The 111,001-nt window shown below is 43.4% G+C and overlaps 1 protein-coding gene across 2 annotated transcripts; it reads left to right on the top strand.

The window, feature by feature from the left end:
- The first annotated feature begins 1,006 nt into the window (after positions 1-1,006).
- LPIN1 (lipin 1) lies at positions 1,007-108,109 on the top strand. Of its 2 annotated transcripts, XM_056856284.1 has the most exons (22): positions 1,007-1,099; positions 32,568-32,624; positions 71,761-71,961; positions 73,292-73,387; positions 74,089-74,405; positions 76,402-76,509; positions 78,287-78,394; positions 82,394-82,523; positions 84,067-84,382; positions 87,008-87,101; positions 88,868-89,058; positions 91,593-91,686; positions 92,572-92,641; positions 93,479-93,571; positions 94,744-94,799; positions 97,747-97,891; positions 99,433-99,581; positions 100,478-100,564; positions 102,055-102,207; positions 104,399-104,513; positions 106,122-106,225; positions 107,850-108,109. In XM_056856284.1, exons 1-22 carry the CDS (start codon positions 1,040-1,042, stop codon positions 108,007-108,009), a joined length of 2,904 nt encoding a protein of 967 aa, XP_056712262.1. In that variant the 5' UTR covers positions 1,007-1,039; the 3' UTR covers positions 108,010-108,109. The 2 variants fall into 2 exon arrangements, with proteins under 2 accessions (XP_056712262.1, XP_056712264.1); XM_056856286.1 differs by lacking the exon at positions 78,287-78,394.
- Positions 108,110-111,001: the final 2,892 nt, after the last annotated feature.

Raw genomic sequence — 111,001 nt, 5'->3', positions numbered from 1 at the left:
GGGTGCTGGATTAGCGCCTTCCTGGGCTCCTAAGGGCTTTCGTCCTTAAAGCTCAGGAATGCGCTGTAAGTCTGAAAAATCTGCTCATTCTTTTAGTATATATTTGATGGAGGAATGGCACAGGAGAACAAAAAAACAAGTTCGCCTTGCTAAATGGAGGTACCTACCAGTACTCTTCTACTAAGAACTTCCCCTAATGCAATATAGTGGCCCTGTTCACATGTTACAGTGAATGCACATACATTTGGCATGTACCTGCATACATCTGTTTGTGAGAAAGAACCAACACGCATTCACTTGACTAATGAAACGAGGGATCAGTACCTGGGGTTTAAATCACATGTTCAGCTGTACATGTGTTGAATGTTGCATAAGAATTACTCAGCACACATATAAAGAAAAATCATAGATTGTACGTGCATTTGCGGTAACATGTGAATAGGGCTAGTATCACTCTTAAAAGTGTCAAAATGGGAATTTGACAAATAATTTGCAAACGTGCACCATACAGGTACACTGATCAGAAAGCTGAGATTGGATAACACACTTATCAGTGCATACCTGATGGCGTCTGGGTTTGTTGCTATGTAATATGTGTGTGAAAAGGCTCATTGTGAAACAAGCCATTCACCTTGCCTAGATAAAAGCAAAAACCCTGCTTGATTCTGATAGCTCCACACCAATCTTGTCCTCCTTAAGGGTAACTATTTGAATTGTCTAATCAAAACACCTCTTGCTGGTATCTGTTTTCCCTGCATGTAAATGCCACCGCTTTCACGGAGGCTTATGACTTAACTGGGATACTTGAGGAGTCAGTCGCAAAGCAAAAGTGTGTACCGGCCTATTGAGCTCATGTTTCTTGTCCTGGCTGAGGTTCCAAGAACTTGAGCAGGCTAAATTAGCAAGCAAACATGATCACTGAGAAATTATTTTCTCTCGATCTTTGTTGTCAACAACTTATTACTTTAAGGCAGCATTTTTGTTCCTGATGGAAGCTTAGACCAGAGTTAACACCCATTGACAGCCCAATTCTCTGGCAATGGAGGAAAGTGCCCATCTCAAGATGCCATCAGAAGACACTGAGTCACCTTGGTCCTGGGTAAGGCCTCCTGATTGAAACAACATTCAGAAGTAGGGGGAGAAGTAGGCTTGATTTTCCTACTGAGATTGTTTACTTCATTATCTCTCTCTCTCTCTCTCTCTTTTTTTTTGTTTTGATAAAATAGTTTTAAGTGTGGGGAAAGCGTTAAATGTCCTTAACTAACATTGCTAACTGTACCTGTTGGATGCAGTTGCGGAGGGAAAATTGTATGTGTTTGCTTTCTTTCCTTTGATGCTGTTCTTCAGGGAAAGACATTGAAAAGGGTGTGGATATGTACTGTAAATTGGGATGTATTGGAAACAGGACACTGCTACAAGGGACCTACTGTGTAGATCTGGATTGAAACCATACTCTATTTCACTGTCCTTTTGCCTGAAAACTTTGTGAGATGTTAAAGGGATCATCTCTGCAGAGTCATACACACAGAAGTGCTACACTGATAGACGGAGATAGATCTCGATGGGTAGCCGTGCTAGTCCATCCGTACCAGTGGAAAAGAGCAAGGGTCCAGCAGCACCTTAAAGTCTAACATAATTTCTGGCAGGGTATGAGCTTTCGTGAGTCACAGCTCAGAAGGGAGCTGTGACTCACGAAAGCTCATACCCTGCCAGAACTTTTATTAGCCTTTAAGGTGCTACTGGATTCTTGCTCTTTTCTACTGATGTGCTACATCTCTGAAAACAGCAATTCTGTGTGTACCATTAAAAAAAAAAAAGAGCTGTAGGAATATTATAGTCTGGATTCCATTAGCAAACTTAACTCAAATCCCTCTCTTAAAAACTTTTATTGTATAATTTAAAGAGGCTATGTACATACCTGTAGAAATTGTTTCAACTCCTTGAGTCTGCTGCTGGCTGCTATTGGTAACGGAAGAGAATAACATTCTTTGCATTTCTGATTTGTAAAATGCATAACAGACATTGGCTGAATAGTGCAGATCACCATGGGTATGCAGATTTGACACTGCAGCATACGTAGGTATGCGTGAGAGCCATGGTCATGAGCATCAATGCAGGGATGGGCGATATGGACTAATATTTTTGAATCCTATGTTTGCATCTTGATGATGATAATCATTGTCTCTGTGCACATGTGCAAGCACAAAGGATAACTAGAACAGCGGTTGAGGCTGGGATTAGAGTTTAACTGTGCTGTCCTAAACACAGTCACATCCTTCTAAATCCACTGAAGTCAGTGGGCTTAAAAGGGTATAACTCTGCTTAGGATGGTGCTATATTACTCTTTCTTCCTATAGAGTGGATGAGGGGGGAAAGTGATACAAAAATAAATTTAAAAATGTTAAAAGTTTTGGGATATGATACATGGTTCTACGATGCCAAGAGTTTGATGACGTGTATTTATATGATAAAGAATCAAAATCTGAATGTGTTAGAAAATAGTTGAGTTTTCTAAGATGGAATTCATATATGCTTCTTGAAGTGTTTTGGAGCCACTTTCTAATTCCTGATCTGCAAGTGTGAAATAATCGATCTACAATTCATTGGCTGTTGCACTATTATTGTGCTATCATGTGCATTCACCTTCTTTATTTCCCTGTGGACAACTCTGTGACGAAGTGAATGGTTGTAATGGCACGGTAACAGCACAGTATCCTACAGCATGTGGATCCGAGGCAGCACTAAAATTGAAAACTACATTTAGTTTCTGAATCAATGGGAGGCTGTGCAGAAAGGTTCATTTACAATTGCATTTCAAACAAGTCACTGGAAATGAAGGTGGTCTGTTTGGTGTAATGGTGTAATAGCAAATCACAGGAAAGCAGCTCCATGTCATTGGGTACATGTCTAAATGTTTTAAGGATTTTAAGGAAGCTATGTAAAATCTGTATCTCAGGACATATTCATGTGATTAGGAGGGTAGTTTCAATTTAGGCCATTCCACACACAGGGTGAGATGACCACAATTAGGTCTCTGCTCCTCACCAGCCATTTTTGGACCTCTAGCACTGGTGGCTCACCAGGTAAATAAGGGGGAGGGCTGAAAGCAATATGAGATGAGGATGCTGGTACTGGAAACAGGAAGAGCTGGTGTCCAACTCAGGGCCCTCAAAAGAAGTGGGAAATCAATATGTGGTCTTCCGGCTGAAAAATTTGCCTGGATCCTGCAAAATACAATGAAATGCATGAAAATTAACTGCGCATTCCTGAGGGGGAGGCGAGTCCTCTTAGGAGGTGGCGTGACCTCGCCGCCAGCGTAAGTGCATCTAATCATGCAACAAGACGCACGTATGCTGGCGGCGGGAGCAGTTCTGCTGGCGCCCGAGTGCCACGTAGCTGCGCCTCACCCCTCCGCCGGCACGGTCTCTCCATGGCACAGGCCACAATGGAGAATTGCCGTGCTAGTGTGGGTGGGGTGTTCCCGGGGCGTTCCTGGGCCGGGCTGGGAGGAGGAGCCGCAGGTCAGCAGCTTCCTATCCCCATTTGCCCCCTTACACCGGTGCCGGGAACAGCGTTGCTGCGCCTGATTTTTAGCAGACGCAGCCACGCTGTTTTCAATAGGGCAAAAGGCCCCGTTAAACAAACCAAAAAAAAGCCGTGAAATGGCTTTTTAAAATTTTTGTTTATTGGCATACGAGGAACGGCATTAGGAGACGGCTCGCCTGCGCCTTCTCCCCGCCGTTCCTGTGTGCCAATTCTTGGGAATGCGCGGTAAGGATATCAGTTCACGTGAGGAAGCTTATGTATTTGTGAGACTGTAAAATTCAGAGCAAATTTGTGAGGAAACCTTCCCCAAATTCATACAGACATTGATTCTTTTTGAGGATAATTTAAAAAATACTGTTTAGACAGAGATTTTTAAAAAACAAGTTTGTTTTTTAGAATACCCTTAGCTATAAAACGCCTTAGGGATGACGTGGAGTTGACATGATTGAATGTTTAAGGCATTTGTCAGTGGGATGCAGAATTCCACCTGTGGGTGTAGAAATGAGAATTAGTCATAGGCATGAGTCAGGTGCTTCTTACATTACTTAACAAAACTGCTGTGTTCAAGGCAAAGCACAGGAGGCTGAACAGAATAAGATGTCAGTGTCAATAAAGGACTCACCCTTAAGCTTGCTTAGTGGGTTAAACAAAAGTGAGCTACAGATTGCACACTTGAAAAACAGGTTCTCCACGACTCCTCTCTTTTGAGTGTTCTATTGTACTAAGCAAAACACAACTTCAACGAACAACCTGAGCCAATTGTCTTCTGTACCACAAAGTGTTCAGCCTTTTATGGGGGATTATGACTGAGCTTGCAGATGTTTCCAACAGAAGTTCAGACTAATATTGATGGAGCCAGAAGCTTATGATAAACTTTATTCAAGTCACTTATAATTACAGAACGACTGAAACACAATGACATTACTGGGGTTAAATACCAGCGCCTCTTACTTGACCTCTGGATTGGGATTCTAGCCTAGGAGGAAGGCAAAGGTGTTTGGGGTTGAACATAATATTAGGGTTGAACCAAGGGACACAGTGATGAATCATATCCTGGGTGTCACAATATCTTTTCAGTCCCAAATCATGTTCCTTATCACGCAACAGAATTCTTTCTCACATAGAGACTGTCCTTCGATATAATGCACACCAACAAATGCACACATGAACTCAATTTCTATTAGCAACGGCTCAGGATATTTGGAGGGGGGTGGAGGGTAGAAAAGAGAAAATCCCAGAGACATTCCATTGTAGTAAACATCAATAAATAAATACAATAATTAACCCAATGCTGCCTTTCATGGAATCCCAAAATCGGCCACTTCACCATGCCTCATAGTAAGGTTGTCCCTAGTCTCCACTACTGACAACACAGTGTTTTCTTGACTAACAGCCCATTCCTGAAATGATGGCATGCGGAGTCAGTGGGGAAGAGGTGCAGCGGCGCCTCTTCCTAAGCCGTTTCGCGGCTTTTTTTTGTTTTACCGGGGCTAAATTTTTGTTTTTCCCCAGTGCCGGTGTAACCGGAGGAACCGGGATAGGAAGCCGCCTAACTGGCGGCTCCTCCCCCTGGCCTGCCCCCTGCACCGGCGCGGCCTCTCTTTGCCATGGCCTGTGCCACGGAGAGGCCGCACTGGCGGAGGGGCAAGGCACGGTCCTGCGGCTCTTGGCCGCTGGCGGGACTGGCCTCGCCACCAGCGTAAGTGCATGTAATCTTGTGATTACATGCACTTACGTTGGCGGCGAGGTCATGCCGCCTCCTATTCACTTTCGGCCCATTTTTTCAGGAATGTAAGACATCTACTATGTACCAATCAGCGTTCTATTTCTTGTGCTAGCCACACTCCATTTTTTCTAACAAACATCAGCTATTACTACTTGTTTGGCACCCTGGCCTGGATGGCCCAGGCTAGACTGACCTCATCAGATCTCAGAAGCAGAGCAGGGTCGGCCCTGGTTAGTAATTGGATGGGAGACCTCCAAGGAATGCTAGAGTCACTGTGCAGAGGAAGGCAATGGCAAACCACCTCTGTAAGTCTCCTGCCTTGAAAACCCTACGGGGTCACCATAAGTCAGCTGTGACTTGACGGCACTTTCCATAGACGCATTTGGCATGTGAAAAAGGAGCCATTGTGACATGATGAGCTTTGGATAGTTGTTATGAATTCAGGTGCAAGAAACAGGATGGATATACTGAATTAGCCCTTGCATGGCCAACCTGAGGCACAGGCAACTATAAATGATGTGGCTCCAGACAGATACAGGAGAAACCATAAGCCTAGCTATGCTACAGAACTACCCTTGCCTGAGTCTCCAACCTATGCTGAATTGGTATCTGCTCCCCAGCTCAGCAGCAAAACCATACCAAGGTGAGAAAGGATGGATATGTACTGCAGAACAGCACTATCTCATGTTTAGCACTTGGCCTGTTGCCCACCTACCAAATTGGTTGGCCAGCACACTGTTAACCTATATAGGGGAGGGGCTGTGGCTCAGTGGTAGAGCATCTGCTTGGCATGCAGAAGGTCCCAGGTTCAATCCCTGGCATCTCCAGTTAAAGGGACTAGGCAAGTAGGTGATGTGAAAGACCTCTGCCTGAGACCCTGGAGAGCCGCTGCCAGTCTGAGTAGACAATACTAACTTTGATGGACCAAGGGTCTGATTCGGTATAAGGCAGCTTCATGTATTCATGTGTTCATAACTTCTTGATAGCAGGAAACCTGTGATGCGTCCCTACTCTCTAGAATACTTAGCATAATTATTATTTATTATTTATGTATATTTATTGATGTTATTTATAGTCCGCCTTTCCCACAGGGACTCAAGGCGGATTACACAAAGTGAGTCCGTACAATCAACAAATGGGACATTCAATAGGATTGTAGAAGTGTGGAACTAACCAGAAAGAATTGAGGCATAGCATAAGTATTAACATGACACATTAAGCGGTTCAACAGCTACATAACAGAATCCTGCAGTAAGCTATACTCAGCACTATAGACCACAGTCCCTAATCATTTATCCAAGAAAGTTTGTAACCTAGCCTGAAAGTCAGACTGAAAAGGGTCTAGAGCAGATGAGTTATCCAAGAAGACTTGGAGCTGGTTAGCTACTGCTCTCTCTTACAGTGCATTCCTGAGGTGTGCCAGCGGCCAGGACCAAAGGCCTTTGGAGGCCGGCAAAGGCCTGCACTGGCGCAAAGGCCCACAGTGCCGGCGTCCGGGCGGCACATGCCAGCATTTGTGGCCCCAGAGTATTGCAATATTTAGAGAGAGTGGACATCAGGAATACAGTGCATGCAACTGCAGTGTAAAGTCTGGTATAGCCTTGAATGTGTGAATACCTTGTGCCTTCATCATCAGGTAAAAATACCTCTTTTTAGAAGAGCATTCTGCTCCTTGATTTTATTGCATGTCTGCTCTTTGCTGTTACTGGATTACTATTATTTTTAATTGCTGCATTTTTAAGATCATCTGGTGTTCTTTGAGTTTTTTTGAGGATTGTTTTTGCTTTTTTAAAAATATTTTTATTAGCCACCATGGAGGCTTTAAGTCAGCCAAAAAGCAAAAAGGAAATACTGAAATCAGTCAATCACTGCTTAATGCTCCAGTGCTCCAACGAAACATTCCTGCATAAACCAGTCCTTGTTGGCTTTTAAATATGGCTCCTCTTCAGTCTAGCAGCAGTGAAACTCAGCAGGTTTTGTGCCTCTTGGGTGCAGAGGAGAACCACTGAAGGGCAGGAGGTTATTTTTAATGGAACAGTTGTGCTGCTCCAGCCTACAGTTGGAAACTTGGGCTTCTGCCCCCTCAAAACTTGGCATCACTGCTCCTTGGAACACCTGTTGACCAAAGACTTATGAGAGGGCCAGTTTTTTGCATATACTTTCAGATATGAATAGTTTTATTTGCATATAGCCTTAAGCCATTACAGACATGTCAACAATACCGCAAATACATAATAAAAGGAAAATACTAGGTTAAAAAATTGCTAGATTGATAATAAACACACATAATAAAACTATGCTAAATTGATGCGTACAGAGCAATAATAGCTAAAAATTGCAGTGGTGTCCCAATTGGCCAATGAGACCTTGCAACCATTAAAATCAACTCAAGGGATTAGCTCTCTTAGCAACCATATTGGACCTTATTTTCTTTGCCGCCAGGGCATACAGGGAGGTCCTATAAGAAACAAACCCATCAGAGTCTTTTAACAAAAAATACAAATTTCTCAGCACTAGGACAAGTGTTTAGGCCAGAAACCAATCTGGCAAGAAATTTAGCCCTGGGTTTCACATATAGATAGGGTTGCCAGGTCCCTCTTTGCCATTGGCGGGAGGTTTTTGGGGCGGAGCCTGAGGAGGGCGGGGTTTGGGGAGGGGAGGGACTTCAGTGCCATAGAATCCAATGGCCAAAGCAGCCATTTTCTCCAGGTGAACCAATCTTTATAGGCTGGAGATCAGTTGTAATAGCAGGAGATCCTCTGCTATTACCTGGAGGCTGGCAACGCTACATATAGAGGGCATTCAAATAAGTAGTGGTACTTTCAGATATGTTAACAATAAGACTTTTTTGCACATTTTTTGCACATTTTGCACATTTTCCCATATGTCCTTTTCCTTTTATGTGAAAACCTGTAATTTTCTGACGCAACCCTTGCCATTTATTCTAAGGCTTTTATAGTACACTTAAAGTCATGTTGAAGAAAGTTAAGTCACATTTCACTTTCAGGCATGGACACCGGAGGAAACAGATGTCAGCAAACCCACCCACCTAGAAGCTCATGTTCTGTCCATCGGAAGAGATTCATTTCTCTTGTATGAACGTTATGAGAAGCTTTGAAAGTTTAGCTTGCTCATCCCACAGCAAAGGATGTGGATGGAAGCAGTTGCTTAAGTGATTGGCACAGGCTTCCTCCGCAGGAAGTAATAATGTACTGGATTCATTTTACTTCAGCTACAATGAATGCAATTATGCAAGCTTTATGACAGGTCAGCAAATCCCCTGCTAAAAATGTGTGGGAGCAAACTCTCATCTCGCCTACGTACAGCACTGTAAAGCAGGAGTGACACCTTTAAAGTCAGAATGATCCTGGCTTAAAAAGGACAGGGATTTTAGGACCATTTTCTCTGCCCTGATCTGGTAAAAAGTAGAAGCCCCACTTTGTAGTCTTGATTTAGTAACTGTACACAGGGGTTAGGGTTCCCAGGTCCCTCTTCACCACCGGCGGGAGGTTTTGGGGGAAGAGCCTGAGGGGGGTGGGGTTTGGGGAGGGACTTCAATACCACAGAGTCCAATTGCCAAAGTGGCCATTTTCTCCAGGGGAACTGATCTATGTCGGCTGGAGATCAGTTGTAATAGCAGGAGATCTCCAGATTGCACCTGGAGGTTGGCAACCCTAGCAGGGATGCAGTTTCAAACTTCAAAAGGATGAAGCTAAGTGGTTTCAGAGGGGAGGGGAAAGGCACAGTAAAGTTCAAAAATGTACCTTTGAACTCTGCTGCGCCTCTTGTCACCCTGCTTGGATATCGTCATAATTCAATTGCAGTGGGGAAGGGAATTTATATTGTATGTAAAAATAAGTTCATTGGTATTTTAAAATAATAGCTATGTTAATTGCAGCACATTAAATTAGTTAAAAATTATAATTCAGTCATTTGGGCAGACTATACCCTTGATGTGGGGAATGATCATATGGAATGAAAAACAGACCATGCTTCCTAACAAGCATCCCTGGTCATACATACACTACTAGAGTACGTTGATTAGGAGAGGTTTGTTGGATCTAGGCAGGGTTTTCAGTTCCCTCTTTGCCACCGGCGGGAGGTTTTTGGGGCAGAGCCTGAGGAGGGCGGGGTTTGGGGAGGGGAGGGACTTCATTGCCATAGAGTCCAATTGCCAAAGCTTTCTCCAGGCAAATTGGTCTCTATTGGCTGGAGATCAGTTGAAATAGCAGGAGATCTCCAGCCAGTACCTGGAGGTTGACAACTCTGGATCTAGGGCAGTACTGACAGTGGAAGAAAAAAGGAAGTGGGATGGTTTTCTTTCAAATTAAGCTGGCCTCAGTTTGGGCTGTTGTCCTGGCACCCTCTTTAGGCATGAAACTTCTTCATATAGTATTTGAGAGCAAGCTTGAATCAGTCACACCTTGATAAGTAACTCTTATGCAATTGTTGCCAAGAGTGGAGTTACTGTGAATAAAATTCAAACGATTAACGAATGCATCAATTAACAATCAATAACCACTAATGAACACAGCAGCATGTGGCAATATTGGTGTGACGCTGTTCCATTCCAGGATGGCTGTCAGCTACTGAAAAAGAAGAGGGGTGGTTTTAGATCCTCCAGAGAAGATATGGGTGACATGACATCCTGATTCCTATCCCACCTCATTGAAATCACAGTTCTAAAGTATATTCAGCGGCGCAGTTAGTTAGTTTGGGTCTAAATAAGTTTGGGTCTAACTACACCCCGAACTGCAGAACTAAGGACCGTATATGAGCTACCTTGGGTTCCATAATGTAAGAAATGGGAGGAGGAGAGTATACATTAAGTAAATGAGTGAGTGAGTGAGTGAGTGAGTGAGTGAATGAATGAATGATATCTCTGTTCCCAGTTTTGTTTTGCTTTGACTTGCAGCTCCTATTAAGGTCAAAATCTGACAAGTTGACTATGACCCGAAGGATATAAATACCAAATGGATGCAGAGGGAAAGTAGAAAGACGTACAGCTGCCCTTCCCAATTTATGTTCCCCATCAGGATGCATCTACCTACACAGTGTTGGTATTTTTAGAGGCTGATACTAGGTGAGCCAACATTCTGATATTGTTAAGAGGTCAGATTTGGGAAGTCATGTTACGGTGTCATATTGTTGATGTCCCATATTGTATTATTTTTTCCCTAGTTAAGCACCTGTTTACATTGTGACGTTCTCAGGTGTAGGAATTCCTAAACTTGCTTAAGTTTTGAATCTGTTTATGTGAGCAAGGGGTTGATCTTAAGGAAGTCAAAGCTGAAGGGAGATGAACGAGAACAACAGTGTGTTTATTAACTTGTGCAAAGCTTATATTTCTTTGCTGCAGTCATACAACAAGGCCCAATTTCAATGTGACATGAGTGGGCAAAAATGACATATCCATGAGAGTAGAATCAGAAATGAACACAGTGGAGAAGGAAAAGGGCTGCTGTGAGGGAATTGTGAGGCGGTAGGCAGATTTCAGAGGGAAGCTTATGTGGGAGCAAGAGGGAAGAGAGGTGTCTGGGAACTTGGTGGGGTGTGAAAGGGGGCTGTGTGAGAGGGTATGTGTATGTGTGTGAGAGAGAATGTGTGAGAATAAATATTTTAGTCAAAGTCAGGTGAAGCTATTCGTGAGGTAAAGGTAAAGGTCCCCTGTGCAAGCACCGGGTCATTCCTGACCCATGGGGTGACGTCACATTCCAACGTTTCCTAGGCAGACTTTGTTTACCGGGTGGTTTGCCAGTGCCTTCCCCAGTCATCTTCTTTTTACCCCCAGCAAGCTGGGTACTCATTTTACCGCCCTTGGAAGGATGGAAGGCTGAGTCAACCTTGAGCCAGCTACCTGAAACCTACTTCCATCGGGATCGAACTCAAGTCATGAGCAGGGCTTGGACTTCAGTACTGCAGTTTACCACTCTGCGCCACGGGGCTCCTTCATTTGTGAGGTACCTGGGTTTCTAGTTTAGAAAAAAAGTGGCTGAGTGGTGGCATGAGGTCCAAAGCTTTGCATGGCATGGGAAAAGTAAATAAAGAGAAGCTTTTCTCCCTCTCTCATAATTCTGGAATTCACCCTGTGAAACCTATGGGCAGTAGATTCCAGGCAGACAAAAGGAAGTAGTACTTCATACAATAGCAGTTGACGTGTGATACTCATTGCCACAAGATATGGTAATGGTCACTGGTTTAGATGGACTTAATAGGGATTGGACTGATTTGTAGAGAATGGATGTATCATGATAGCTGTATGGGGTTTTTGCACCAAGAGGCAGAATACCTCTGATTGTTACCGTATTTTTCGCTCCATAAGATGCACTTTTTTCCTCCTCAAAAGTGAGGGGAAATGTCTGGGCGTCTTATGGAGTGAATGTGTGCACAGAGCCGGCTGGGCGCTCTGGGAGGCGGGCGGGGAAAGCCGGCTCGCGCCGTTCCAGTGCGCCCAGCCGGCTCTGTGCGCCCCGCCCGCCTCCCAGCTGGCCGTCGGGGCGCAAAGAGCCTGCTCGCGTTGTTCCAGCGCGCCCAGCCGGCTCTGTGTGCCCCGCCTGCCTCCCAGCTGGGAGGCGGGGGGGGCGCACAGAGCCGGCTGGGTGTGCTGGAACGGTGCGAACCGGCTCTGTGCGCCCCGCCTGCCTCCCAGCTGGGAGGCAGGCAGGGCACACAGAGCTGGCTGGGCGTGCTGGAACGGTGCGAGCCGGCTCTGTGCGCCCCGCCCGCTTCCCAGCTGGGAGGCAGGCAGGGCGCACAGAGCCAACTCACATCGTTCCAGCGCAAGCTGCCTTTTCCCACCCCAACGGCCAGCTGGGGGGGGGCGTCTTATGGTCAGGTGCGTCTAATGGAGAGAAAAATACAGTAGATGCTGGGGAACAATCTGTAAGTGAGGGCTGTTGTCTCTGGGCCCTGCTTGTGGGCTTCCCTGTAACTGGTCACTGTTGGAAACAGAATGATGGACTGGATGGACTACTAGTTCTGATCCATTATGGTTACTCTTAGCTTCTTATCAGACTGATAGGGTAGACTGTACCATTCAGACTACAGGTCTGACATAGTGATTGCAATTTTAAATGCTCTTTCACTGACAAAGTTCCCTGCAAACAGAAAACTGGGACCCGGGGGGTGGGGGGGGCTTGAAATTTTCACTTTGCAGTGCTAGTTTTCTATTTGCCTGGAGTGTTTAAAGTTTTAGACTCAAAACTGAAAACCACTTTCCTCAATCCCAAATTGAAATCCGGTCCTGTGCATACTTGTCACTTCGGGTTTTTCTCCCCACGCCCATTTTCGCTTCCCCTTCGCGAGTGTGGCAAAAAATTGTGCCAAAAAATAGATAAATAATTGTCGAAGGCTTTCACGGTCAGAGTTCATTGGTTCTTGTAGGTTATCCGGGCTGTGTGACCGTGGTCTTGGTATTTTCTTTCCTGACGTTTCGCCAGCAGCTGTGGCAGGCATCTTCAGAGGAGTAACATTGAAGGACAGTGGCTCTCAGTGTCAAGTGTGTAAGAAGAGTAATATATAGGTAGAAAGGGGTTGGGTTGAGCTGAATCATTGTCCTGAAAAAAGTTTCAAAGGTAATGTGCTAATCATTGTCCTGTAAGTATCAAGATAATGTGCTAATGAAGGTGTGGTATGTTAATATGGAACCATTGTATCCTGAAGTGATCTGTTAATGTGTGAAATCCAAAGCTAATCTGCATGGCTATTGTGGACTGTAACAAAGACTACACACAAAAGATTCCCACTGATTACAGTGCTTAACTGGGTTGTGTCTCAATACTAAACATATTTAACTGGGAGCAGGAGACTGTAAAGTTACCATGTGAGTTGTATAACAGAGAGGTTTAATCCTGCATATATGTATGAAGTAGGGTTGCCTCTTCACCACCGGTGGGAGGTCTTTGGGGTGGAGCCTGAGGAGGGTGGGGTTTGAGGAGGGGAGGGACTTCAATGCCATAGAGTCCAATTGCCAAAGCGGCCATTTCCTCCAGGTGAACTGATCTTTATCGGCTGGAGATCAGTTGTAATAGCACGAGATCTCCAGCTAGTCCCTTGAGGTTGGCAATCCTAGTATGAAGTAATAGGCCACCAAAAAGCCATCACCTCTCTGTGTGGTTTATGGGGATCCCTTGTATTCTCAAAGCCACAGACTCTAGGGATGAGTAAGCTATCTCCAAAGCTGCCCATTGCTTCCAGTGTTTGGAAAGAAGGGAATGTGAAGGCATCTGCCATAAATTTCATAAGCTGAGATAACATAGCAGTGTTTCCCCCTGAAACTCTGTGACGTTTCAAAGAGTGTGAGGGGGACTTAGAGGGAATTGTAATGATCAGGGCATTGCTCCATAGATGGAAAAGTGGTTTATTAATAGATGTTTGTCAGACATGCTGTACCAATATTCAATGAGGCTGCAGGAGACACATCAGATCAGGTTTCTAGTTAGTCCAGTGACACATACTCAATGGGTAATATGTCAGAAAAGCAATGGGTAAGAACTATTTGTCCTTCATACTCAGCAAGATAATAGTCTTACAGCCCAGTGCTGTGCATGTTTCTTTGGATGGAAGTCCCGGTAATCCCCCCTACTAAGAAAATGAGGTGATTAAACAAGATTAAATAAAAGATGTACAATGAAGTCTGAGGAAAACGAAAATGTCAACACACATAAACAGTTTATTATAAGAGGTTTGTTCTGCATTGATTGCTTTTGCCTTCTTGTTTAGCTGTCAAGTAAGCATACATAATTTTGCGGTCTCAATGTTTAAAGCGTATTATTTGTAATATTTGGGTCAAAGTCACAGTTGTCATGGGTTGGAAGTTGAATGTCATAGCTGCCTTGCAAAAAAAAAAAATTGTTCTCCCGCTGCATATTCACTAGACTCTCTTGAGGAAAATAGATGGTGTGTCTCATAACAGCTGTGACAGCGCAAAGCACCGAGAGCATAGTCAAACAAGAGCTCTCTGTATCTCTTTCCCTCCACAGGATCATTGCCTGGAATATGTTCCATATATCTAATATGCTGGACATTTGTTTTGGCACTATTCCTGCAGAAGCTGAGGGGCAGTACGCTGTCAGGTTTTCATACCTTCTTTTTCTTTCCATGTTTGGATACATTGGTCTCTGAACAATGGACTTCAGGAGGTTCCTGGGATGGAAAGGACATCTATGGCATTCCCCCAACCCCCATTCTTGTGTTTGACTCTGGCCCCAAGTGTTTATTCCTGGGAATACTACTTTTCTCTTCTGGGCTCAAATAATATGTTACTAATGGCAGACAGAACGGAGCGGATCCAGAGGAGAGCAATGGGGATGATCAGGGGCCTGGAGACCAAGCCCTACAAAGAAAGGCTGAGGGAGTTGGGAATGTTTAGTCTGGAGAAGAGGAGGTTGAGGGGGGACATGATTGCTCTCTTTAAGTATCTGAAGGGCTGTCACAGAGAAGGGCAGGGGGCTGTTCCTGTTGGCAGCAGAATATAGGACTTGCAATAATGGGTTTAAATTACGGGCGGATTTTCTTTTTTTTACAGTAAGAGTTCAGCAGTGGATTCAGCTTCCTAGGGTGAGCTCCCCCTCACTGGCAGTCTTTAAGCAGAGGCTGGAACAAACACTTGTCAGGGATGCTCTAGGCTGATCCTGCACTGAGCGAGGGGTTGGACTAGATGGCCTGTATGGCCCCTTCCAACTCGATGATTCTATGATTACTAGACTGAAGAAGCTAGTTTAATCCAATCCTGTATACAAATGCAGTGAACTAGCCATGTATGGCATTGGCAGTCCACCAGGAACTTGATAAACTTGCTATTTTTGTTGTCAGTGTGGGACTGAACAACAAGGGACAGAAGTTGTGGTTATGGAGGCCTAACTAAAGAAGATTTCTGGTCAGAGTTGACTCAAGTTATATGGCTAGCTGTAGGTAGGATTCCAAACAAAAGCCTAGGAAAAAAACTGGGAGATTTGGGGGGGCTCTGCCTAGGGTGGGTGAAGTTTGGGCAGAATGTGATGCTTTTACAACAGAATCAGAAGGGAGGGTAGGCAAGGGGTTCCACAGTGCCAAGACTGCATCCTCTCGGCATCTTGTAACTTTAGGGGAGCCAGGCCTCATCTCAGGGTGTAGGCTTTCTATTCTAATGAAACAAAGCATAAAGGGAAACACTTTTTTTAATGGGTAAATTGTTGTGGCAACATCTGCTGCAGGCAGAGTCAAAGTGTTGGTGTTCACAGAGCTATTTTTACAGCCCCGTTAAAACTTAAAAGCTACATAGAACCCAAATGAATTTGCTTCTAAAAATTCTCAGAGTTTAACATCTGGAGCTATTTGAGATTTGAAACAGAATGGTATTTGGTATTTGACAGTATTTAGTATCTGGGTCACAGTGAGGTATTTCACGACTACTGGAATTCTGACAACATATGTTAGTCAAGAGCTTCTGACATTTGAACCATAAAAAACCCAACAGACTAACAATAACTCTGAAGTATGCACTTTTAAACTTCAAAATTAGAATTCTACAAGTTGGAACCTGCAAGGACTTGCGGGAGGCATCTCATTTCCCACGCTCACGTTATTTCTTCATTCCTTTTCCTGAAAGCCCCCATAGCCTCTCCCCTTTTCCTGCTTCCTTCTCTCCTTCCCACCAACAGCCAACCTACACTTACCTGTCTCTGTCTTCAGCTTTCCCTCTCCCTTCCCCAACAGCCCCTACCTAGGAAAACTATGGCCCACGTGTGATGCCGGCTACTGGGCAAGGCCCACTTGTGTGGTAGGGAACCCTCAAGGATGTGTCAGGGGAATTTTACTTTCCCCTGTATCCCCCTTCCCACACTATTTTGTCTTTCCCTCCTTCTGGCAACCCCCATATCCTCTCCCCTTTCCCTGCCTCATTCTATCCTTCTTAGCCATTCACCAACCTACCTTTTATCTGCCTCCCATCTTCAGCTATATTTATTATTTATTTACTTCCTTTATACCCCACCATTCTCCATAATGGGGACCAAAGCAGCTTACATTATTCTCCTCTCCTTCTTTTCTCCTCACAAAAATCCTGTGAGGTAGGTTCGCTGATAGTATGTGACTGGCCCAAAATCACCCAGTGAGCTTCCACAATCAGATGGGGATTTGAACCTGGCTCCCCCAGAGATTACTCTGATGTTCTAACTACTTCACCATACTGGCTTTTGTACAGTTGAACAGTAACAAGCAACTAGGTCTAGTTGAGTCATGCAAATCGGGTGGTATCAAGTCACCCAGTGGTTGCTGCCAGGCAGGCCTAGCCCCAGTGAGTCCTCCCTCAAAGGCCAAAACAGCTCTGGAAAGGGACTTGCCCCCTCCCTCTGCTTTTTTACTCACAGAAACTCCAAGCCTGGAATGCTGTGGTTACCTAGCAATGGCCTCTGAGGGAATCTGTTTCTTAAAGCCACAAATAGTCCTTTTATCATTTTGGGGTTTTCAAACCCCCAATGTATTTTTTTTTTTTTAGGTTTCACATTTTTCTTCAAATCTGAGGATTTTTTTGGGTTTGTAGAAAGATCTGTCTTGCCCATTCACAGCTCCAGTCACTCGATTTACGTATCCTCAGATTTGTCTGACTGTGCTATTAGAACACACAAGTGGGAAGTCACATGGACTTGCAGGAGGCATCTCATTTCCTTCTCCCTCACTATTTCTTCTTTCTCATTCCTGAAAGCCCCCATAGCCTCTCCCCTTTTCCTGTTTCATTTTCTCCGTCCCATCCAACAGCCAACATACGTCTGTCCCTCTTTTTTCAGCTTTCCCACTCCCCCTAACCTCTACCTAGGAAAACTATGGCCCAGTTGTGTGGTGTCAGTTACTGGTTCAGACCCACTTGTGTGGTAGGGAACCCAAAAGGACTTGTAGGGGCAGCTCACTTCCCCCAGTAACATCCTCCCTGCATGATTTCTTCTTTTCCTCTGGCAACAACCATATCCTTTCCCCTTTCCCTGCGTTTCTGCCCTTCTCTGTCATTAACCTACCTACCTTTTATCTGCCTCCCTTCAGCTATATTTTTTGTATTTATTTACTTCATTTTTACACCACATTTCTCCACAGTGGGGACCAAGGCAGCTTACATTACTCTCCTCTCTTCCTTTTTATCTTCACAACAGCCCTATGAGGTGAGTTAGGCTGAATCTATGTGACAGGCACAACATCACCCAGTAAGCTTCCATGGCAGGCTGAGGTTTCCTCTTTTCCTTTCCTGAAAGCCCCCATGCCCCCTACCCTTTTCCTGATTTCTTCTCTTCTTCTAAGGTTGCCAACCTCCATGTGGAGCCAGGAGATCTCCTGCAATCACAACAGATCTCCCAGCTATAGAGATCAATTCTCCCTTAGGGTTGCCAGCTCCTGGTTGGGAAATTCCTGGAGGTTTGGTGGTGAAGCCTTGGGAGGGCAAGGGTTGGGAGGGAAGCAACCTCAGCAGGGTATAATGCCATAGAGTCCACCCTCAAAAGCAGCCATTTTCTCCAGGGGAACTGATCACTGTCATCTGGAAGTTGGCAACCCTAGTCCGCCTGGAGGAAATGGCTTCTGCTTCTTTCAACAGAAGAAAAAAAATTAGAAAAAAACATTTGAATGGGAAGTAAACTAGACTTTAAGGAAGTCTCTGTCTCTCTTTCCTGTGTGTGTGTCATGTTAAGTGCCGTCAAGTCGCTTCCGACTCATGGTGACCCTATGAATGAAAGTCCTCCAAAATGTCCTATCCTTGACAGCCTTGCTCAGATCTTGCAAATTGAGGGCTGTGGCTTCCTTTATTGAGTCTCTTTCCTAAATGGTAACAATTCCATGTTTCACATAGGCTGCTTTGGGGTGTGCCATTCTCCTCCTCTCTTTCCTGTCTGGCTGCTACCAATGACTGAAAAATTAACAAGGAGAGGTAATGCTGTGTTCTCTCACTAGATGGTAGTATTGCTGGTTGTATTTTTCCTAAGCAGGGAAACACTGTTTTCTGTAAAATCCATATTCTGTCATTAGGTATTGCTGCTTAACTGTTTTGCCTATAATGCTGTGCTGGGTAATAAAGTCACATGCACATACACTAAAATATATGGCTTCAAGTGCTCCCTTCCAAATAACACACACATTTTAAAAGAGACCCAACTGACTATGCAACCTCACTGTTATTCTGGAATTAATAAGAATAGATCTTTCCTGGAGAAATGTGTTTCAGCACTGAACCGTCAGAATCCAGATAAGAAACATGAAATTATTTGTGACAGCACCATTATAGATTGATGAGCATATCAGTTTCCTTATCCGGTCTTGTGATGTTTGCTTTCTTTAATGCCTTTGTCTGTGTGCTTGGATTATTTCATAACAACTTCCTTCGAAAGCATGGTGAAAAACACACATTTACAACAGAAGATAAGTCAGCGTCAGCATATGTGTGTGTTTGTATGTGCGAGTGTACCTTGAAGGGGGCACGTAATTGAGCACAGAGGCTGCCCTGCTGTGTTACTCTGTTTGAAACAGCAAGCGGAGCTGAAGTGTGCTTTGATTGGCTCACGCTCTCCACCACCCACTTCTCAGAATCAGTTCTGAACAGTCTGCTCACAAAAAATGCAGAGTGTGTTTATGAAGCCTCGCTATAAACTTGGAATAGTTTTTGATGAGTGACCACAAGACAAAGTAGATAGGACCCTATTCCCATCGTAAAATGTGTTGCAGTATTAAAGGCACACATGCTTATTTGTGTGCTAAAGGGGGGGAATCAAATTGCAAATCCATATATTTATTTATGTCTCTCTGAAAGCCATTAAGTTCTCTCAAGTACTCTCAACAGCTATATTTATATTTTTTTCTTTGGCTATAGTCTGGTTTATAGAAATAACTGAGAGGTTTGCTACAGATTTCAGCAAGAACATCACATACCCATGGAAAATCCAGCCAGCGGGGAGCCAGCATGGTGTAATGGTTAAGAGAGGTGGACTCTAATCTGGAGAACGGAATTTGATTCCCCACTCCTCCACATGAAGCCAGCTGGGTGACTGGGCTAGTCAACGTTCTCTTTGAGCTCTCTCAACCTCACCTACCTTACAAGGTGTCTGTTGTGGGGAGAGGAAGAGAAAAAGATTGTAAGCCGGTTTGATTCTCCTTAAAAAGGTAGCGGAAATAAGCATATCAAAACCAACTCTTCTTCTTCAGCAGCTGTAAAGGGTTTTTTTATAAAGGCAAGTTTTTCCAGTGAAGCTCATTTTTTTGAAGCTATAATGGAAATTTCTGGGATACAAGGGAAAGGGAGATGAAGGATGAATAGTGGAAAGGGAACGATTTTAGGTGATGCCAGTTGTTATTATGATCCTCCTTGCACAATTGGCATTCATTGCACTGCACAAATGCACAAATTGCACCGCACAAAGGCACTGAGCAATTGGCATTCATTGCACCACACAAATGCAAAAGACCTGAAAAGCTTGTAATGCTCCTCATCTATTTTACTAGAGTGTTAAGCTGCAGTACAGCAGTCCAAAGCTCTGCTCACGACCTGAGTTCGATCCCGACGGAAGTTGGTTTCAGGTAGCCGGCTCAAGGTTGACTCAGCCTTCCATCCTTCCGAGATCGGTGAAATGAGTACCCAGCTTGCTGGGGGTAAATGGACGATGACTGGGGAAGGCACTGGCAAACCACCCCACAAACAAAGTCTGCCTTGGAAATGTCAGGATGAGACATTACCCCATGGGTCAGGAATGACCCGGTTATTGCACAGGGGACCTTTACCTTTTACCTATTACACTGCAAAGTAGATTCGGCTGAAAGACTGGCTCCTACTGATTCTGTGAACTTCATACCTGAGTTGGGATCAGAATCCAGATCTCTGCAGTCTAAGGCCAACATTTTATCCATTGCATTACACTGGTTCCATTAAGTCTGAATTCAGACCCAGCAAAAAAGAGACAACAGAGGAAGAACGGCACAGGTAACAAGGGATGAGAATTAACAAATGCAGCTATGCATTCTTAGGTATTTCATTTGGGGATGAGGACTAAGGGATTTAGGCCAAGGTTGTACGCAAAGGGTGGCTTTTGGTTGGAATCGGAGAAAAGACATCACATCATTTGGTGGTTCAGGAGAGCAGTTACTTGAATGGAAAGCACATCCAGACAGTAAACCTCTGAAACTAAGGTTGCCAGGTTCCTCCTCTCCTCCAGCGGAAGATTTTTGGGGCTGGGATCCCACATGCGTGGCCGCGAGTGACGCGATCCCGTCACTTCCAGTTTACTTCTGGAAGCGCCACAGTGCAACAGGGCAATTTACCACTCAAACCCCCGTTTCAGTGGTAAATCATCCTGTCGCACTGCGGCGCTTCTGGAAGTAAACCGGAAGTGACGGGATCGCGTTGCTCGTGGCCACACGTGCGCACGATCCTCGCTGTGAGCCGGCCGATAGATTGGTAGGCAGTTGCCCATTATTCCAAGCCACCTGGCAACCCTATCTGAAACCCAGCGCTAAGAGACAGGGGAGAACCTTGGCCTCTGTGCCTTGTTAGCCCTCCAAAGCAACTGGTTGGCCACTGTGTGAAACAGGATGCTGCCAGACAGATGGCCCACTGGTCTGACTGCAGAGTGCCTCATATGTTCTAGCAGGCATGAGGGAATGCAAGGCAAAATGGCAGCATTTATTTAACAATGCTTCATGTTTGATTCCACCTCCCCTGTTCTCCCAGTTTTAAAGAAAGTGTGTGTGTGCAAAGTGCCGTCAAGTCGCAGCCGACTTATGGCGACCCCTTATGGGATTTTCATGGCAAGAGACTAACAGAGGTGGTTTGCCAGTGCCTTCCTCTGCACAGCAACCCTGGTCTACCTTGGTGGTCTCCCATCCAAATACTAACCAGGGCTGACCCTGCTTAGCTTCTGAGATCTGACGAGATCAGGCTAGCCTGGGCCATCTAGTACAGAGTTTTAAATATCTGGCATGTCCTTGAATAATGTGGACACTAAGAAATAATGGTTGCAACAATGTAAAGAAAATGCACCAAGACAGCTATTAACAATGAAATGCATTAAAATAGGTTGATGGATGGATTTGCGCAACATGGCCTGCGGCCATTCTTCCGTTTCATTGTATTTACTATGCCATAAATTAAGGGTGAATTAGATCAATATGAGATCTCCAAGAAATATCTGGATCACGAAGAAAGGGCTGGCAATTCACAAGTCATTAGGCAGTGGCGCCCTTCCAACTGGGATTGTTATTGCATTGGCAACGCTCTTGCTCTGACACAGCTGACAGAAGCCATCTTTTGATGATACCCCAAACCTGAGTTCTCACTGCTTGCAACTTAATGAAGATTATTTGACACTTGGCTCCTTACATGAACTGGATCTAGAGAGGTGGAAATTAGCTTGTTACAGGGTCTACAGCCAGATAAACAAAGGACCTTTTGTCAATGTATATGGAGGGTTTATTCCTGCACAATATTCCCAAGAGAAAGAGTAACACAGACCAACCAACTGAAACGAAATGAAATATTTATTTGCTAGCACTCAGACGCACAACTAGAGGCAGACCAAAACTGCACACCTTTAAAATCATGAATACAACGACATAAGTAAAACCAAGAATAAATAGGGTTGCCAACCTCCAGGTACTAGCTGGAGATCTCCTGCTATTACAACTGATCTCCAGCCGATAGAGATCAGTTCCCCTGGAGAAAATGGCCACTTTGGCCATTGGACTCTATGGTGTTGAAGTCCCTTCCCTCCCAAACACCACCCCCTTCAGGCTCTGCCCCAAAAACCTCCCTCCGGTGGTGAATAGGGATGTGGCAACCCTAAGAATAAAACTACCCTCTCCCTCCCAATAAACCCACACACAAAAACAGAGAACAGGGTGAGGATGAGGAGAAGAAACAATGGTAAAACTGTCTTCTTGATGGCCGATCCTGAGTTGGCTGGATGTTAGGCTGCTTTTAGGGATCAGAGGGGATACTAAAAGGTTGCTCATTAACTGGAAATGGTTCATATTGCTTTGATGAAGTACCCCTTGAAGTAGGGATATGATCATTTTATGCAGACCTAGGGTTGCCAAATGCCAGGTGGTATTATTCAAAAATCACAGATGTAGGCTAATGATTCACTTATATCAATATTTATAAATATAATTTCCAGGTGGTGGCAGGCAAACCCCCGCCAATCCACCTGGCTGCCCACCGACCAGCTGAGGGTCGGTGGGCAACGTGTGCACGTGCGCCTGCCTGCGGCGACATGTCACTTCCGGTTTACACCTGGAAGTGCCGCATCACTAGGGGCTGGTTACCACTCAATCTCCCAGTTTGAGTGGTAAAAGGCCCCTTGCGATGCAGCACTTCTGGGTGTGAATGCATCTCAAGGAGCCTTTTACCACTCAAACTGGGAGTTTGAGTGGTAAACAGCCCCTTGTGATACGTTTTACACCCGGAAGTGCCACATCGCAACGGGCCTTTTACCACTCACTCAAACTCCCAGTTTGAATGGTAAAGGATGCTTGCGATGCAGCACTTCCAGGTGTAAGCAGGAAGTGACACGATCGTGTCGGCGCGGCTGCACACATGCACAACCCCCCGTCACCTCCACTCCAAAAATCTCCCACCGGAGGAGAGGGGGGACCTGGTAAGCCTATGCACACCTTGGAGCTGGGGGGGTATGTAAATGCTTTTTGCATTCTGTGTCCATGCTGGAATGTGCTCTGGACATGGCAAACCAGATGCACTCTCTGAAAACTTTTCCCGGGATCTCTGTTTCCCTTAGGCTTTCAAGGAGTGCCCTTCAAAACAACTAAGAGGAAGACTGGGGATCAAATTGGGGTGTCTCATCTGTGGAGAGGACAGGGGCCTTACACTTGGGCCGCTTCTAAGTTGAGCAATTCCATCCTTGCCTTCCTACAGCTTCTCTTACAGCTCCCTCAGATTAATAGGATTTTGCAATAATTTAAAAAAAAACTACTTATGGACTCACAACAACATGTGCATGAGGCATATGCTGGATTACTGTTGAATTTCAAACTGTCATTTCTGTGGATAATGCTGAGGAAAAATATATCAACACTAGAATAATGTACCAGAGAAAGAGGGCTGACTTAGATCTTTTACGCATAGCTGTTTCACTCACCGTTACCCCACCGACAACTTTGGGTCTGTGTTGATTATGCATGCCGTTTCTGACTGTCAGAGGTTGCCTCATTCTCCCCGTGTTTTCCCCATTTTGCCTGCATTTTCAGATACCTGTTTTATCTCAAATTTGAAAACATAGGTAAAACGCAGGGAAACGCAGGGGGAGAGCGAGGCGATCTCTGATGGTCAGAAATGGCATGCACAATCAACACAAAGACCCGAAGTTGTCGGAGGGGTGATGGCAAATGAAACAACCATGCATAAAAGACCTTAGCCTTAAGCAGCATTAATTGTCAATGTGACACAAACCAGACACAAACCTATTCTCTCCAGGATCAGAGGAGCATGCCTATTATCTTGGGTGCTGTGGAACACAGGCAGGATGGTGCTGCTGCAGTCGTCTTGTTTGGGGGCTTCCTAGAGGCACCTGGTTGGCCACTGTGTGAGCAGACTGCTGGATTTGATGGGCCTTGGTCTGATCCAGCAGGGCTTTTCTTATGTTCTTAGAGTTTCTCTTGATTAATTGCCTGACTGAGTCTATTTCAGCATGGAACTACATTAATGAGGCAAATAAGATGTTCCAAAATATAAATGTTGTGAATGGATAAAGTAAAACAAAATAATGTTTTGCAGGAGAGGATACTTTCTGTCTCCTCTGCCAACCAATTATTCCTTACAAATGATCCCATTTTAGCTTATTCCCCCGTCATTTCATATGGACAGGATGATGTACAATTATTTTTGAATATTGTCTTTGTTGGATTATCCCACAAAAGTATCAAATGCAGTTTGGTGCTTGAAACTGATCCTCCCTTCATTCCCCAACAATTTCTAGCATCAAACTTCCCATTATCTTAGACTTTTGTTTAAACATTCCTTAAATGCTCATGGAATTGTCCTTCTTTTATTTGTCTTTGTATAATGAAATGAGGTATTTCTTTCCATTTGATGGTGAAAACATGAGCCTGAACAAATAAGACTAGCTCAAGCCACATGTATGGATGAAATCTGAACAGAGGATCCTCCATTTTTCCAGTGCTTACTTAATTAGATCAGCCCGATGGAGAACCACCACTTCCTTCATAGGGGAATGGAATTCTGAACATGCTGTTCTCACCAGAGACCTTGGAGTGTGAAATGTCACAAGGCTGATTTGCATGTAGTCTATTTGCCTAATGAGCAATGATTTTCATATGTTCAAGAACCCAACAAATGGGTGGGGCATTGCATTTGTTTCAGAGATGCTTATAATTACATCATAGAAATCTAATGCACCAGACAAACACACTAGTAATGGGCTATTCAGAATGTCCACACCATGTTCAGGTGTTTATTTTTATTCGAAATCTGATAGTTCATAGCTCCCCCCCCCACTTCCCTCCTTCTTTATTCTTTTCATGGCACAATCTGCAAAGCCATGTTTGGAATTTCCCAAGCCTTATGGTGGCATCCTAAGCAGAGTTATATAAGTCTTCTAAATCCAGTCTTTAAGTCAATGGGCTTAGAAGGGTTGTGTAACTGTTTAGGATAGCACTGTTAGAATACTGAAGCCTTGTGGACATTTATGGCTGGGAGATATATTTGCTGTTTACACCCAAGTTTATTACCCAAGAGAACATGTGGACAGAAACAAATAGCTCACTGTGTTTGTTCTGAGAAGAGGACAAGTTAAGTATTGACATTGCTATGATGAATGCCTTTTGTTTCCAGCTGGTGCCTGGAGATCCTGTGTGTATTTTCACATCTCAAACCTGTTCTCTGAAACTTGTAAACATGCAAACTTGGCCTGGGGTGAGCTCACATGTCAAGCTTGCTTGACTAGGATATATGTTCCTAAACCAGCTGACACATGTTTTCCTTAGTGTGACATTTTATACAGATAACGCTTTATCACTGGTTGATGGTAAACACATCCGTGCAACTTTAGAAATACATTACAAGACTTCTGTGTGAGCCAATTCCGATGGTGAAATATCCATGGTATGCTACTATAAGCGACAACAGGGCACACAATATATAAGGTTATTGCTTTATAGCACACCTTTTATATGTATTTCTGGATGTGTCTTTGTAATTGTATATATGACCACTGAAGAAGGCTGTACAGGCCAAAACACATCTGGTTAATTACTGGTCATTAACAATGGTTTTTATCATCAACAATGTTGGAAAGTTAGTAACGATACATATCTGTTCTTTTTAATTATTAGGCTTTATATAAGGCCATATGTTTTTATTTCTGCGTACACCATATAATATATGTAATAATTTTGTTATGATTTTTAACTCAGCTTTGAGGTTCTTAGTTTGCATTTTATTAGGGTTGTCAACCTCCAGGTAGGGTGCAAATAAAACAGTAGTAGGCAAAATTAAATAAGGCAATAGGCAATAGATGTGTGTGTGTAAAGTGCCGTCAAGTCGCAGCCGACTTATGGCGACCCCTTTTTGGGGTTTTCATGGCAAGAGACTATCAGAGGTGGTTTGCCAGTGCCTTCCTCTGCACAGCAACCCTGGTATTCCTTGGTGGTCTCCCATCCAAATACTAACCAGGGCTGACCCTGCTTAGCTTCTGAGATCTGACGAGATCAGGCTAGCCTGGGCCATCCAGGTCAGGGCAGGCAATAGATAGCAGGCAGCAAAACAGCCGAGGCTGTAACTATATGACAAAGAAAATAAAGGTACAAACGAAGCTAAGCAACAAGGGTTACAAAGCAAGGAAATGACAAGGTCAAGAAAAAAAATCAGCTAGGGTTGCTGATAATGGGTGCAAAAAAGTTCATATAAGACAGAGTCATTTTTTAGTCAATTTCAACGTGTCTTCAGGCAACGGCTCGGGACCATTTGCATCTCAGTTGCCTGAAGACACGTTGAAATTGACTAAAAAAATGACTCTATGTCTTATATGAACTTTTTTGCACCCATTATCAGCAACCCTAGCTGATTTTTTTCTTGACCTTGTCATTTCCTTGCTTTGTAACCCTTGTTGCTTAGCTTCGTTTGTACCTTTATTTTCTTTGTCATATAGTTACAGCCTCGGCTGTTTTGCTGCCTGCTATCTATTGCCTATTGCCTTATTTAATTTTGCCTACTACTGTTTTATTTGCATCATTACTATTTACAGTAGAGTGAGTTATTGGTATAACAAACCTCCAGGTAGGGGCTGGAGATCTCCTGCTGTTATGACTGATCTCCCGCCGATAGAGGTCAGTTCACCTGGAGAAAATAGCCGCTTTGGCAATTGGACTCTATGACATTGAAGCCCCTCCCCAAACCCCACCCTCCTCAGGCTCCGCCCCCAAAACCTCCCACCGGTGGCAAAGAGGGACCTGGCAACCCTACATTTTATACAGAAACAGGTTTGGACCTAACGTTGCTCCATAGAAACAAATGGAGTTATTGCAGTGAATTTTAAGAAACAACATCTTGTACTTCAAGCTACATGTATAAACCAAGAGTCTCAACACACAGAAATAGCAGCATTCATCCTATCATTCCTCTAAGCAATGTCTGAGCCTTCCTCTAGCCTAAGAAATCTTCTTCCTACTTCAGTGGCTCTTCCTCCAACAGAAGAGTCATTCTGTTGGATATGTGATGGTTTTTTCACATCCATAACTAGAGCTATGCACAAGCACTAGGCCTTTTGCACTTCAATTTTTTCTGCACCATAGAATCATAGAGTTGGAAGGGACCACCAAGGCCATCAAGTCCAACCCCCTGCACAATGCAGGAAATTCACAACTACCTCCCCCCTCCACACCCCTAGTGACCAGAAGATGGCCAAGATGCCCTCCCTCTCATCATCTGCCTAAGGTCACAGAATCAGCATTGCTGACAGATGACCATCTAACCTCTTCTTAAAAACCTCCAGGGAAGGAAAGCTTACCACCTCCCGAGGAAGCCTGTTCCACTGAGGAACCGCTCTAACTGAAACACAACAGCTAGGGTCGCCAGTTCTGGCATGGGAATTTCCTGGAGATTTGGGGGCAATGCCTGGGGAGGAGGGAATTTGGGGAAGGATTTCACCTAGCATCTATGGTATACCATACAGTCTGCCCTCTGGAGCTGCCATTTTCTCCAGCAGAACTGGTTTCCGTAGTCTGGCGATCAGGTGGGATTATGGGAGAACACCAGGCCCCACCTGGAGATTGGCAACCTTAACTACAGCTACTGCATCTCCACAAAGTAATGTGGAAATTGTTTGAGCGGTCTGATGGTGAGACGAGGCTGTTCAAGGCTCAGCTCATGAAAGACTGCAGCTGTCAAATGTTTCATGTTGACCTGCTGAAGCTGTTTGCTGTGCAGTTTGTGGCATCCTTACAGATGTCTGATTTTGGGTTTGTGGTATTGTTTTCCCAATTGCATAGGAAAATTGAAGCAGGGCAGTGAGCCAAACCCTGAATCGTCCTGTGTGCCTGGCCTGCCCACACCCAAGCCATTGCCTTAAACATCAGAGTAAATCTTCCTGGGTTTTACTTTCAGCAGATGCACTGCCAAACAGACAAGATTCTGTTTGCTTTGAAAAAATAGGTTGTCTCCTGAGCAATGGCAATTGTTGTATAAAAATAGCACACAAAGTTCTGGCTGCCCAGAGTTTTCTCCCTTAGTTTCATGTTTCTTCTTTGACTTTTTTTTTTTTTTAATTTTTTTATTGACTTTTGATCAGCTTTTTCTTTTAGAGGCAGTGTAGTAGAGGGGCTAGGCTGGAGGGCTAGATTTTGGGAGGTCCAGGTTCAAATCCCCACTCTGCCATGAAAGCTTGCGGACCCTGGGACAGGAGCGCTCTCTGTCTTATCTTCCTCACAGGATTGTTTGAGGACAAAATGGAGGAAGGCAGAACAAAAAGTGCCATCCTGAGCTCCTTGGAAGGAGAGACAAAAATGTACTAAATAAATAAACAAAATAGTTATTTTCAAGTTTAAATCAAAATATTTGATTGCTTGGGATATTTATGATGCCCAAAGCTGAAAACTGCCGTTTTTATTGCCTTTAAATACACCCTTTTGCTTTTTTATATGATGAATTATGTCAGCCTACTGAACATGGACACATGCATGCATAATTTCTTTTGTGGATCTTTTATAACAAAAAATGGATGGGAGACCTATGGGAGTCCACACCATCCTGTTACATTCAGCACTGAATTTTGGCATTGGGTGATTTACTTTAGAAATGTGAATCAGTGCTTGGTCATAACATTAAATGCTTTGCCCGATAATATTCAAAGTTCACTTGTGGCTTATGTGGCTTTTCCATCGCTGAAAGTTTTAGCATTTGAACGTTATTTATAACTCTGCATTGTAAAGTAGTGTCAACTTGCATTCTACCGTGTCCTCAAACTCTTGGCAAGTTTCCCAGATAGTCGCGAGCTGGTTATATCACTCCATGAAGAAGGTTGTTTTCAAGACTGAGTATACAAAGTTGTTTTTATTCCCAAAGGTTTAACATCACATCACTTGAAACACTTGAAGAATTGCCTAACATATTGCAACACATTCACCGTTGTTGACATTCCCAACCAGTCTCTGTTGTTCCCTATGCCCTTTAGACTTTAAAAAAGAAATGCTTTAACTCTTCCAAGCCTGTAGAGCTAGGAAACCATGTGATTTGTTTTCATACAGTGTTTGGACTGCATGGGGGTGAGGTAGCTGGGTCTGGAGGCTTCTGGTGGCACTCGGGCTGCCAGGCTGCCAGCCAAAGTGGGCAACCTCCTCCCACTGTGCCCCATGCACCCACTACTGCCTGATGGAGCAGTGGGAGCAGAAATGGGGAGGGGAAAACCAACTTCACACAATACTATGATGTCACATCCGGTTGTGTACCTGGAAGTAACGTCATGGTGCTGCATGATGCTAGATGCTCTAGGAATCCCTCGAATCTCTATGGTAAAAACCATAGAGATTTGGGCAATTCCTAGAGCATCCTACAGTGCCTGTTTCCGTAGCCTCGGCCCCCTCAATTCCTGGGGGTTGCCAGCAAGGCAGTGCCCAGTATGTGTGGGATATCATTAGAAAAGATTGTTCATTGCTTTACAGAAACACTTTAAATAAACGTAACCCCTCCCTCTTTAAAAGCTATGGCGATTTATCCAGTCAAAAGGGAAGCATTTTTCAAACATTTGCAATTGCTTGTACTAAGTTGTAGGTACAGTGCACCCCAAATTGAGCACTGATTGCAATGGAGCAGATTAAAGTATTACCTCCCATTTCTCCAGTTGAAAGAATGGGACTTCAAAGCACCTAATATGTATCTTGACCAAAAAAGTGTTTGTGTCCCACAGGTGATTCAGCTTATATAAATTTTAACGGTGGCTGGATCCCATCAGTGGATCATGACTTCTCCCCTTTCCCTACTGCTCGTCCCAAAATTCTACTACCAGGAGACAGTGGATCCCCAAGAACAGCATAAGGGGTGTGTGACAGGCCCTTTCTACCACTTGAGGGACCCACACCGCCTCTTATGATTGTGGGGGAGCAGGTTTGTTTTGAATTGTAAACCATCCCCTTCTTAGGGTAAAGGCTTTGAGCTTACTGCAGTGAAGTAAGTTTTGTGGTGAGCAAGAAGAACAAAATCTCCATTAGAGGAGGAGCTGTGGCTCAGTAGAAGAGCCTCTGTTTGGCAGGCAGAAGGTCCCAGGTTCAATCCCCAGCATCTACAGTTAGAAGGACTAGGCAGTAGGTGATGTAAAAGCCCTCTGCCTGAGAACCTGAAGAGCTGCTGCTAGTCTGAGTAGACAATATGGACCTCGATGGACCAAGGGTCTGATTCAGTATAAGGCAGCTTCATGTGTCCATGTAAAACGGAGATCCCTGAGACAGGAACTGTATGTAAATAGCAAATATTTATTTATTATTCATTCATTCATAGATTAGTTTTAAAGAACAGATCTGCAGCACAGGTCTCCAGACAGTCAAAGGAGAAGCCTGGCTAAGGCACATAAATTTAAGCTCGTTATGGCTCCAGAGTATGGTTTGAATTCTCTTTAAGGCTTGCAGGTACAAACAGGCTTTCACTGACTAGTCGCTAAGTTGGATCCTCTCACACCCAGGATTCCACCCACGTCAGCCTGCCACTTCCTGAGAGTCAGCCTAAATGGTACAAGAGCTGCTCGTCATCAGAGACAAACCTGACAACGGGATACTCTGTCCTCTCCTAGAGGCAGAGTTAAACACTAACAGGCAGAGCTGCCCTTCAAACCATGTACTCTTTTGCTGAGGCAGACCTACACTATCTCTTCTTGAGGCAGACCTGAACTCAGACTGCCACTATGCTTCCCTCCAACGTCCGATCCCTCATCTGAAAGGGGATTCGACGCCGGAGTAGCACTCCCCCAAGCTCAGGGATGAAACAGCTGAGTGGCTGTTGACCCCTTCAGGGGCAAGACACCCTCCTGTCTGTTGCAGGGGGAATCAGAGGTCTGCCATGGGAGTGGGGAATTGGTGGAAATTGCATGAGCAGAAATGATCAGCAGGATCCAACCCAATTACACCTAATAACAACCTTACAGAATCTAATTGGCAGCCTTGCGCAATAGCTCAACTGCAGCCTTACTATATTATCTTCTTTACCATCTCACTGGAAGACACTTAGACCCAAATTACTTCCTGTACACTCTTAAGCAAGTCATTTAATACCACAGTCTCATTTTGAATTAGTAACTCCCTCAGGAGGATATAGCGCAGCTCAGTGAAAATGATGATAATGCTGTTTTAAAACAACAGCACGTGGCGGCCTTTCAAAGGAAACCTATGCAGAAGTGTGTGTTGAACCGATGACTGTGGCGATCTTTCTTATAACTCATTGGCACTTCCAAAAAGTTGCTTTGCAAGTCTTCTCTCTGATCCATTTTTTAAAAAATGATTCATCTCACTTAAGTATATGTTTCCATAATCTATACCACCTGTTCTTAAATTACAGCAACCCAAGTATCCCCATTTTGATCTGTCAAAACGTTGGTGGATCTCCAAGTCCTCCCATCTTCTGTCACTGGAACATGTCTCATGCAAGTGTGTGTGGCAAGTAGGTGTGTGCATATCGATAAACCTGAACCGAAAATAAACCCGAAATTAGCCATTTTGGTAAATTTCCAGTTCAGGTTTACAGAATGCACAAACCTGGGGAGAAAGCTGAAGCCGAATAGGCAATTCTGGAAAAAGCCAAATAATTATTCGGCTTTTTTTTTGGGTCCGGGGGGGGGGTGTCATTTCTTGAGGCAGAGTCCCCAAATTCACAGCATAGCTTGAAGGGACTGTCCCTGCACAAACCCCAAAGTTTGGTGAAGATTGGGTCTGATTTTATGGGGTTCGGAAGGGGTCACCCCCTCCTCCATAGGCAAGCATTGCGAAGTTGGCAATGGTTGTCTATAGAGGAGGGGGGCAGCCCCTTCCGGACCCCATATAATTGGACCCCCTGACCCAATCTTAACCAAACTTTGGGGGTCATGCAAGGAGAGCCCCTTCAAGCTACGCTGTGAATTTGGGGGCTCTACCTCCAAAAATGCCCCCCCAGGAGAATTTTAAATGTACTGACCTTTTTAGACTTGTTGTCAGTAATGGCCACAGGTCTGCTTCCTCCCTCCCTCAGGGTCGATTGCAAGGTTTCTGTTCATTATGGGAAATTGAGTTCTTAAGAAAGGAAGGAAGCTGCCATTACAAGTGTGGGAAAACTCAATATAACTCAACATAAATTTTTGTCAGGGAGAGCTCCCTTCATCCGATGTATCGACATGTACACACGTTGGACCGATACTTTGGTGTTAACAACAGAAAGGGCAGGGGAAGAGAGGTGCTACAAAGAGAGGCCAGTTTAAAACAAGATCCAATAAAAAGAGTAGTCGGTTCACTCACAGTCCTAAGAACACTTTCCTGGGAATAAGCCCATTGAATAGACCTGAGTAGGATTCTGAGTAGACCTGCTTAGGATGACATTGTTAGGGTATCTCTTGTAAGGTTTATATATGCAGAGAGTTACAAAAAAAAGTAATGGATATTTGGCTTTCAACAGCTATAGTGGACATCTGAAACCCATTCTCAATGGTGGTAAAAGTTTATAGCAAATGCATACTTCAAACAATGCTAGAGAGGAAGCACAATTTTGTCGCAGAGCAGGAGACTATGGAGGGTGCTGACAGATTGGTGCGATAACTCATTTGAATGATGAATGAGTTGTAACTGACAGTTCTTTCTGTTTTGCTTTTAGATTCCACTGATGAAGGATCCTGGCTGGATCCGAAATGTCTGGACACGTAACCTGAATGTGAGTGTGGTTTTTTATAAAGCATTTCTGTTTATGTCAGTGACTGAACTTCTAGGTGAAACCATCTGTGGGTAATTTGCGGGGAGCAATTTGATGTGTTGTGCCATGGAAAGAGGTTGCATGGACTCCAGACTCCTCATAAAACTTTACAGAGTTTTGCTTTAGGTGTCAATAAGATATTGTTCATAAATTAGGGAGACTGCAACATGCAAATTAGATATTAGAAAGGCCTGAGCCAGAATCACTGCATGCCCCCCTACCATACACACACATTTGGATTACTCCCTAAATCAGGGGTGGGGAACCTTTTTTTCCACCAAGGGCCATTTGAATATTTATAACATCATTTGAGGGCCATACCAAAATTATCAACTTAAAAATTAGCCTACCAAGCCTCAAGCAGGCAGCTGCCCCAGATGACCCCCCCGGCACGGGCAAGCAGGCAGGCATCCAACCGGTGGCACACTCGCCTACTTGGTGGCACAGGATGGTCTGTTGCACCAGCTGGGCGTTGCTGTCCAGCCACACGCCAGAGTTGCTCCTGCTCCGCATGGTCGGGGCCGGATTCTACAGCCGGCTCCTGCTACCTCTGCCTGAAGGAGTGAAATGGGGACACACTGACTAAAAACTCCCCCCCCATGGCACATTCTGGCCCTACCCCTTTTAACCCCTCCATTGTCGCCACCTCTGCCCCCAGCCCTCTTGTAGTACAGAGGGAATACATTTCTCCATGGCCCGGGTGGAAAAGGGCAGCTCCATAGCTAACGACTCTTCTGCAAGGGGGAAAAAGTTTCCTTTTCTTGGCAAAACAAACTCACATCTGCCTTGAATAGAGTCTATTCCTGTCTGCGGGAGAAGGAGGATCGCCAGTCTTAGATCCTTCTGAGCTAGAAATCCGCCAGGACCCATGAAGGGCCAGACCAAATGATTTTGCGGGCCTTATATGGCCCTCGGGCCTGACGTTCCCCACCCCTGCCCTAAATGATTCCTCTTTGTCTACTCATGTGGCTCCTGTGTGAGGTCAGTTTATTTATGCATACCCACAGTCCTTTGTTCATTGTTCAGCTATTGTTTTTAAAACCTTTGGATCTCATGTTATGTGGTCCATCAAGAAGGTTATCACAGGTTGTTGTGATGGCTTTATCTGCAAGCCGGACAACTAAAGGAAGCCTGAGTCAGGTAGCTAAAGGCTGTCCTCGCTTGTCATTAGCAGATAATGACTCATAACTTATGATAATGTTAACATGACATCAGTAGGAGCTACCATGTTACATATGGTTCATCAATACATCTTTGTCGCTGTATTTTTATTTGGGACAGACAAAGATAAAAAGGCATAGTAGAGGACTGGAAGAGGTCATCCTAATTGCTATAAATGGACTGCAGCTGAAACATGTAATGTGAAGCTTCTGATTTTTGTGGTCAGTTAATATCGAATTATAGATAATCAATTAAATTATCCTGATAACAAGATAAGTGTTGCCATCTAAGAAGGAAGGATAAGCATAAGCAACATGTGCAGTTATTGGTTATCACTGTTTCCACCTGGTTCCTGTAAAGCAGATGTGCGAAGTTTCTGGTAAAACCTCTTAAGCAAATGGGGACCAATTCAGATTAAGACTGTGGTGATGGGGAGAAGGCACAAGCCCTCTGCTGAGCCACTTCCCCAACCTGAAATGACCCTGGGAAGCTCCCTGTGGCTATATAAAATCAGGAAAATGGTTCAAGGTGAGTGGATAAGAGCAGTGGACTCTAATCTGGAGAACCGGGTTCGATTCCCCACTCTTCAGTATGAGTGGCGGACTTTAGTCTGGTGAACCGGGTTGATTTTCCCACTCCTACACATGAAGCCAGCTGGGTGACCTTGGGCCAGTCACAGTTCTCTTCAAGCTCTCTCAGCCTCACCTACCTCACAAAGTGTCTGTTTTGGGGAGAGGAAGGGAAGGAGATTGTAAGCCGGTTTGATTCCCCTTAAAAGGTAGAGAAAATCGGCATATGAAAACCAACTCTTCTTCTCCCCACCCCCCACCAATGTACTGCAGTCTTGATCACAAACAGTCCCCTCACACCAGAGAAACTAACTTTCAGCTGGGAACTCCCTACTAATGTCTTCTTGACAGGACCTGGAGGAGATGGATAGACCAAGGATGGATGAAGGAACAGTGTGTCATATAGTTAGGCTGTAGAAAGCCACAAAAGCAAGGCCTTCAATCCAAAATGATATCAGCTAGTCACCTTATGAATTTTGTTATAAATGGAAAGTGTCTAAAAATTAATAATTGACAAGAGTTGTGCTGTATGTTACCTCCTCTCTCCACCATAACATGACGTATAAACCAGGATCTCTGCCCAAGTACCAGATTGCGTTTCCCCCCATCCTCCTTCCTGCCTGTCTGAGGGAGAGAAGTCACAAAACCACAATTAAACATCTGGTGCTCCTGGACAGGAAAGCTAATTAAAAGATGGGCTTGTGTAATTTGCACAGGGAAGGGGCAGGGCATTGATCTTTCACCATACAAGAGCCACAGAAAGCATATGAAGCATGGCTGGGAGGAAGTGACTGGTACATGGTCAGCTATTGAAGAAACAATTCAAATAACAAAATGATACCCAGCCCATGAAACCAAACTCAGAGAGCACTGTATCAGACAGTTAAGAGGCCTCTGAGGGTGGGCTGGAGGTCTGAACATTGAAAGTATAGACAGTGTTGTCAGGGCCAAATCTGGAATTAAAATTTAGACATAATTTTTTAGGTATTGCCCTTGTATAATGGGAGAGCCCCTGACCTGGATGGCCCAGGCTAGCCTGATCTCGTCAGATCTCAGAAGCTAAGCAGGGTCAGCCCTGGTTAGTATTTGGATGGGAGACCACCAAGGAAGTCCAGGGTTGCTGTGCAGAGGAAAGCACTGGCAAACCACCTCTTAGTCTCTTGCCTTGAAAACCCCATAAGGGGTCGCCATAAGTCAGCTGCGACTTGACAGCACTTTACACACACACACACACACAATGGGAGAGCAGACTACCTGTGATCTTTCTGATATTTGCAGTCACCATTTTATGTGAATACAGCAACGTCCGTCTTTTCCAGCTGTGATATGGGCAAATACAGTTGGAAAATATGTGCACTGCTCTATTCACACAAAATGGCACCATACATATCAAAAGGATTGCACATACTGCTATATCCCCTTACATGCAGTTGGATTGCCAAAATTATAATATCTGAACAGAAGTCACAGTTAGCTGAATTGAGGGTTCAGTCTTATAGGAGCGAGTTTTTTTCACAGCTTGCTCTCTGGATACTGGATGAGGAGTCAGTGGATTCAGTGCTTAACAGCAGTGTAGGGACAGAGAAGTAGTAGAGTTGCAAAGTTTCCTGCTATGGTGGGAGAACCCCTGCTGGCAACCCGTTCTTTCTGCTGCCGCTGCAAGCAGCTATGGGAGAAATATAAAAAATAATTACTGGCATTGTGTGCTTCGTGATGTCACTTCCAGGCAAAATCTGGAAGTGATGTCATCACTCTAATTGAAACTCTATGGTTTTACTTGCCCCCACCAACTCCGGCTGGTTGCCAGCCATTGGCAACCCTAGGGGAGTAGTGATATGGTACCATGAAGTAATAATGCAAATCAATTCTCATTTTTTAAAGAAAGTAACGGATACCTGTATTGCTGTTAGTGGACATCGGAAAAGCTGGAGTCATGGTCAGAACAAACTATTCTCTGTGTGGACAGGAAAAAGGAGGGGGAATACATGAGCACTTGAAGTTGCTTTATACTGAATCAGACCCTTGGTCCATCAAAGTTAGTACTGTCTACTCAGACCGGCAGCGGCTCTCCAGGTCACATCACCTACCTGCCTAGTCCCTTTAACTGGAAATGCCAGGGATTGAACCTGGGACCTTCTGCATGGCAAGCAGATGCTCTATCACTGAGCCACGGCCTCTCCCTAGTTCAGTGGTGCAATTTCTATTGATTTGTGGAATCTCCACTGTAAATCATAGAATCATAGAGTTGGAAGGGACCACCAGGGCCATCAAGTCCAACCCCCTGCAAAATGCAGGAAATTCACAACTACCTCCCCCCTCCACACCCCTAGTGACCAGAAGATGGCCAAGATGCCCTCCCTCTCATCATCTGCCTAAGGTCACAAAATCAGCATTGCTGACAGATGACCATCTAACCTCTTCTTAAAAACCTCCAGGGAAGGAGAGCTTACCACCTCCCGAGGAAGCCTGTTCCACTGAGGAACCGCTCTAACTGTTAGAAAATTCTGCCTAATGTCTAGACGGAAACTCTTTTGATTTAATTTCAACCCGTTGGTTCTGGTCCGACCTTTTCGGGCAACAGAAAACAACTTGGCACCCTCCTCTATATGACAGCCCCTCAAGTACTTGAACATGGTTATCATATCCCCTCTCAGTCTTCTCCTCTTCAAGCTAAACATACCCAGCTCCTTCAACCTTTCCTCATAGGACATACCCAGCTCCTTCAACCTTTCTGCATAGTGCTAATCCTGGAAAAGGGATGACTGAGCAGTGAAGAAAGGTTGTAGTGTCAAAGCACTGGTTACCTGAAAAAACTAGTCAGACCAGTGATAATCCATATGATTGGCATCCCTTGTGATATTGCATGGGACAATTCTGAGATAAAGCATGGAGGCCTCCCTCAGTAGGGCCAGGCCTGTGGCCTCTGACATCACCACAATGATTACTTGGAATGCTTGTCTGGCTGTATGTAGATTGCAAAGTGTGACAGTGATGGGAGAGATCTGGACTCATAACTTATGAAGAGTTCACCTGGGAAGCAAGCATAAACATGATTCTAGGATACTTATCGGTATGGCATAGTTTTATTCTTCTAGAAAGCTTTCCCTTTATAATGTGAGTGCTGGGGTGGGGTAAGTTTATTTATTTAGAATATTTCTATGCCGCCTCTTCAATGTCCTGTTTGAGGTGGCTTACAATTGTGATGTTTCTATTACCATACCAGCCGAAGCAGAGTTACACCCTTCCAAGTACATTGTGGTCAATTGGCTTGGAAAGGTGTAACTCTACTAAGGATTGCACTGCAAATCTACAACAGATGTGGAATATGGCATTTGTGTTTTTGACTTTGTATTTCTTTTTTCAGTCTTGGGTAGCGCGTTCTTGTTCATGTTAAATTGAGAATTTTTTTTTTTGTCAAATAGCTCCTTTCTAACAGCTTTTGCGTGACCTGCTGTTTTTTTCTTAAAGTTCAAATGAGAGTAGTTTAAATCAATAGTAGTTCATTAGATATAACAGAAGCTTGCTAATTTACATCAGTTGAAGATCTGTCCATAAGAATTGGAGAATAATTCTACTATCCGGCTTTCCACATTAGTCCTGGAAGGTCCACAGAAGGGGAACAGAGGCCCATCTCTTCAGAAGTTCCATTAGCCACCATGGCTAAAGCTACTGATGGACCTTTCTGCCATTTAAAATTTAAACCTGTGCTGTACCACTGAGCTGTGACCTCTTCCCTGAGCGAAGGAAATTGCAGAAACAACAATTATCCTGATAATTCTTTTAAAAGCCACGCCTACGTTAGGAGTCGAAATGTTTTTTTTTAAGTTACTAAATTAAGTTCATACTTCCATTATTTTAAAACGTATTCTTTTCCATTTTGACCACTGTGGAAATTTGAGTGACTTAACAGCAGTCATTTAACACTAAGGTCTTAAATTGTTTCCACTAGAATGGCCAACTATGGGCTGGGAAATTTCTGGAGGTTTGGAGGTGGAACCTAAGGAGGGCAGTTTGGAGAGGGGAAGGGCTTCAGCCCACTAAAAAGCCATAGGCCATTTACGCACGGGAGGTTTTACCTTTGATTTGCTGCTCTCTAGACGCACGTTTTCCCCGTCTGAATTCTCAAAACTCTGTATGGGGGCTTATTTTTGAGTTCTGAGAATTTGGATGGGGAAAATGTGCATCTAGAGAGCAGCAAATCCAAGGCAAAACCTCCCGTGCATAAATGGCAATACAGTCCACATCCACCCTCCAAAGCATCCATTTTTTCCCCAGGGAAACTGATCTCTGTAGTCTGGAGATCCATTGTAATTCCGGGAGATCTCCAGGCCCTACATGGAAACTGGGAACCCTAGTTTCAGCAATAATCACCTGAACCTTGGGCACTACAATTCTGTATAGGATTTCTAACAAAGAAGTTTCACCAAACTACAATTGCCAGGATTCTTTAGTGGGGAGTAGATGGTAGTTAATGAGGCATAACAGTTCTATATATTTCCTGTGAGGATCTGGAGCCAACTGAGGATCCATTTGGATGTTTATCTGACAGGTGCCAAAACTTCTGCTGTGAGTACAGAACAACATCACTTAAAAAATAAACATCTTTTAAAATGTGGCCTGTCAGAAAGACACAATAGAACAAATGCATTCTTATGGGTATTTTTAAACGTGAGGTTTAAAACAATATTATTTTGCATTGGTTTTAACATGAATAAAAACTTAAAATCATGTGGGATACATTTCAATTTCTATTTTGAATTCTCTTCTACATCCAGTATTCATAAGTGACACAAAAATTCCATACTGGTTTAGGCTAGAATTGCTATTATTTATTCATTTTAAAAAAATGAATCTGTTTTGCTTTTGCTTTTTAAAAAAATAAATAAATGAAACAATCAGGGGTTTTTGTGATTGTTTCATTAAGAAAGTTCCCTCTGAGGAAGCGTATGCAAAACGTGTAGGGGCAATTTAATGATTAAATATTTTTTCCCTTGCTCCAATTGCCGGATTTTGTCTTCTTTTGGTTTGGTACGACCATCTTTTCTTTGCTTGAACATACAAGTTTGAAATCCTAGGAATGGAAATTCCAATGTGTGTGTGCACATTGATTTAAAAAGGGATCTCTAAATTCTCTCCAAAAGACAAAACAGGAATTGTAATTTACCAGGGACAAGAACCAATAAATTTGGAATGCCCCAGGAAGTACAGACAATTAGATGGAATGAATTTCCAGTCCTCTTGGCTGTGGAAATATTCTCACAATGTGGCTGCAGTATTAACACTGTAGACAAGAATCAGTGCAAGGTTTGATACACTTATAGATGTCCCTGTGGCACTTGAGGTTGACTGATAGATGGGAAGATGGCATTACCATCAACTGTCATTGACTTATGATCAGGATATAGACAAAGGCAACAATTCTTGGCATGCTTATTGGGAGTAACACAATGACTGTTAAGTTGACCTGGGATCAAGCTGCATGACCCTTTTCAAGTACACACCCGATCCCAAAATCACAATAGCTCTGTTCAGATTTGATTTTGACATTGCAACTAACAGTAACAGGAGCATATGTTACTTGTATTCCTACCAATATTCACAGTCACTAGGGTTACCAACCTCGAGGTGGTGGCTGGAGAACTCCTGCTATTACAACTGATCTCTGGGCGATATAAATCAGTTCCCCTGGAGAAAATGGCCACTTTGGCCATTGGACTCTATGGCATTGAAGTCCCTCCCCTCCTCAAACCCCACCCTCCTCAGGCTCTGCCCCCAAAAATCTCCAGGTATTTCCCAACCCAGAGCTGGCAACCTTAACAGTCACAATAATATATGGAAGGGGACAACACATTTATTTCCCCTGTGTATACAGCTTCAGTATGTGCGATATGTCAGTTGAAAAATCTGATGTTCCATTTGTGCATACCAAAGATGAATGCACAGGGAAAATATGGCTGGTGCGCCTTTTCACACAACATAGTGACTATGCATATCAGGAGGACCACACGTAATACACATGCTCCCATTATGCATGGTTGGCATGCCAAAATTGAACATCTGACCATATGTACATCTTGTAGAAATGATATTAATGGTGTGTGTGCTTGAGCGCAGTGATCGACTGGAATCTAATTCTTAGTTGCTAATTGTTTTTTGTTTTAGCATATGCTCATTTTGTACATTCTAAAAATATGGAATCTTTATTCAGGAATGGGTCGTTTAAAACATATGTACCACATGGTGCAGGCTTAAGGGAATTCTTCTTTTTTTAATAAATTTTTATTGGTTTTTTAAAACTATAAATTCTTCATAATTTTAACAACAATGTAAAAATAATATCACAATCACAATTACATTAATTGTTGTCTTGAATACCATTAAACATAAAAAATAAATCGACTTCCCCATCACCTCCATCTACCTCTTAATGAAGTGTTATTATCCTTCGTTAACATATTCTGATCCTAGTATTAATCTCATTCTAAAGTTTCATGTTATATAAAATTTTACATTCTGGATCAGAGTAAAAAGTAACCTTCCATTTTTCCCAGATCTTATACATTATCACAATGATTCCTTCAATTCTCCCCTTTTCCCTAGTTTCTCCAACTCCACCAGTTCTAACATTTAAATGATTTAATCCCTTTATTCTGAAACCTTTGTCCCTTTCCATTTGGCTGCGTAAGATTGCAGCCCGTATAACATAAATTTAATCATATTAAACAACATCCTCTCCAATATTTTAGGGACATTTCCTGTTTAATCGATCTTATTTCAGTGTAAATCATATCCCAGATCCATATCACAAGTCCACCCCTTATAAAAAAAAGGAGAAAAAACCAATATCCTTAGTACATTCCAACATTTTCCTTAAAGTAATAATCACGTATTCCAGTATACTTTTATATCAATTGATAGTCTATATAAGGAGGACTTGTTTACATAATCCCAAAATGATGTCTAAATCTTAATTCCACTACATTGTTAATAGCATGCCACCCATCCACACTGTCAAAGCCTTCCAATCCAGCAATCATATTTAAATCAGTCCTTTAACCATGGTCTAATACTTCCTTCTGCAACTGAAATAAGTCAGTCAGGTATGGGAACAGGATTTCTTTATGCTCTCTCATTTCCTCAGACAGGGTGCGTGTCCAAAAATAATTCTTTCTGGGCTTCATTTCCATCATGGCTTCAATCTGTGTTCCTTGACCTGCTCTCTTCTTCCTTATATCCACACGTCCTTCCATGACTTTTTTAGATGAAAAGTCCATTTCTTGTATGTCTGATCTTTTTGTCACCAGCTGGTTACCTTCTTGGACTTCTGTCTTCTTCTTTGTATCCTTGTATTCTTCCATGACTTTTTGGACAGAAGAATCCATTACTTGTATGTCTGTATTTGTGGCCATCATTTGAATTTTCATGACTTTTATATCTTCTGTAACCAGATCCAACTTCTGATTACATACCTGTGATGATTGGTCAAGAGTCATCATCATTGAAATCAGTTGAGCCATCTGTGTTGATATGTTTTACTTGTTTAATTGTCGCCTCAGAATGTTAGCAAGCATGTCCTGTACTTTTTTTTCCATGGTTAAATTCTGTAAAGTTTCCTTTAATTTCATAAGGGCAGGGCTATGAATTTAGCCAGATCAGGGAGAGGGTCCAGACATTTACATATGTAACTTAGTTAAAAAATTGATGGTCATCTAGCAGGAGTCCATTACATGTAGTTGATAGAGAATATTTCATTGACCAGCTTAATATCTTTTTCGGGTTGAAGTGAGTATTTAAGCTTAAAATAACTTTTTAAAGTTGAAAATACCAACGAGCTCCACCAGACGCCCTAGATCGGCAGAACCAGGAAGTATTCCAGGAGTTGCCTCATCACGGACCTTCTATCGTCTCTTCTCTATGGTTGTTACCTTCAGGAATGGTTTTGGTGTAACACGAGTAAGACGAATTTCCAGTCCTACGACCTTCTTCCTGTTGATTTGCTTGTAGAACAATAGAGAGGGATATTGAATGAAGCACAGAGTCTTCCGGTCAAGAAATCCTCTTTGTTGTAAAACGTGGCTGGAGGACCTTTTTTACCCCAAGCAAATTCTCAAAGGTTTCTCCCTCCCCTTCCTTTAAGAACGCGTCGGATTGGCAGATCTTACGTCAATCATTCAAGCTCGTTGTTTTAGTTTAAGTTGATCAGTTTGATAAGGCTCCTGCTGCTTTGTCTGATGGATCTCATGCAGCAAAATCATCCAGTTCAATTAAGGGAGGGAAACGGTTACCAGGAATGTTTTCTTCAACCCCCTGTTATTCGATAACGCCAGTGAAAAGCGAAGGATTCTTATCTACTCACTTGGGCGTCTGGAGGTGAGGTTTTAATCTTGATGTAGTCCTTATGATGTTTATAAGGTGCTGGAGGGTAGATTCTAAAGCCGAAGTTGCGCGCTGGCGATTTCAATCCCTTCGTGCCCACGGGATCAAACGTCTGAAACTCCGGGGGACTTAATAAAGCTTCCTCGGAGTATTCAGATCAAACCGCATATATGGCTGCAGGGAAATCCTGCTTCTCAGCCCACTTGCAAGGGCTGGATTGGGGTGCGGTAAAACACCCCAAATTACACGCAAACTTGGATTCTCCCCAGGAGCCCCTGGGAGGACGTGGCAATCAGCCCAGCGTCAGCACCGGAAGTCCAGGCTTAAGGGAATTCTTGACTGGCTGCAGCTCCCTGCAGTAGATGCCTATATGATAAACCCATTTTCTCAATATAATGTATAAAGTAGTCCTTAAATTACCCATCTCAAGTTCCGTTCAAGTTTAGAGACACTCCCTTATATTTTACAAAGGAACTAGTGATTTGTTGACTTGCCCTAAACTCACATGACCTTAGTTTGCTGGTCCAGAAAATGCCAGAGACTGCTGTAATCAAAGTAAATGCCAGAGACTGCTGTAATCAAAGTTGATTTTTACATTTCCTGCTCCCCACCCCCCCCATTGGAGTGTATCTGTGTATTAGAGTTGTTTTAAGCCATAGAGTTGCCAGGTCCACCCTGGCCACTGGCAGGGGATGGGCCTCCTTCCTTTAGTCCGGACCCAGAAAAAATATTTAATTATTTGTTTAAATTTTCGACTTATATCCTACCCCACTCAAGAGGAGGCTTGGGGCGGTTAACAACAATTTTAAACAAAACATATAGTATAAAATCTCAACATATAATTTAAAACCAATTATTTGATTCATTTACATTTTTCTTATTGAGACTGACAGTGTAGAATACGGTTGCCAACCTCCAGGTACTAGCTGGAGATCTCCTGCTATTACAATTGATCTCCAGCTGACATGACCTGGTGCTTGCACAGGGGACTACCTTTACCTTTTACCAGCCAATAGAGATTAGTTCCCCTGGAGAAAATGGCTGCTTTGGCAATTGGACTCTATGGCATTGAAGTCCCTCCCTAGGGTTGCCAGGACCCTCTTCGCCACCAGCAGGAGGTTTTTGGGGCAGAGCCTGAGGAGGGTGGGGTTTGGAGAAGGGAAGGACTTCAATGCCATAGAGTCCAATGGCCAAAGTGGCCATTTTCTCCAGATGATCTATCGGCTAGAGATCAGTTGTAATAGCAGGATATCTCCAGCTATTACCTGGAGGTTGGCAACCCTATCCCTCCCTTCCCCAACCCCCCCCTCAGATTCTGCCCCCCAAACCTCCCACCAGTGGCGAAGACGGACCTGGCAACCCTAGTTTAGAAAGACACACATTTAATCTCTGTGGAACCTTTTACTCTATGATACAGGGAAATGGATTGGGAGTGCTTTTTAAGATAATGGCTTGATCCCTTTCGTGTTTATTAAGTCCAACTCAGTTCAGTGGGACACTCAAAATTCCAATTACTCGTGCAAATGAATCTAACCTAAGGGAGAACACATTAGATCTTGCCATATTTACAATAACTGATATTTTATAATGGAAGAACCAAGGTCCTTAGAAATATGGAGCCTATTCTATTATATGACATTATGGGGGGGGGGAAGATGCCCACATAACTTCCATTCTCATTTCTTGGATAACATTTGATACTACCTTTAAAAAAAACAAAACACCCTACTGCACAGTGCTTTAAAAAGGGCTCTGCTTTGCATAATGAGGATTTAGCAAGCCAGAGAACAAACATCACATGCAAGTGCCAGAAAGTGACCGTTCACAATGACACAATGGCAGTTCACTGAACTACAAAATATTAGAACCCTCTGGTTAGGATTAGTTGGTGTCAGAACCACATCTGCCTTGCAAAAATGTGAGCACCAGAGAAATGCTCACATTCAAGTCTGGAATTAGGCCTTTAAGTCATCTGCTTGCATGGGAGAGCTATGGGAACAATAAAAGAAATATACTCTGCATACAGCTGCTCTCTGTCCGACTCCGTGAGGTCCATGGTTGGTACGCTTTGCTTGTGGGATAGCAAAACAAGATTTTGGCTGCAATCCTATGCACTTGTGTGTGCGCGCGTGTGTATGTCTCAGCGGGACAATTACTTGGTAAACAGGCATAGGATGAAGCAGCATGGTTTTTTCTGCAACTCTTGAGCTGCGATTTGAGAGGTAAGTAACAAGCTGAGATCGTCAGCAGGCTCATGTCTCCACTACCCTCTTTGCTTCTGCTTTACCTGACTTGCAGCTGCTCTCAGTATTCTGAGTGCAATGCGCACACTCAGTCCTCATCAGGCAAATGTGGACGAGAAGGGTTTTGCTAGGTTTTTAAAAATTGACAGATTCCTGCATACCTCAGGAGTCCTCTGAGAAGGCAGAACCTTCAATCTTGTCTGCTGCTCGGCTCTGTTTGCTGACTTCCGTGGGGCTCTTTTCCCAGGGCCATTTTGGCCTCCAGTCCATGCCTGAAGACCCCAGAAGTCTTTGGTGTCCCCTCATCCATAGGATCTAGGGCCAGAAGCATTCCTGTCCCCTATTAGCATATAAAAGCATAATCATTATTTACTTAGTCTGATCTTAAGGCTAATTCCCACTTTAACCATTCTCTTAGGAGGTACTTGCAATCTCTAACAAGGGCAGGAATTAAAATCGAGGACCTGTCTTCTCATTTCCCCTTCATTTAGTCTCTCCCACTGCTGGAATTTCCTCCCCTCTTGCCACTCTGATTGAAAGTCATTCTGAAAATGTCATAGTCTTCTGAAGGATGATGCCACAATGGTACCTTTTAACAATAGAGTTTTCATAAGATACAGGCAGCTAGGAGGGGAGGGATGTGAGTTTTATAGAGTTCATGGAGAAAAAGAGGAAGTAAAGAGATTGTAAAAAACTGAAAAAGAAACAATGTGCCGCCAATGAGGAGTGTTACAGTGGACTCATTCAAATGGAGAGTCCCCAAGAACGTAGACTACATGGAATCAGACGCTAAGCAGGACTCACGTAGAGACTAATCCAACTAGTTTTTCAGTCTCCAACAGTATCAGGTAGACTCATTGACTTAGACACAGCATGGAATACCTAAGGAATCAGGTGAGAATGCTCTTTGAAGTATATCCTGGGTTTTTTTGCTCTTTGAAGTATATCCTGGGTTTTTTTGCTTTTCAAACAAGCCAGCTGGTTGGTTTCTTTCAAAAAATAATTTCTTTGGGACTTTCCTGAAGAACTGCACAGATGGGCTGCGCCAGCAAAGGTGTAAACGAGACAAACCAAATCAAAAGGTGCACAAAAAAATCTTCAGCTCTGATTGCTGTTTGAGAAACCTTTTGAGCTGTTAAAAGCAAGGTTTGAACCTCTGAAGAAGCGTTTTGATGTGAAACGCGTCGGGATCATCAAATAAATACTGTTTACATATTTGAATATTTTTTGTGCACCTTTTGTTTTGTTTATGTCTTTGGGACTGTAGGCATTTTATGTGGAAGTGAAATTGAGAAACATGAATAGATCAATTGTGAAAGGGCTGTAGTATTAGTATGGGGTTGCCAAGATTGGTGTCTATGCCAAATAGGGTTGCCAACCTCCAGGTGGTGGCTGGAGATCTCCCGCTATTACAATTGATCTCCAGGCGACAATTCACCTGGAGAAAATGGCCGCATAGGCAATTGGACTCTATAGCATAGAAGTCCCGCCCCAATCCAAAACCCGCCCTCCTCAGGCTCCACCCCCAAAATCTCCAGGTATTTCCCAACCCGGAGCTGGCAACCCTAATGCCAAACCAACACAACTTTTGCTTATACATTGAAGATACCAGAAAGATGCAATCTGCTATCCCACAATTGTCATGGGGCATAAGATTGTTAATAAGAATGTCATGCTACAGGAAAATGAGATCCTTGGAACTGTGAGCACACTAGGAACTGAGCATGCTTATGGCAACAATATTTGTTTCTAGTGAAGCTCACCTTCTCCTCCATGAAGGCACATTGGTGCCTTCTGTTTATGTCTTCAAGCTATGTGCTAACAGTAGCTGTCTGTGCCTCACTCCGGTTTCCTGTACTGCAGTTCTTGAGCAACCAGACAAACAATTTCTAGAAACGTTCTTGTAATCTCTCTGCCTGACATAGTAGCAATAGCAGAAAGCAGGAAATATGCCTGAAAGGATACATGGACGGAATTTGTTTGGCCCATCTGTTTGTATCTTGGCCTTGTATTTGTCTAAGAGTGTACCGTAGCGCTACAGACCTGGGCAAAGCATACACAAGACCACAATCCTAAACGTGTGTGCTGAGAAGTTGGAGAACCCAAAGTGGCTGACAACATCATTCTCTCCTCCTTCATTTTATCCTCACATCATCTGATTTGTGAGGTAGTTTAGGCTGAGATAGATCGACTGAAGAGCCCCGTGGCACAGAGTGCTAAGCTGCAGCACTGCAGTCAAAAGCTCTGCTCACGACCTGAGTTTGATCCTGATGGAAGTCAGTTTCAGGTAGCTGGCTCAAGGTTGACTCAGCCTTCAATCTTTCAGAGGTTGGTAAAATGAGTGCCCAGCTTGCTGGGGATAAAGGGAAGATGACTGGGGAAGGCACTGGCAAACCACCCCGTATACAAAGTCTGCCTAGAAAACGTCGGGATGTGACGTCACCCCATGGGTCAGGAATGACCCAGTGCTTGCACAGGGGAGCTTTACCTTTAGATTGACTAGCTGAAGTCTCCCAACAAGTGTCCATGACCGAATGGGGAGTTGAAACTCGCTCTCCCAGGTCCTAGTCTGACACTCTCACCACCACGCAATGCTGGCTCTTTGCACATACAGATGTACAGCAAAGAGTGCTGTGGGTGTGGGCCATGTGCAGGTTCTCGGCCTAATCTGCCTCCATGAGTTCAGGGCCAAGTAGTCTAAATTGGCTACGCATCCCCAACGTACAATGATTGGAAGACATGGAAAATTTACCTCTCGACGAAAAGCATACCCCATCTGGATATCATGCGGAATATATGGACATGATGGCAACGACGTGTTCAGTATACTCACTGAATTAGCGCATGGGCCCTTAGTGTCACAGGTCCAAGTACTGAAAATGATTAGTAAATGAAAAGAGAAACATACCCATTGGGTTAAGTGTAGCTCAGGGCTGAAAGTAAGCCAGTACATACTGGTATAAAGGACCTGTAAGGAAGTAGCCAAGTACCATTTGTCTTTTGCTTTGAGCCCCCTGAGATGGTAGTGGTAAGAAATGTTATATCTGCTCCTTGTGTACTTGGAAGCAGAAGGTACCTTGTTTACACCCTGGAATTTCTTTATAAAGGGGGCTGGGAAAGTGCTTGACCTGAGACCTTAGAGATATGCTCCTAATCTGAATAACAGTACTGGTTTAGACGGACCAGTGGTCTGACTTGATATAAGGTTGTCTCTTACTTAAATGTAGTCATATTGGATCCTTGTGGATGTGATCTGGGTTTTAAAGCCAGCAGTGACTGATTATAATTTAGATCAAAAAGCTCATTTGCCAGAAAGAGGTTTTTGGTTCATGTTTTTGACCTTCTTGCCAGAAATGTCTGATGATAGTGTTTGAATGTAACCCGGACTTCTCTCTGTAAATGAGTATAAGAATGCTAGATTCGAGTCCAGTAAGCACTCAGAGATCAACAAGATTTTGGGGGTATAAATCTTACAGAATCAAAGCTTTCTCCATCAAGTAAGAGAGCTTTGACTCTTGAAAGCGGATACCCCAAAATCTTATTGGTCTCCAAGGGGCTACTGGACTCGAGCCTAACGCTTCTCCTGCATATCAACATGACTACTCTCTGAAATTATCTTTATGTATAAGAATGATGATAGAAAATGGTAATAGAAGAGCTAGCTTCAGAATCTTGACATAAACCTTTGATAAGATTCCCAGACATTGGATTTCCAGAGTAACAAGTGTAACAGAGTAACTTCTGTAAGCAACGAGCTGGTCCATAGAGTGCCATTTCAATGCCAACATCTGACTAAGAAAAATGACTTGGTTTATCCAGGTAGCATACTTGTAGAAGGCTCAATGCATCAACAATTTTGTTTATTTGTATCCCGCTCTATGTCCCCAGCCATTTATGTTTTTACTATTTAATTATTTATTATTCATTTCATTTATATTCTGCCTTTCTTCCCGGTGGGGACCCAAAGCAGCTCACATCATTCTCTTCTTCTCCATTTTATCTTCACAACAACCTTGTGAGGTGGGTTATACAGTGTGGCTGGACTGAGGTCACCCAGCAAGCTTCCATGGGCAGAGTAGGGATTCAAACCTGGCCCTCCCAGGCCCTAATCCGACACTCTAACCACTCACACCACACTTTTATACTCCACTTTTCTTCCCAATGGGGACCCAGTGTGATGTACATTGTTTTCTTCTCCTTCATTTTACCCTCACAACAACCTTGTGAGGTAGGTTAGCCAGTTAGACTGAGAGAAAGCAACTGTCCCAAGGTCACTCTGTGAGCTTCCATGGGGGGAGGTTGAACAAAGGTCTCTGAAATCTCAGAGAGACAAATGCTCTTGCTCCAGTGAAAAAACATGTATACCTCTGAGTGTGTGACTGCTGTGTTGATTGTAGAACTATAGTTACTGTAAATGTAAAAAGCAATCATTATTTACAACAGATACTCCACCACTTTTCAGTTTACTTTTGAATTCATGGGATGCCAACGTAAACAATATGTTGCGTCGTTCAGTACGGTTTTAGGAACTCAAAAAAGGTACAAGAACAGACCAGTCCTTGTTACCCAACCTGACTCTGACCTGTTTGTAAAGAGTGCCGAGGTGTTGCAAGAATCCCTCATCCGGTAAAAGTTCTTGAAACAACCCATAAACAAGGGCTCCTCTTTGGACCCGACCCGTCCCCCCGTGTTGCCGTTAATCACGACTGTCAAAACTCCCACTTCCCTGCGACTTAAAAACAACAACAACAACAAAAAAGTCTACCACGTTTACTCCTTCGGGACTCGCTCCTTTAAAAAACAACAACCCTGCAAGGTAGTAGTAGAAAAGAGCAAGAGTCCAGTAGCACCTTAAAGACTAACAAAAATATTTTCTGGCACGGTATGAGTTTTCGTGAGCCACAGCTCGCTTCTTCAGATCTGAAGAATATATTTTTGTTAGTCTTCAGTATCTGAAGAAGTGAGCTGTGGCTCACGAAAGCTCATCCCCTGCCAGAAAATATTTTTGTTAGTCTTTAAGGTGCTCCTGGACTCTTGCTCTTTTCTAATACTGCAGACAGACTAACACGGCGACCCACTGGGAATTTTACCTGCAAGGTAGGTGAGACCGCGTGTGGCGGGTCCCGAGTCTCCCAGTTGCCCAACGTAACTCCTACAGCACACTCTTTTACCAAAACAAAATGCTGTCTATGGCTCTCTGGGACATACCAACGCGTGAAGGACATAGTTGTTAATTTTCTGCATTGTGCAGGGGGTTGGACTGGATGACCTTGGTGGTCCCTTCCAACTCTCATTCAAGCCCTCCTCCCTTCTACGGCAGACGAGATCAGCACGGGATTCCCCCCCCCCCATGGGATGCATCTTCAATATGCATTCACACTATGCATATTGCCATGCGATTAGACTAACGTGTTCTTTGCACCGCTTGAGAGATTTCGTGTTGGTTTTATTGTGGCATTTGGCAACAGCCTGCTTCAGTGGGTCATGTATGATGCGAAAAGGTAAGAGTACCTTTTGGTTTTGCATGCTCACTATGTACGCTGAAGGGTAAGCCCATCTTCGCTGCTGACCGCCGCGCCTCCGGGCTCCGTTCCAACGACTGCGCCGCACTTTTTAATGCCTGCCGGAAGGACAACGGTGTTGACACGACACGTGCCCGAAAAACTCGTGCAAACAGCATTGCAACGCGCCACCCTGGGTCCACCTTTTCCCTGCCTGCTGCGTTCGGCCGAGGCCGAGCGGCGCCCTGATTGGCCCTCGGGATCGCCCCAGTTCTCCTCCTCCTAGCGCTGAGTCACAATGCAACAGCCAAGCACGGGACGTGCAGACATGGGAAGGAAGGAAGGGCCCTGCCGAGGGGGGATCCCGACGGCCAAGCAGGACGAACTTCGCTGGGCGCTTTTCGCTGCTCCACTCACCTCTCGTCCCTTTGCAGCCTCAGTCTGGGATAGGAAAGGCTGTGCCCAAATGCCGCGTGTCCGTGCTAGAGCTCTGGGAAGTAATACAGGAGGCTGTGGTTTGGAGCATGGGCAGAGTGCTTTTTTTGTTTCAAGGCTGAGTAGCCATAACCTAAACCCCACTAATCTAATTCACAGTGGGTAGCCGTGGTAGTCTGTCTGCAGTAGTAGAAAAGGGCAAGAGTCCGGTAGCACCTTAAAGACTAACAAAAATATTTTCTGGTAGGGTATGAGCTTTCGTGAGCCACAAATCACTTCTTCAGATACCATCTGAAGAAGTGAGCTGTGGCTCTCGAAAGCTCATACCCTACCAGTAAATATTTTTGTTAGTCTTTAAGGTTAGTCTTTTGTTAGTCTTTTGTTAGTCTTTAAGCTCATACCCTACCAGTAAATATTTTTGTTAGTCTTTAAGGTGCTACTGGACTCTTGAGATACCATCTGAAGAAGTGAGCTGTGGCTCACGAAAGCTCATACCCTACCAGAAAATATTTTTGTTAGTCTTTAAGGTTAGTCTTTTGTTAGTCTTTAAGCTCATATCCTACCAGAAAATATTTTTGTTAGTCTTTAAGGTGCTACTGGACTCTTGCCCTTTTCTCCCACTAATCTAGTATAAGGGCTGGAGGGCCCAGTCTCAAAAAGGACCCCACCATTAGACCATCAATGGATGTGCAGTGCAGAACACATGAACACCTGAAGCTGCCTTATACTGAATCAGACCCTTGGTCCATCAAAATCAGTATTGTCTACTTAGACTGGCAGCTGCTCTCCAGGGTCTCAGGCAGAGGTCTTTCACATCACCTACTTGCCTAGTCCCTTTAACTGGAGATGCCGGGGATTGAACCTGGGACCAAATGCAGGCCAAGCAGATGCTCTACCACTGAGCCACAGCCCCTGGTAGGAATAAGGGTTAGAAAAGTGATGCCCGCCATAACCTGGCCACGAATGTATCTCAGCCTTATATGGAAGTGAAAATATCTTCTATGGTGCAGCTTGCAGTCAGACTTGATCTCAAGAAGATCCTTGGATAGAAATTTACATATTGTGGCAAAGACACTGTTGTGTGTGTGTGGGGGGGAAGCTTGCCCTTTCTAGGTAGGAAAAAAATTCAATTGATTATTATATTTTATATGGAGAAGTTCTTCAATAAGAACTAGATTTTTTTGTTTTGATAAAGAAAACAAAATATTATCATGGACTGTCCATTTAAACTGGCTTATTGAAGATCAAAGGCATTTGCAAGTGACACCTTTTAGACTGCGATGCATCATTTATGAACGTTGTTAGTGTGAGCCTTTTGAATTGCAAGTCGTTCTCATAAAGGAAACTTAATTTTGACTCTGTTTACACTTTGTTGTGCCTAGTAATCAAATGAAGAAGTTACATTAATTGCAGTGTACATTTGATTTAAGCTCCCCACATTTTACATTGCATTAACAATATGCGTTAGCCATGTGATTAGACTAACATGTTCTTTGCACCACTTGAGAGATTTCGTGTTGGTTTATTGTGGCATTTGGCAACAGCCTGCTTCAGTGTGTCATGTATGATGCGAAAAGGTAATAGTACCTTTTTGTTTTGCATGTTCACTATGTATACTGAAGGGTAAGCCAAATTCAAACTGGAACTGTAATTAAACACCCCGCTCACTTCTGATAGCTGGAGTGCTTAATATAAATAGCTTCTGGAGCATGAGACATGAATGCTAGAAAGAATAGCTGGCAACGCTGGATTCTGGAAAACCATTCTCTGGAAGACCAGTAACATCAATTGGGAGAAATATTTAAAGGCATGCCTAGATGCTTAAGTAAGTTACAATCCGATTACACTGATCTCATATCCAAAAACATCAATCAGTTCAAGCAGCATTCATATGTTCATTAATGTTGCTCCCAAGAATTTTATTACTGATCATTTTAGATCCGTTTCCAACATGGTGATGTTATTCCCATTTTGCAGATCAAGCAGATGAGGCCCACAGACTTGCCTAATGCGCTTGGTGGGATGCATTGCATACCTGTGGGTGCATTATTCATATGTTATACAGACAACTCTCCCCTAGTCCACTTCTGGCAATTTGGAATTTTTTTCTGTCCAAAACAGTGATGTTAGTTTTATTAATTAATTAATAATTAATATAGTATAACTTCATTTATACTCTACCTTTCTCCCTAATGGGAAACCAAAGAGGCTTACATTGTTCTCTTCATGTCCATTGTATCCTCACAACAACCCTTTGAGGTAGGTTAGGCTGAGAGACAGTGACTGGCTCAAGATTACCCAGCAAGCTTCCATGGCAGAGTGGGGATTCAAACCTGAGTTTGAGGGAGCCAGCGTGGTGTAGTGGTTAAGAGCGGTGGTTTGGAGCAGTGGGCCCTGATCTGGAGAACCGGGTTTGATTCCCCACTCCTACATATAAGCGGCGGAGGCTAATCTGGTGAACTGGATTTGTTTCCCCACTCCTACACACGAAGCCAGCTGGGTGACCTTGGGCAAGTCACAGCTCTGTTAGAGCTCTCTCAGCCCCACCTACCTCACAGGGTGTCTGTTGTGAGGAGGGGAATGGAAGGTGATTGTAAGCCGGTTTGAGTCTCCCATAAGTGGTAGAGAAAGTCGGCATATAAAAACCAACTCTTCTTCTTCTGAGTCTCTTAGATACTGGTCACTCTGATTACTATATACTGAGTGTCACAGGTGTAAATCTCTCCATGTCTGATACCCAAACTATAATGGTAGGCTTGCTCCCAAACATTAAACAGAAGAAATGATAAAAACCATGTGAGAAAGGGCTACTCAAAGAAATAAAGCCATGGCTGCAATAAAGTATGAGACACAATCTTTGCATAGTGCGCAACAAAATGCTACAATTTTGTATGGAGCCACTTCAAAAAGGGTGTGGGGTATGTATATTTTAATGTTCTCCTTATAAAAACATTTCTTCCATGTAGCTATCCCACCAGGGAGAAAGACTGAGCATGAGCTTGTGGGAAACTTTTTACACTAGGAAGCATTTGAAAATATTACTCCCCACACACACACGCACCTGAACTCTGTAGCAGTCCAGTCCAGAATTTTTCATCCTTTTAAAATTTATTTCATACATCCCCTCTTTCTCTCATGGAATTCCCATCTACCATCGAGACGTTGCTTTCAGACTGCATGGTGCATAGATGAGACATAATGGCAACAGAATGGTTAGTTATTAGGGTATCCAATATTAAGCCATGGTTTGGAATCTTGGTTTGGGGAACAGAAAATAAACCACAGGTTGTGGCTGAGATGTAGCAACAGTTACGATTTCCCCCAAAGTGTGTTTTATTTTCACTGTAGGTAGAGGGAAGGATGAGAAAGGGACATGTCTGCCCAAGGATTCCCAGGTTTGTTTTTGTAAAGGCAAACCATGGTTTGTTGTTGTATAAATAAATAATAAATATGGATGGAAGCTATGAATAATATGTAGAATGGCTCTGACAAGGTTTCCACAGGGCATGACACTCTCTAATGACTGGAGTATAGCCGTTTTTCCTTCTTCCTGCTTTAGGAGACGAGAGTATACTCTCCAAGGAAAACAAGGGGTGCTGAACCACTGGATCTTCCTTCATGTATGAAAAACCCCAAATGTGTGTAATTGGCTTGTGGAACTCTACCACTGATTCCTTGCTAAGGGCAGCCCTATATTTTATGGGCCAGGTCACAGGTGCAGCAGGGGAGTGAAAGAGAGGGCTGCTGCCACATATTATCTTGGCATCAGCAGAATGCAGATATTACCTTCTTCCCTTGAAGCTCCAACCTTAGTGTTTCTTGAGGTGATCTTGTGGGTGAAATGACATGTTTTCTTGCACTATTGAATTGTTTTGTTACAGAAAAAATATATACACTCTCATAATTTGTTTAATTTAAAAAATATTCAGTACTGACAGTGTTGCTGAAGCTGCAGTTACCAGCATGCAGAATAATTAGTTTGTCTTGTGGTGGTTAGAGCGTCAGATTAGGATCTGGGAGACCCAGGTTTGAATCTCCACTCTCTGCCATGGAAACTTGCTTGGTGGCCTTGGGCCAATCACACACTTTCAGCTAGAGAATGTGATAAGGTGGAGGGGAGGAGAATAAGGTAGGCTGCTTTGGATCCCCATTGGGGAGAAAGGTGGTCAATAAATGAAGTAAATAAAAATTAAAAATAGATAAAATGTCCTTCTGCAAAGGACCTGTAGTACACATTTAGTAGGGAAACTATTCTACTCAAAATTCTGTCAGTTGCAGCTAGATCCTGTGGGTGCCTAGCGAGGCCTGTTTCCCATCATTGGTTACATACATATAAACAGGTTGGTGGTCCTCATACCTATGATGACCTGGTTTTGCTGTGGTAGGAAGCCCTTCTTTGGTGATGCTCTTGTACCCTGGCTTTTCCTTGTCTCCTTTCCTATGGCAATGCTGAGGGGATGGGATCATTAACCAGTGCTCCATATCTTATTAATGAGTAACATAGTTGGTGTGCAGCTGTGCGCTGTCGCATCACTTGTGATATATATCCTGCTCTCTAAGAAGATTGTTTTAGCATCTGAATGTGCCATGTTTGAATCGCTATTTGTGTTTGGCAGCCTGTGTGTGTGGCTGGCCCTGTTAATTTGGATCAGATTGTTAAGTGGTTCTGTCCCTTTCTGGTGCCATCATCTACCTTGTCCAAGGTTATGCACTTGGGAGGTCTGCCACCTGAGTCACTCTGTTCCTGAAGTATGCTGGTGGTCATGTGACTGTTTTATTGCACTGCGTGATGTGTGAGGTTATGCTCATCCAGGGTCTCATGGCATCTGATCCTCTTCCACTTTTTTGCAGTGTACAGCAGATCCAAAATATAATCTTTTTTAAAAAAAATCTACAACTGTAACCTTTTTTATTCACTGAAGCTGACGTGACTGTTCCAGCTGATTTGGCACCTGTTGGTCTGGTAAGTTTCCATCTAATGCCCAATTGCGTGTCAGATTGTTCCCAAGAACAGTTCATCCATCTTGATACGGTGATAGGGAGGAAGTGAGACAGGCAACTCCAGCTGATGATTGTGTGCGTTAATCAGGCTTGCCTTTTACTTTCCATTTAAAAGTGTCTGAATAACAGCAAAAAAAGAGAGGGAAAATAGCCAACAACAATTGTCCCCTTGTAAGATTTCAAGCATCCAGAATAAAAGTGAGAAATTGTAGAAGAGAGAGCAAATGAATCAAAAGTGTCATTGGTGTGGTATCTTCTGTTCTGGACATGTCATATCAGTGTAAATAAATGAAATCCAGGGCATCGACATATGTTTGCAAAACAATTCCTCTAACTTTTTCTTTGAGAACCCCCACCACCCATATTTTGGGGCACCTTCAAGGATCGGCATTTCTCCACTTTCTGAATAATTGGCTAGTGACAGTCCTGGTAACGTTCTCAAATTACGCGTGCCTGGTTTCGGTGGGTAGCACACCCACACACGCATACAGCAAAAGAACTTAAAAAAGCAAACCAAGAAATATATGGAGTAGGAGAATCTTGGAGGACGTGTAAAGGTGGATCCCAGACAGATCCAATATCTGTAGCTAGAGTGAATAGTCCCAGCTGCAGTGGTTCTGATACTAGCCTGATTTCCCCTAGTTTCCCCCTCTGCCATTCTGTCTGCTTTCTCTAGATCCCTCCTCCAGGGCGGGGACCAGGCTGCGGTGTGGGATGAATTGACATCCTTGCGGCAGCCTGTTTGCACACAAAAGCAGTGCCCAGTCCGGAGAGTGGCTTTCCTTCGCTCAGCCTCGCAAACAGCCTTCTGTGCCCCGGAGGACATCCATGGTAGAAACAGCTGTTGTTTTGCTTCCCTCGGAAGAAACTTGCTGATGTTTCTGGCAGTTGACAGAAGGAGCAGGGAGAGGTATACAATAGACGTAGACGAAGGCTGTTTTTTTTTTTTGGGGGGGGGTCTACTAAGCGGGTGGGATTGGAGGGAGAAAAGAAGGTCTCCATATTGGCAGCTGATGGATTTTCACAGCAAGGCGGGCTTCTTTCCTTAAGCTATTTTAATATTTAAGCTAAGATCTAGGCGTAGTTCTTGTGTTTTGCCTATTTCCCCCCTCACTGGCTTCTCAAGTGCTATCTTCTGGAAAAGTACATCTTTTGGTGGATTCCTTTCCCCATCCATCACCCAGGATTGGGTATTCTTTTGCATTTCAAGAGCAACTCATATACTAAAATGTCATGGTGTTTGAATAACCTGTTCCTGCCTGTTCTTTGGCAGGTATAACGTGGGGCAGGGCTAGCAAAGATACCCATAATGGGAGATCCCCCTCCAACATCCTTTTAAAGGTTTTGGTGATATGGAAAGGGAAAGGTTTGTGGGCCTGGCATAGAATTGAGGCCTCAGTAGAGTTTCAATTGTGATAATTCATGGTATTCATGGTTATTAGTTAGAATGGATACTGGTCATGCTGCATACCTATTCTCTCTAGTATCAGAGGAGCATGCCTATTATTTTGGGTGCGGTGGAACACAGGCAGGATGGTGCTGCTGCAGTCGTCTTGTTTGGGGGCTTCCTAGAGGCACCTGGTTGGCCACTGTGTGAACAGACTGCTGGACTTGATGGGCCTTGGTCTGATCCAGCAGGGCCTTTCTTATGTTTTTATGTTTTATGTTTTTATACTGCATAGGAAAAATGTGAGAAACTATGTATAGGGCAGTGTGCAATGGGTAAACGTTTTCCAGATGCTTCATTCCTTGTCTATATCCTACATGTGTGAATATCTTGTTAGTGGCTTCCTAGAGGCACCTGGTTGACCAGTGTGTGAACAGACTGCTGGACTTGATGGGCCTTGGTCTGATCCAGCAGGGCCTTTCTTATGTTCTTATGGGAAGAAAATGGTTACATGTAAATCCAGACATCATCTCTTGTTTTCCTGCATCTAGCGAGCTGTTTTTGGTGTAGGAAGGAGGCAAGACTCTTTTGGCCTGGCTAGTAGAGGGTTACATGACCATTTTGAAGTTTGAAATAAGATGTTAACAGCAGTTGTCGTTTGATTTTTGAGGCTGAGCTGGAATTGTTGACCCTGCTGCTGATTTCTGTGAATGTCCTCTGAAGAATCTGTGCTTAGTGGGCTCTGTTTGATCGTGGAATTATATAATAGGTATAAATACACGGGCCACAGAGACCATTTGAGATTTGGTTGGGGCCCATCTGTGTGTTCAGAATCCAGAGCAACATTTGTCAGATCTTTTAAGCTTGTTTGTTGGGCTTCATGGGCCTTTAATTGTGGATCACTTTAAAACATTTTCAGTGCCACAGAAGGCAATGTAATCCGAGCACTTTTAAGCATTTGTATGGTGTCACTGTTTCTACTGTAACATTAACAAGGATTTGGGGGCAAGATAGAGCTAAAGTTGTGCAACGGAGTTCAGTCAGAAAGTTAAGCACGTGCCTGATTGTACTGCTGGAATCAATGGACCTTAAAAGTGCTTAACGTTGACCTCTTTTGGAAAAATGGACCTTGAACCAGAAGAGAATTGAATCTGAGAAATGGACTGCTTTGCTAACAAGCTGGTTCTTTCTCAGTGAGAGGAGTCAATTAAAAAAAAAAAGATATTTTCTGTTGTTCCTGAGATTTCATTTCTTCTTTTGCATTGAAAATTTTTAAAATCACATTCACTGCCTCACTCAGGACAATTCAATGATAAGTATGTCCTGAGATAAACAGGGTCTCAGGCAGAGGCCTTTCACATTTTGGAGGACATTGATTTATAGGGTCACCATGAGTCGGAACGACTTGACAGCACTTAACACACACACACACACACACTTGCCTTGTCCCCTTTAACTGGAGATGCCGGGGATTGAACCTGGGACCTTCTGCATGTCAAGCAGATGCTGTACCACTGAGCCACGGCCACTCCCCATTCAGGTTTCCTCTCATATTTATTTATTTATTTACTTCATTTATGCCCAGCCTTTCTCCCAAATGGAGATCCAGAGGGGCTTACATAGATCTTCTCCATTTTATCCTCACAACAAACCTGTGAGGTAGGTTAGTCTGAATGTATGTGACTCACCCAAGATTAACCAGCATACTCCATGGCAGAGTGGGGATTTGAACCTAGGTCTCCCAGATCTTAGTCTGACAGACTAAACAATACAAAATATGGGCACACGTTAGAGTTGCCAACCTCCAGGTGGTGGCTGGAGATCTGCTGCTATTACAACTGATCTCCAGTCAATAGAGATCAGTTCCCCTGGAGAAAATGGCTGCTTTGGCAAGTGGACTCAATGGCATTGAAGTCCCCCCTCCAAACCTCACCTTCCTCAGGCTCCGCCCCCAAAATCTCCAGGTATTTCCCAACCCGGAGCTGGCAACCCTAGTTCTCGTATAGAGTGGTGTCTGCTGGAAATGGACTCTAATCCAAAAAGAAAAATTCCAGTTGAGTGATGATTATGACCCTGTCCTTGAGTGACTGGACATGATTATGCAATGATTGACACATCAGATGACATCACTGGAATCAGCATAATAGTATTGGTCAGGCCATAGAACTGGAGACTATGCTTTTTGCAATGTTGCCAAAGTATTTCCGAATCTTTCTGTGTGAATTTGTGTTGCACGCCGTGTTTTGCATTGGCGGACCACCAGGGTGGAATTTGACAGCTGTTGCTTCTTCCCAAGATGCATTGGAAATCCTAGCTTTGATATGGAAACTGTGCCATGTTGAGGGCTGCTCATACTTTTCATTCTACAATTATGTATCACTTTGATGAGTTTTAAAAGCACTTTGGTTTTAAAGTGACGGCATTCTTGGTGCAACTGCATATGATCAAATAACCTACAGGGAGCTCTTTTAGAATGTTAGTCGTTTTGAAAATGGTAGCAATTCCAAGTGTGTCCGCGAATGTTTTTTGTATTTGTTCTATCATGTTCAGTAAACAAACATAGGTACTTGAACATGCTTTGGCTTTAGAAATGGGGCACTGCAGAAATAACCTGGAAGCTTTCCCAGGATTTGAGCTGCGTAACTGTATTGCTCTGATTATTTCAATCACTTTACTTCAACGTGTGTCTTTCAAAGAAGTGTAGGAGAGAATTCGGCTGTGACGGTACACGCCTGTGAGGATACATGCCGTGTCCATCCTCTACTGAGCCCAATCACTCTCCTCACAGTCCTTTACCCAGCAAAAGGGGGAGTGCTGAGTTGGGGATCTGTTTACCAAGTGGCCAGCTTGTAGCGTAAAGCGGGGCTTCTTAGTTTTCCCACTCGCGACCCCTTTTTGACGGGAAATTTTTATTTATTTTATAAAATAGGTATATAAATCAAACATTTACTGATAATAAATCATGAAGAAAGTTATTTTAAAACAATTCTTTGGTATACATATAATTTTACCATTTACTGTTGCCAAATTTTTCGCGGCCCCCCACATTCAGTTACGCGACCCCATATGTTTAAGAAGCTTTCGCGACCCCCTCATTCAGTTACGCGACCCACAGTTTAAGAAGCTTTGGTGTAAAGCACTGAGATGGAGAAGAATTGGGCTAAGAGATTCTGTCTCCTTAGATACTACTTCTTGGAGCCAAGAGCTCGTGCTGGGTGCTCCTTGGCACTTCCCGAGTGGTTGCTGGGGCAGTTCTGTTAAGTGCCCTTGCCAACCTCCAGGTAGTAGCTGTTAGAAAATTCGTCCTAACGTCTAAACGGAAACTCTTTCGATTTAATTTCAACCCGTTGGTTCATATTCCTGTTATGCTGCTATAGCTTTATTTTATGGTTTGTATGTTGCCCTGAATGCAATTTCCGTTTTTTAGTAACATGTATCAATAAAATAAACGGGGCATGAAGACTTTCAATAAATTGATGAATCTGGATGCTAATTACAATTTGTAAGACAAATTTGAAACACGAGTTTTTAATGGAGTTAAAAAAATACATAAAAGTACCTGGTGATTTGTTCCTCACTTCAACCTACTATTCTCTACAAGAGGCATTTAAGGATGGTTCATATGTTACAGTTTTTGAGGTATATACCTAATTTATTTAACTTTACATTGAAAAATAGAACATGTGAATGAGAGAAACACAAGTTTGGAAATTCTGGTATCATACAGCTACACTGACTGTAGGGCCGTGGTTAGCTGAAGTTCCTTATCGGTTACATTCACTCACAAACTTTGATTTTTGACTGTGTCATATGGAAAAGCCCTGGGTGCTTTCACATTACAAAGCATTGACACATGAAAACTTAAACACTGCAAATGAAGCCACTGGATGCCATAATCTGAGGAGCTTTCTGTGGATTGTGGTCTCTTTGAAGTGGCTCTCCTATGACTTTCCCACACTAATTGTCATAATGTTAAGAAGAAGAGTTGGTTTTTATATGCTGACTTTCTCTCCCACTTAAGGAAGAATCAAACCGGCTTACAATCACCTTCCCTTCCCCTCCCCTCAACAGACAACCTGTGAGGTAGGTGGGGCTGAGAGAGAGTGACTAGCCCAAGGCCACCCAGCTGGCTTCATTGTCGGAGTGGGGAAACAAATACAGTTCACCTGATTAGTCTCCGCCACTCAGGTGGAGGTAGGGTTGCCAACCTCCAGGTACTATTAATAAGTGCGTGTTGTATATAAATGCTGGCTAATCTCCTGTTCAAGAATAAATATCTCAACACGCAGCCACTTATAATTCTTTTGTTATTTTTATGCTTTTCTCATGCCTTCATTTATAAACAGTACCAGTTAGTAATGTTATCATAACACGGTCTACAAATCATAAACAATCTTACACACAATAAATAAGACAGTATTTCAATACTGTCTTGTTTATTGTATAAGATTGTTTATGATTTGTAGACCGTGTTATGATAACATTACTAACTGGTACTGTTTATAAATGAAGGCATGAGAAAAGCATAAAAATAACAAAAGAATTATACCGGTAAGTGGCTGCGTGTTGAGATATTTATTCTTGAACAGGAGATTAGCCAACCTCCAGGTACTAGCTGGAGATCTCCTGCTATTACAACTGATCTCCAGCTGATAGAGATCAGTTCACCTGGAGAAAAAGGCCGCTTTGGCAATTGGACTCTATGGCATTGAAGTCCCTCCCCTCCCAAACCCCACCCTCATCAGACGCCGCCACAAAAACCTCCCGCCTGTTGCAAAGAGGGACCTGGCAACCCTAGGTGGAGGAGTGGGGAATCAAACCCGCTTCTCCAGATCAGAGTCCACTGCTCCAAACTATCGCTCTTAACCACTACATCACGCTGGCTGTAAACAAGGAAACTGTATTTTACTTCTTGGATGAGCTTTTTATTGGTCACATTGACAAAGCACTATCCATTACGGGGTTGGATTCTACCACTTGGCTTGGTGGAGGACTCCTTATGCTGGAGAAGCGGGTTGGATCTGCCCTTAGGCGAGTGTAATGGGAGGATCCAGCCGCTGTCCTGAGATCCTCTCTTCTTGCCCATTCTCAGACATTCTCGGACATCACAACCTGCAGTTCTAAGACATCTGAAGTGATAGTTTCATTCACTGCTTTTGATAGCAACAATTATGCTTTTTTTTAAATTCAGTTGGGATTTATATTCTTCTATAAGATCTTCCTTTATTACACCATTGATTGCACACTTTCCTGTACGTTCTTACGACTATCATTTAATTTATCTGCTGTCTGGTAAAGATAAGGCTGTTACCCTATTCGTAGTTTATTATTTAACGGCTGCCTTGAAGATATGCCAAAATTTATAATCAAGTTATGCCTAAATGCTTATTTGCATACAGGCAAATTTTGCACTGGAACTGGATAATAATGACCAGGGATTTATAAACCATATCTAATAATGAAGAATATAAACTCTTGGAAGAGAAATGATCCAGCTATAGATGGCAGATTCCATCCAGACATACAGTGTTTAATCATCATTTTGAAAATATTCATCCAGGGAACTTTCAAATAAAGCGTTTCCTTCCCATTAACACCACTTTGACACATAAATCTATCAAGAATGCTGAATCAGCTAAGGCTTCCTTTGACAATAAAAGTACATAAAGTAAAGTACCATTGAGTAGACTTGTAGAAGAGCTTCTGTTTAATAATGCATGTAAAATTGATTATATGGAAAGAAAGCACAGCAAGCAGATAGTGGGCACAGACCAGGGTCAAGCTGGGTTTCCCCCCTTCTTCTGGGAGTATATTTATTTATTTTCTACATTTTTATCTCACCCTTCCTCCAAGGTACTCAGAGCAGCATACTTTGTTCTCCACACCAATGCTTTTAATGTTTGCAACAACCCTATGAGGTAGGTTAGGCTGAGAGGCAGTTTACACCAGTTCTGAGAGGTTAGCCTCTGTCTACTGGAGCATAGAAAACGTGCCAGACTGGCCTCTAGTTGTGCCTGTAGAGGTGAGGAATCTTATTGAGACCTTAAGGGGTGGTAAGGCTCCTGGAATTGACTTATCCCCACGGATTTAATAAAAAGGAATATGGGTTGGTGGGTTCCTGTCCTGGCATCCTTATTTACGGCAATTGACAGATGGGGTAAAATACCTAATGACTGGGGGGTGGCGATAATAGTGCCCATCTAGAAGAAAGGGAATAAGCAAGAACCATCTAATTATAGACCAATCAGTTTACTTAGTACAATGAGTAAGTTGTACACTAGACACCTTTGGTAGAAGTTTAAAGATTGGCTAGAACAGGAGGGCTGCCTTGCAGATGAGCAAACTGGTTTTAGAGAGGGACGCTCGTGTTGGGACCAATGTATGATACTCTGACACTCTAACCCTTATGTGTTATATTATGTATGTATATCTGGTATGTTTTTATGCTGGTCTTGGACCGTATTAAACTCTCTTTGTACTTTGACACTCTAACCCAGGTGTGCCCAACCATTTTGAGCCCGTGGGTACCTCTTGAATTCTAACACAAAGGGATGCCATGCAATAGGGTTGCTAACCTCCAGGTTCTAGCTGGAGATCTGCTATTACAACTGATCTCCAGCCGACAGAGATCAGTTCACCTGGAGAAAACGGCCGCTTTGGCAATTGGACTCTATGGCATTGAAGCCCCTCCCCTCCCCAAACCCCGCCCTCCTCAGACTCTGCCCCCAAAATCTCCGGCCCGTGGCAAAGAGGGACCTGGCAACTCTACTATGCAACTACAAAATAGCGACAGTGAGAGGTGGAGCCACACACAACAGAAGCCCAAGTGCATGGGACAAGAGCAGTAATTTTAAAAAATACTGGGAAAGAGCAGTGAGTAAGAGAGAGGGAATAAAACCGGCACTGTACTAGCATTATTTTAATCTGCACAGCCAATCAGATCTCCAATGGCCAATTAGAAGCCCTGCTGGGCAGGAGCCCCTCCCAGTTTCTAAAAACACTTGGCAGACACCAGGGAAAGTGTTGGAGGGTGCCATGGGACCATGTTTGGGACCCCTGGTTTAACCACTACACTACAGTGGCTGTCTATTCTCTATTCTGCAAGGTTGCATATATTGGGTATATAGTTGGTTAGTATAGCAGAGTTTGGCCAGCCATGGAAGCATGATATTGTGTGCAGTAAATCAGTCCTCCCAAGAGGTAACTTGCAAAAAGTAAAACATTTATTCAAGTAGATTCTGTTCACATTTTTGTTGCAGCAGATAGAAAGATAGAAACATTTCCCTAACACAAATGGCTGGCTGGTCCAGCATCATTTGTGCACAAATATGAAGTATTTATTTCTACAGGAGAGACCTGCAGAAGCGTCTGCCTCCAGCCTCCATTGCAGTCCATGTAGAAAAGAGGCAAAGAAAAATGGCTACTGAGAGAGAAGGAGGAGGGGTCAGAGGTAGGGTTGCCAGCTCTGGGTTGGGAAATACCTGGAGATTTTAGGGGAGGAGCCTGAGGAGGGCAGGGTTTGGGGAAGGGAGGGACTTCAATGCCCTAGAGTCCAATTGCCAAAGCAGCCATGTTCTCCATGGGAACTAATTTCTATCACCTGGAGATCAGTTGTAATAGCGGGAGATCTCCAGCCACTGCCTGGAGGTTACACATAGAATTGTGATAACATTAATCCTAGCATCAAAATGGAAAGGGGCAGATATCCCTAGGAAAAAAGACTGGATTATGAAAATGTTTGAACTGGTGGAAATGGCAAAATTTACAGCTACTTTAAACCAAAAAGACAATGTACGATTTATGGGGGAATGGGAGGCTTGGATGAAATACTGTGAATATGAATTAGGACTGGGGAAAATGGAAGAGTACCTTTTATTCTGATCTAGATGACATTAGATGACATTATTAACACAAAGAAGTGTAATTAATTATATTAATAGATTATTGTAAATGAAACTTAACAGATATAAGAATAATTAAGATCAGATCATATCACGATGGGATAGAATACTTTATTAAGAGGCGGACGGAGGTGATGGGGAAGTCGAAAATTTTTCCTTTAGTTTTTATCTTTATTAAGTACTTAAATAATTACAACAACATTAGTTATGATTTAGATTTTCATATTACTTTCATTGTTGTTTGTTGATATGGAAAATTTATATTATAAAAACCAATAAAATTTTTCAAAAAAACACACATTAATCCTAGCATCTAACTAATCTAAAACACCATATACAGTAATCACAATGTGTCAGTTTCACCATCCAATACAAGAATCCAACTATTCCAGTAAGAGTCTCTTATAATATATAGAAGTCCTCAGCATGCAAAGTTATTGAAATATAGGCCTATATATTGAAATATAGGCCTATTGCTGATTGCCTTATATTCTTCGCCTATATTTCAATAACTTTGTATGCTGAGGACTTCTATATATTATAAGAGACTCTTACTGGAATAGTTGGATTCTTCTATTGGATGGTGAAACTGACACATTGTGATTAGTGTATATGGTGTTTTAGATTAGTTAGATGCTAGGATTAATGTTATCACAATTCTATATGTAATTATATGTTAATTCTATATGTAATTATATGGTTAATGAATATATGCTTGAATATATGTGGTTGAAATTAATTTAGAGCCTCATGTAGTTATACATGTATATATATACAAGGATCTTTAGCCATAGTGGCTGCGATTTGAATGCTAGTTTCACGAGTGCAGCTCGAGTTTGGTTTGGTTTGTTTACTACCTGGAGGTAGGCAACCTTAGTCAGAGGGCAGCTTCCAAGTTCAGAGAAAGAGAGGAATATCCCATTCAAGAGATAACACTTATACACACCTAGAGTGATTTAGCGTCCCCCCCCCCGCCCCCAATGTCCAGGCATGCTGAGTCACTCCAACAGCATACACTCTGTTGTGGCCTTTCCAGCCCTGGGTACTAGAGCAGCTGTGCAATCACCAGATTAAAGTAAAGTGTGGCCAGGCATGAACAATCTGTGATCCACCAAGGGGAAAGCGATCTGCCAGCCATATAGGGTAGTTCACCAGGGACTTGATAGTGATGTCATGGCTACAGTGTTGGACAGATCTGAGAGACACAGGTTTGAATCCCCACCCTGCCATGGAAGCTGATGGGCGACCTTGGGCCAGTCACTCTCCGTCGGCCTAACCTACTTCACAGGGTTGTTGTTGTGAGGATAGAGTAGAAGAAGGGAGAAGGATGTTGTAAGCCACCTTGGGGAGAAAAACAGGATATAAATAAATACAAATTTGCTCTTTTGCTGCCTGCCTGGGGCTACAAAAACAGGGTTTTCAAGCACCTGGCAGGCCGCAATAAAGGGCTCATGATGTACACATTGTGCAACCCTATTTTAGAGGCACATGAGTGTGACTCATTTGCTTTGCATACCATACAGTACCAGCTTTCAGCTTGAATTTGTTTGTGGCTGCATCACAGCCATATTAATATCTATTCCTCATATCGACATTTGCCTGTTCCAGATATTATGAAGGTGGGATAGAGAAGCCCGGCATGCTCAGTATCTGTTTTCACAGTGGAGATTTGCTTAGATTTTGTGCTAGCCTTCTGTACTTGGTGGAAATTTCCCATTTTGCATGTAAACGTATGAAGCTGCCTTATACTGAGTCAGACCACTGGTCCGTCAAGCTAGCTATTGTCTACTTTTGCTGGCCGCGACTTCCTGAGGCATTTCCCAGTTCTCCTACCTGAGATTCTGGGAACGGTACTTGGGACTCCCTGCATGCAAAGTGTGTGTTTTATCACTGAACAATTACTTCTTTCCAATACAAGAGCCAGGGACTGGCAAACTAGAATATTTATTTACATTATTTATAGTACAGTGTAGTATAATATAATAAAATTTTGACCAATGGCAACCTGTTTTAGAAAGTAAAAAAGTAAAAACCGATGATTTTCCAGAAGTATGAACAAGAAGGGAGGACACAATTGAGTTACAGGCTTTAGGGAATCGGGATTGACTGTGTGTACCTGTTAAGTGTAGCCCTTTAACATTATAGCTCTCTAACATGTACTGAGGCTGAAAATGTATGTTGGCCCTTTCAGACAAAATGACAATCACATATACTGGGAGGATCACACATAGCGCACTGTGCCTATACACACAGTTGGCAGACTTCCAGTGCACATGACCATAATGATTGAAAAGAGTTTATATTTCAACTAGCAAAGCCAGATTTGCCTGTGTAGGCAAAGCCAGATTTGCCTGTGTAAATGTGTGGAAAGATTCTTCAGTTGAGGCGATTGTATGCCCAGAGTCCTGCTTCCAGGTTTTTGCCTTTCTTGGCCATGAGTTCAGATGAGGGTTAGGGCTAGCCCTGTGTTGTGCTCCTGAGCTGAATTAGGCCCTGGCATACTTAGGAAATTAGCTCCCCAATGGCGTGTATGGGCTGGGAAAACCCCGGCATGACTTTGGTCACGTGTATCATCTAGTTTCCCCCAAAGTCCATTGAAGTCCATGGGTTTAGAAGGGTGTAATTTAGGATTGCATGAGCAGCTACTTCCTGTCCATCTGGATATGTCTGTTATCTACAGATGTCTGATATCAGAAACATATATTTGTTGAATTGAAAAAAGAGATATTCTCTGATGTACAATCATGTGCCAAATAGCAGATGCCATGCTATGACTCCGTGGTGTATGACCAGAATATAAGCAGGATAGTTATATCCTAGTGAGTTGGTTTGTTTATTATTTGCACTTCTACTTTCTAGATAACCAGGGAAGATTTCTTGGAGCAGCCAGAACAAAACGAGTCATGCTTACCACAGTTTCCTTGTTCCTTGGGAATTGAGGAATGTTGCTGGGGATGTTAAGACTTCACTGATATGACCTAATGTAAAATTGGACATTCTTCAGCAAGCCACAAATGCAATTTCAGCATGTGACATGTGTGATTTGGGGGCGTGACTAACAGTGAAATCCAAAGCAGACTTGACTTCAGTGGGTGTAACTCTGCTTAGGTTAGCACTGTTACCGTACGTATGCTATGGCATTCTCCAAATGATACTCTCCTGTCAGGAAAAGCTTGATAGTTTTCTATCTAGAAATGAATCAGGATGGATTACAGTACAGTTTCTTCTTTGTGTCCCCCCCCCCCCAAATCTTCAAGAATGAAGCACTGTGGAAGGGCTAGAAACAGTTGAGTTGCTGGTCAAATTAAGTTGGAATCCCAACACAGACTTTCCATAGAATGCAATCTGCCAAGGCTTTTTGACTAGGATTTGCTGCTTAAAGTCGCTGGGCTGTCTTCTGATCTCAACTTATACATAGCTCAAATAAAGCATGACATTTTCTTGGCTGTGGGAAACCAGAACATCTACCCCCAAACTGCAATTGAGATATCACCTGCCTGGTTACCTTTTAAAATCCTGATGTCTTTAGTTGTAAGCCCAAGGCCTACTTTTTTTTTTCTTTTGAGGAGGAAGGTGGTTGAGAACCATTTATACATTTACAAAGTTCCTGTTCACAATGTGTAGACAGATTTGTTTGGGGTTTATGTAGGGTTGTCAGCCTCCAGGTGATGGTTGGAGATCTCCTGCTGTTACAAATGGCCTCCAGGCAAAAGAGATCATTTCACCTGGAGAAAATTGCTGCTTTGGAAGGTGAACTCTATGGAATTTACCCCACTGAAGTCCCTCCCCTCCCCAACCCCCTCATGCTCCACCCTCAAAATATCCAGATGATTCCCAACCCAGAGCTGGCAACCCTGGGTTTATTGTTGGCCAGACCACACTAGCTACCTGGGGTGCCATTAGTGCACGAGGACCAAGGCTGGCACAAGAGCAGGGCACTGCTCTACTGAGATGAACCAATATTCCAGGGGCCTGGAATCCATCTTTGTGTATGTGTTGCAACTTTGGAGTTGGAGGTATGAGTTGGTCACTTTACATTTTCTCCTGACCCGAGGCGTGAAAGGCTGAGAGGCAATGGAGATGACTAAAGCTTCCCCTCACATATTAAATTAAGCACTTCTGGCAGCTACCTGGACAACATTGAGAACTTTAAATCTCATACCCTACCAGAAAATATTTTTGTTAGTCTTTAAGGTGCTACTGGACTCTTGCCCTTTTTAAATCTCAGGTAATCAACATCCCTCACATTCTAATATCTATATCCAAGCAATCACCAGCAATTAATCAACAATCACACAGACACCCTCTTCTTTCCTGAGAGACATTAAACCTCTCCCCTCTCTTTTGTTCAGACTTCAGAGGAACAATCAAGTTCTTTGTTCCTGGTAAAGCTTTCTTTTGCTTGTTACCTCATATTGCCCCAGGTCTCATTTAGGGGTTTAAATATTAGCCCTCATGGCATTCATAGTGTTTATGTGTCTTTGGATCCGAACACTTACTACCCCTTACTTGTGTGTAAAGTCTCTTGCTTTGCTTTCTGGAGACAGTGGTTCATTTCCCCACCTACAGTGCTGCTTTCACTCCGACACTCTTCAAGATCAGTAATTATCACCCTAACTCTAGAATCCCACCCCTCCACCCTTTTCTTTCCTTAGCTCTTGTATGAATTGTGAGTGTGCGTTAATACTGTGTGCTTGAAATTAGAATTTATAATAAAACTCCATTTTATTTGGAACAAACCACTTGTTCATTGGGAGTTTTCCATAAGGACTTATTCCTGTGTACAATGGCTGCAAAGATCCTGGTTACCCAACCTCTCGCAAATCTCTGTCTCTGCGCTAATTCCCCCATCTAAAGCGGAGACACTTTAATTCAGGTAACGTTATGGCACGGCAGCCTTCTAACATGGTTTCTGCCTATCTCTCTGCTCTGAGAAAGCACAGGAGGAGGCTTAACGACAATTAAAACAATATAAAGAAATTTAACAATACCAAAATCACATGCTAAAATAGCAGCAGTGAAGTAGACTTTCCTGGCTCATGATGCTGCTTACTGTCATGTCATTAACTTAAATGCCGTGAGGATTTAATATTCCTATCCTCCCCCCGCTATTTCCTGAGTGCATTACCTGTCCTTGGTGAGCCTGCCTTTCTGCCAAGTATTTGGTTACATAAGTCAGGACTTTTAAAGTGCTGCAACATTGTGCTTTTGTGTTTCACACTGTCGTCATATTCTTTTGCAGCCCCAGTCCCCAGTCTTTGCCCCACTGAAATGAAAGGGGGCTGTGCAAAACCAATGTAGTGATCTTGTAGAGCTCTCACGTATTTTAATGGGGCCTGTGCATTTCCTGCTGTTTGTGGGGCCTATTTCCTCAATCAATAACCCAGGCCACTTTGATAATGTGATCAAGAAGAGTTTCTCCTTATCCACAGAGTTGCCTACTGAAGGGTAAATGATGTTTCTACAAATGCCCTTTTCTTTCACACGATATTCTTGCCCCTGATATGGTATCTGGGAAATCAGGCAATACTCCTCAAAAGGCCAGATTAGGCCCAATGCCCTGCAGTCTTCTAGACCAGGGCTTCTTAAACTTTTCCCGCTCGCGACCCCTTTTCGCCTGAGAAATTTTTACGCGACCCCAGGTATATAGGTATATACCGTAAAATAGGTATACAAATCAAACATTTACTTATAACACATCAGTTTTTTTTGTGACCCCCACATTCAGTTACGCAGCCCCATATGGGGTCGCGGCCCACAGTTTAAGAAGCTTTGTTCTAGACCGTAGGTCCCTCTTCTTCATTGTTAGGCCAGGTCCCACTTTGCCACCGGCGGGAGGTTTTTTTGGGACGGAGCCTGAGGAGGGCGGGGTTTGGAGAGGGGAGGGACTTCAGTGCCATAGAGTCCAATTGCCAAAGCAGCCACTTTCTCCAGGTGAGCTGATCGCTATAGGCTGGAGGTCAGTTGTAATAGCAAGTGATCTCCAGCTAGTACCTGGAGGTTGGATAAATATACAGTTAGCCTGCTATATAGTTAGTTAGCAAAACCCAAAATAGCAGAAAACATTCACTAGGAAAATGGTTCAGTTAGGCATATGTATTTCCAAATAATGTATTCATTAGTGATACCAAAATCATATAAATTCTAAATCATATCAATTCACATATGTGCTGTTAAATCACAAGTTCTGAATCTATTGATTTGAAATGCTTGTGATTCAACAGCACATATGTGAATTGATATGATTTAGAATGTATATGATTTTGGTATCACTAATGAATACATTATTTGGAAATACATATGCCTAACTGAATCATTTTCCTAGTGAATGTTTTCTGCTATTTTGGGTTTTGCTAAGTACCTGGAGGTTGGCAATCCTATTCATTGTATAATTATTTCACGAACAAACAGAGCTGAGTCTATTGAGAGACTGCTTTTAGTTCTGAAGGGACCTGTAGGTAAGGGAGGAGGCTTCTTCTGGCTTCTAAAGTGTCCTTCTCTCTGTCTTTTTGCTGCTCTACAGGCACAAACCATGAATTACGTTGGGCAGTTAGCAGGCCAAGTCTTTGTGACCGTGAAAGAACTTTATAAAGGATTAAATCCTGCCACATTGTCTGGGTGCATAGACATCATTGTCGTCCGCCAGCCTGATGGAAATCTTCACTGTTCCCCTTTTCATGTACGCTTTGGAAAGATGGGAGTTTTGCGTTCAAAGGAAAAAGTGGTAAGGAGTCTCCTCGTGTACTTTTTGTTTGTCAAGTTGCTGCACTCGTCGCTTGTTAATTCGAGATCTTGAACACATGAAGCTGCCTGATACTGAACCAGACCCTTGGTCCATCAAATCAGTATTGTCTACTCAGAGGGGCAGCGGCTCTCCAGGGTCTCAGGCAGAGGTCTTTCACATCACCTACCTGCCTAGTCCCTTTAACTGGAGATGCCAGGCATTGAACCTGGGACCTTCTGCATGCCAAGCAGATGCTCTATCACTGAGCCACAGCCCCTCCCCATATTAAATGAAGCGGGAACATTTCCTTTGTAGACACTCACTGGGCACGTATATAAACCTCTTTAACTGTTATGGTTCCCAACCAATGATCATTGGGAATTGTAGTACTGTGAAAAGGTGTTCTGCATTTTTAATAAAGTGTTCTGAGAACTTTCATCAACAGCAAAACCCGGTGTGATAACTGCCATGGACAGAAGGATTTCTGCCTTTCTCCTGTCTCTCTGTTGCTGAAACGCTCCCCCCCCCCCACTCCCGGGCTGCTGTTGGGGACAGAATGCACCTCCAGGAACAGCATTTTGTAGAGTTTTTTTAGGCTGTAGTGGGAGGGGAGATGGGAGAAAATTACTCTCCCTGGGGTGGAAATCTTTCTATCTGTGAAAAAGCTCAAGTGGATTCAACCTGTGTGACAGGTTGGTTGTATGATTGTTGTCCATCTTTTACTATATGAACCTAGTATTCAGCTTTGAAGATGGATTTTGCAATTTGTTGTGTGGCCATTTTAAGCACTTCCAAGAGTCTTGGATTAAATGGGAATATAATAGGATTAACCATGCATTTAATCTCCCAATGATTATAATGGGATTTCAAAGTGCTTACCTATGACTGGCTGACCCTCATGAGTTGCTACTTAATTAACTTTGGTTGGATCATGTCCCCATGCAGTTATGAGCTGAGAAGTCAAATCATGCTTCATGCTCAAATCTACTGAATGGCCTTAGACAAGCATCCATTTTCTCACCCGCTATGGTTATGGTGGGTTATGATAATCCTGACCTGCCTTACAAGGCTGGTATGTTGGTTAAGAAAACATATGTGAAATGCTATGACTGCTTAAAAGTCATATATATATGCTAAGTATAATCATTGTTGTATGAATTAGCATGTGTATAAAAGTTCACGGTCAATGTTCTTGCTTATTAAAATCTTTAGTTGCATGTTTAGTGGTGCCTAATGGTTATGTCGAATGAATGTACAACGCTTCCTCCTGGTCCTATGCAGGTAAATGCATTTATGAATATATTTCTTAAAATGTCTTTTGTTCCTCAAGGTTGACATAGAAATTAATGGAGAATCCGTAGATTTGCACATGAAATTAGGGGACAACGGAGAAGCCTTTTTCGTTGAGGAAACATCTAATGACCAGGTAAGCACATTAACATTTATGAGACATTATGGTCCCTGAAACATGGCAGTAATTTAGCATTCATAATGGGATACCTACTGTGCCATGTGAGGAAGACAAGTGCAGCTCCTTGCAGTAGAGAGAACAGTCACCCTGCAAGTGTGTTATGATGTGCAGTTCTATGGAGAGTTATCCCAGTGGGCTTACACTGGAGTACTTCTATATAGGATTAGACTGCCTTCACTCACAGTCTTGGAAATAAATCCACTGTCATCAGTGAGACTCAGCTTCCACATAAACACAATTAGGAACATCCCATGGGTCTATATTCAGCCTGAAGTCCTATAAAACCAGAAAGGCATAGTTCTGCAACAGAATTTCTTGTTTAAAACCCATAGTGGTTATGTGAGCTTCAGCATTTACCTGAAAGGAAGACAATCCTGAATGTAAGACAATCTTCCTAAAAAAGGATTATACATGAAAGTTTTTTTTAATGATTTGCACATTACCGTAATTTCTGTGTGAATTTGAGAGAGCCCCCTCTATTTCTTGACAGCGTGTGCGGAGACAACCCTAATCTTCCTTTCAGGTAAATATGGTAGGCTTTTCTGGGTTGATTAACAGAATTGTTAATCAGAATTGCACAAATGTCAAATTTGTACAAATGTTAAATTTCCATTGACTGGAAAGTAAGGCTCTGTCTTGTCTTTTCCTTTCTCTAGGATACGATTCCATACCACCTGGCTACATCTCCCATTCTGTCTGATGGAGCAGCTCTCATGGAATCGCAGTTGAAGAGAAATTCCATCGACCGAATAAGAAACGTGGATTCATCCGGCCCCTCCCAAGTATCAAACTCTGCTTTCCCACCCGCAATGGAATCTACTTCTGTAAAGAAAAGAAGGAAGAGGAGGAGGAAATCCACCCACAGAATAGACATTGCAAAAAGAGATACCAATGCAGATACAACAGAAGATGAAAACATGTTTCCTATAGAACTGAGTTCAGATGAAGAAAATGAACTACTAGATAATGCAAGGTATTGTGACTATAATATATAATGTAGTTGGACTAGGATCTGGAAGCTCTGGGTTCAAATCCCTGTTCTGGCATGAAACTTGATGGGTGACTTTAGGCAGTCACTCTCTCAGACTAATCTACCTTACAGGGTTGTTGTGGAGGTAAAAAAGGGAATAGAGAGCCATGTAGAGAAACAACAGGCTAAAAATGTACTGGATAGATAGTATAGTAGTTACAGTGTTGGACTAGAATCTGGGAGACCCAGCTTTGAATGCCACCTGAGCCCAGCCTTGGCTGGGGAGGGCGGGTCAGAAATTTATTAAAATAAATAATAAATATCTGCCATGGAAGCCAATTGGGTGACTTGGGCCCATCGATCACTCTCAGGCTAACCTACCTCAGGATTGTTGTAAGGATAAAATAGAGGAGAGAATGATGTAAGCCTCTTTGGATCCCCATTGAGGAGAAAGGTAGAGTGTAAATGAAGCAAACAAAATAAATAGATCTTGCTTGAACAAAGAGATCTAATGCTCCTTGGCTAATTAATGTCTATGATTTAGTGAAATATTCTTTCAATCTGAAGACTCTTTCAGGTTTGTTAAAACGCTCAGGTAGTTTTGGGGCATTTCGGGCCTCTGGCGTTTCCTGCTTTGACCCATCTCACATGGACTGGTTTGTTAAGAGACAGAGCGTCTTTCATGAGTAGATGGGGTTGGACTTCAGCTACGTTGCGAGGCCGCTTACCTGATGTTTGACAAAAGTCAGGCTCATCACAGTGTGTCAATTCTGTTCCGGAAGTAGTCCAAACAGTAAAATTTGTTTCTGGATGCCTTCTGGATGACAGGAAATCATCTTGTAAGGACCAGCCCCACTCCTGGACAGGTTGCTCATCATTGACACATGTTGGTGCTTCCCTGTGACTGCCACACATTGGCCTTGAAATAGTGAGGGTGAGCAGGGGTGGGGGACCAATGATGGCATTCTTTCTATACAGCCCACATCTGGCACACTGGCACAGATCAATGATGCACTAAACAACCCTAAAGGAGGACATTCCAGACAACGGATTTCGGTAAACTCCCTTCCCCATGTCAGAATTTGCTAGTATCCCTATTTGAATTGAATCTACTACCAAGCAAAGAATCAGTTGGATTATAGAATATCCCAGCTCTTCAGCATATGGTTTGATTTATTTTGCTCAAGAGCTGTTAAGAAGACTGATCGGTTTTTAGGAGGTGTTCACTCTAATTGGTAGGGCTTTTCAATTGACAGGTTATTGAACAAAGGACTATAACAGCTGGTGAACTTGTATCTTTAATTGTGGGATATCCATAGATACCAACAGACACAGTTGTATGGATCTTATTTTGAAGGTCACTTTATATATATTTTTTCAGAGTGCAATCCTATTAAGTTGAATGGCTTACTAGGGTGTAACTCTGCTTAGAATGGCACTGCCACAGTCCCATCCTGAACAGAGTTACTCTTCTTTTTTTAACATTTTTTTTATTTCATAAATGTGAAAAAACAAAATACAACATAAAAACCCATCACCCCCCTCCAACCCCCTTTTTATACCACCAGTGCATGACTTCCGTTAGAGTATTACCCAAATCCAAATTTTACATTACTTCCCCTTGGGCCACTTTATAGATGGAGAAAATATGTGAAATTAATTTTGGGGAAGGTAACAAGATCCATTGAAGAAAATTCCTTGCTGAGGTGACTAGGGTAACTGTCATAATTCCTAGGAAGCCTGAGGACTTTGGACTGCCAGGCAAAGGGAGTCCAGCTTTTAAACACCCCCCCCAAATTTCCTCTGAAGCATTTGAATCTGGACTTTGTCTCTGACCTGGCATTCTGTTTAACAATTCATGCAGTAGCATCAGGAAAGCAGTCAGCTGGGGTCATTTTTCTAACGTTACTGTACTGTTCTAGCTATGAAGTGAGATAGAAGTGGTGGCCATTTAAAAAACATGGTTTGAATTTGTTTGTTTTGTTTGTTTTGCTCACAGAACATCTGTCCCTGACCTGAACAGAGATGAATTGCCTGATATAAATTCTTCTTCAATCAGTGTACTTCCTCAATACCATTCAGACGGAGAATGGTCTCCCACGCAAAGGTACAGAATATCTTACTGGAATAATATAAGGCCAAACGGGTCTGACGTTATGGTGGCCACAGACCTGACCTGTAGCAGCCCAACTGTCCAATACGAACAGGTTCAAGCAGCAGCTGAAGTTTGGGTGATTCTGTCATACTTCTAGTGTGGTGTGTATCAGGGCTCAGTTTACACATTACGTTCAAGAGTTGAGGAGGCAGTCTAACTTTTATTATTATTACTTTCTTTATAGTCTGCCTGTCGCACTGAGACTCATGGTGGATCACACAGTGTAAGTCCATTCAGTCAAAAGGATGAGACATCTAATAAGCAATGTAATAGGACTAGGATTACAACAGTATGAAAACAAGGCGTAAATATTAGAGATATGTTAAATGCAAAAATGTTATTACATAAGTATAAAAACGAAGCCTTGAGAACAGGATAATACATAAACGGATAATACATACTATACACAGTGGTATATATTATCTGTGTGCTGTGTGTATTATCCTGTTCTCACAGCTTTGTTTTTATACTTACATTATAACAACAACAATAAAACAGCCATTTTCAGGCTAACTGTGAACTATGGGTTAACATGTTCATGTATCTAAGTAGACCTCAGTAATCCCTTTTGACACTTTAAAGTCGTATTGGAGGGGGGCAGTCCAAAGCAGTGTTTCTAGGTAGACGCAGTGGATAGTGGAAGGGTCAAGCAACCCTTTTGCCTCTCTCTGCTTCTCCGCTGCAAATCAACCTCTCCCAAGACTGCTGTGCATTTGAGGAGGATGCTGGAGGGGTTTTATTATATCCACGCCTTCGAAATGGACAAGTGAGCTGTCGTGTTAGGCTAAATCTTGGAATGAATATGCATCTTAGCTACATCTGGTGGTACATCCATTGTCATAGCTGCTTCTGGGAGAAAAGCCATTCATTTAAATAGGCTGTATCAATTCTGTGTAGTCCCATGGATGGGAGCAGACCAGTTTTATTCATGCATACTGGCTGCAATGGAGGCAGATATGTAAATGCAAGTGGAACGTTTATTAGTAATGGGAGAGAAGATAAGTCTTCTTGGTTGTGGAACTCTGCTGAGGTCCCAAATGAAGCTTCTTTCACTTGTGGAGCTCCCACCTGTGACCTGAAGTCAGTTTTTGGAAGCTCTTCAAATTTGTTTAGAGTAATTTTCCTTAGTGTGGTTGTAAGTCTAGCAGAAAGATCTGATCTAAGGGTTAATTTGTAGAAAGGTAGGCTAGTGCATGAGCCAAGGAAATGAAACCTCTTTAATTTTCAAAATATTTTCAAAAGTAATTTTAAATAATTGTATTGTTCTAATGATTTTAATGTTTACAACACCATGCTCTTGTTGTTAAATCAATGCTGAAATGGAGCGGGGTACACATACATGCATATCTTTTTTAGATAACCTCTGGCCAGCTGTCTGCTCGCTTTGTAATTTTTTCCTTCAACTTATGAGGTATTGCAGCAGAAGAAACCAATGCGCTTCCTGGGGTTGATTACCTTTTCACCCATTAGAATGAGATCTCTACTGTTTGCACAGGCTTGTTAGTTATTTTTGTGTGTGGTGGTGGTTGGTGGCTTTTTGAACTTTCTGCTCGTCTGCTGTAACAGTTCTGAGCTCTGTCATCTGGAAACTCAGCTCTGCTGTGAAAAATGCCCTCCCACTTCTCAAGAGGGCCAGCTGAGCATTCCAACAAAGCCAATGTGAACCGGAGCATATTGTGAATAATGACCCCTCGTTTTTCTCTCTTTTGCTGTACGCGGCCGTGTCCAGTAATCCTATAGCTTGCGCAGGGAAGTCCTCTCGTCTTACTGTTCCAGCAGAGGGAGGGTTATCTAGTTCTTGTCCTCAGCCGTCTTCTCAGTATCCTGCTACAGACAGGTAGAACAGCTACTCTCTCCCCAATGTTGTTTTTTTGAAATGGTGATTAACCCTTTTAACCCTTCTAACAATATGCAAACTTTATGAGACTAACCAGACTAGCGCTTAGTACTGATCTAGTCACTTGAAAGGAAACAGGAGGGGTATCATTTAGTGGGGGATTATGGGGGTAAGTGGTAACAATTTTAATTTTATAGAAACTGTATGCACCTAGCCAACGATTTGGCTGGCTGGTTTTGGTTACTGGGTGCAATTCAGTCCTTTCTTGCAATATCTGCCCATGGACATCTTCCATTTCCTCCTATTCCATCTTCCTTATCCCTTCCTTCCTTCTTTTTTTTTTGGGGGGGGGAACACCCAGAAGTGCATTGCTTTCAGGTATAATCCCCATAGTTGGGGTATGAACAACCCGTGATGCAAAATAAAAAGTAAACGGGGAACAAATATTACATGTTAGTAACTTGGATGATATGTGGTTGGGCAACGGTGAAGGCGCCCCGACCTGGTTAGCCCAGGCTAGGCCGATCTCGAAAGCTAAGCAAGGTCGGCTCTGGCTAGGGTTGCCAGGTCCCTCTTCGCCACCGAGATTTTTGGTGCGGGAGATTTTTGGTGCGGAGCCTAAGGAGGGTGGGGCTTGGGGAGGGGAGGGACTTCAGTGCCATAGAGTTCAATTGCCAAAGCGGCCATTTTTCTCCAGGTGATCTGATCTCTATTGGCTGGAGATCAGTTGTATTAGCAGGAGATCTCCTGCTACTACCTGACAGTTGGCAACCCTAGCTCTGGCTAGTATTTGGATGGGGGACCTCCAAGGAATACCAGGGTCGTGACTCAGAGGCAGGCAATGGTAAACTACTTCTGAACGTTTCTTGCATTGAAAACCCTGCAGGGTGGCTGTAAGTCAGCTGTACTTGACGGTTCTTTCCACCACCAGTGGTGATTGCAGGCCTAGACTGAATATCATGTAGTAAGTGTAGCGATGGAGAAAGGAAACCAAGAGCCTTGTGTTCATCCCAGGTTCATTTCCTGCTATCTGCTTCCTAGGCAGGGCTGGCTGTACTGTACTTTTGTAAGTTCGTAGCTTCCAGTCAAAGGATTCTACTTGCTTTTGGTTCTCCACTGCCTCTGATTTAAAAGATAACAGTATGTTTCCTGGTTCTGATGTTGTAAGGCTTCTGGACGCAGACTGAGGCACTTCGACTCTGCCGGAAATTCAGTAGACAGTTCTCTTTAAGGACGACATTTGAGAGATATTTCTCGTAATCGTAGATGGCTGCAGCTTATTGTTTTCAATGGATAAAAAAGAAAATAAGACCTTCTGAAGAGGACAACCAAGATGATTAAGGCACTGGAAGACCTTTCCTATGAAAAAATGCTTATTGTGGGCCTTTTCAGTTTAGAAAAAAACAAGACGATTAAGGGAGGACATGACAAGAAGTTCATAAAATTATGCACAGAGTAGAGAAAGTTGAAAAGAGGAAGACCCAACAAGAGATGGATTGACTCAATAAAGGAAGCCACAGCCTTCAATTTGCAAGATCTGAGCAAGGCTGTCAAAGATAGGACATTTTGGAGGACTTTCTTTCATAGGGTCGCCACTAGCCATTATGAATAAAGGGACCCTCCAAGTAGGAGGAAAATGAACTGCCAATTTTTGAACATTCCCTCCCCCCTCTTGTTTCATATTTCAGTTCTATTGCAGTGACAGGTCAGTCCAGGTCACCTAAGAACAAAGGAAGTTCAGTTATTGTTCTTCACTCTAAAAAAAATCAGGTTTTTTTGTTCTTTCCGTTGACTGTCTTACCCATCTGTTATCTTCTGAATTGAAATTGTAAACTCTAAGCAGGGACTTCATTTGTTCCAGGACAGTTTATAATAATGGGATGATGTTCTCCATGGAAACTATTATGGGCAAAAACGCATGGTTGCTTTATCCTCCTTTAATCCCTGTTTCAGCCAGGATTCAGCCAGGATCGAACGCATGTGTTTCTCCTAATGTGCGTTCGATCCTGGCTAAAACAGGGATTGCATTATACATAATCATGTTCTGTGGTTTTTCCTAGAGACATATTTTTTTCTTGTTCTGTAATGCAATCTATCAGTGCATTTGTGCTAGGAATAAAGATCCTGCCATCTTGGTTATTCCTTGTTCACATATCTAGTGCTTTGGCAGTGCAGAGAGATCATCGGGCTGACTGGCTTTTAAGGCCACCAGGAAGAGTTCCGGTGGGCTGATGGCCTGGGGGATGCCCTGCCCCACTGGGCCACCGAGTCCCGGAGTCCCCTCCTGCCAGGGCCACCCCAGCCGCAAGAGAACAGTGGGTGCTGGTTTAGTTTTCTTTAGTAGTTGCAGTGTTCTTATTATTTCCTGATAAAGACTAAAACAATTTGAGAGAGGATGACCATGGATTCAATTTAAAATATTTAACTCAATCCAGAAGTGACAATCCATCTGTAGAAGAATAATAACAGCTTGCTTTTCTGGATCTGGATATATTTGTGTAGGGGCAGGGGTGGGGATGTATAGAGTTGCCTGTGCAGCATCCTATACTGCATGTATACACTGCCAAACGAATTACTGGTGTTGTCATTTCTGACAGTGCTGGTACTTGTTCTGCGTGTTCACGAAGGAATAGAACCCAGATGTCAGTCCCCCACCAGGTTCCACCGACACCTGATCAGTATTGCTGTTTAATGTTTAGCTGCTTACAGTACATTATTTACTTTACCCCATTCTTTGTTTTCCAAGGCAATCAACTTTGCCCATAATGCTGATTATATTAGTGATTCCTGTGTCTTTTTGGCTTAGGGTTCATCCAGGCACTGCATTTTTGCAGAGTGGTGCTTGTTTTTTGCATGACCATGAGACAGTGGGCTCAGAACTGCTCGGATCATTGTGAGTCAGACTCATGCTGTATGAATTCAACCACATGGGTCTAACGTATCAAAAGATCTGAGCAGTTTTGTGTCCGTTTCCATCATCATAGATTCCTTTCTAAAGATCAGAAGTCCTTGTGTCTGGCCATTCATACACAGGCCTTACGTAGTTCACACCGATGTCTTCAAAAAGAGATCATGAACCTGCCTTTGTTGACTTCATTGAGCTACAATGATTGGGGCGGGGGGGCATGTTCTGACAAATCCCTACTGGATGTTTGTATTTAGCATTGGGTGAACATATTCATTATGTTTTGATAGACTAATTGATGTACATAGAGTCCAACTTTTTTCTAGCTTATTATTTCTGCACTTGGTTCTAATAACAATCCAGCATGCACATCTATGGGTATAATGTGGACCTTACACAAGACAAGATTCTTCCTAATGTCTAGACGGAAACTCTTTTGAAATTAAATCAAAAGAGTTTCCATCTAGGCATTAGGAAGAAATTTCTAACGGTTAGAGCGGTTCCTCAGTGGAACGGGCTTCCTCGGGAAGTGGTAAGCTCTCTTTCCCTAGATGTTTTTAAGAAGAGGCTAGATGGCCATCTGTCAACAATGCTGATTCTATAACCTTAGGCAGATCATGAGAGGGGGGGAACCCTTGGCCGTCTTCTGGGCATGAAGTATGGGTCACTGGGTGTGTGTGTGGGGGAGGTAGTTCAGAATTTCCTGCTTTGTGCAGGGGGTTGGACTAGATGACCCTGGTGGTCCCTTCCAACTCTATGATTCTATGATTCTAAGATATTGAGAAGATATTCATACGTTCAGGAGTTGTGTGTGTGTGTGTGGCTATCAGAATAAGTGGATAGCTGAAGTATTTTGCAGTAGAGATCCATGATGCTTGCTATCTGCTGTAGCCTTATCTGAACTTCCAGTTTTGATTGTATGTTTTGGCCCAGGCTAAATCCTGCTGAGCTGTGAAGTGTACTTGGTGCATTCAGTGCATATTAGTTTGAATGATACACTTGTCATATAATAGATTGGAATGAAATTCTGCATATATTTCTATTTACATGTATGCCTTTTTCTATCTCTCCCTCTACCCCTGTTTTTTTTACAGTCGGCAAGGTTCACGGCCTCCTACTCCAAAAAGTGATTCTGAATTAGTCAGTAAACCATTGGAAAGAGGTATTCAGAAGACTAATCCTCAAATGCATTGGGACTGGGGAGAACTACCTCAAGCCACAAAGGTATTGGAAAAGAAATCCAATTATCTCCAAACGATTAGGATAAAATATCTTTAACTTTTTACCTCAGTTTTAAGGGTGGTTAGGTGACTGGCAGAGCAATCCTCAAGGGGGGGGGGAAATGGCCTTTGAAGCTGGCATGATCCCTGCGCTGACATTAGGGACACCTGCGCCAGCTAAGTGGGCACTAACACCAGCGCAGAGCAACTTATGCGGGCTCCGGGGAGCACTGCAGCAGTGTGGTGCTGGTTCCCCAGCAACATTTCCCCCGCACAAGGGCTCACTCTGGCCCCGAATAGGGTGTTCCTGGGGGTGTCAGCTCCCTAAGGCCTTTCAGCCTGGGAGCGCCCCTTTTTACAGGCGCCAAGTTATGCCTGCAAAAAGGCAGGCGTAGCTCCGTGGAACTCAATGGAGAGTTTTCTTGAAAGAGGCATTTTGGGCTTGCTGCGCATGGCAGCAAGCCGCTCAAGAGCCAGCGTGGCTGCGCCATCCCTGAGCGCATCTTAACCAACCCCCCCCCCTTTGGATTGCACAGTGAGAGTTGATAAGTTCCTAGTTAGATCCTTAATGATTTCAAGCCCTGTATATTTCCCCACTGGGGCAAATTGCAGCTCCCCAGGAAGTTTCAGATCAGGTCAATCACATGGGAGAAGGCCCTTCCACTGTTTCAATTCAAAATGGAGCTTACAGCACCTTATAACTGAATGTGGGGGGACGGGACAGTCTTAGTGCTCTGATCATGGAACTTGCAGTGTCTCCTCTGATTCAGTCCTCAGTCGGCTAGTTTTTACACCTGAAACGGTCCTGGCTTGAGTTGCCTGCCCCGAAAACAGCTAAACCAAAAAATGCACAGGTATTAAGTAGATAAGCTGTATAGAAAAATAATACCAAGCTCAAGAGTTTTCTATGAAAGCTATATTCTTAACAGTGAATAAGTGCAAAGTGCTAAAAAACAATAAAGTGACAAATTGAAACTTAAAGCTATAGACAACGAATAAACAACAACAAGTCAAAGAGACACTCAATAGCAGTACAAGACGCTACACTATTCTACAAGGCTTGCAAGGTAGGTGAATAATGTTCATAATTTTCATTTTCCTTTCACTTCAGGTTGAAGCAGCGTGTAGGAACGAAGAGAAGAACGGAACGCGGTCCGGATGTCCGTTCTTCTCTTCGTTCCTACACATTGCTTCAACCTGAAAACGAAAATTATGGACATTATTCACCTACCTTGCAGCCATTGCTGCCTTGTAGAATACTGTAGCGTCTTGTACAGCTATTGAGTGTCTCTTTGACTTGTTTATTCGTTGTATACAGCTTTAAGTTTCAATTTGTCACTTTATTGTTTTTTAGCACCTTGCACTTATTCACTGTTAAGAATATAGCTTTCATAGAAAACTCTTGAGCTTGGTATTATTTTTATATCATGAAAACAGAACTGTGCGGTATGAAGACAGCAAGGCTGCTTCTCGCCTTTCAGTGTCTCCTTTTTCGCTTCAGGGAATCTCTTTTTTTAAAACCGGCATCTTTTCTTTTTCTTCGGTAGTCTGCTGTTCTTCTCAGGCCAAAAGAACCCACCCCTGTGAATGTGAGTCCTTCTGAAAACACTCACTTTCGAGTGATTCAGAGCAACGCTTTGGAGGAATTTTGTAGCGCGTCTCCCTTACCTGTCCTCGGAGTGCGGGATGCTGTGACTCTGGAAGACACGGAGCTGCAGGTGGCAGCAGCTGAGAGAAATGAGCCAGATATAGACGCTTTAGGGGCCGCTGCACCGCCACTCCCTGCCAACGAAGCAATAAAGCAGACTCCAACTTGCTCTATGCAGCCATTGAGCAAAACGGACTCTCCCTCCAAGAAAAAAGGTACAGAGGTTGCTTTGTTCTCTGCAGCACTTGTGAGGTAGTTTTGTGTGTGTGTGTGTCTTTTGGCATCCTGGCACTATAAATCTTCATGTCATGAAGATTAACTAATTCGTATGTTTCCCAAGATCCTGAAGAAATCAGTTTGTCTTGTGTGTAAAAAACTGTGGAACCGGGGTCGCATTGGCAGAGAGGCCTTTCACTGAGGAACAAAGAGGCAGAAATGTCTTCAGTTAGCCTGATCCAAGGTTGCAGAAATAAGGGAGGCAAGCTGCGTGAAAGGGATTGCTCGGGGGAAACTGCGCTGCCTGGGCTTTGGCCTATATTGGACAGGCAGTTGTGACTAGGGGAACACACAAAACTAACTCAGAAATTTCACAGACAAAAATCTTTTGGCATTCCTCTGAAAGTTTTGTCCGAGCAGGACTCCCCACAATGTCCCCAGACTGTGTTACTGGTGATAATCGGTGGCCTTCAAGATAGGTAACACCCGCTTCCCTGTGAGAAATGTCTCTAGTCTTATCAAAACCCTTCATTACCTTCACAACTCTTCAGATGTTTTGTCTAAATTGGCTTCTAATTTAATTTGAAGTACAATTAATCAGGAATACAGGCATGACACTGTGATAGAATTGTATGATCCAGCAGCATAAGTTAAAGGCTGCGGTAGTAGATTTTTACATGTACATTCACACACACACGTAGATGCTGGATAGTTCTGAGGTAAAAGGGTGGCCTGAAATCTCAAAAGGAAAGTGAAGAGGCTTCTCAGAATCATGTCTGCAGACCTGTTCCAGGAACGTGCAGATTTTCACATCACGGGAATCTATCATTCTTTTTTGGTTTATGTGGTCATGTGCTGTGAAACAGCTGCCGGCACCGTTTGTAGAATTTCTTTTGTTCACACGCTTCAAAGGATGCAGCAGTTTCCTCTTTTTTAGCCCATTCTTTTTTGCTCTATGCAAAAAGTCGTGTGAAAGAAATTGTAACTCTCATGAAATCAATGGGCGTTTCATAGTAGTTTTTAGTTCCTTATGTCCCCAAACAGAATCCTTATGATTATGTAGCTCAGCGATACGGAAGGCAAAGGGGACCAAACTCTTTTAGTGAAGTCTGTAATGAAAAAGTAACTCACGAGCATGTTTTGAGCAAAAAGGCTCTTCTGTAGGAAATGAATGGGTAAGGCCTGATTGACCTGCCCATAAAATCTTCATCTCCCCAGGTGTTCTGTTGGCAGGAAGTTCACATGTTACTACATTAGATTTCCTTTTAGGGCAGTATTTCACACTTTTAAGTAAAGCATGTGTCATTAGATAAGAGCAAGGGCTTGCCTACATCAGCATTCTGTTTTTAATGGCTGCAGGCCAAATTCCTTAGGAAATCTTACAAGTCAGGGTACATATGAAGCTGCGTAATACTGAATGATACCATCAATATTGTCTGCTCTGACTGGCTGTGGCTCTCCAGGGACTCAGGTAGAAGTCTTTCACATTCCTCTACTCTCTGATCCTTTTTTTAGCTGGAGACGCTGGGGATCGATCCTGGGAACAAACAGATAAAAGGAAGTATTTCTTCACACAACACATAGTTAAATTGTGGAACTCCCTGCCCCAGGATGTGGTGATGGCTGCCAACTTGGAAGGCTTTAAGAGGGGAGTGGACATGTTCATGGAGTTTAGGGCTATTCATGGCTACTAGTCAAAATGGATACTAGTCATGATGCATACCTATTCTCTCCAGGATCAGAGGAGCACGCCTATTATATTAGGTGTTGTGGAACACAGGCAGGATAATGCTGCTGCAGTTGTCTTGTTTGTGGACTTCCTGGAGGCACCTGGTTGGCCACTGTGTGAACAGACTGCTGGACTTGATGGACCTTGGTCTGATCCAGCATGGCCTTTCTTATGTTCTTATGAACTTACTACTGAGCCATAGCCCAACCCCCCACTGTGGAGAGCCATTCCCTGTTACACCCCAGCATCTACGAATACACATACACATGAAGCCAGCTGGGTGACCTTGGGCAAGTCACATTCTCTCAGCCTCACCTACCTCACAAGGTGTCTGTTGTGGGGAGGGGAAGGTGATTGTAAGCCGGTTTGAGTCTCCCTTAAGTGGTAGAGAAAGTCGGCATATAAAAACCAACTCTTCTTCTTCTATTCTTAGTTGTTATGGCCAATGGTCATTGATTGACCTCCATGCTTTGCCTTACATATGTACCCTAACTTGTAAGATTTCCTAAGGAATTTGGCATGCAGCCATTAAAAACAGAATACTGATCTAGGCAAGCCCTTGCTCTTTTCTAGTGACACATGCTTTACTTAACTAAATTATTTGGGCCTTCCTGGGCTGACTTCCCTTTCAGCATTGCCCTCTTGCTATACCATGTTGTGGCATGAAAGAGTTTGAGTACACATTACTCTCCTTACACTGGGGTGAACCCCAGCATGTTCTCCTTGTTGGAGATCCGGATTGTTAGGCGATACTGAGAAGCAGTACTTGCTACTTGCCCGACTGTGTACACTTCAACAAAAATAGAGGCAAGCAGAGAAGCATGGGCTTCCTGTGAAAGAAATGACTGTGTTTGGATAAAGTGCTTTCTATTAATACTTGTTCTGTGTTTCACAGATAAGCGGAGTCGACATCTCGGTGCGGATGGAGTATATTTAGATGACCTCACAGACATGGATCCAGAGGTTGCTGCGCTGTATTTTCCTAAAAAGTATGCACCATATAAATTAACTGTTATAATTTATGTTCTCGATCCCACAGACTTCAGTAAACATGTATGCCAGAAGGCAGCTTACTAAAGGCGAACAACTTTATTCTGAAGATTTTATTTTTTATTATGCTGTTTTACATTGAAAAAAGTCAGGGGACTTGATTCTACAAATAATGCCAGCATTGTATTTTTTGGGGGGTGGGGATGGGGTGGGGATTGTAGATGTGACTCTCCTGATTCTGCAGAGGTACTCCTTTACTCCTATAGAGAAAAGTGGGAAGGTGCAAATGATATGGTAGTAGCTCTGCTGAGACCTGGGCTGTGCTGCTGTCGTTTGTCCCCAGATTGCCACTTACTGGATCACTAAATTAATATTAATAAACTGTGCAATGACTATGGGCAGAAGTGAAGATGTTGCAGGTTACAGCATAGAATCATAAGAATAGGAAGGGACCATAAAGGTCATCTAGTCCAACCCCCTCCTCAATTCAGGATCAGCCTAAAGCATCCCTGACAAGTGATTGCCCTGCCGCTACTTGGAGACTGCCTAGGGAGGTGGTGAGGGGAGCTCACCACCTTCCTAGGCAGCCTATTCCACATCTGAACAACTCATACAGTGCATTCCTAAGGAGAGTTACTCCAGTCTAAGCCCATTGAAATGAATGGGCTTAGATTGGAGACACTCTTCTTAGGAATCCACTGTTGCTGTAATCCCCACCCTCCAATATCCAGCCAGTAATTTAAATCTAGTCCCATACTGTCAGCATTGAGCAGCAGCAAAGCTCAAGCCTCACTTTCCAGATAAAAGTTTTCCCCCAGCCCTAATGCAAGATTAGATGCAAAGTACCTCTTCCAAAATGGATGAGCATGTTTACTGATCCCTTTTCTACTGCAGACACCATTCCCATGGCATTTTGGAGGTTCCCCTGACTTCCTGGAGCTGAGATTGGTATGATCATGCAAGAGCAAGGACAGGCAACAATTTTGCTCGATTGCCCCTCCTCACTGTTGCCCCCCCCCGGTGCTGCATGGCAGTTTATTACAAGCCCCCCCCCCCCCCTAGAAGAGGCAGAGACTCCCATGCAGGCTACTTTCACTTGCATATCCATTGACTCCAACCCTATGAAAGCCAGGATTCCTGGAGTGCAATCCTAAACAGAGGTACACTCTTAAGAACATAAGATCAGACCAAGGTCCATAACATTACATAAATTCCACGGGGCTGAGCAGCTGTCCCCAGCATTGCATGTGAGCCAACGTGGTGTAGTGGTTAAGAGCAGTGGACTCTAATCTGGAGAACCAGGTTTGATTCCCCACTCCTCCACAGTAGTGGCGGACTCTAACCTGGTGAACCGGATTGGTTTCCCCCTCTCCTACACATGAAGCCTGCTAGGTGACCTTGGGCTAGTCTCAGTTCGCTCCAAATTCACCCCAACTTACCTCACAAAGAGTCTGTTGTGGGGAGAGGAAGAGAAGGGGATTGTAAGCTGGTTTGATTCTCTTTAAAGGTAGAGAAAGTCGGCATATAAAAACCAACTTTTCTTCTTCTTTCTGGAATTGGTTGGTCAAGTAACAGTGGAAGCACAATGCCCCCTACTCCCATGGTATCAAAAGCAGCTGAGAGGGCCAGGAAAATTAGCGGGGATCAACTTGTTAATTCCAAGTGACTGGGGGTGCTGCGGTGATTCAGTTTGTCAGCTGTCAAAAGCTGTGAGCGGTGTGAATCAGAAAGTAGCGGAAGCATCTCATAATTCTGTCCTCCTCAGTGGTGATCCTATTGCCCACTCCAAGAATGCAAGTGAAAACGGACCTCGCTCAGCAAACCAGTCCCCTCAATCAGTCGGAAGTTCAGGAGTAGATAGTGGAGTGGAGAGCACCTCTGATGGGATCCGAGACTTGCCATCCATTGCCATTTCACTCTGCGGGGGCCTTACCGACAACAAAGAAATTTCTAAAGGTATGCCATTTTAGGTTTATGAATGCCGAGATCCTCTTCTGGAAAACGACACACTGACCTCTTGTGCTTATTATGTGTTATGGCATTAGGGAGCAGCTCACAGCAGTGTTCATAAATCAGGAGTCAGCATCCTTTTATAATTAAAGAGCCAAAGCACATCAAAATTCAGAGTAAGAAATAAACAAGGAGCCAGTCCAAGACAGCTCATCTTTATGACTGAAAATATACAAGTTAACATTATTGATGAGCGACATGTTGATTAATCATCCCTATAGTTTCTGCAGCCTAAACACTGATTGTTGTGAGTCCATTACTAGGAAGTGGCACAATCAGGGTCTCGTAGGAAGTAATACATATACACAGGAGCTCGTGGCACAATAGTTTTAGTGCACTGGCATACATCTACACATGGTTCTCACTTGCATTACTAACAACTGTTCATCTCTATCATCTCCTTTGCTGTAAAAGATATCTAAAAAGCCCATAAACATCTTTTCCTGACATTTTTTCACATCCTGGCTATTCTAACATTCTATCTCTGTGTGTGTAAAGAAGAAGAAGAAGAGTTGGTTTTTATATGCTGACTTTCTCTACCACTTAAGGAAGAATCAAACCGGCTTACAATCACCTTCCCTTCCCCTCCCCACAACAGACACCCTGTGAGGTAGGTGGGGCTGAGAGAGTTTGACTAGCCCAAGGTCACCCAGCTGGCTTCATGTGAAGGAGTGGGAAAACCAACCCAGTTCACCAGATTAGCGTCCGCCGCTCATGTGGAGGAGTGGGGAATCAAACCCGGTTCTCCAGATCAGACTCCACTACTCCAAACCACAGCTCTTAACAACTACACTATGCTGGCTCTCAACTGCCTTCAAGTCTCAGCTGACTTATGGCAACCCCACCAAGGGGGTTTCAAGGCAAGTGAAAAGCAGAGGGAGGGGGTTGCCATTGCCTTCCCCTGCAGAGTCTTCCTTGGTGGTCTCCCTTCCAAGTACTGACCCTGTTAGCTACTGAGGTCTGATGAGATTGGGCTATACCATGCCAACTTCCCTCCTGTCATTGTATCTACTCCTCTGATATACCTTAACTTAATTATGTCAATATCTGTTTAAGGAGCCATCTTTGGCTCTGGAGCCATTGGTCACCAAAGAATCACCAAAGAGTGGCAAAAGCAGTGGCTTGGTTGCAGTTAATGGGTTTGTGATGTTGCAAGCAGCAGCCCATCAGTGCCATGCACATCTGGCTTTTGCCAAAAAAAGGTGTAACTAGTTTCCTCTGAACTCAACCTTGGACAGGGGAGTGTACATTTGTATACAATACAGTAAGCATGGTTTCGTCTACTTCAAACAAACACCGTATGTCTGTATTCACACTTATATATTTTTTGACCAGTTTCTCTAGATCTGTGTTCTGTTGAAATACATGATTGCGAAAATCTCTTTGTTCAGTCTGTCCACACTTACCCAGTTAACTGAGGGATTTCTTTCATTAGGAGCTAAAAGGCCTCCTGATGTCTTAATGCACTAGCTATGTTCACTCTGAGAAAAAAAAGAGTGTCCTCCAACCGGCAGAAAACCTGAAACTGGTTGTTATGCTCACATAGATGGTGACACTCCAGAATTAAAGGCTTGACCTAAGCGTGGTGCAATGGTTAAGAGTGGTGGTTTGGACTCTAATCTGGAGAACTTGGTTTGATTCCCCACTCCTCCATACGAGCGGCGGACACTAATCTGGTGAACCGGGTTGGTTTCCCCACTCCTACACATGAAGCCAGCTGGGTGACCGTGGGCTAGTCACAGCTCTCTTAGAGCTCTCTCAGCCTTGCCTACCTCACAGGGTGCCTGTTGTGGGGAGGGGAAGGTGATCGTAAGCCGGTTTGATTCTGCCTTAAGTGGTAGAGAAAGTCGGCATATAAAAACCAACTCCAACTCCTCCTCCTCCTCCTCCTCCTCCTCCTCCTCCTCCTCCTCCTCCTCCTCTTCTTCTTCTTCTTCTTCTTCTTCTTCTTCCTCTTCTTCCTCTTCTTCTTCTTCTTCTTCTTCTTCTTCTTCTTCTTCTTCTTCCTCTTCTTCCTCTTCTTCCTCTTCTTCCTCTTCTTCTTCTTCGTAGGAAAGCTCCGTATCCCCTCTGGATTGAATCCACAAAGCAAATTTGCATACCTTGTGTCCCTCCTCCAAGATACACATAGCTTCCCAGGTATAGTTGGAAGCCCTCCATGGGTGTCCTCAATCTCTCATTTTTAGCTGTCTGTTTGGAACTTTCAAAACAAGGTTATTAGGCATCTAAAGAGACACAATACTTGGCTTCAGAGAGTCATTTTTCTTGAACAGAATGGTGATGGTGTGTAGGTTCCTAGGAGTTACGTGAGCCTGCCATAAAGGGTGCATTATTTTTACATGGGTTCTTTTTTCCTAGTTCATCTGTAGCGTGCTATTCTGTAAGAGTGAAGAAACTATATGTCTCCGCCATATACTTCAGCATTGCCTTGGCCCATCCTGTAGGTTCATACCTGTCTCCATTTTATGTATCTGCCACAGAAACGTTTTTAGCCCAAGAAGTGTCCTATCAGCAGTTTGTGGACAATCCTGCTATCATTGATGACCCCAACCTTGTAGTGAAGATTGGAACCAAGTAAGTACTTCTCCATAGAAAGAAATGTACGTATTTTGCTGAAAACCACAATTGGGTGATCTTGATAAGAACATAAGAAAAGCCATGCTGGATCAGACCAAGGACCATCCAGTCCAGCAGCCTGTTCGCACAGTGGCCAACCAGGTGCCTCCAGGAAGCCCACAAACAAGACAACTGCAGCAGCACCATCCTGCCTGTGTTCCACAGCACCTAATAGGCATGCTCCTCTGATCCTGGAGAGAATAAGTATGCATCATGACTAGTATCCATTTTGACTAGTAGCCATGGATAGCCCTATCCTCCATGAACATGTCCACTCCCCTCTTAAAGCCTTCCAAGTTGGCAGCCATCACCATATCCTGGGGCAGGGAGTTCCACAATTTAACTATGTGTTGTGTGAAGAAATACTTCCTTTTATCTGTTTTGAATTTCTCACCCTCCAGCTTCAGCAGATGATCCCGCGTTCTAGTATTATGAGAGAGGAAGAAAAGCTTCTCCCTGTCCACTCTCTCCAAACTATACATAATTTTATAACCTCTATCATGTCTCCCCTTAACCACCTTCTTTCCAAGCTAAACATCCCTAAGTGCTCTAGCTGCTCCTCATAGGGCAGTTGCTCTAGCCCCCTTATCTCAGAGGCCATTGCTGTAGTGGCAGTTTTAGCAGATCCCTCTGTCAGGCTTGATCTTAGCATTACCATTAAGGCCCAGCCTTGGGTTTTGACTCAATGCGATTGCATTTCACCTACTGGCCAGACTAAACACTATTGAACTAAACCCACTGGCAGGATTGACTTTTGTAGCTATGTCTTCAGGCATGAGACGGTTTTTGTGGGTTTTAATAATGGCTCATAATAATGGCTCATCGTCTGTTCTGATCTTCTAGATACTACAACTGGACGACAGCGGCTCCCCTACTGTTGGCGATGCAGGCATTCCAGAAACCGTTGCCAAAGGTGAGATTGACCATGCAAGGCATTTTCAGAAAGTTGTTGTTCTTCAAAAAAAACAAAAACAACAACACCTGTCAAAGGAAGCAGCTGTACGCTTGATAATGCTGGTCTACTGTGAGTGGATTTTCCGACATGGTTTTTTTTGGTCCGTTCTGGGCCCATAATGCTAAATTTTATCCCCTGATTTCCACATGTATTTTGGTGCCTTTAGTTGTACTTCAGGTTTCTTTAAATTTCCATCTGGGTTTTTTCCCCGGTACTTTTGACAGCACTTTTACCCCAATCTTTTTCTGGAAGCTGGTTTTGAGATGGCTTTTTCCTCATGCATAATGTTTCTGCCAGTTTTCCTTGCCCCACCCACTCCATCCACATCCAGACGCTAAACCATCCTGCAAAGTTTCATTATTATTTAGCAAGGAGAGCCTCCTACCTTGCCCATCTTTCTATCCTACCAGCAAACCACTTATGATTTTTACTAAGTAGCCGTGGAGTAGCGACTTCTTTCTCCCTATCTTTCCTAAACATTATACTAATGCCTTACTATGCTTTCTTTTTTCTTTTTTCCCCTTTTGGTTTGTTGCCATTTTTTTTCCTTTTCTTTTTCTTTTCCAATTCTCTAAGTATTCTTGTTTGAGTTTCTTCAGGGTAGTTCTGGATACCATTAGGTTTTGCTTTGATAAGATATGTGGTCAGCAGACAGTACGTTTCCTTTGACTCTCTTTGCTTGAGTTTCAATTATGTGTGTGTATGTTTTTCTCCTTTTCTTTTGTTCCATTTGCACGTGTTTGGAGTGCTTTTTGGTTCAGTTGCATTATTTATGTTACCATCCATTTATCACAGGCCACTGTGGATTCTATAATGAGGGATAAGATGCCCAAAAAAGGTGGAAGATGGTGGTTTTCATGGCGAGGGAGGAATAGCTCTATCAAGGAGGTAAGTTTGGAAAAGTAGATGCACTGCGTTTTACTTCCTGAATTAGACGCCATCCATAATTTTAAAACAAATTAACACTCCTGTGATGAGACAATCCAATTTAGATGGAAAGAACAGCTGAATTCTGCTGCCTATATAAATTATGCAAAAATGCAATTTTTGCATAATTAGCCTAGCAACGTTGACTGGTACATAAATTTTCTGCTTCTACTTCTCATGGGAGGGTCCAGGAGCTGTGAGAGACGTTGAAGCCTTGCCTACAACTTCAAATTCCCTTATTTGTCCACCCCTGTGGATTTTGACATTGCTACATACTTTCAAGCTTGTCCTTGCGAGCCGTGGTTGCCAGAAACTTGCTTCATTATATAATGAAAGCTGAGATTCCCAGTATACTCAGCTCTGCATCCAGTGCCGCATTTCAGAACTTACTTTGCCGTCTTCCCGAATCGTGGCAGGAACACAGCCTAACAAATACTTTCTCAAGATGTTTTGATGGACGCTAGCAGAAAACAAGGTCACTCTAGGCTAGCGTTCTGTCACTAGCAGCTGCCAGTTCTGATACTTGGGGAGGCTAGCAAGTTATGTGTGATGGTTAGGGTTTCCAGGTCCTCTTTCGCCACCGGCAGGAGGTTTTTGGGGCAGAGCCTGAGGAAGGCAGGGTTTGGGGAGGGGATGGACTTCAATGCCATAGAGTCCAATTGCTAAAGCGGCCATTTTCTCTAGGTGAACTGATCTCTGTCACCTGGAGATCAGTTGTAATAGCGGGAGATCTCCAGCTACTACATCGAGGTTGGCAACCCTAGTGATGGTGCCGGCCTCTTTACCATCCAAAAGCATACTGCCACTGGACATAGATAAGTGTCTTATCTAATAACCTATCCACCATGAATTGTATAGAGTTCTTTCAGTGGCCACTAACCAAACCAGCTCATGCTCCACACTGCAGCAGTGTTTTTCAGTGTCAACTGGACAGTACACAGTACCAGTTGCTCAACAGTAAGACTGGTCTTTGCCATTGGCTCATGCCATTGATCTGTTCATTTTTGCCTAGTGTTCTGTGTATTAGCAAGTAGTAGATAGTTGCAGTTTCCCCCCTTTATCCTTGTGCCAGGAGAGTTCCATCAAAACCACACGTATCGTTATCAAAATTTGTTCCATTTCTTCATCCCCAGGAAACAAAGCCAGTTCCAGGCCTGAGTGGGCAAGAATCTGTGGATATTGAAGACAGGTATTTATTTATGCAGTGCGTCAAGGATCCTTAACACTGTCCTCTTTGTAATCCTGCAAAATAAGAGAAGAATGTCTCATTATTTTCATAGTTGCGTGTTTATTGATCCTTGAGAAATAGATGTTTGAATAGGAAATATCGGAGAAAAGGCAGAGTTAGAATCTCTGTCCCTGACATGTTTTGGGGGAGGTAGGGGATTCTGTTTATTTATTTGGGGAAGGGGGCATTGAAACCCAACATCTCACGATGATTCTAAATGTGTAAGTCAGCTTTAAGTGTATATATTTATATGTACTGTTGGCAGGCATGCAAAGGTGATTCTTTAAACATGCAAATGGACTCAAAAGCCATCCTGTTTAACAAGCTCAGGGATGCCTACCACGGTTTTGGAATTTGTAAAGTAGGAGCTGTAGTTCTTGCAGGGGATAATTCAACCTCTTTTCAGGGCATTTCTACTTTGTGATATAAGATTGCTGCAGAGTAAACAGTTGAAGGATTAGACTCTGATGCTGTTATAAGCCAATGGAGTGATTCTTACAATGTGAAGGCAGAACACGGGCCACTTGAAAATAATGGAGTTAGTGCTTGGAAGCATAGCAGTGTTGGTTATTGCTGCTTAGGAAGTTTGAAATCTCTTAACAGGCCTGAAAGGGAGAATATTAAGCAGTCCCCTTGCTAACTGAAGTCAGAAATATGTCTTGAGAATTTTTTTCTTATTACTGAAAACTATTAATGTAAGTGGAATATTGTGATGGTGGTACGGGTAAAATAATCCAGTGTAAAAGGAGGAATATTTGGAATGAAGAGATGTTGCTCATGGTATTCCCCTTTCCTCTTGTCATATTTTGTGGTGTTACCTAAAAAGAACGGAAAAATCAACAGATGTGTATGTACATACAATTTGTTAGGGATTGTGAAAGTAAACTATATAGCAAAACCAACACATTGAATTATTTACTTCATCTATACCCTATCTTTTCTCCAATGGTGACCCAAAGCAGCTTACGTTTCTCTCCTCTCCCATTTTATCTTCACAATTATGTGAGGTAAATTAAGCTGAGAGTACGTGACTGGCCCAATGTCACCCAGCAAGCTTCTGTGGCAGAGTTGGGATTCAAACCGGATCCTAGTTCAAAACTCTATCCACACAGATTTTCATATAATAAACAGAATAGGAAATGTATCCTACAGTTTCGAAGATTTGAGAATACTGTCTCAGATTTCAGAAAGAAAATTGTGAAACCTGTACACTTTTGTGCCCTTCCAATTTCAGCACTTTAAACCAAACGATAGCAGAACTTTGTAGTTTAACAAAGTCATTGATCTGATTTAGCCCAGAAGCCAATTTGGGTGTACCCCTAAGTGAGCATCTTGGGAGGAGACCAACAGTCGTCAAGCCTCTTGCTTTTGCAATGGATGCTAAATCCTTGTAAAGGCCAAAACTGCAGGTTGACCATTTTGGAAGTCCCTCTGTCAGCCTGAGGAGACGACAGAGGTTTAATTGAAGCTGCTGTGGTGTTGACATCCGTCTTGTGGTGATGTGTGTGGGCTATGTGGCAATCGATGAGACCAACGTAACTCATATGCTCCCTGTCCACATTTGAAGTTCCTCTACAGAAAAGAACTAAATGGTCAAGAGAAATTCAGTGTAGTTTGAAAATATACTAGCCCCATCATGAGATGTGTCACTATGCAGGTAAATAAATAATCAAGCAATCTAATGTTGACTGAGAATTGGCATTAACAGACACCGAAAACCAGCAAAATGCCCATTTTCATGCTAGAAAGGATGTTTCTGGAGGGCGGGCATGTATATTTCAGGGACTCCAGCGTCTAGGATAGAAGGTCAGTTTTATTCACACTGACACCATCTCCTAGCACAACACTGCTTTCTGCAAAGGAATGAATGGAAGCCATTCACATCTATGGGCTTGCCCTGAATTAATGTGTAAACGTCCATTAAAAACTCACCTGTCATTCTGGCTTTGCCATGTTGATCTTTCTCCACTGTCCCTCCTCCACATTTATTATTTGCCAGTTTGTTAGTCAGTGGCATTCTGTATTGAGTATAAATCACGAGCAACATTTAGGAAGGATTTAAAAACACCCCCCCCCAAATCCCTGCAAACCAAGTTGAAAATAAAGTTACAGGGGATCCTCTAGGTCATCTCTGGAAAGAAGTGGTTTGATTTATATGCAGGTCCCAAAAATGTGTGCTGACAAAATGGCCGAAGCAGCTGGCATAGCATTGCTATACCGGTGCTGAAATGTTGCATTTGCAAAACTATTTTGTCAAGTCAGCAGGTCTTAGCATTGAGCTGTTAAGAGCCCCCTTTGGCACTAACAAATGTGTGAGCCAAAAGTCAGGTTTCCCCTTTGACCAGATTCAAATGTTAGTCAAATTCACATTTAAATGAGTATTGTGTACAGCAGCTGAGTTAGCAACATTGTAGCTGAACCAGTCAATTAACTAAATTGACTTTAGAGAACTCAGAAAGTTGTAATTCTGTTTAGGACTGCACTAATTTCAGTACAGGTCCAGGTGAAAAATAGCTGATGCATTAGAGAGGTGTACTGTAGTAGTATTTCCTAATTGTTTAAAACCTTACCGCACTGGACACCTTAAAAAACCAACAACATAATTCACCCAAGATTGAATATCTTCCATAGTTACTTCAGCATATTCATAGGAGTTGTGGTGTTGTGGTACACCACTATTTCTATTTTTACACAAAAATTGTAATTAGGGCATCGCAAAGCCAAAGGTCTAGAAAAATGGGGTTATAAATAATCAATGGCACATTTCAAAGAATTGTAACAGTGAACCGGATTTCCTTACAGAGGTTGTGCACAAATTCAGCCATGCAATCTATCGTTTCGGCCTAATGAATTTTCAGAGGTGACTGAATGCATGTCTTGATGTACGTGTGTGCTTGTGCCATTTCAGAATCAAAGATGAGTCCTCCTCAAGCGATGAAGACCTCAGAGCTGCAAAACAATCCATGAGTACGTTATCCTCAAGCATCGGTCACCTCTCGCTGTTAACTGGAGTCGGTTACAAAAAGACTCTCCGGCTCACTTCAGAACAGCTGGTGAGTTATTTTCATAGTCTCACCCTAGGCCTCAGGCCATCGGAGACAATAATTTGGTCTCCTGAACCAAGTTACAGACCTCCACTGTCATGTTATAAGGAGCTATGCATTGGTACATGTAGCCCAGTATTTTCTGCCTTCACTGCAAGTAGTCTTCCAGAGTCATAAACAGAAGTTACAGCAAGAGCTCTAGTTTCTCCACTTTTATGCTCAGAGCTACGCAGTCTGGTTTTCCCAATGACCCAGTTTTGTGTGTTTATTTGGATAGCTTTACCCCGCTTTTGGGTTATAGATCAAATCAAGCCTGAACTAGAAGCTAAAATGACTAAACTGAGGCTGTCGTACTTTGGTCACATTATGAGAAGGCAAGAGTCACTGGAAAAGACAATCATGCTAGGAAAAGTTGATGGCAGCAGGAAAAGAGGAAGACCCAACAAGACATGGATTGACTCTACAAAGGAAGGCACGGCCCTCAGTTAGCAAGACCTGAGCAAGGCTGTTAAGGATAGGATGTTTTGGAGGACATTGGTTTATAGGGTCGCCATGAGTTGGAAGTGATTTGATGGCACTTAACACACTCCGCTTCTCCCCCCAAAGGAGACTCAAAGCAGCTTACAACTTCCCTTCCACATTTTATGTTCATGACAACAACCCTGTGAGATAGGTTAGGCTGAGAGAGCTTGCCTGGTCCAGAGCCTCCTGTGGAGCTTCCATGATCGAGTGGGGATTTAAATCTGGATTGCCCATATCCGAGTCTGATGCTGTAACTCCTACAACACGTTGGCTCTTAGATATCAGGGCTTTCTTAATAACACATCAGCTTGACTTACTTGTTTGTAGAGATCTGCTTTCTAATGTCACTTTTTAAAGTTGGCAATTTCTAATATAATTATGTCTTTTTTCGGGGGGAGGAAGTTAGCATGATCACAGTCATCAATGGAGATTATAAAATGTGAATGGCATTTATGGATGAAAAGATAACTTTTAAAAAAAAGAAATATGCCTATTTTAAGGCAATAAATCTATAAATATTTATTTATCAATGTGAAGTCACTCAGTGAATATAACCATTCACTGGTTGCAAAGGGCAAGCAGTCTTTATATCTGTTGCTTTGCGTTAAGATGCAATTGTGTGATATTGGAGAACAAAGGTTAAAAAGACACAGGAAAGTGTCTTTATTTTAGGGAGTCAGCCAATACACCGTCAGGGGTTAAAGCCAACAATAAGATTCTGTTGTTGATGTGAGTTGCTTTATTTTTTTTTCTGCTGACTGGTACATTCCGGACCATTGCAGGCCATTGATTATAAAGTAGAATTCCTTCTTACTTTCATTGGGTTGTACATCAAATGGGAGAAGGGGTAAGGTGACCTGCAGGTCAAACTCTGTTTTCTTTGTTCAGATGTCAGAGAGAGGATTAAACATGTGTGAGTAAAGCAATTTACTGTGTGCCCTTTAAGGTTTCAGCTTTAACATTCTTCCGAGCTGCCTGGTTTGTCCTGCTCATAGCTTTGAACTCTGGGTTTGTTTTGTCTTTAACAGAAAAGTCTAAATCTTAAGAATGGTCCCAATGATGTGATTTTTAGTGTCACCACACAATATCAAGGAACCTGTCGCTGTGAAGGCACCATCTACTTGTGGAACTGGGATGACAAGATCATTATTTCTGACATTGACGGCACAATCACTAGGTAAGACATAGTTGCCTTCAGGGAACTTTATGTATTTATTGCTGATGAAGCCAACAGAGCCAAGGTGTGCAAAATGATGAAAGGCACTCACCGTCGGAAGGACTTTTTAAATTATTGCATCTTTCAGACATTGAGTGTCCGCAAATTCCACAGTTTAATTATTCATTGCAGGTCCATCCTGAATCAATTGCTCATTGGACACCCCCAGGTTCTAGTATCATGGGATAGATTGTACTTTGGGGTATTATGAGAAAGAGCCTGCTCCCATCATGTTATAGGTGTACCCTACAAAGGCTGCTCTGTCAGGAAAGGACAGTGCCAGGTTCCGCCATGCCTTCTTGTGCATCTTGAATTGCAGAAGTTGTGGAGGGTGATCATAATGCAGGCTGCATGTTGTCATAAGTGCAGATAACTGTTCCCTGGAATTCCATAGGGCCTTATTTTTCTCGTCTACATCCCTGGAATTGATTTGTGTTTTTTTGTTGTTTAACATTTTAATTTATTTTTAAAGTGTTATGCTTTTTCATTGTGTTAATATCAGTATAAAAGAGCACCTTAAAGACTACCAAAATTTCTGGCAGGGTCGGAGCTTTCGTGAGCCACAGCTCACTTCTTCAGATACAAACATAACATATCATGTCAACATGTTTTTGCATTGTTATGTGTCACATGGGATACACTTTCCTGTAGAATAACTAAAGGATCAAGCTTGCAGTTCTAACACGGTTGTTAAGTAAACAGAACTTTTAGAAACGGAACAGGAAGACACTGAGTGAGACTTTGATGGTAGAAAAATCCCTAAAAAGGCACTTAAAATCTTGTTAGATGTATTACAACTCAGTGGTTTAATTCTTTCAATACCCCATCCCTTTTTATTGCTTTTCTCTGTCTTTCAGGTCAGATACTTTAGGCCACATTTTGCCCACGCTTGGCAAAGACTGGACACATCAAGGCATTGCCAAATTGTACCATAAAGTCAGCCAGTGAGTACATTAGCAAATCTGTTGTGAACATTAAACTGTTCTGCTTGCTCTGACTGCAAGTTCTAGTGCGCAGCACTGTTTGACATAAGCATCGGTGCCTCAAACCAGGCTAAGAATACTTGGGAATGTTTTGGAGAGATGTAATGCAGGAGCTTGTTTTGTTTTAAAATTTGGCTGTAGGCATTTGAGGGAGGGACCAAGTGGGTTACAGAGGTGATTATTCAGTTGAATGGTGTCCCGCTGTTGACAAGGAGCCTACTGTCTGTTTCCCTTACCCTATTAGCAGATGTTTCAGTTTCTCTGCTGAAACATGCAATCTCCCATAGTGACTTAATATAGTAGAAGAAGTGTTGGTTTTTATATGCCGACTTTCTCTACCACTTAAGGAAGAATCAAACCGGCTTACAATCACCTTCCCTTCCCCACAACAGACACCCTGTGAGGTAGGTAGGGCTGAGAGAGCTCTAAGAGAACTGTGACTAGCCCAAGGTCACCCAGCTGGCTTCATGTGGAGGAGTGGGGAAATCAACCCAGTTCACCAGATATGAGTCCACCACTCATGTGGAGGAGTGGGGAATCAAACCCGGTTCTCCACATTATAGTCCACCACTCCTATCCACCACTCTTAACCCCTATACCATGCTGGCTCTTAATGGCACCTTAAAATCTGTTGCCTAAGGCAACAGCCTCACCCTGACTAATGATAGGACAGGCCCCATTTCCTGTGCTAACCTCACATGCACAGTCATGCATGAATAGACCTAGTGGCTGCACTGAACACCTGAACATATATAAATGGATGGTGTTTATTTATTTATACCTCACTTTCCCCCCTCCCCCATAGGGACACAAAGCAGCATACAAAATCATTTGTCACTATTGCAACTTTAGTATTAAAGACATTCCTACAACAGAAAGCAATATTATCATCTGTAACCCAAGTCATCTGATAACAGGGAGTTGGAGCCTGTAAATCAAAAACAGCCAGTGCTTTTCACAGCCCAGGTTCTTCCTTGTCTCCCCCTTCCCCCAGCAGCTCCTGAGACGTCCAGAAAGCTGATGTTAGGAGTCACAGGAGACTCATTGACAGAATACCACATGGTGCAGGGCGGCAGTGAAGAGGGTGATGTGGGAGAAGTCACCCCTCTTCCTCTCGCACCAGCGGATCCTCTTGCATCAGTGGGATTGACATTGGCAGAAGAGGAGGGGGCCGATTTTGCCTTGTTCCCCCTCCTCAGTACAGCTTTTTCAGCTGACTCAGGGGGCTGCTGGGGAGAAGAGGAAGGGAAGAATGTTCCACAGTCTCCACTCATAGTTTGTAGGATCTGATCCACGGTAAGCATTAAAGGGCAGTATTAGTGCACAGCTTAAGGGTCTAATATGGCCGATAACACCCATATTATGGCTAAAATCTCATGCGGTTTTATTATGAAAATGTTTTCAACATGTTTGTGAAGAGGATGACAAATTCTTCTCTCTGTTTAAAACAGAAATGGGTATAAGTTCCTGTACTGCTCAGCTCGTGCCATAGGGATGGCAGATATGACCCGAGGATATTTACACTGGGTTAATGAACGGGGAACGGTACTACCTCAAGGCCCTGTGTTACTGAGCCCCAGCAGCTTGTTTTCAGCTTTCCACAGGTATGTCTGGTAACCTATAAAATATTCTCAGAAAGGCAATAGTAAACCAAAGGTGATGGTGCTTGTTCTCTCTCTCTCTTTAATGATTAGTTCAAAATATTTTAAGATTTCCCCCTATGGAGCTTCTATAGCTTTACCATTCCATTCCATTTATTTACTAGCTCCTTTGACCAAAGGTCTTGAGCTTAAGATAGCTTTACCACAAGATAGCTCTGAGTTGTCTTGTGGAAGATATGTGTGGGGCCCAAGACTTTGTGTGGGGCCCAATGGCATTCCTGGTGATTGGTTCACCACCAGTAGACTGGGAGGCTGCTCTGGACTTCTTCATGTAGGGAGGGGCATCATCGTTCACTGGAATTAGGGTTCTCAGCCCAACTTGCTCAGTGGTGGTGGTGGGGATCTGGGCTGAGTCTTGCTATACAGGTAGCCACGTAGAAAGGCTCTGGTAGTAAACGGCTGGTTGGTGGCTACCTTAACTCTGACAGAAGACTTTGTGGCTATCTGGCACATTGGGTTGGTCGCCAGGGCAACATTGGCAGAGTGAGGCCAGACAGCCTCTCTGACAGGGAGGGGGCGTGTACTGGAAGACAGCACAGGGGTATATAGACCCTCATAGCTGAGAGCTGAGGAGGCCTTCCAAACCAGCGCTGTAGGTGCTGTTTTGGAAGGACAGGAGGGAAGTCAATGACCAGGATGAAACTTGGGATTCTCTACCTTCTTGGCTGAGGCCAAGGGGGACTTCTGAGAAGGCAGGATGCTGATAGGGCTTGCTGCCATTTTGTAGTGGCCTCACTGAGTAACCCTACCATTGGTTCACATCACATCCACTGGATTAGTTTCTGGTGTTAGCTGAGGAGGACATACCAATTCAAAGTGAGCTCAACTGTTCACCAAGTTGCTTCTGAGTTAAACTCAAGATGCTGATGTTTACCTTTAAAGTCCTTTATGCTTAGGGCTGTTTAGCTTGGAAAGAAGGCGGCTGAGGGGAGACATGATAGAGGTCTATAAAATTATGCATGGTTTGGAGAGAGTGGACAGGGAGAAGTTTTTCTCCCTCTCCCATAATACTAGAACACGGGGTCATCTGCTAAAGCTGGAGGGTGAGAGATTCAAAACAGATAAAAGGAAGTATTTTTTCACACAACGCATAGTTAAATTGTGGAACTCCCTGCCCCAGGATGTGGTGATGGCTGCCAGCTTGGAGGGCTTTAAGAGGGGAGTGGACATATTCATGGAGGAGAGGGGTATTCATGGCTGTTAGTTAGAATGGATACTAGTCATGATGCATACCTATTCTCTCTAGTATCAGAGGAGCATGCCTATTATTTTGGGTGTGGTGGAACACAGGCAGGATGGTGCTGCTGCACTCGTCTTGTTTGTGGTTTCCTGGAGGCACCTGATTGGCCACTGTGTGAACAGACTGCTGGACTTGATGGGCCTTGGTCTGATCCAGCAGGGCCTTTCTTATGTTCTTATGTTCTTATAACATTGACAGGAAATACATGATGAGCACATTCTCCTACCACATTCCTTCCAGCTCATTGAGATCTGCCCGAGATCATCTGCTGTTAGTGCCATTTAACATCAGGCTTGTGCTACTTATGAGCAGGCATTCTCTGTCACCACCCTCCCCCTTCCTGGACTATGGAATAAGTTGCTAAGTAGGATTCATGTTGTTCAGATCATTGCTTTATTGCTGCCCTACAATCAGAGTGACCATGGACAGCAGTTTGGGGGCATCTATAAAGGGCATTAAGTTGTCAATAACATGACAAAGAGGCAGGCAATGGCAAACCACCACCAAATGTCTGTTGCCTTGAAAACCCTACAGGGTCACCATAGTCAGCTGTGACTTGACGGCAAATATATATGTACAATGGAAGACAGGAAGATATTGCCATTTGGATTTTCTGCCTCCAGTACCCAAAATGTATTCTGGCCAGTCCTGAGCAACGCCATAGAAAATCTGTTTTCTACAATATTAAGAGTAAAAATGTCATGTATTTTAACGTTTTGGCTGAAATCCATCATCTTATATGGAAGTTTGAAGAAACTTGCCAGGGGAGCTATTACTTGTAAATGTTCTTTCTCTTTGGGGGTGGAGGTGTGTGCTGTCCGTTGTACTTTTTCATGCAACCCAGGAAAATACAGCGTACTTCTAAAACATTGTCTTTTTTATGATGTATTATAGAGAGGTGATTGAGAAGAAGCCAGAGAAGTTTAAAGTTCAGTGTCTAACGGACATCAAAAACTTGTTTCAACCCAACTCAGAACCTTTTTATGCTGCATTTGGCAACAGACCTGCCGTAAGTACCACTTGTGGTATTATTTACTGAAGGCGCAAACATCTTTATGGTTTTGTGAATCTTAGTTGTCTACCCAAATTTTCTTCTTTCAATGACAAAAGTCACCTCTGTGTGAACAGCAGTTGAGGGGATAAGGTTGATTGCTTCTTTTGTGTGCATTCCCCGGAAGATCAAATTAATTGGATATGTTCTTACATGTACCCCAATGTGTGCGTGAGAGAGAGAGAAAAGAGAGAATGAATTAGTGTGAGTATGTGGAGGAATGAGTAGGGCTGTCAATTCGGTTCGGTCCGAACTGAAAATCAACCGAATTTCCCCTGATTCGGTGATTTTCAGTTCGGACGGATCCGAACTGAAATCTGGCGGGCAACCGGGGGGGCCGAATTCAGCGAGTTCGGGAGTTCGCGAATAAATTCGGCCAATTCGGCCCCCCCTTCAGGGCAGCCCGCTGAAAGGCGCGGGCTGCCCTTTAAACTGATCTGCGCCTCCCAGCTGGGAGGCTCAGATCAGTTTAAAGGGCAGCCCGCCTCCCTTCAGCGGGCTCCCCTGAAGGGAGGCGGGCTGTCATTGAAACTTGAGTTTCAATGACAGCCCCCCCCCTTCAGGGTAGCCCGCAGAAGGGAGGCGGGCTGTCATTGAAACTCATCTGCGCCTCCCGCCCGGGAGGCACAGATGAGTTTCAATGACAGCCCCCCCCTTCAGGGTAGCCCGCAGAAGGGAGGCGGGCTGTCATTGAAACTCATCTGCGCCTCCCGGGCGGGAGGCGCAGATGAGTTTCAATGACAGCCCCCCCCCTTCAGGGTAGCCCGCAGAAGGGGGGCGGGCTGTCATTGAAACTCATCTGCGCCTCCCGCCCATGAGGCGCAGATGAGTTTCAATGACAGCCCCCCCCTTCAGGGTAGCCCGCAGAAGGGAGGCGGGCTGTCATTGAAACTCATCTGCGCCTCCCGCCCGGGAGGCGCAGATGAGTTTCAATGACAGCCCCCCCCTTCAGGGTAGCCCGCAGAAGGGGGGCGGGCTGTCATTGAAACTCATCTGCGCCTCCCGCCCGGGAGGCGCAGATGAGTTTCAATGACAGCCCCCCCCCCTTCAGGGTAGCCCGCAGAAGGGGGGCGGGCTGTCATTGAAACTCATCTGCGCCTCCCGGGCGGGAGGCGGGCTGTCATTGAATCCCTGAAGGCGCGCTTCGGCCGAATTTCCCCCCGAACTCCGGATCCCCCCGAATTACCGGGGATCCGAAGCGGGGGAGTTCGGACTTCGGCACGTACCTACCCCACAAGGGTCAAATTCAGCCGAATCCGAACTGTACCGATTTTTTTTTTTTTGACAGCCCTAGGAATGAGTACTTCTTCAGTATGATAGCTCTTATTCACCACTGGATGGCTGAAAATTCCTGAAGCTCCTCCCATGCAAGTAGCCTATAATGTGTGTGCCCATGTTCAGTAAACAGTTTAGGAAAATCACAGTGCATTCCTAAGGACAGTTACTCCAGTCTAAGCCCATTCATTTCAATGGGCTTAGACTGGAGTAACTCTCTTTAGGAATGCACTGTTAGTTTTGGTTTAACTTCATAAGAAAAAAACCCACCTTCTTTAAATTTGTGTTTAGGACGTGTATTCGTACAAACAAGTGGGAGTCTCACTCAACAGAATATTCACTGTGAATCCTAAAGGAGAGCTAATTCAAGAGCATGCAAAGACCAACATTTCATCGTGAGTATCCACTCCCTCCTGATATATCACAGGACATATTGTTCACCCTTCGTAAACCCTTTGTTGCCACAGTTCACAACAGGAATTAACTGGACTGCATCGAAATCAGTTGTGATCCATACTACCAATATATCACCAAGATTTACTTTGATTCAGTAATCTGTCTTTGATTTATAATATGATATTAATTAAAATACAGCATTATCAATTTTTGTTATTTTGTTTGCATATCTTTTGCCGACGTTTGAAAAAAGATACTGTTGACATGAGATTTTGTTCCATTTACATGTGAATCAGAACCGTATAGTTTAAAACTCCTGGGAAAGAAATAGCTCAGAACTCTGTTACCCTCTCAAGTTCCCCAATGCACTTGCCCCTGTCTTTCCCAAACTGCCCAACCTGCAGCTGAACATAAGAACTCTGTCTTATGCCAAATCAAACCAGTGGTCCATTTACTTGACAGTTATTTTGACGATTTTCCCTCATAGGGGCTTTTTTGTCTCTGGATAATTTCTGGAGACCTGCTAACAAAGATCTTTCTAGTATAAGTGGAAGTAAGCCATCAACAATGTAAATCATCCCTCCCCTCACTTTAGAAATGTCCAGGTGTGCTTCAAGTGGGCATACTCAGAATAGGTACATAATTATTTCAGTAAACTGAAGGTAGAACTGTAAAACTGTAAACAGTAAACTGAAGCTGTGATTGTAGGGATCCTATCACTCCAGCCTTGGCAAATCTACACTGGATCCTGATTGGTTTCTGGGCCCAATTCAGGGTACTGGTTGTTGACCTTTAAAGGGCTAGCATGGCTTGGGGCCAGCATATCTGAAGGACGGCCTACTCCCTTACGGACCTATTCAACAAGGTCACAGTCCAAGGTCCTGTTTCAGAAGCTCCCACCTTCTGAGATTAGGCTAGTGGCAACCCGGGAGATGGCCTTCTCAGCCATGGCACCAAAACTATGGAACTTTCTCCCCAGGGATGTCTGTCTGTCCCGTTCTGTCACTGTCTTCCACTTTAGTTTTGTCTGGCATTTCCTCAACGATCTGTCCTTCCTGTCCTATGTCTTAATCACTGTTTTATGTGCTTTTAGTTTTGATTTTAATTGTTTTTTGATACGTTTTCATAATGTGTTGTTTTAACCGTTAGTCACCTTGATTGGCCTGATTGGGCAGAAAGGTGGCATGCAAATTTTGTAAATAAAATAAACGAATAAAAGAACTGTGGCAGATTTTTTTTAACCTGTGCGGCAGGCTATGCCTGCACATTTTACTGCACATCTACAATGTCTGTTGAAGGCTTTAGGTTGGTTTTTGTTGTTGTTTGTTTTGCATTTAAGACCTGAACCAAGTCTATTCTGCCCTACTAACTGTGCAATCCTAAACAGGGTTACTTCTAATCCAGTTGATTTCAATGGATTTAGACTTTGTTTAGGATTCCATTGTAAATGCCTTAACATTCACACGTATCAAATTTAGAAATAGGGTAATGGGCTCTGTGGTTCTGTTGTACTTTTTAGTAATTATTTTGTGTTAAATTTGGGCAAAGTGAAAACGTTGTTGCCATTTTTGTTATCAGTGTGTTCAGTGCACCAATTCTGTCTTGTTATTTTTTCCCTCCCAGGTACGTGAGACTGTGTGAAGTGGTAGATCATGTGTTTCCTTTGCTGAAAAGAAGCCATTCTTCTGACTTCCCATGTTCGGATACCTACAGTCAATTCACCTACTGGAGGGAGCCGTTGCCCCCTTTTGAAAATCAGGATATTCATTCTAACCCACGATAACTGCTTCTGGCTTTTCCTGTCGACAGTTTAAAGGATCAGCTGTTTTATGCTTAACTGATACTGCTGGATTTTGCCACTTAACGGTTCACCTGGAGTTTGGGATGTAGTGAACTTTTTTTAAAAAATGTCAGTTCAGAAAATCCTTTTTGTCCTTGAAAGTAACATTTCTGACAGTTGCACACTCCCAGCTCTTCTCCAGCTTCATGCTCAAGATACACCATCTAGTCTTATTGTGGAAGGACATCTCTGAGTGCCATGGTACTGGGATTCTGAAAAGCCAGTCCCTTGTGGTCTTCATCTTTTTCCATGCCAACTGTCATGCCACTCATCACCAGGGCCTTTATGATCTCATTTTCAGGGTAGAGAAGGGCAAAATACCATTAGCACGACTGAACTGCATTTTTATAAGATACCTGCTGGGCCCCCCAAAACCCAAGATAAGTATTTGATCAACCAAAATGATCAAATCGATTGAACTCAAGTCCATTGGTGTGTAGTCTTCAGACGACTGGCATTTACAGGGTACAATAAGAGTCATTTAAAAGCTGTTCTAGTGCGTATTGGGTGAGTCTGAGGCTCACTTCTTAGCATCCCCCAGATCTGTACCATGTGGAACCGCCAAACTGCTTTCAAGTCTCACAGGATGTTTTTAAAAGCTGTTGATGTTATTCCTGAACAAAAGAGTGATGAATCTACTTGTGCATCTGATACATGTGTGCGTTGGCTCATCTGAATCATGGTCATAATTTGGAAGGATTGCGCCTGACAGCTGGTGCGGTGCTAAGCAGAGTTACACCCTTCTAAGTCCACTGAAGTCAGTGGGCTTAAAAGGGTGTCACTGCTCACTGTGAGTCTTCTACTTTTATTTCATACTTAGTTGCACCATACTCAGAGAGTAATGCCTCTGGAATAATCAGGCCCGCTGGTTGCTTTGCGTTGTCGTATCGGTGTCATGGTATATATTTTTTTAAATATACAAAGGTTACATGATTACAGCATATGTGCTGAGTCAGTTGAGAACAGCACAGGTGCTTTTAAATCTAGCTACTCTCAATATACAAGGCAAGGGCTTTTTCCTGGTTGCTGCTTCTGTGCATTTGCAAAGAAGAATGGCGGTCTTGCAGTTCAGTGCGCTATACTCATCTGACAAGCGGGCTGATCTGTGTCTAAGTGGGGGGGAAAAGAGGTACTTCAGGAAGAAGCCTTGAGTTGCTTGATGAACTTTCCTTTGCACTCTCTGTAGCTATAATATGAACTTTTCTGCTGGTTTTGGATGACCTTTGGATTTCTTGTGCTGTAATTTTTCTATCTTTTACATTAATACGATTTTTGTTGCCTCTCATATTTGACTGCTTTAAGATGCGACAGTATGTGTTAATGAGCAATACCGGAGATCCTCTTTTTCATCCTGTCGCTGGTACAAGCTGCAGACTTCTCAGATTTTGTGTCTAGGTATTGACTGGGAGACAGTGAAAGGCAAATGAGGTGGATGGCATCAAATCATGGCTTAGGTTGTAAGGTCCCGTCCCATCAGTGCAGCAGCAGCAGCAGCAGCAGCTTCTTCAGAAGAGCAGCTTTTCGGTTCACTACCGTGGGGAAGGAGATTTTTTGCTGATTCCTTGCTGCTGCCAATTCTCAGTTTGGGCCTCTCTCTGTTCGTTGGGTCCACTGACCTGCAGAGGCACAATTTTGAGGGCCACAGAATATTGTAAGGAACTTACGTGTGTGTGTGTGTGTGGGGCTAGTAGCCATTCTCTATCATGGCTCTGCTTGTGCTTCTTAGGATCCAAGCCCATGACTTTGAGTCAGAGCACTGCCATGTTCTCAGAAGGCTGGGGGAGGAGAGGCAGTTTGAAATGCAAAAGAGATAGGCAGGAGAGGGTTGCTAGATTCTTTCCCCAGCTGTACTCCCTACCCTGCCTCAACTGTTCCTCCTTCCTTGCCCTTTTCTCCTGGTGGGGGAAGTAAACTTTCCCAGAAGAAAACAGGATGATGGGAAGCAGGCTGGTTCTGGCCCTCCCCCCATGTAACGTACCGACATAATGTGGCTATCTCAGAATCCCATGCTTTGTGACGGCTGTCTCAGATTTTCTATCCTCCCCTATAATGACACTGACATCATTGAGGCCCAAGTGAGTTGTGACCAAGCTCCATTGATATCAGTAGGACTGGTTGGCTGCATAGGACTGCATTTTCTTCCACTGATATCACTGTGACTCAGTCACAATAAACTTCTGCTAGATTGGAGCCAATGGCTGCGGTCCAGCTCAAAATTAGGTGTGCTTAATTATGCCTATTCAACACAATGGATGTAAGCAGGCCTGCTGAGCTGTGGCCTAAGTTTGTCTTCCCGTTAACATCAGTGGTGCCTTCTCCATTGGTAGTGAGAGTCAAATCAATGCCATGATTTGCTAACTCTTTACAGTCCCTCGAAGACGTAAAAAACTAAGTAGAGTTATCTTGCCTTTTTCTTCCATGACGTAGAACAATCCTGAACAGTATTTCACCCTTCTGATCCTATTGATTTCAATGGACTTAGAAGAGTGTAAATGCTCAGGATAATGCTGCCAGTCTTGCCAAATGATGATCATGCTTAGGTTAATTTTGAAAGATACCTAAGCCACATCCAGTATTCAAGTCTCGTGGATAAACTGTTTGTACTGACATTATGTTTATAAAATCTAGTCTGGGGTTACAGGATTGATACAAAGCAAAGGACATTTATGCAGGGCTGTTTCCCTCACGGTCACCCCGCCGACTGCTTTGGGGCTTCCTTTTGATTATGCATGCCTTTCCCGGCCATCAGAGGTCGCCTCGCTCTCCCCGCGCGTTTCCGCGTGTTTTGCCTGCGTTTTCTGGATGCTGTTTTAGCCAGAATCCGGAAAACGCAGGCAAAAATGCGTGGAAATGCGCGGGGTGTGTGTGTACAAAGTGATGGTCCAGAAAGGCACGCATAATCAAAGGGAAGGCTCAAAGCAGTTGGCGGGGGCGG

This window comes from Euleptes europaea, chromosome 10 (assembly GCF_029931775.1).
Source record: "Euleptes europaea isolate rEulEur1 chromosome 10, rEulEur1.hap1, whole genome shotgun sequence".
Classification (NCBI taxonomy): Eukaryota; Metazoa; Chordata; class Lepidosauria; order Squamata; family Sphaerodactylidae; genus Euleptes; species Euleptes europaea.
The sequence above is the reverse complement of the archived record's forward strand: the minus strand, read 5'-3'. Positions and strand labels throughout refer to the sequence as shown.

What these genes read in the sequence shown, in the direction of transcription:
- LPIN1 (XM_056856284.1), top strand. Translation starts at nt 1,040, where the DNA reads ATGGAGGAAAGTGCCCATCTCAAGATGCCATCAGAAGACACTGAGTCA. An exon ending in TGCGTTCAAAGGAAAAAGTG is followed by an intron (nt 71,962 to 73,291) that starts GTAAGGAGTCTC and finishes TTGTTCCTCAAG; the next exon opens with GTTGACATAGAAATTAATGG. An exon ending in TTGTTTTCAGCTTTCCACAG is followed by an intron (nt 102,208 to 104,398) that starts GTATGTCTGGTA and finishes GATGTATTATAG; the next exon opens with AGAGGTGATTGAGAAGAAGC.